This window comes from Typopeltis vanoorti, chromosome 10 (assembly GCF_054136105.1).
Source record: "Typopeltis vanoorti isolate ZY-2024b chromosome 10, IOZ_Tvanoo_1.0, whole genome shotgun sequence".
NCBI classification, from domain to species: Eukaryota; Metazoa; Arthropoda; class Arachnida; order Uropygi; family Thelyphonidae; genus Typopeltis; species Typopeltis vanoorti.
In genome coordinates this window covers 92,918,964-93,058,154 of record NC_143558.1, presented here as the reverse complement: position 1 = coordinate 93,058,154, position 139,191 = coordinate 92,918,964, and the positions used below count along the sequence as shown (strand labels likewise).

Below are 139,191 nucleotides of genomic sequence, written 5' to 3'. Positions count from 1 at the left end.
TTGATAAAAATGAGATACTGTACAGAGGACAGCATGGCTTTGTGAAGGGTAGATCATGCCTCAGTAACTTGCTCAAGTTTTATAACAAGGTGACGGCTGAACTGGATAAGGGAAATGGGTTTACAGTGATACTGCTGGACCTGGCAAAGGCGTTTGACAGGATACCACATGGAATTCTAATCCGTAAACTACAACATATGGGAATGGATATAGGGTTGGTGAGATGGATAGCTGGGTGGTTGATGGAGAGATATCAAAGAGTAGTTTATTCAGGAGTAGAGTCCAAAAAACGGCCTGTGACTAGTGGTGTGCCACAGGGTTCTGTTCTTGGACCACTGCTGTTTAATCTGTTCATTAACGATATAGGGAAGGGTCTAAGTGGGACAATTCATTTGTTTGCTGATGATGCAAAGTTGGGTAGGGCGATAGTGAATGCATAAGATGTCAAAGTCTTGCAAGATGACTTACATAGATTGGAGTTCTGGACCAAGGAGAATGGATGTCAATTTAATGTGACAAAATGTAAGGTTATGCATTTTGGGGTGAAAAGATTAGCAGCAGTATACCACATTGGTGGAACTGTACTCCAAGAGATTGATGAGGCCAGGGACTTGGGAGTGTTGGTGGATAGGGAGATGAAGTTTAGGGGGCACATTGCGAAAGTAGCTAAATCAGCTAATCAACTCACTTGGTTGTTGAAAAATACCTTGACGAGCAGAGAAAAACAAGTTATTGTACCTCTGTACCGAGCCCTGATAAGACCTCATCTCGACTACTGTGCCCAGATTTGGTCACCTCGGTTCCTTCTTGATGGGGAGGAGTTTGAGAGGATCCAGAGGCGAGTGACTAAGATGATAGCAGGTCTATGGAATGAACCATATGAGAACAGGTTGAAGATTTGTGGGTTGCAGAAACTAGTTGATAGGCGGAAAAGGGGAGACATGATTGAGACATTCAAATTGCTAAAAGGATTCTATAGGATTAATTCAGATGATATTTTTGAGATCAGGACTGGTGGTGGGAGAACTAGGGGACACCCATGGAAGCTGGGCAAGAGCGTGGTTAGCAGGGGTGTTAGAGCTGGGTTCTTTACTTTTAGAGTGGTAAATGAGTGGAATAAGCTGCCAGAGTCTGTTGTGGGTGCTATGACAGTGAGCGAGTTCAAGGCAAGGTATGATAGATACTGTGAGAATGTTGAATAGCTGCGTGAACATGATGTTTAGGGCCTCCCTCGATGAGTCTAAGGACTCCTGGAGTAGCCCCTGGTAATAATAATAATAATAATAATAATAATTTCTTTACGTCTAACCCCAAAACAGCTCCATGCCATATTTGGATGACGACTACAGACATCGTTTATTCAAGGAAGCCACAATAGTGTTAATAACTGGCAGAAACCTCAACAGAAATCAGAGTACTATTCTGATCAGTTCGTGGAAAAACCTCATCATCTCTCTAAATCCATCTGAACTACAGCTAGCCAGTAATCACATCACGCATGAATCATAATGAAGAAGAACAATAAGTCCTCTCAGTCTCTGTCACGCGAACGTGAAACATTAGCTACTAGATTGTTCATAACGTTTTTATGTTCCTTTTAATTTGCATTTACTAGTTTTTTATGCTTTTTCGTCAACGCCTTGAAAAAGCTAGACTGTTTGCTAGCGAAACTGGTAGGCAAAGGATGTAAGTTGTTTGTACGCGTTACAATATGGTCAGTATTAAAACAAAAAGTTTGTATGTTTAATTTTCAAACGACCAAATATGTTTAATTTATACAGTTTTTATTATTATTATTATTATTATTATTATTATTATTATTATTATTATTATTATTATTATTATTATTATTATTATTATTATTATTAGAGCCTGTGCAGCTGAGTAGAAGTGGCATTTGCACCATACGACATTTGACTGCACTACAAAAGACTTAGGTTCGAATCTAGTCGCTGACTATAGGAACATTTTCTAAGCCTTCCCGACCGGTCCCCGAATTACACGATCTTTGGCACCTGCAAGTTGGTTTTTCCTCCCAAAAACTCGGGTTTTTCGTGCTGTAAACACAAGAAATTGGCCGTCAACCCACTATTTTGAGACATTAAAAATATTGTTATAGGGTTAGGGACCAGGACATGACTTTATCCATCTTTTTCACTGTATACTGATTAATTAGGGATAGTCTTCGGCCAGCTATCTCTGATAGGCTACCAGTGGAAATTGTATTGCCCATTCTCAATCTCCAAAAGTTGGATTAAACTTAAATGGCCTCGCCTACTCCCTATGCAGGAACAAAAAGAAATTAGCCGATTTATTATTATTATTATTATTATTATTATTATTATTATTATTATTATTATTATTATTATTATTATTATTATTATAGTTCTCATCCAGGATGTATCATATGTAACCAAATGCATGTAATGTACGTATCGCATGAAAACCAATGTATGTAATATATATATTATATGTTAAACAATGTACGTAATGTAAATAATACATTACAAATGTAAGTAATGTATCATATATAAACAAATGTATGTTATGTATATAATAATTGTAACAAATGTATGTAATGTATATAATAACTGTAACAAATGTATGCAATGTAAAAAAAAAAAGAATTCTTTTAAAAGTAAATCATGAGTTTACACCATATGTTTGTGAAAATAAGGAAACAATATTTAGATTGCATATGTGTAAATACTGTTGGACCCAAATCAGCTAGTTCGACAGGCAGCGGACTACAAGCCTTCAGATCGTTTCAAACATAAAAAACCGAAATCCTCCATCGCAAGAGAAAGCTGATACTGCCTCAATGCTCACAATGAGCGGGTAAATTACCCACAATAATCTCATCACCCACAATCTAAAATCCAGATGAAGGGATAAAGAGTCAAGGACTCAGTCCATCAACCAATTAAGTTCAAAGTTCAAAGTAAATACTGTTGGGAGGGCGCCGGTGCGTAATGGCGGTTGCCAAGTGTTTATATATGTGATCAGTGATTTAAATAGTTGTTATGAATAATACGAAGTGTTGATTCAGATTTTTGATATAAGCGGAAAGCGAAGGTAAACAAATAGCTGATGATTGTGTTGTTAATTAGTGATTACGGTCTCGCGATAGTCCTTTAGTGTGTTATATTTTGTGTTTATACGCTAATCCTTGAGATCCAGCTCAGGTAAGCATATATTTGAATATTTCAAACATGACCAGTTTAAGTCCCGATGACTTTATCCAATCGTTGGATAAGAAGCTAGCGCTCGACCTCCTCAAAAAACTGTTGAAGAAATTTGAGGTAGAGTGGCTAGGGTTTCTAAACCTATATTCAGCGACAGACGACTCCACAGAAGGGGACAACTCAACATCAGGGGAAGAAGGGAAGATGAACCTGATAATCTCTGCTCCCATTCCAAAACATGATACAGAAACCCATGCATGGAAAAAACGTAAAACAGCGGAGACTCATATAAACGAGGGGATGGAAGAAGATACCCCCAACACTGACCTCCCCATACCCAACAACGAAAAAGTTCCCCCAATTGTTCTACGGGAAAAAAAACGTTGGACGGCCCTTAGGCCTATTATGCAAAACCACCAAATTGCCTATTCATGGGCAAAAAACGTAGAAGACGGAATAAAAATCCAGCCTACCACAGTAGGCCACTACAGACTCCTCACAAAAACCATGGACGAGTCAAATATTAAATATCATACTTACTCACTGAAGTCGGAGAAAAACCTAAAAGTTGTACTCAGGGGAGTAACAGAAAACATCTGCACAGATGAAATTACTGAAGACCTCTGCCTCCACGATCTCCCACCTGTCAGAGTTAGCAGAATGCTATGGGCTGACAAGAGTCCAATGCCCCTAGTACTCGTTGAGATACTTAACACACACAAAAACATATACAACTTAACAACGATCTGTGGTCTGAAATTCACAACAGAACCACTAAGAAAAAGAGCCTCGTCAGGCCAGTGCTACAGATGTCAGAAGTACGGACACGCACAGAAACTCTGCAGAGCCGACTACAAATGCCTCAAATGTGGGCAAAACCACCCCACAGCAACCTGCTCAAAACCCAGGACCGCACCAGCCAAATGCGCGAACTGCGGGGGGCCCCCACCCGGCAAACTACAGAGGCTGCAGTCACTACCCTAAGAATAAAACAGACAACAAAAGGAAACAGATCTCTGAACCCTGCCCAGAGGCACCTGAGTTAACGGCTCCATGTTGCCTGACACCCAACAAAAGACAACAAAATACCAGCTCTCACAAGTGGAAAATGCCAACAGTCTGGAAAGCCACCGTCGAAGCAGGACATACGCCGAAGTAGCCCGCTCATCCAAATATATCCAGCAGGACAAAATTCTTCCAAACATGACAAAGGCCATCACAGCCTCATTGGCAAACATGCTTCAAGACTTCAGTAAGTCAAACCCTTCACCAAACTCCACAAAAAGATTTCTAAAAGAAACTCAAACCATATTATCAATGCTTGTTAATGAATAAAACTAGATTACTGCCAGACTCACTACAGATCGTCGCTTGGAACGCCAATGGCCTAAAAAACAAGACTCTGGAACTTCAATAATTCTCTCACAGATACAACCCTGACGTCATCCTAATTAATGAAACTCATCTAAGACCTGCAGACAATCCAAAACTGAGAGGCTACACACTATATAGAAACGACCGACTGGACTACAGAGGTGGTGGTACAGCCATATTTATCAGGAACTGCATCAGGCACAATAGAATACTCACCCCCCAACCTCCAACCTAGAACTCACCGGTGTCGAAGTCCACACAAATTCAACTGGAAGACTTAAAATCTACACCGCTTACAACTCCCCTGCTAAGACCCTGCTATTTTCTGACTTGGATGCTGTACTAGGCACAAATGAATCCATCATCGTCGCTGGTGACTTAAACTCCAAACATCCCTCCTGGAACAGCAGAACCACAAATAAAAATGGCCGTATCCTCTTCAGCTACGCAGGATTAAACAACGCTGTCGTAACAGGACCCACTGAACCAACCCACCACAGCCCAATTGGCACAGCCGACATCCTAGACATCGCCATTCTACACAACATCAAATACCAGCACAGCATTCAAGCACTGAACGAATTATCATCAGACCACAACCCAATCCTACTTCACTTAGGGAACAAAGATCAGTCACCTCCCCCCAAACCTCCATCATCTGGAAGAAACTCAAGAAAGTGCTACCAGAACACATTGGTCCAGTTCCCCATATAAAAGCCAAGGAAGAAATAGACACGGCAATAAAGAACCTCACCAATCAAATCAATAAAGCCATAACAGCAGCCACAGTATCCACGATTACCCACAAATAAAATCGTCTCCCAGAAGAAATCATGGACTTAATAAGGAAAAAAAAACAGACAAAGAAAAAAAGATATCACAACATTCGTGCTCCCCAGGACAAAACAGCCCTCAACAGATTAAACAAATCTGTCTGAGAAGCTCTCCAGAACCACAGGAACCAACGATGGGACAACAAGCACACATCCATCTCCACAGCAGATCATTCTAAATGGAAATTCCTAAACAACCTCAGGATCAAGCGCAAATCCCTCCCCCCCCCCTCTGCAAGCAGAACAACACTTTGCATACACAGATGCTGACAAAGCCGAAGCCATAGCAAGAAACCTAGAGAAACAATGCAGTCCTGCATATGATAACCTAAACATCAGCCACGTTTACAAGATCCATCGTAAAGTCAGGTTCACAGTAAATTGTCCCGATGTCAATCCAAGTCCTATAATGCCTACCTCACCTACCGAAATAATCGGCATCATCAACCATCTCAAGATCAAAAAAGCCCCAGGTCCTGACGGCATCACTAACCAAGTCATCAAGGCACTACCACGCAAAGCCATAGCACATCTGGCAAACATCATAAACTCCATCTCCAAATGGCAGCACTTCCCGCAGTCATGGAAAATAGCTGACATCATCCCAATTCACAAACCAGGCAAAAGACCCACACCTACCTGAAAATTACCGTCCCATCAGCCTGCTATCCAATTTAGGGAAAATTGCTGAGAAAATCATCCTCATCAGACTCCAAGATCATGTCAACCAATTAAATATCATTCCAGAAGAACAATTCGGCTTCCATCAAAATCACAGCACCACCCATCAAATCCATAGACTGGTAGAATACATCACCACAGGATTCAATTGGAATCAACACACTGCAGCTGTCTTCCTAGACATCTCAAAGGTCTTCAATAAGATCTGGCACCAAGGTCTCCTCTACAAACTTATCATCGCTAACCTTCCACTAAACATGATACACCTGATCAAATCATACCTCTCCAACAGGAGGATGCAAGTCAAAATCAATGAAACAGTCTCAACCCAACGGAAAATCCTCGCTGGAGTTCCTCAAGGATCACTGCTAGCCCTGATCCTGTTCAACATCTATATGGCAGACATCCCTCAAAATCCTCTCACATCCACCATCGCCCTTTATGTTGATGACACGGCTACTCTAGCCAGATCTCGTCAACCACTTCTCGTCACCAAAAAACTACAAGACACCATCCTGAATCTAGAAAAATGGTTTAAAGACTGGCGACTGCAATTAAACCCCCAGAAAAGTACAACGATACTCTTCACAAGAAGACGAGCATCCCCCAAAGGAGACATCACCCTGTTCAACTCTAAAATCCCCTGGAAAACTGAAGCAAAATACCTAGGAATACTTCTCGATAAGCAATTATGCTTCAACAGCCACATCAATAGCATTTGCACCAAAGCTTCAAAGTTTATCACCCAGCTATACCCCTTGATCAACAGACACAGCAAACTAAACTCAACAAATAAAATACTACTGTACAAGACAGTGATCCGTCCCACAGTCATATACGCCTCCCCAGCCTAGAGCCATACCTCCAAGACAAACATCCTCAAGCTACAAAGACTACAGAACAAATGCCTGTGAATGATTCTGGACGCCCCGTGGTTCATCAGGAACGCCCAGATCCACCGGAACATAACTATCCCCTACATCTCTCCACTACTACGCTCCCTAGCAGAAAAATTCTTTATGCAGACATCTATGCATCCAAACCAACTGATACAACAAGCCAGAAACTATGACGGTAATGACTACTGGAAACATAAAAGACCGAAAGCCATTCTAACACCCAACGACGAATAACCACTTCTGCCCACTCAGGGCGAGCTAAAATAGCTCACAAATCTCTCCCATCACTGCTCCCGAAACAGACAACAGGGAATATGAAAAGCGTCAAGCTTCACCCTCTGCGCCATATGCTTTCTGCGTAAATACTGTTGCATAATTACACCTTTTCAAACTTGAAAAAATAAATAGTAAACCACAACATATAATATTATACAACTTATGTAACTCTGAACAATATAATTGTAAATTATTATTATGACTGTTATATATATAAAAAAAACTGTTATCATCATTACTATTTAAATCTCATTATATGTAGCACAAAGTGCTGAACCTTGTAAAATAATATACTGAATAGATGATCATTGTACATGTGTAAATATTTGAAAGAACAATAATAAAAAAATTATTATTATTACTATTATTATTATTATTATTATTGTTGTTGTTGTTGTTGTTGTTATTGTTACTTAGAGACCTCTGCAGGTAAGTTCAAGTGATGTTTGCATCCTCTATGCTAGGCTACCCGAAGATACATTTATGTTCAAGTAGAGTCGGAGACTAAAGGAACTTTTTCTAAACCTTTCTTCGATTGCTTTCCGAATTAGTCGATCTGTGGCACGGACAAGTGGGCTTTTTCTCCGGATTTTTCTCTCCCATAAACTCAAGTATGATTGTAAAACCTACACTATTTCAAACATTAAAAATCTTGTGTTAGGGTTATGAACCACGAGATGGTCGCACTTGTTCAGCCGTCTTTCACTGCAAGCCACTTAAATTAGTGGAGCCTTTGGCCAGTTATCTCTGATTGGCTACAAGTGGAGATTGAACTGCCCACACGGTCTCCAAAAAGTTAGGGCTAAACAGCCTTGCCTACCCCTATAAGGGAATAAAAGGCATTAGCTGTTTTATTATTATTATTATTATTATTATTATTATTATTATTAGAGGGCGCTGTGTAGGCAGACAGCTATACGTACGCTGTATCGCTGCTCCTGGTTTTATAGGTTTAAAGTGTTAAATAACTCATGTTTCTAACTTGAAAGTGCTACTATTTCATTCTACTAGTCACGCTGAAGACAGTGACGTTCAAATTACCAAAATCGGATAAGTAAGATTCAAATTTTCAGTGTTGGAAGTTCATAGAGTGTACTGCAGTCACCAGCCAACGAAGAACAAAGGACGTCGCCATTTTAAAAGTCGCAGTATAGTCGCTAATGGGAGGAAAGGCTAAAGGTCACCGAGACAGCGAAGTTCAAGCAAAATGAGCTGCAACAAATGCAATAAGCCATTAAGCGATGAAGGGGACGAGCCGCAGTGTTCCGGATGTAACAAAAAACAACACCTCCGCTGTTCAGGGATCTCAGAAAGCATGGGGAAAGCAAAAGGAGCTGTGAAACGGACTGAATGGCGATGTCAATAGTGCCGTGAGAAAACGAAGAACAAAGACCAGACACCAAAGAAAAGTAACGAGGCACATCAAGGTAAGCCGCTTCCGGATCCTAAAATTCTAGATAACTTTGATTCATTTAAACTCATGCTGAAAGACTTATTAAATGCACACATGGAACAAATTAGCAAAAAAATCGACGAGTATGAACATTACATACAGTTCAATAACGAGACCTCTGAAGAAATGTTAGGAACCGTGCGAGAAATAAAGACGAAATTAACGATAACGATAGAAACGCAAGAAACACTAAAACGCAAAAATCAAGAATTGCGGAAAGAAGTAAACACACTCAAGTGTCAAATGGAACACATGCTACAAAAAGAAAGGAAAAAAGAACTTCAAATTGAGGGAATAACGAAAAAAAATACAGAAGACTTAAGCAACATAATGCAGCTGATCGGCAGCAAAATTGGAATTCAAATCGCAACCACAGATATCACCTAATCAACCGAGGCCCACAAATAAATAAAGAGAGACCGCCACCAATCATCGCTCGTTTTACCAACAGAAATCTGAGAGACTCCATTCTTACAGCAAGTAAGAAAACAAGGCCAACAACAACGATCCTAACTGATAAGAAACCCCCAACACCGATCTATATAACGGAACACTAGACTCTATACTTCAAAAATCTTCTATACCAGGCAAGGAAGACAAAAACAGAGAAAAACTACAGTTCCTGTGGACAAAGAATTCCCAGATATTTTTGAGAAAGAATGAAAACACTCACGTATACATAATTACAAGTGAATTCGACTTACACAGCCTACCAATATAAAACACTAACTCTCTACATCCTTAAGAATAAGATTAGAACTCATTTAAAAACTATATAATGGAGATCTCAAACGTAGGCGAACATATCCAGTCAGACAACATAAACTTCAAGGTCTTTGACTGTTTGAAGAAATGGTCAGACAACATTTCCACCAACACCAACTTCACAATCATACACACAAACATAAGAAGTATAAAAAAACACTGGCTTACATTGATAACACAGCTCAATTATACCATGATAAACATAGATTCGCTAATACTGATCGAAGTTGCAATAAACGACACAGAAATTTACGCATACAACATAAATAATTATCAAACCTGCAACTTATGCAGACCAAACAAAAGAGGAGGAGGCATTGTGGCATTTATCAAAGAAAAATACAATGTGACAGAAAAACAAACTCACTTCGAACATACGGTAACACTAATTTTGGAACTCACAAATAGCCACAATAATATCAAATACACAATAAACACAATATATACAGACCCCCAGATAATAATCCACTCAGTTTTCTTCACGAGTTAGAAACATGGCTAAGCGGCATCGAACCGCGTAAAACACACAGGCTCATCCTAATAGGAGACATTAACATAAATACTCTTGACCACGCTTCTTCAACCACTAACACATATCTTGATATACTAAGTCAGTACAACATAAACCTTACCATTAACTCCCCAACAAGAGAAGAAATACTCAATAACTCACTAACACAATCATGCATTGATCATATCAATATACGGGCTCCCATCCATACATATACATCATCAGTAATTAACGTAAAAATTGCCGATCACTACTTTGTCTCAACTTCGTTTTATTACGTTTCCTATCCCCCCTCCCACCACCACAAAAGTCGACAAAACTCGATCATACTAAAGAGCATTGTCGATAACCAAGTAAAAAATACAGACTGGAATTCCCTACTTAAAATAAACGATCCTGTAACATTATACGAGAATTTTCAACTAAAGTTCACAGAAATATACAAAAAAGCAACAAAACCTACTCAAATGAGGCGACAAACAGACAACAATCCATGGATAAATGACGACATACTAAATACTATTACTGAAAAAGAAAATCTATGGAAAAAACTTAAAAAGTCACCCAATAACACACATTTACAAACCTTATACAAAAACACAAGAAATAAACTAACAAGAAAAATTCGTAGAGCAAAAAGACGCTACTACTTCCAAAAATTCATGGAATATAACGACAACATTAAGCAAACATGGGCTACACTCAACGAATTAGTAACCCGAAAAAAGAAAACTTCAGCACAAGATTTTATTGCAAAAAGCTTCGGTGAGGACACAAATCAAGTCGAACTAGCAGACTCATTCAACTATGAGTAGTATGGGAGGCTCTTCTGACCAGATCAAGATCAAGATAAGATAAGGAATCGTGACGTGATTGGTTGATGACGTCATTGTGTGCGTGGCTTCATGGGTGTGGAATGTTTGGAATTTTCCTGTGGGCATATGTGTCACTGGCTTCAGTTCTTGTGTTTTGGTTCGCGTATGGGATTATGGGTGATGGTAGAGATAAGGATTCGTGTTGTGATTGGTGGGACACTTGGAACCAGATGAAGGTCAAGATAAGATAAGGAATGGTGACGTGGGTGTGTGTTGTTATGAGATGTAGATAAGTGACATCATTTGTTAGATGTAAATAAGTGACGTCATTTGTTAGTTGTAAATAAGTGACGTTATTGTTTTGAATGGAAAAGATGATATATTAGAGGATAAGGAATCGTGTCGTGATTGGTGGGACACTTCTGACCAGATGAAGATCAAGATAAGATAAGGAATCGTGACGTCAATGTTTGTTGTTATGAGTTGTAAATAAGTGACGTTATTGTTTTGAATGGAAAAGGGAAATATATTAGTGTATAAGTAATCGTGTTGTCATTGGTGGACACTTCTGACAAGATTAAGATCAAGATAAGATAAGAATCGTGAAGTTATGTGTTTGGATATTCACAGTTTCGAGGTTTTCTGAATAATTAATTATATGCTATGTCACTCAAACATACAGTTTTTTTTTTCTTCTATAGATGGTTGTACTAATTTTCCAATACATTTTGAGGTATTTCTTTCCTGTTAAACGGTGGGATTCTTAGAGTAAGTCGTGATGGCGGCAGTGTAATAAGCTATTCGAGCTTTTCTGAATAATTAATTATATACTTAAAATACCTGTCCTTAAACACACACACACACACACACACACACACATACACATTAGACATAAAAAATCGCTAATGTGTCCATGTTGATACTCTAATATATACCCTATGGTTATTCTTATGGAAAAAAAAAAAATTCAGTATTAGAATTACGCTTACCAAAACATACGAACAGTGATTATTGTTAAATCACTGTTCAAGTTATGTTATGTTATTCAAGTTATGTTCAAGTTAAAAAAAAAAAAAAACTTACATTTCTTTCCGGAATGGGAACATCTTGGTACTATCTAGGTTTTCTGAATATTCCAAATTGTTGATTAACATATATTCACAGAACACAAACACAAGTCTGAAAAGACATTTCACTTTTCATTATAGGTTACTGTGGCTAACATATATTCACACCACAAAACACACAAAACATAGGAGTTGAAAGATATTTCTGTAAATAACCAGAAAAGCTAGTGGACTACTTAATTTACTTTAGTATCCGATTGGTTCTCTGTATTAATTCTTTCCCACTGTTGCCCAACCTTGGTGGGAAAGTCAATGCGCTGTTTTGTTTAGGGTAAGTGTTATTTCCGGTTTCGAATTCCGATTGCTGTTAGAGTATGGAATTCTGACAAGTGAAATTATTATTTTTTTTTTTCAAATTGATTGGTTATTTTCTGTATTTTACTTTTAAAGGTCATATTCTAACAGAATAACTGAGCAGAATTAATAAATATATAAAGTATATGTGAATTTATTTTCCAACACTAAATATTTCTCATTAAGTCTTATCTTAAAGTTACCCAAGCTTGGTGGGAAAGTCTATGCACCGTTTTGTTTAGGGTAAGTGTTATTTCCGGTTTCGAATTCCTATTGCTGTTAGAGTATGGAATTCAGACAAGTGAAATTTTTACTTTTATTATTTTTTTTTCAAAATTGATTGATTATTTTCTGTATTTTACTTTTAAAGGTCATATTCTAACAGAATAACTGAGCAAAATTAATTCTGAATAATCTAAATTGTTGATTATTAACATATATTCACAGAACACAAATACAAAAACGCGTTTTTTTATTTTTTTTTTCAAAAAAGTTATCATAAAAAACGCGTTTTTTTCCTAAAAAGTTATCATAAAAAACGCGTTTTTTAAATTTTTTTTTCCCAAAAAAGTTATCAGTATCAATTGGAGGTGACATCACTAAAAGATATCCGCAAACGATGAGCTCACTCATCTCCACTAGGCTGAGCAGACATCTTCTGGAGGAGAGGGGATGGTGAGAGACTAGGGTGATGGGGTTAGGTGGGGGGGAGCATTGCAGGGAAGGCATCTGTCACCCTCTGTGATATCACAGAATGAGAGACATATGTTCCCCAGAAATATCCAAACACATAACGACATTGTTGTCATGTTTTGTTTGGCTATGGAATTGTGGGTAATGTTTTTGAGATAAGATATCTTGGAATTTTCCCAGGGTGACACACATCCGTCATTGTTGTCATTGTTTATCCAACACCATGTAGAAACATGTCCGTGAATCATCTGCGCAAAAGTTTCATTTTGGAAGGAACGGTCAGGGTTAAGGGTCAGGTAAACAGTACTATAAGGAAAAATAAACGAGTCAAGTGTCTTTGCAGTTACGACAATTCGTTCATCCTGTGAAGTTGTCGTATTGTGTTGTGGTGATTGGTATCCAGGAAAGTAAAGTAAAGTAAAATAATCGGTGAGCCACAAAAGTCATAAATATAAATATAAAGTCATAATAATAAATAACTATTTATTTGTGGTGCCATATGAAGTAATCGAAGAAGAAGAATGAAGGAAAACGATTATGAAAAATCGACAGTGGGTGAAAAATACGAATTTTCAGTTATCATTGGGATAATTGATGTACAATTTTTTTTTAATAAGAGTTCAAATTTATTTCCTAAAGAAATTTGTATTTCTGATGGAATTAGTGTAAGATATGCAGTGACAAAATCACCTTGTAGTTGGAAAGAATTACATGAAAGAGTTAAAAAACAGAATTCTTGGTTAATAAAATATAACCATCAGCTGAAGTGGGAAATTGGTTCACTAGCTTTGGACAAACTAAGAGATTGGATGATAGAATCAACATGCAAATATCATATATTACTTGCCAAAGGAAGAGAAAAATCAAAAACATTAACGAAGTTAATAGGGAGGCCTGTTCTTGATTTAAATGAAATTGGATGCCCAAAACGTGAAAACATAATGTGTACTTTTAAATGCTTTTGGAAACATAACGAAAGATTCTGTGCTTTTAATAATTCTCTGAAGTATACGTATTGGATTCGAAAATATAAATATGCAACCCTTAATTTTACTACTACAGTAATAAATTCCCAACAAACACCAAATGAAAATTAACTTTCAGATGAGAGTCACATTGTCAAAACCATACGATGGCAATTCCACAAGCATGGAAGAACCTTTGATGTATTTTTCAATTTATTTATTTTCTGTATTGTTAGATTCAGTAAATACAATTTGTAAATAATATTTCGTTCAAATAAAATGTGTAAATTTAAATGAACAAATTGGGTGTCGTAGATGTGTTATACAAATTTAAGAAGGAAGATAACATTTTTTTTTCCTTGTGAAATTTCATGCCACAAAGTAACCAGAGAATTTTTTTTTTGATTCATTGAATTAAAAGTCTTATTTGTTCATGCAAGCCCTCAAATATTTCAAGAAACTCCTGTCAAATCTTGGAAGCAAAAGAAATAATCGGGTATTAAATTAATAGCTAGAATTTTAGTGGTGAAGATTTTACTTGAAAAGTCACAATACTGTTAGAGTTTGGTTATTTTACAGAGCCATTAGATATTTAAAACCAACGACACGTTACAAAAACTCTTAAAAAGATTGCTGTAGAAAAACTGCAGAGAGTTCAAAACCTTGTTTGTCTCATATAAGTTACTTAAAATTTACTAATGCTAAAGAAAAAAATAAATAAAATAAATAAATTCCACTTACAGAAATAGGTTAAAAGCACAAGGAATCGAAGGTAAAATTAATAGTTATATTGGTAATTTCCCACGGAAACCAAGAGTTCGAACCAAAACACACGATTTCTCACCTACGTACAACAAACAGCGAGCGGATAAGTGAGATATATTTAAGATAAGACTTAATGAGAAATATACAGTGTTGGAAAATAAATTCACATACACTTTATATATATATATTAATTTTGCTCAGTTATTCTGTTAGAATATGACCTTTAAAAGTAAAATACAGAAAATAACAAATCAATTTGGAAAAAAAAATAATAATAATAATAATTTCACTTGTCAGAATTCCATACTCTAACAGCAATCGGAATTCGAAACCGGAAATAACACTTGCCCTAAACAAAACGCCGCATAGACTTTCCCACCAAGGTTGGGCAACAATGGGAAAGAATTAATACAGAGAACCAATCGGATACTAAAGTAAATTAAGTAGTCCACTAGCTTTTCTGGTTATTTACAGAAATATCTTTCAACTCCTATGTTTTGTGTGTTTTGTGGTGTGAATATATGTTAGCCACAGTAACCTATAATGAAAAGTGAAATGTCTTTTCAGACTTGTGTTTGTGTTCTGTGAATATATGTTAATCAACAATTTGGAATATTCAGAAAACCTAGATAGTACCAAGATGTTCCCATTCCGGAAAGAAATGTAAGTTTTTTTTTTTTTAACTTGAACATAACTTGAATAACATAACATAACTTGAACAGTGATTTAACAATAATCACTGTTCGTATGTTTTTGGTAAGCGTAATTCTAATACTGAATATTTTTTTTTTCCATAAGAATAACCATAGGGTATATATTAGAGTATCAACATGGACACATTAGCGATTTTTTATGTCTAATGTGTATGTGTGTGTGTGTGTGTGTGTGTGTGTTTAAGGACAGGTATTTTAAGTATATAATTAATTATTCAGAAAAGCTCGAATAGCTTATTACACTGCCGCCATCACGACTTACTCTAAGAATCCCACCGTTTAACAGGAAAGAAATACCTCAAAATGTATTGGAAAATTAGTACAACCATCTATAGAAGAAAAAAAAAAACTGTATGTTTGAGTGACATAGCATATAATTAATTATTCAGAAAACCTCGAAACTGTGAATATCCAAACACATAACTTCACGATTCTTATCTTATCTTGATCTTGATCTTGTCAGAAGTGTCCACCAATGATAACACGATTACTTATACACTAATATATTTCCCTTTTCCATTCAAAACAATAACGTCACTTATTTACAACTCATAACAACAAACATTGACGTCACGATTCCTTATCTTATCTTGATCTTCATCTGGTCAGAAGTGTCCCACCAATCACGACACGATTCCTTATCCTCTAATATATCATCCTTTCCATTCAAAACAATAACATCACTTATTTACAACTAACAAATGACGTCACTTATTTACATCTAACAAATGATGTCACTTATCTACATCTCATAACAACACACACCCACGTCACCATTCCTAATCTTATCTTGACCTTCATCTGGTTCAAAGTGTCCCACCAATCACAACACGAATCCTTATCTCTACCATCACCCATAATCCCATACGCGAACCAAAACACAAGAACTGAAGCCAGTGGCACATATGCCCACAGGAAAATTCCAAACATTCCACACCCATGAACGTCACGATTCCTTATCTTATCTTGTTCTTGATCTGGTCAGAAGAGCCTCCCCTACTACTACCATGCTTTCACAAACAACATCACACAACTCAAAAAAGACAAACTACCAACAATCAACAAAAAACTACCTACACAAAGTCAACAACAAGCGATGTATTTTCCACACATAACAAAACAGGAACTGAAAGAAGCAGTCCTACAACTGAAATCAAAGACCACTCCAGGAATAGACAAAATAAGACTCACAGATCTTATAACACATTTTGAACAAATAAATCCAATACTTTTGAAACTCGTGAACATAATATTCGACACAGGCATTATTCCACAACAACTAAAAACTGCAGTAATTACGCCAATATACAAACACGGCAAAAGAAACGATTCTCAGAACTACAGACCAATAGCTACACTACCAGTCATCTCAAAAATCCTAGAAAAAATAACACACACCAGACCATACAACTATTTATAGAAGTACAACATCATCTCACAAAACCAATATGGCTTTCAGAAAACAAAAAGCACCAGCACTTTATTAGAAGACATCGCCGACACAATAAACAAAGCTCTCGACAAAAACAAGCACGCCGTCCTTATACTGCTGGACCTAACGAAAGCATTTGACACACTTGAACATGACATACTACTCACCAAACTATACTCAATAGGTATAAGAGGAACACTGCATACATGGTTCAAGAACTACTTCTCAAACAGAACACAAGTAACAAAAATAGGTACATGTCACAGTCGAAGTATACAAGAAAAACACGGTGTACCTCAAGGTGCCATATATATTATCACCCACTCTATTCAACATATACATTAACGATGTTCATAACATATCCATAAGAAGTCAAATATTTCAATACGCAGATGATACTGCACTGCTAGCAATCCACACAGACATTAACACAGCTCTCTGCAAAGCACAACAAGACCTAGACGAAATCACAACATACTTCCACCAAAACGCAATTCTAATCAACGGCACCAAAACACAGACTGATAATACACAACCCAAGAATCATACGTCCCGCATCACTATCGATACATTGTCACACATACCGCTGCATTAACAACAAAAATACCTGCCAATGTTCCGAAATCAAACCTGTAACACATGCAAAATACCTCGGTCTGTATATAGATTCCCACCTAAAATGGACAAAACATATAGAATACCTACACAACAAACTCCAGATTATCGCAGCAAAACTCTTCCAAGTGAAAGACATTATTCAACCCAACATAAAAAAACTCCTATATAACGGTATCTGCGAATCCCTACTCAGATACGGAATAACAGTCTATACAAATACATCAAACACCTAACAAAATTAGAAACACTACACAGGAAAATCGTGTCAACAGTGATCTGGACACCTTACACGCAACTACTAATATCCGACAAGCACATGGAATACACAGAATTCTGTGCATTAAAAACCTGAAACACTACATGACATTAACAAGGAATTACTTCAACATCATCTATCGAAACAACAGAGACACATGTCGTATAACACGACCTACAACAACTCTCTACATCCCCACACCCTTCAATAACTCATACGGTTCTTCTGTGAGATCACATCAGATACCCACGCAACTCAACAACCTACCAAGAAATTTACAACACGTAGATAACTACAGAACATTAAAAAACGAACTCTGGAAAATATACCAACAAAGTTAAGAAACCATTAACACCAATATACACATCACAAATCACTAGTATCCAATGCCTACGCCCCATACATAAACAGTAGCAACAACACAAATAGTGAAGGCTAAATCCCACTCTCTTCATAAAAGCTAACCCTAGCTTCGAAGTAGGTGGGATTAACTTGCCTCACTCATCTACAAGTAATCCTTATAAGCAAATGCAGAAATTTGTATGTATAATCATTCTTTCTCAAACTTAAAATAAATAAATAAATAAATAAATAAATAAAAAATAAATAAATAAATAAATAAATAAAAATAATAATAAAAAATAATAAAATGTTAAAAAATGTTAATTAATAATTAAAAAAACATCTGTAATAATCATCATTATGAATATTATAATAGTATACGTTGTAAACAGTTATTGTTATTATTATTATTTAAAAAAACTTTATGTACGAGGAAGTATTTGTTATGTATAATTGTGTTCATATAATGTATGCAATTTATCTGAGAAAAAAAAAAATTAAATTATTATTATCGATGCCGGCTAAGTGTAACCGCGTACAACACATCGGCTCACCCTAATAGGAGACATTAACATAAATACTCTTGACCACGCTTCTTCAACCACTAACACATATCTTGATATACTAAGTCTGTACAACATAAACCCTACCATTAACTCCCCAATAAGAGAAGAAATACTCAATAACTCACTAACACAATCGTGCATTGATCATATCAACATACGGGCTCCCATATATACATATATATCATCATCAGTAATTGACGTAAAAATTGTCGATCACTACTTTGAACTTAATTGGTTGATGGACTGAGTCCTTGACTTTTTATCCCTTCATCTGGATTTTAGATTGTGGGTAATGAGATTATTGTGGGTAATTTACCCACTCATTGTGAGCATTGAGGCTGTATCAGCTTTCTCTTGCGATGGAGGATTTCGTTTTTTATGTTTGAAACAATCTGAGGGCTTGGAGTCTGCTGCCTGTCGAACTACCTGATTTGGGTGATTATCCGTGATTGTGAAGAATTTCTCCGCAATGCTTGTCATGTAGGTCTTAATATCTGGAAGATTGGCTTCTTGATGTAACTGGATGTTTCTGACGAACCATGGGGCATTAAATGCCATTCTTAGGCATTTATTCTGTATTATCTGAAGTCTGTTGATATTGCTTTTAGTCGTGTAACCCCAGGTTGGAGAGGCGTAAGTTAGTTGCGGTCTGATTACCGATTTGAAATGGAGGATTTTGTTGCTTATGCTTAAGAAGCTGTTCCTATTCAAAAGTGGATATAGCTGTGCTATGGTCTGACTTTCCTTAGTGGCGACACTATCCATATATGACTTTAAGTATAGACGTCTAACAAGATGAACTCCCAGATATTTAGTAGAATTGAGCCAAGGGATGATTTTACCAAACATTTGTATGCTTGTATTCGGTTCTGCTTTACGTCTGGTGAAAAGTACTGCGATCTTTTGTTTGGATTAATTGCGATACGCCACTTGGTGTACCAATCCTCCAATTCATTGACCGTTCTCTGCAGCTTGATTGTAGCCAGGTGTGGACGGAGAGATCTGGCTATAATGATTGTGTCATCGGCATACAGAGCGGTGATAGCTGGGGACAGTTTGGGGAGAATTGCTATGTATGTGGAGAAGAGTAGGGGAGATAGCAGAGAGCCTTGAGGGACTCAGGCCGTGATTCTCCTCTCTGTGGATCTGATACCGTTGAGTTTTATTTTAAATTTTCTGTTATTTAGATATGATTTGATAAGTAGAACTAGTGGTAATGGAATACCAACTTCGTGTAGTTTAAAAATTAGTCCCTGATGCCACACTCTATCAAATGCCTGAGTGATGTCCAGGAAAACTGCACCAGAGTGTTGGTGCCATTCATACCTTTGGGTTATATGATCGATAACTCTGTAAATTTGTAGCGTTGTGAAGTGATATTTCCTAAAGCCGAATTGTTCATATTGAATGACATGGTTGATATCTGTTGCCTCTTGAACTGGAAAACCGGCAATTTTCCATCGCTCTGGGAAATAATTTAGCCAGAGGATTGCATTAATCAGGACTGTTGGGAGCGGGCATGCAGAGCATGCGGGCGCCGCTACGAAGGGGCGCCGGGGCACGGGTCATAAATTCATTTTTAAGAAACAAAATTTTTATCATAAAAACAAAAAATTCTTAGAATGATCATTATTAAAATAAATAAGGCCGGATACACTGAATAAAATTTTTTAAAAAATTGTATATTGCCTGCTGTTTACAATTTTGCAGCAAGAGCAGGCTAAATGCTTGCCTCCAGAATCGAAAGTGAAACGGTGAACGGTTTTATGCACAGAAACGAATTTTCGTACAAAACATTTGTTGCTACGTAACCAGTCATATATATGATACTGTAAAAACTCGATTGTAGCTTAAATATTCCAAAGCACATTACATTAGATTGTTTACTTAGGTTAAGTCCCATGTGAATACTGTAAAAATAAACTTTGTCTCTGTATAGTTTGTTTTAGATGTTATTGTAAATAACATTCTCGAAGTTAACTGTATATACTGCTTTAATAAGAATATGTTAGAGTGTTAAAAACAAAGGCAATGTTTATATCGCCGAAGCTGCATGTAATAGATCTACATGGCGGCATTAGAAAGATTGTTATTAAAATTTGTTTGTATGAGAAAGGCTTGTAGGCTCTAAGTGTAAACATCTGCTAAGTCAGTCAGAAAGGTTCAAACAACTTTCCGATGGCCGGCAACTTACAATTAAAAGAACGGAGAGGAGAACAAAAGGCGTGCCGAACTTGAAACTTAAGATGAAAGAATCATACTGATTCTTTGGGGGGGGGGGTTGCCAAACTTCATGCAAGGTCTCAGAGGAGGTATAATAAAAAGGGACTGAAGCAAACAGAAGGGGCTACACGGATCAAGAGATTGTTGCAGAAGTAGAGGGGGCCCAGTTCCAGAGACGTCCATAGAGAGACAGGAGAGGCTGCCTGGTTCCAGACGCTGTCAAAGAGGAGGCAGCTCGGTTCCAGACATTGCTAAAGCTGCCCGGTCCCAGATGCTGTCGAAAAGTGACAGAGCTGCTCGGTTCCAGACATCATCAGAGAGCATCCCAGATCCAGACGTTGGTTGAGAGAGGAGTTTTCCACTTCCAGAAAGGAGCTTCTCGGTTCGAGACGTCGCTAGAGAGAAAAACGACTTCTAGGCCACAGACAGGGCTTTCAAGTTGCCGAAAGGAGAAGTCTCAAACGTTGTAGAAGAGAAAAGTTTCCAGTCCAGAGGGATCCTAATTGACAGTTGACAACAGCTTCATTTTTCTTGGAGGCGGCATTTTCAATTTCTTAGAGGTGGCAATTCAAGTTACTTGAGATGGCAGTCGTCCAGGCATTTTCAGCGAGCCCAAGTAGAGGAGAAAAGGCAAGGCAAATTTCCCGAAGTACCTTCGCTCGTAAGTTTTTTCTTTTCGCCGTGGGAGAATAACATTTTTCCGGAACTGTACAAGTCCCGCTACATTCCCAATTGATATAGCTAAAGCCAAAATTTCAGGTGAAGATCTGAGATGAAAGAATTGCCATAGAACTTTTAGTGAAAGACTTTTGACTAATTGTGAGATACAGAGCCTTTGTAAGTTCAAAACGTTTATATAATTTCTCTTATAGTTGTATTAGAAAGACTTTTAAGATATATGTTTAATGTTTAATAAGATTAAGAAGTGTCCTTAAGAGAATCAATTGGCATGTTAGAAGTTGATATCAAATTTGTAAAGATAACTTAACAGAGAGATTTAGATAACCTCTTTGCGAGTAACAACAAATTGTGGGTATAAAAAGAAATTTGAAATAATTTAAATTTTTATTATCGTAAAAGCCCGGATCGTTACAGGGGTGCTTAGATAGAAATTGCATGCGGGCGGAAAAGACCCTACGCCGGTTCTGTATGTGCTCATACTATTTGTTACATTCCTCAACTATTACAGCAGAAACTCTTAAACTCAATGGTATCGCAGATAGAACCATGCAGCAGCTTTTTAATTCCTATAATCCTAGTTCAAATAACAAAGAAATAGTACGTCGAGAGTTACAATTCCTTACATCTTTCACATCTCAGAATCCATTTACAGAATTCTTAAGAAATACAATTTATTGGCTACTTTTTTCATATCAGCAAATTATCAGCATGGTTTCCATCTTCAAAAGATAAACGGTCTCTCTAGCACTCTTTAGTGTCTACCAAGTTCCTTGTGACTGTCATCGTTCTTACTTTGGAAAACTGGATGTGCTCTAGCTAATGAATAATCAAAAAGTAAAGTGAAATCATTTTTTCAAAAAATGAATTATCAACGCAGCGGACCCTGGATAGGTTTGTAGCTGTTTGTGCAGACGCCGGAATGAAGATCAGTGTGGCCAAAACTGAAACATTTGTGGTCTCAAGACAACCATCCCAGTGCACTCTAAATGTAAGTGGAGTCACAATGAGACAGGTGGAGAAGTTTAAATACCTTGGGTCCATATTCACGAATGATGGAAAATGGGACGTAGAGCTAGATACTCAAATTGGCTTAGCAAGCTCAATATTGCGGGAGCTTGGCCGTTCGGTAGTATTGAAGCAGGAGTTAAGCCAGAAGGCAAAGCTGGCTGTCTTCAATACAGTCTATGTCCCCATCCTCACCTATGGTCATGAGAGTTGGGTAATGACGGAAAGAATGCGGACATGAATCCAAGCGGCTGAAATGAGGTTCCTTCGAGCGGTTGCGGGGCTGACAAAACTCGACAGAGTCAGAAGCTCTGCAATTCGGGAAACCCTCAATACTCAACCGCTGCTTCTCCGTGTTGAGAGATCACAGTTACGCTGGTACGGGCACCTGGTCAGAATGCAACAAGAGAGGCTCCCTCAGCAGGCCCTCTTTGCCAAGCCAGAGGGTGGGAGGCCACGTGGAAGGCCAGGGACACGCTGGATAGATTATATCCAAAACCTTGGGTGGACACGTTTGGGAATCCCACCAGAACACCTACGCTTGGTGGCAGAGGATCGTGACCATTGGAAGTTCCTCTTGCAGCTGTTGCCTCCACAACCCAATTAGGAAGAGTGGGCCTTGAAGATGTATATATGTATGCATGTATGAATTATCAAAAAATGAAATCAACAGAAGAAAATCTGAACATTTATAAACAAAATTGGATTGAAACCGAATTCCAACACCAGATATCCTAAGCAAATAATAAAATATAAACCAATTGGGAAGAGAAGGCCGGGTGGACCTCAACGAGGATCGTTTTTTTAAAAGATATTTGTGCCATGAGAGGTTTCTTCATTTAACACGAAAAAACTCAAGAGATAAACAATACTACAGTATTCGTTTAATGTCATATATTTCAGTCTGAATAAAGGCCATCATCAATGGCCATAATAATTAATTATGAAGTAGAACACGAACAATGTTTTTTTTTTTTTTTTTTTGAAGAGCCTAGTGATATTATACAAAAAAAAAACGCAACGGTATTCTTCTTCTTCAAGATGCCTTCCCTAGAAGGAGGTTGGCAACCATGTTACAGAACTTTTTTTCTTTTCTTTTGCTGCTCTGGAACATTTATGGTAATTCAAGACAGTTCAGTCCATAATGTCTTCAAACCACATTCTCCTGGGTCTACCTCTCCCTCTTTTTCCATTCAGTTTCTTTTCTAATATTATTTTCTGAATGCCTTCTTGTCTAGTTAGATGTCCAAAATATTTAAGTTTTCGTTCTTTAATTATTTTCATTAATGTTCTTTTCATTTTTGCTTTCTTTAAAACATCTTCGTTTTTTATTTTCTGTGTTCATGATATTTTCAACATTCTTCTGATGGTCCATATTTCGTAAGCTTCTAATTTTTTCTCTGCTTCCTTATTTAGAATTCAAGTTTCACTATTGTAGAGAAGGCTTGACCAGATATGGAATTTTATTAATCTTTTTCTTGTGTCTGTATTAATGTCTCTGGATGTTAGAAAAGTTTTCATATGAATAAAAGCTTTTCTTGCTATCTTTATTCTTCTTTTTATTTCTTTAAGGGAATTTCCTCTGTCTGTAAACATTTGTCCCAAATATATAAAAGACTGAGCCTGTTCAATTTTCATTTTGTTAACAGTTATGTTTAGTTTTTTATTTACTGGTTTTTTTGATATAATCATGCACTTTGTTTTCTTTAGGTTGATAATGAATCCCATGTCTAAGCTTCTGTTGTAAATTTCTGTGACTAAGTTTTGAAGATCATCTACAGATTCAGCTATAAGGACCGTGTCATCTGCATACCTGAAGTTGTTGAAGTTCCTACCTCAGAATTGTACACCCTTCAGTTCTGAAATATTTTTAAAAACTTGCTCACTATATATGTATTGTACAGTAAGGGTGATAAGGCATATTCTTGTCTTACTCCTCTTTTTGGTTTGAAAGTTGTCAGAATATGCATTTTTATATCTTATTGAGGCCATTTGATTCCAGTATATATTTGTAATTATACGTAGATCTTTTCCTTTTAACCCGTTATTCTGTAGGATATATATTAATTTCTTATGATCTATTGAATCAAATGCTTTGGTGTAATCAATAAAACAAAGATATATGCTTTGGTGTAATCAATAAAATAAAGATATATGCTTTTCTGGATCAAGACTTCTTTCACATAACGTTTTCAAATTGAAAATTTCTTCTCTTGTACCTTTGTCTCTTTGAAAACCTGATTGAGTGTCTTCTCTTTCTACTGACAAAGTGCCTTTTATTCTTTCTAGAATTATTCTAAGTAGTAATTCTGTAACATGGCTTGTTAATCTTATTAGTCTATATATTCTGAACATTCAAAAGTTCTTGAAATTTTGGGAATAGTGACAAAGATGGGTTTCCTTAGATCATCGGGGGATGTATTCTGTATCATAGATGTTATTAAAAATAACCTTTAGGTCATTAAGTGTGTTTTCATTCGTTCCTTCGTTTTTGGCCTAATAATGTGCATTTGCAGTTCTTCTCATTATCTTATTTCACTTGTCTATCTTGTTTATTTATTGCCCAAATTTTACTGCCATATAAGATGGCAGTGAAATTACATATAAATGTAATATACACATATTGTAATATATATATATATATATATATATATATATATATATATATTATACACACAGTGAAATCGCATATAAGATTGTTTAATTTTATGTCTTTCTCTCCTTTGTATGATATTTCACATTCAAGATAATTAAAAGTCTTTATCTGTTCTATTGTTTTATCATTAATATCATTTTAATTTTTTTTTTCCGGGATAAAAACCGTATTCCTGTGTGCCAAAGTAGAGCACATCAGTAACTGTGGAAAGGCCTAGATTGTTTCTCTCTAAAATCGAACATGCTGTTCTTTCTTTTGGCGATATGGTATTAGAAACAACGAACACGTCACTATCACACACACACACACACACACACACACACACACACACACACACACACACACACACACACACACACACACACACACACACACACACACACACACACACACACACACATTAAAGATGCCCCAAGAAAAGCAAACAAAATATTTGCGCGTAAAATAACTTCACGACTGGACTACTTGAACAAAAATAATATTAAAACAACTGATATAACCATCAGTTAGATGGTTATATCAGTTGCTTATACCAGATGAAACACTGTGGGAGTTAATTATTATTCCCCCCCCCGTGTTTCTTCAAGGGTTTAAAGATATGCTCTTTCTTGTGGTTATATCACTTGCTTTAATATCATTTTGGTTCTGGGTGTTTATCAGAACTCTCCAGCCGCCGTCCCCCCCCCCCCCTTGTATATAGAGGCTAATGACTTCACATCAGTTCGGTATAAACGAAGCCATTGGATCGGAAAGACCTGGGTTCGATTCTCGTCCAAGTCGTGAGGAACCTTTATCTGGTCTCTTTCAATTAAAGAAGTGTTAGCCGATCTCATACGAAGGTAGGGGATTTTTCACCAGTAAACTTGGGTTTTTCGGCCGCCAGAACAGGCAAACTGGCCCCGTGAACACATGCATCTACAGTCATAAAAACTGTCCGTCCCCCCCCCCCCCTAACGTCAACCTCTGCGACAAGCCGGTTAGGGATTCCCACAGTCGCATAATCATAGCAGGCCCTGCACCAAGAGGGATAAAAACGGAGGAAGAAGAAGATGAAGAAGAAGAAGAAGAAGAAGACTTCGCATCAATTGCCTTAGTAACCCATAATGCAACGCACATATCCTTACGGACATGTATGTTATACATTATGAGAAGTACCAGTACCCTGACAGTTTCGACCTTTATTGAGATCTATATGTGTATGTGTGTGTCGAGTCATCACGATTTTCATTTCAATAGGACCATCTTTAGTGAGAAATTTAAACAAAACAACGTTATTATATATCACTAAAAAACACACTTACTAACCACATTTTTAATACTTAAATATTTCATCCCAAGTTAAACAACGTTAAACATATAGTCTAACAACCCTTATGTCAAAAACGAATTTGGTTTGGTGATAATAAATTTTTTTACTCTTGCAGGTGACTATAAATAATTTTGTGCTTCAGTCCTGAAAATCTTAAACATGGTACTGATAAGCTTTAATATTAGTAGTAATATTTTAATACTTGAGAAACTTTAGATAAAGCGGAATTATTCCAACTTTATTATTATTATTATTTTTTTTTTTTTTTCATGTGAGTATCTTCTTGCTTTGCTAGACGTTCTCTGAAGCTTATCGCCTTCGATTTCCGTGCTGCTTAGGGTTACGTGCTCACGTCATTGAACAAGCGTTAGTAGTTCAGAGACTTAGGCCAGGCATTTTTGGGCAGTGTGCCAGTTTTTTTTTTTTTTTTTTCCCTTCGTCACTAAGGTTCACTGAAGGCGAATAACGTCACGTTATCGATTTCTGAAATTGCCTTGAGGAACGCGCCGAATTTGTGACGTTCTCGTTTGTATGAAGGGCACAAAATAGTGCACGTTTTCACAGATTAAAGATTCTTTTATGAGTCGCGACTGCTGCCTTTTCTAGAGACATTTAGAGACATCTCGCTCTCTAACAGAAAAATTTACTCTCATTAAAAAGAAGCTTAGTTACCACAGCATCAGGGTTGGCAGCAAGAAAGTCTTTTTAAAATATATAAATAATTTTATCCATTGAAGAAAAGAAAAAAAAATAATTAAAATCCTCCTTAATATTTTATCCTACCAAAGAGAACAGAGGTCAAAACTGTACAAGCACTTCCCCTTAATATATACACTAGACCACAGCTTTACTGGTATAAATTTTATTATGATTGTACGAAATGCCGTGCCATAAAAGCGAGGCAATCAACTAACAATAAAACTTTTAACTTAATACGTATGATTTCTAATAGCTGAATCAATGTCGCTTATTTTTTTAATCCAATAACTAATTTCAACGTCATAAACGCATTGTATCCATATTTGCGTTAAAAAATCAATTTCTGAAATTGCTTTGAGGAACACGCCGAATTTGTGACGTCATTGTTTGAATGAAGGGCACATACAAACACATACAAAGGTCGTTGTGCGTGGATCATTACAGGTGCAGAGAAGAATTCACTGCAGTTTTAGCGAATAGTTGTAATTTGCTTCGCTCTTCATTTATTATCAACTTAATTTAAAACCATTTACGTTGTAGTGTATTCTCCCCCCCATAAACGTCTGGAAAAAGGAAAAGTGAAATCCTACCAACATTACAGAGATTTAGAGACCTTTGAAAAAATTGGCTGCTGTCAGGTCAATGAGATGTGAAAGTGGCGATTCAAATTTTGAACGGAGCTCGAAGATCTCAGACGCGGTCAGGATTATCTTGTCATGTCATGCTATAGGGAGAATTATCTGGTTCAGAAGAAACTATATGTCGATTCCAATTTTTATTTTAAGAAGCTGTGAAATAGTGGCCGACAGTAGATGATGTGGTAGTAGTGGTTCTGTGTTGTTAGTGGATTAAATGGTGGAGAAGATGGAATGGTAGAGTCATTGGCGCACCCAGGGAGGGGGTTACAAGGCGCCCTCCAGAAGAAAAAGGAAAAAAACACTAGAAAAAGGAAAAAAAACACTAGAAAAATTTCCAAAAATATTTTCCTAATTAAAATTCTTTTTTTTTTTTTTTTAATTTATGTTGTGTCGTGTCTTCTATTTCTATGCTACTTATGAATTAGCGGTCATATAAAGTGGGAATACCCTATAGCTCTCGGGAATCCTGGCCGCTGTGAACGCAAGGCGAACGAAGTAGTGCTCGGGCACTACTTCGTTTGCCCGAGCCAGGCCAGAGGAGATCACGGGTATCATGTATTGGTGATCACTTCAGATGCTCAGTCATAACTCGTATGCAATGCGTAGTGTGTATTCTCAAATCGTCTACTCAACCCTGCCCTCCCCCAAGATTAAATCTTGAGTGCCCGACCCTCTCCAAGATTAAATCCTGAATGCGCCACTTGGTAGAGTTGAAGAGTAGAGTGCCCTTCCCCAATGAGTCCTTGGACTCCTATCTGGGATGTCACTTAATAATAATAATAAGAAGAAGAAGAAGAATGCAGACTATTCTTAGATTCGTGAGTAGAATATGATTGCTCTGTATTACCTGTCAAACTTTTGTTTAGATGATTTTTTTATAATTTTGTTTGAATAATAATAATAATAATAATAATAATAATAATAATAATAATAATAATAATAATAATAAATTCAACTAAAACCTTTTTATTACCATATAGGGAGTCGGCAAGGCCGTTTTAGTCATATCTAACTTTTGGACTGCCCAAGTGGTTAGTGTGTCCGCTCTCCATCCAAGAGGTTGCGGGTTCGAATCCCGCCATGGGCATGGATGTTTGGGATTGTCCTACAAACTTTGTGTGGAAAGGGAATCTGCAACCCCACTTATTCTAGCAGAAAACTTCATTCCCAAAAACCATGTGAGGTACGAGAGTGACCATAGTGCATCTACAGACGTCAAACCTGATTTTTTTTTAACTTTTGGAGACCCAGAGGGCAGTACAATCTCCACTGGTAGCCAATCAGAGATAGCTGGCCCAATGCTATCACTAATTAAATGGCGCACAGTGAATAGACGGCTAACAAGTGCCGCCATCTGGTGGTACCTAACCCTAGCACAATATTTTTAATGTCTGAAAATAGTGTGGGTTCTACAGTTTATTTTCGAAGGTAGGACTTTTTCTTTGGGTGGCTTAGCGTAAACATCACTTCCACTGAGCTACACAGGAGCTATAATAATAAATAGTAAATTTTGTAACATTTTCACTTTTGCATAATTAAATAATAAAAAGGAATTGACTGCAGTCTTTAGAATGCAATGACTATCCCTGGAGGTTACAGAGGTGGGAGCATTGTCTGGTAGAGTGGCGGAATGCGGGTGGTGAGCGATTTTGCGTTATGGTATGATGGACTTTTTGTCTAAGACAGACCTCCTACATGAGTTCCTTTGTACCCACAGAGGTAGTGAATAATAAAAATCTTCATTGGTAAGCCTAGTAGCCAGTTATGGACTCAAACTTTTTATTAGTCTTACCAGTAGTTTCCTTCCTCTAGGGATGTATTGAAGAACCTGAGGGATTTTGATAAATACCAAATGCTAAATTTTGATTTAAAAAAATGCTTTTAAAAGAATTTTTCTTATATTTTGTAATCGTAGAAATATCCTCATTCATTGACCAACATCTATCTCTTTTACGATTCCATTTTTTTTTATTTTCTTTCTTTCTTTCTTTTTTCTTTTCTTTTTTTTTTCTTTTTGCCTATGTTTTCAAATGCCGCCTGTTTTAATATACCACAAATGTCTAACCATTCGTCTTTGAGCGTTTCATCGATTTTTATACATTCTGCTAATTTTTTAAATTCACTGTTGAGAAAGCTATTTTATACCGTGGATCTTTTAAGAGGCTGACTTTAAAGTAATCCTCTTATTTAGTTCCTGTTTAATTATTCTCAACTATCGTGGAAGAAATCGAATTGGGGAGACCAATAGGAAATGTAAAGCTTTGAATAGAAAATTAGTTTCCAATTCAAAGCTTCTAAAGAACCTTGTTATATATATATATTACAGTGAATTTCATACAAATTTTTCCGTTTTTTGTATTCTAAAATGCGTTAATAATAGTTACTATGGATCGTAATTTATAGTTTGCAATTGGATAAGGTTACATTTTTTAACAGTATTTATAGTATAACCGTAAAATAGCCGTTTGGCTTTTCATCTTAGTATAACAGTAAGTTATATATATTTTACAATTTTTGCTTTTTAATGTTTTTAACCACTGTAACTACAGCACTTCAATGTAATAAATAATTCTTTTTTTTTTCTGTTGATCTCAGTTGAGATGTACTGTCTCAGCTTACATCCTCGAATCTTTTTAATGAGCTTATCTGAGGATGACACCAGTTAGATATATGTTTTTTTTTTGTTTTTTTTATTGATTTCATTACTGTGTTGGAAGTAGGCTAATGTTTTGGAGGTCAAATGAATGATCTGAAAGGTCTAATCAAAGTGAAATTTCTGGTATGTTCTGGTGTTATTGCATCTGTCTTGGTGGTTCACATTCATTTTTATTGTGGTCTTCTTTTTGAACTAATTAGGAGGCTTTTTTTTTTTTTTACTGTGGCAGCCTTTCTATGTCTTCTGAGCATTTAATTTGTATCGGTTTTGAAGTTTGTGACTTCCTCAAGAATATCTTGGCATCTATGATCCACAAAAATTGGTAATTTTTTTCTGTTTTTGCTTTCTTTGCTTGGTACAACAGATTCTGGTTGAATGATGTTGAATATTCGGATAGGAAGATTGGTGTGTTGTCTTGCAATGAGTTCAAGTCCTTGGCAGCTGGTTTTTTCTGTCTGCTGACTTCTATGAGATTGTCTCTTGTGAACTTGCTTGTAAGGTCGTGGCAAGCCTTATTTTTTGCTCTTCCTAGGAATCCGATTTACGGTTTGAATGTCGTTAAGCTGTAGGGGGAGGGATGTCAATTGCATGGCCTAATTTTAAAACTATGTCTCTGTGGTTTTCTGTAGGTGCAGTTTCAGGAAGACCTTTATGATAAGATCTTCTTTATGTTGTTGCTGATTTAAACGTTCGTATTGTAGTTTTAGAGAATGAAATTCTCTGAAACTACAATACATTTGCAACACTTCTACCGTTTTCGGCACTTCTATCACTGCTGAGTTATTATGTTTGACCAAATCTTCATATTCGCTAGATTTTTTTGTTATTTATTCGTTCTGTTTGTCGAAGAGTTCTTGCACAAAATCTACTAAGCTGGTTTTTCTAGTCTCTAGACCGTTTTCTATTAGTATATTTAAAGAGTTGAATTTATAGGACTCGCCTGCATTTTTTTGTCTGTTCAGTTCGTCATCTTATTTTGTCTCCGGTATAATCGCCTGCGTCGTAGGTGGCTGTCTTAGGTGTGTGATTCTTTGTTCCTCCTGCAGATTACACACTTCCATTCCTCGTGTGTTGCATTGGTATTACGTTGCAGGGTGTTTCTGAAAAGCCAGCACATTTTAAGTGTAGAATCCTACTGCATTTCGTACAGGCTATTTGATTTCAGTCGGACGATAAATCCTCCAGGCATTTGAGACACTTCATGACTCACCTTTCTTCCCCTGAGCAGTTTGCGTGATTATAACGATGACACGTTCTTTGTTCTTCTATAATAATAATAATAATAATAATAATAATAATAATAATAATAATAATAATAATCTTTTCGAATCTAGTCGGCGATTAGAAGAAATTTTTCTAAGCCTTTTTTTCGACCAGTTACTGGGTTAGTCAATATCTGGCTCGGGCAAGGGGGTTTTTTCTCCCTGAAAGTCGGGTTTTTCGTCCCGTAAACTCAAAAAATTGACCGTAGAACCCACATTATTTCAGACATTAAATACGAGTGTTAGGGTTAGGGACCACGATATGGTGGCACTTGTTGAGCCGTCTCTCTCTTCACTGCGTGCCGCTTAATTAGATAGCCTTGGGCCAGCTATATCTGATTGTGTACCAGTGGAGATTCAACTGCCCACTCAGTCTCCAAAAGTTAGATAGGGCTAAACGGCCTCCCCTACTCCCTATATACGGGAATAAAAAGGCGTTAGCTGATTTTTTCTGATAATAAAATAATAATAATTATTATTATAATAATAATATATGTTCACATAGGCACTATACTGAATAACGAGGCTGAAGTATGGCAACTAAAAGTAAACCTAAAGTCTAAATAGTGCTTACTAGTGAGCTAACATAGTGTCCTTGGCTCTTGGGCTGAAGTATGGGGGAATGAGGCCGTTCCGAACTTGAGGATGTTTCATGCAACCAAATTTGATGAAACTATCCAAACCTCAACAAATTTGATTGCATAAAAATACTTCAAATCTCGAAGCACTCATTTCATACTTCAGTCCAACAACCGAGGACTCCCAGTTTAGCCCACCTTACTTTCAGTTGCCATGCTTCAATCTCATTACTCAATGCAGTCCCTGCCCATATTATATTGCATTGTCTTTCCTAATGATGGCAACTTGACTATGCAAAAATATTGGAAATACGAATTGCATTTAATTACATTTATTGTAGTTATAGTTGTAATTTACTTAAACAGTTCAGTTATAAATAATCAACGTATAAGCCTTAACACCAGATTTACTACAATTATTACCACTCTACTACTAAAATATGCTCACCAATCTAAAACACGATGATGATGATGATGATGATTATTATTATTATTATTATTATTATTATTATTATTATTATTATTATTATTATTATTATTATTATTATTATTATTATTATTATTATTATTTTATTCACATAATTGATACACAGTCAAAACAAGATATCATATAAATAGAAATTTGACTGGTGATTTAGAACAATTTCGATTCTACCCAAGAATCTAAGAATAGTCCGTCAGGTAGCATCGTAAAATATGGACTGTTCCAAGTAATGTTTTTTTTTGTAGGTTATATGGGGTCACTTCATTGATTTTTAATTGCTCTAAATAGTTGAACAGCTTCTTTGAAGTTGCACCAAGTGCACCGATACCTATTGGGATGACTTTGGTGTGTTTAAGCCACAGTCGGCCAACTTCGATTGCCAGATCTCGATATTTAGTCATTTTTTCCATTTCGTTGTTGTTAATGTTGTTATCACTGGGTACTGCAATATCGATAATCCAAACATATCGATGTTCGATAATTGTGATGTCAGGTCTATTGTGTTCCAAATGCCGATCAGTTTATATTCTAAAGTCCAAGAGGATTTTTGCAGTTTCGTTTTCCAATACAGTCTCTATTTTATGCTGCCACCAGTTATCAGAAGTAGGAAAGCCATATTTTTTGCATCCATGCCAATGAACTATTTTGGCCACTTGATCATGGCGGTATTTATAGTCAGTTTGAGCTATTTTGCTGCAGGCACTGATTAGATGTTCTACAATCTCATCTTTCTGATCTCATAATCTGCATTTGCTGTTATTATTGATGCTGAAAAGTTTTGCTTTGATTGCATTAGTTTGTAATGCCTGTTCTTGTGCTGCAGAGAATAAATCCTTCTGTTTCTTTTTTAATGTTTCCGTGTTGAAGCCATTGCCATGTCTTGTTCACGCCAGTTTTGTCCTCAATATCTCGAAGAAATTGGCCATGCAAGGGTTTATTTTTCCAGCGCACATATCGCATATTTTGTTGTTCCTTTTTCAATCGGATTTGTTTCCTGTTGCTGTTAGAAGGCCCTCTTGTGTAATTGCTTGAAGCATTGGCTCAGAGCTATTGTCGATATAATTTCTTAAACCAATTTCTTCATCTTCCACAGTCTGTTCACTTGCAGCAGATCCCGTCCACCTATTCTCCTCGGTAGGTACAACCGGTCAACATCACTTCGTGGATGTAATGCATGATGCATAGTCATTAGGTTTCTAGTTTTGCGGTCTAGTTTGTCTAGGTCTTCTTTTTTCCAATTTATTATGCCAACTGTGTATCGGATCACTGGTATAGCCCAAGAAATCATTGCTCTAATTTTGTTTAATCCGTTTAGTTTTGTTTTCAGACTATTTCTAACTCTTTTAATGTATTCTGATGCTGCCTGTTGTTTAACTTTCAAGTGAAGAATATCATTGGCTTCTAATATTCCTAGGTATTTATAGTGTTCGTCAGCTGAAATTGCTTTTATATATTTCTATTGATCAAAATTAAAATTGCTAGTGTAATTAATTTTTTCTCGTTTAATAGATAAAATTGCGCATTTATCTAAACCTAATTCCATTTTGATGTCCTGACTGAAAATACGAACTGTGTTCAATAAAGAATCTATTTGCTGGGCCGATTTTCCATATAGCTTCAAGTCATCCATATACAACAGATGGGAAATTTTAATATTACATTTGGGAATTTCATAACCAAGTTTTGTTTTCTTCAGAATCATAGACAAAGGTATCAAAGAAATGTTGAAGAGCAATGGTGACAAGGAATCACCTTGGAAAAATCCACCTTTAATGCTGATATCTCCAAATCGTTCATTATTCATTTTTAATGTTGTTTTCCATGATTTCATAGCAGTAGGCAGAAAAGAACATATGTTTTTGGTAATTCCAAATATTTTTAGTGATTTTAGGATCCAGTAGTGTGGGAGGGAATCGAATGATTTCTTGTAGTCTATCCATGCCATGTTTAAATTAGTTTTTCGTCTTTTTGAGTTTCTGATAATCATTTTATTAATAAGGATCTGGTCTTTTGTTCCTCTAGATTTTTGAAAATTGCCTTTTTGTTCAATCGGATAAATCTGATTATCTGATAAGTAGTTGTATATGAAATTTGCTATGATTGCAGTGAACAGTTAAGCATAGTTGGTAGTCATGTTATGGGAGGATAGTTACTTGGGTCTGCACCCATATCCTTATTTTTCATGAAGAAAATAGTGCGCCCAGATATCATCTAGTCTTCCACTGAGCCTGACTGCAACAAATAATTAAATTGTTCTGCCATTCGATCATGTAGACTGGTTAGATGTTTTAACTAAAATCCATATAGTTCGTCTTTGCCAGGTGCACTCCATTTTTTTTTAATTTTCGAGCTTGAGCACTGACCATTTCTTTAGTGATAATAACATTTGGCATTTGTTTTTGTTTCATTTCTGATTCTATTTCCTTAATCCATGAAGCATCTTTGTTGTGTTCAATAGGATTATCCCAGATTGACTTCGAAAATTTGAGTGTTTCTTCTTTTCCGGGTGAATGATGGTTTGCATTTGTATTTCTCTGGAGAGACTGAAAGAACTGCCGTTGGTTCTGTCGAAATTGCATATTTTGTACATATTGGTTTATTCTTGCTTCCCATCTTTTAATTTTCTGTGCAGTCGCTGTAATTCTTTGTTTTTGTTCTTCGGTAACTTCAGCAATTGTTTTGTTGGCCATATTATATGTGTTAATCAATTTGTTTTGATGTTATTATTTTTCAACCGTCCTTCTTTAAAACTCTTTAAGTTGCTTAGATCACCTCGAAGCCTGTTGAACTTTCGTTCTAACAGGATTTCCCATGGTGCAGATTGTTTCATCTGTGGCTTTTGCTCTTTCGATTTGCAACTAAGCTTCACAGAAATGATATAGGCTGTGCTGTATAGGAGCTGATTTGTTTCATTTATACTGTTAGTTGTGATGGTTTCAATTACAGCATTTGCGTCTAAGAGGACCTGTTTTAGTTTAGATTGTTGTAAAGCTTTTAATGGTGGTAGTCTTATACGGCATTTATGGAGTTCATATGTTCCTATATCCCTGACTTCATTTTACACTGCCCTTCTGTCAAAACATTCTGAGGTATGTCGTCAGCTTGATGTTTACTGAGTTGAATTCCAAAGTTTGATGTAGCTACCCCCTGATGATTTTCTGTTACTGGAGTTGTTGGTTTATTATGTAACTCTTGCAGATCAAGTTCAGTAAATATTTTGTTACGGAAAATGAAATTCTTTTGGTCCATAAGTCTTTGTTCTGTAATTGCAGATTCTGGGAATTTTTGTTTCCAAATTAAATGCATACACTTTCTGAAACCTCGTTTTTCTGGTGTTGATCTGTAAAAACATTTCATAATTTCTCTGTTTTCTTCTACAGTCCATTTTTTACGTTTGGTTTCTTCCAGTCGGTTTTCAGCTTCCTGCCCTGCTTGCCAAGCAAGGAGAGCTGGGTCCTGTAGCCCACTTGTCGCCTGATACCCAGGATCCCCAACATTTGATGCAGTCCTTGATGACCCGGGCGTCGATTGATCTGGTATGGATCTCTTCTTCCTTTTCACCATTAAGATAGGGGATGGAACACTGTTAGTCTGGCTCCTCAGTTGAGACCTGTCTGACAAGGGTGACCCTGCTGGTAGCTATGCAACCGCCAGAATAGCTCTCAACATCACTGAAGCATGCAAGCCCCACCGTCACGACAGGGCGGTGTTCCTTCGGGAGGGGGGTATTATTATTATTATTATTATTATTATTATTATTATTATTATTATTATTATTATTATTATTATTATTATTAGTGTTTGTCTCCACATTGTCTCAGAATTCATGATTAATATGAGCACTCCAGCAACCTAAAAACCTCTCATACTTCGGTTTAAAATATTTTAACATAAATGTATGTGTTCCCTACTCCCTCTGACATGGTTCCATTTACTTACTGCTCACCAAAGAAAAATACTTTCCTATATAATAATGATCAGCTAATTCCTTTAATTCTCTTATAGGGAATAGGTGAAGCCTTTTCAATCTATCTAGCTTCTGGAGAGTGAGTGGACAGTTCAATCACCAGTAGCCAATCAGAGGTAGCTGGCCCTTGATTATCTCTAATTATAAGCGGCAACTGATGAAGAGACTGCTAAACTAGGTCGATTTTCTTGAGTTTACGGCACGAAAAATCCGAGTTTCTGGGAGAAAAAGAGGCTGCTTGCCTGTCTCCTAGAGATCGACTATCTCGGAACCAGTTGAAGAAAGACTTAGAAAAAGTTCTCATCGTTAACTAGACTTGAACTTAAGTATATTATCGGGTAGCCTAGCCAGAGGATGCACGCATCACTTTCACTGTGCTACATAGGGCTTGCTTTTCCACATTGTGACTGAAATTCGCCTCCATAGCGCAATTGGAAGAACGACGGTACATTGCGCCCTTCGATTGGAATAGGCCTAAGTTCGATTCTCGTCGCGACGGGAGGAATCTTTATCTGGTCGATTTCAATCGATGGTGAGTTAGCCGATCTCATATGGAGGTAGCAGGGTTTTTTCTCCCGGAAACTCGGGTTTTTCATCCCGCATACATACAAATCGGCCCTTCAGAACACACGCAATTTACAGACAAAAATTACTAGTTGTGGTGGTGTTGGAGGTGGGCGGTAGATGGCGTTGATTCGTAGTAGAGGTAAGGTGTAGAGATAGTTGAAGATGTCCTCCCGCGATGAGTCTTCGGACTCCTTGGAGGTATCAGGAATAATAATAATAATAATAATAATAATAATAAATTCGAAAGATTTGTTCCATTTTATTATTTATTCAAAGCTTTCCTCATATCTCTTCTATAAGACTCTCCTTACAACTTACACTATGATTCTGCCTTATACCTTCCACTTTTAACATATCTACAAAAAACCTGTGATCTACAGTTAATTTATTTATCATTGTAGCCACTGCTTTTTTTCTGGGAAAAAAAAGGTGCCGGTACTCACCATGAAGATGTTATTACAGCAACTTCCACACTTTTAACATATCCTCCGATATACCCTCGTCGTCTCGCTTTGTTGGCATGCTTTGTGCGCTGCACTCTCCTTATGATCGTAAATCTTTTTTCTTAATGACATTAACTTTTGTTTCCGAGATTCTCCAAAATGACTGATTTTACCATTTGACCACTCTGCTGAAATTTTCGATTTCCTTGATAAATTTTCGATTTCCTAAATCCTTGATACGCATGATGATGATGATGATGATGATGATGATGAAAATTTCATTCCCATGTGTTTATCGACGAAAAGACTTCCGACATCACAACACGCTTTGCGGCCCAACATTTATTCTTGACATACAGCCACTCGTTTCTCTCGCAGAAGTCATTTTTCTGAAAAAATGTCCAACATTCGGGCCAATCATTATCAGAAGCTGCTTCCTTTTGACCACGTGGATTCTTGGATCGTCTTGGTTTCGTGATCCTCTTCACCAAGTGTATTTTCGGTGCTAGTTTCTGTTTTACAGGATCACAAGTAGATTCAACAATTTCTGCTTCTTCAGCCTTCCTTTTTTTCTCATTGGCATAAAGTAACTACTTATTTTACTCATTTTGAACAATGATTGCACTGATTTAACTTAGATTAATTCAAAACTCACGTGAACACCTGCCTGTTGCAGAATGAATATGGAATTGATAAACCGATATTGGAAGCAATCGGAAGTGAACACAACTTCGTGTTTCCAGTTAGGTATCACCTATGAAACAGGAAAGCTGAATCAAACCTGAAAATTCAGTACCACCTACCGGAATATTTATAATACATTTTGCTGTGAATAAATCGCAAATTTTTAAAAACTTAAGAAAAAAGGTGCCGGTACTGCGTACCGTTGCGTACCGCCAGAAAAAAGCACTGATTGTAGTTAATATTCCAAATTCCAGAAACCATCTTAGTTATTCTTCCTCCTGTGCATCTTTAACAAAATATCCGTATAACTGAAATATAGGCGATTAGGACTGCGCAAATAAGTGTTTCTGTAGTGCAGTTGGAAGAACAACAGAACATTACACCTTTCGATAGGAAAAGACGTGATTTCGATTATCACCATAAGGGATTTTCAAGCAAAGGTGAGATAGCTAATCTCATACAGATAATTTGGCCAAAAAAAAGTATGTAATTAACAGACAGAACACTGTTAATTGGTGTGTGATTACATATAAGAACCCTGCTAGCAGTAATTGTCAATAGTCTTGAGACCGAGGATCTTTCGGAGTTCGATATAAGACATTGTGGATACCCATCATCATCGTATGCTACGCTTTTGCGCAGGCCTACACATTTTGCCGCGTAAATTTCCATAACCAATAATCCCACGGAATAGGTTGGTTGCTCCTTATTCCCGGTGGTATCTCATGTCTGTCGAATTGTGTGTGTTCACGGGACCGGTTTGCCTGCTTTGTGGGAAGAAAAACCCCAGAATAAACTGGGGGAAAACCCTGCTTCCACTCCCAAGACCGGCTAACTTGGCTATGGCTGAGGAAGATCCTTGAACTTCTCACGTCTACGATGGAAATCGAACCTAGGACACTTCTTCCCAACGTATATAGTTGAGAAGCACACAGTCACTAGGCTTACCGTACAGACCTGGTGGGACCACAATTTTGGAAACTGTAGGGCTGATTGGTTTCTCAAAAGGTAAGATATCACAGATGTTTAGTCAGTGGAAAAAATAACCGACGTTGCTTTTTTTAAGAGGCATATAAGGAAGTCTGTCAGGAATGAAATATCTGTTGTCAGAGAAGACTTATAAGGGCAAACAGAACATTTTATCTGCAGCAATTGATCATAGCATTTAATGAAGGTTGTTCATTCCCTAGGGAGCCTGTGTAGCTCAGTGAATGTGGCGTTTGCACACCACCGCACTTGGCCGCACGAAGGAAGACTTCGTTTCGAGTCTAGTCGGCGACTAGAGGAAATTTTTCTAAGCCTTTTTTCGACCGGTTCCCGAGTTAGTCGATCTCTGGCACGGGCAAGCAGGTTTTTCCTCCCGGAAACTCGGGTTTTTCGTCCTGTAAACTCAAGAAAATCGACCGTAGAACCCACATTATTTCAGACATTTAATATATTGTGTTAGGGTTAGGGACCACGAGATGGCGGCACATTTGAGCCGTCTCTCTTCACTGCATACCGCTTAATTAGTGATAGCTTTGGGCCATCTGTCTCTGATTGGGTACCAGTGGAGATTGAACTGCCCACTCAGTCTCCAAAAGTTAGATAGGGCTAAATGGCCTCGCCTACTCCCGTATACGGGAATAAAAAGGCGTTAGCTGATTTTTTTTTTTTTTTGTTCATTCCCTGCACATATCTCACTGAACTATGCACAGGGGATTTAAATGGACTGATATTGAAAATTGCATGCCTATATGGAAACCGCATGATTTCTGTGAAGAACCAGAACGTTCATCTACAGTGGTGTGAGGAACACTGTGACTGGACACTGGAAAACTGTAGAAAAGTCATGTGGACCAAGTAGTTATGGCCCTTGTTCTATTTTGATGGTTGGCAGCAAGATTGGCAGGAGCCTCAAAGAATCTAGCTTAACTTGTAAATACAACTCAACATTCTGCAGGTGGTGTCAACGGTGTGGAGGTAGTTTGGGCATGCTCTGTTGGTAAGGAACAGGTCCCCTGATATTACTGGAAGGTCTGGTGTCTAGTAAGAATATCTGAACATTGTAGAGAATCAAGTCCATCCTTTGATGTTGACTTTATATCCAGCAAGTAACGGTTGTTTCATGGACGTACTATCCTCGAGAAAGAATTGTTCAGCAGTGGTCCAACAAGCATGACAGCAACTTCTGTCATCTTCCCTGGCGACTACAAAGGTCAGATCTGAACCCAATTGAGAACTTATGGGAACTGATATAAAAACAGATTGGGGAGCAAAGTTCTGTTCTGTCAAACCTGAGCCAATTAAAGGACTGGCTGGTATGATGTAGATGCAATCCAACATATTTTGGAATCTGTGCTAGACGACACGTGCTTTAATTTGGTCTAAATGAGATCTAATACAGTATTCAATAAAAGGAATCAATTTATTGACCTTTTATTGAATATGCTATAAAGGCAGTAGGCGTGGCTATTTAATGCTAACGTTTTGAACACTGGTGGACAGCCAGTCACCACACTGTGCCATCACAGAGAGCTGGCCAAAGTGATTGTCATAGATATCTGAGATGGAGAGTATGGCAGACAATTGCAACCATGCTTCCCCTAACCCCAACACTATATATCATTGTCTGAAACAGTGTGTTCTATGGTCGATTATCTTGAGTTGCAGTTGCAAAAATTCGAGTTTCTGTGAGGGAAAATCCTAACTGGTGGCCAGATTCTAACTTTATAATAGTGTTTCTTCTGGAGGTCTAGTGTTATGGCAGTGAAAAAAATTTCAACATGGCTACACAGGCAATTCCATCTTATCCTATCCTTCTCATCTGTCCTTTAGAATGGGTTGAGCCACCCCTAATGAGGGGGATAATGACGAATTAATGCAGCCTGTTCTTTATTCCTCTGCTGGCTGCATTAATTCGTCATTAGCCCCTCATTAGGGGTTTTTCTTTATAAGATCTTGGTCTATTATCTGAACTAATTCTTCCTCTTCTTCTTCTTATTGTTGTTGTTGTTATTGTTGTTGTTGCTGTTGTAAGTGCCTAGAACTCAAGTGGATTACAGTCATGAATATTGCAATCCACTTGAGTTCTAGGCACTTACAACAGCAACAACAACAACAATAACAACAACAACAACAATAAGAAGAAGAGGAAGAATTAGTTCAGATAATAGACCAAGATCTTATAAAGAAAAACAGTAACATTTATATTGCTACTCAGCATCTTTCTCAATATTGTGTATATCTCAATACTTTCTCAATTAGAGTATATAGCCCTTATCTAGTTAACTTGTAATTATACCGTGAGTAGATTTCTAAGCCATAACCAGGAACTTTTATTTGAATTACTACATGGCACCACTTCACTTTTCAAAATGGTTTGAAGATAAAATGGGAACGACTGTCCACGGCAAAAACAATAGAATCCTGTTTAAGAATTTCTTGACATACACAATATTCGAAAGCAGCTTATGGCTATAATCAACCAAAAGTCTTCTTCAGCTACATTATATATAACTTTCTCATTTATTTCAAGTAAATCAGTAAACGAAATTATGATTTTCCGTACTTCCATTCATCTTCAACACATGCTTACTAGCTGAATCATCAAAAAGATTTTCTTCAGATTTTGTCTTTATTTGTCTGACGTTTCAATAATATTTTTGCACTCTTTCATTTAAATGTTATTCGTATAGTTGAATCTACAGTTCCTATAGGAACTGTAGATTCAACTATACGAATATAGTTGAATCCACCCTCCAAATAACACTACGTTCGAATTTCACAATAGGTATGGATGTTGGTGGATTTCCTTAGGTGTTTGATGAAGTTCATCATCTGATGTGTGAGATCAGTATCTATCCACTGAATGCCTGAGTGAATTGAGAATATTTCCATATGTTTGGTATCTAGAACACAATTCCTGGACTATCCAACTCTTAGTCCATCTACAATCAAACTACTGCACTAGGGTATAGATTAGCAGCCTCTTGTGACTGGAATCCACATAAAAAAAAAATAAAAAAGCACTTTCTCTGTGAAATCCTTTCCAATATCCTAAAATGTTTGACGATATAAGTATTAACAACAACATTATCGATGTCTTATTATTATTATTATTATTATTTTGTGACACCTCCAAGGAGTCCAAGGACTCATCGAGGGAGGACACCTACTCTACAACTTTCCATCTCCACCACTCCATCCACCAACTACATCAAACCTCTACTATTATTATCTACATCAAACCTCTACTATTATCATCTACATCAACACCATCTACTGCCACCATCACCACTAGTATTTTTTTTTTTGCCTATAAATCGCGTGTGTTCTGAAGGGCCGATTTGTTTGCGGGATGAAAAACATGAGTTTCCTGGAGAAAAAACTCTGCTACTTCCATATGAGATCTGCTAACTCACCTTCAACTGGTAAAGCCAATATAAAGATTCCCCTGTCATGACGAGAATCGAACTTAGACGTTTTCGAATCGAAGGGTGCAATGTACCTTCGTTCGTACATTTCCGCTACGGAGGCATTAGAAAATTCCCCGCAGCCAGCAGAATGTCAGCGGATGTGTTTTCTTTTCTTCATTGGTCGGGTGAATCAGTGCTGGGTAGAAAATTAGCTGTGTCATAAAATGAGATAGGTGTAGAATATAATTTGGTCAGCTAAGACTCAAATTAGGACTCCATAATTCTTCACTTAGTATCTTCTCATACGGTTCATCTAGTATCATCTCTGAATTTATTTACACCTTGTATACGAGACACTTCAAGTAATGCATTAAATAAGTCAACTTGACTCCTTGCTAAGCTAACTTCTAAAACTTGAAGGGATGACAAAATCTCACTCTCTCTCTCTCTCAACTTGATGAATAATCCTTCATGCAATGATGTTTTAAAATCTACTCCAGAATCTCAGTTCCTGCAACTCCATATCATATCAACTGTATGTATTCAATAAGCTCTGCAATTTTTCTCTCCACTTTTTTTTCAAATTCAAGATTCCAAATATTCATTACTTTAACGTTGCTAAGTCCCTTACGCATTTTAATTAAATTTGTTGACCAAATTTTAATTAAATTTGCAAACCAAATTTGTTGTAGCAGTTGCTATTGTACTCTGAATAAAAGGAAAAACTGAAGATATGGGATGATACAATCAAAGAAAGAAAAAAAATCAGCTAACGCCGATTTGTTCCCGTATAGGGAGTAGGTGGGGCCGTTTACCCTATCTAACTTTGGAGACTGAGTGGGCAGTTCAATCTCCACTGGTAGCCAATCAGAAAGATAGCTGGCCCAAGGCTATCACTGAATCATCGGTACGCAGTGAAGAAGGCAGCACGCTAGTGCCGCCATCTCGTGATCTCTAACCCTAACACAATATTTTTAATGTCTGAAAATAGTGTGGGTTCTACGGTCGATTTTCTTGAGTTTCCGGGACGAAAAACCCGAGTTTCCGGGAGAAAAACCCGCTAGCCCGTGCCAGAGATCGACTAACTCGGGAACCAGCTGAAAAAAGGCTTAGAAAAATTTCCTCTAGTCGGCGACTAGATTCGAACCACCAAATCCTTTCTTCGTGCGGTCAAGCGCTGTAGAGTGCGAACGCCACTTCTACTAACCTACACAGAAATTATCAAAATGAGAAGGGGGGAAAAAAAAGAAGCCTTTCATAAATGGTTAAGCAGTAAAAGATTAGAAGATGAAATAGAATATAAAAGAATAAGTGCAATAGCTAAAAGAGAAGTCAGAAAAAGACATAGAGAATCACGGAACAAATTTGTTTCTAATTTAAAACATGATTTATATAAAATAAGACCAAATCCATATATAAGATTTTGAAATACAGATAAAGAAAACATAAAATTAAACACCGAATGGAAATTACAAGAATTTCTAAATTTCTATCCAGAATTGTGGACACATAAATATTTTACAAAAAGATAACTGGCAAACATTTAATGAAAATGAAAAGGAAATAACTAAAGAAGTATTAGAAATCAGCCTGAAAGAAACAAGAAACGGAAAATCAGCTGGAGAAGATAAGCTAGGTTCAGAACTATGTAAACTTGCAAGAACAAGGTTCAAAGAAAGAATCCTATTATATTTAAATAAAATCTATTCAACTGGTAACCCCCCCCCCCAATAGAATGGAAAAAAAGCAATTCTGATTCCTGTCTTTAAAAAAGGTAGTAGAGATTAACCCTAAAAACTATAGAGGTATACAGGGTATTCGGGATAAATTTGACAGTTTCGTAAGGAAAAAGAAAATCTTCTTTGTATCTATTAAATTTAATGAATTGACAAAAAACATTACAGGCAGAGTTAATTACAATACTATCAACAAGATTTACTCAAAATAACCACCATTAGCATCGATCACAGCTTCAATTCTGCTTCGGAACCTCGAACAAGCTGATGCTACAGTCTCCCTGGGAAGGGCCGCAAAAACTGTTTTAATTTTATCCATTAACTGGGCTTTTGTATTACTGGAAGTGCGATTGGTGTCTTTTTCAACTGCGCCCCATACAAAATAATCCATGGGGTTAAGGTCTGGGGAGTTTGGAGGCCAAACATTTGGACTGGTGAAGTCGTAGAAATTTTCAGACAACCATTTTTGACTTTTCCCAGAGGTGTGGCAAGGGGCCGAATCCTGCTGCCATACATACGGCCTACCATTGGCTACCCTTGTTATCCAGGGCTTGACTACAGTTAGCAACTCCACGAACAAAGCCCGAATTCCAATGCCAGGGTTCTTCAACACCTGTTCCTGCAGATTTGCGAGGAATTCTGCTGTACGAACGCAATCAGATCGTCTGCTAGGGATCTTTCTTCTTGCTACATCCTCGTAGTCACCATTGCAAGTCTCTAGTTCATGCCTGATTGTTTTTACTGTATTCAGGGAGCATTGGGCAGCAGTCGTAATATCCTTATTTTGATGGCGGGCACGAATCATCATGATACAAGTTATTCTCTTCCATGATTCAGGTGGGTTCCAGCTATCCATCCTTTCTGACATCTTGTATATGAATGAAGAAGGGTCCAAACTTTTAAATGAAGAGAAGTGTGTGTTAATACATGTAACTTACGGAAAAATATAATTAATTATAAATATGTCAAATTTATCCCGAACACCCTGTAAGTATACCAAATTCCTGTTACAAAATATATAAGCAGAATTTTAAATAAATTAATCAAATATTCTGAAAACTTTATTTTAGAAGTACAGAATGGATTTAGAAAAGGACGATTATGTATAGACCCGGCCTTTTGCCTATATTAATAACAGAGAAAAGAAGAGAATACAATTTAGAAACACTCATTACATTTAATGACTTTGAAAAAGCATTTGACAAAGTTAAAAGAAGCATTTTATTTAACATATTAAAAGAAAGACAAATACCAAATAATATTCTGAAAACTATCATAAGTATACATGAAAATAATCAAATACAAATAAGATTAAATCATGAGCTATCATATACGAGAGGAATAAACCAAGGAGTCACAAGGGATGTCCCATCTGAGCAACTGTTTTTAATATTTACCTAAATGAAATAATAATAAAATGGAATAAAAATTTCCATCAAGGTATTATACTTTCTCCTACTGCGAACTTAAACACTCTCCTTTTTGCTGATGACCAAATAATAATTACAAATTCTGAAAATAACTTACAGAAAGCTATTTTAAATGAGATAGCCATAGATTATGGTATGATAATATCAACAGAAAAATAAAAAAACTATGGCCTTTAAAGGGCAAGATCCAATAAGAACTAAAATAGTAATAGATAACAAGATTTTAAAACAGGTGAATTCATTTAACTAGCTAGGTTGTATGATTACATATGAAAATGAAAAAGATATAAACCTAAAAACTGTAAAATATTTAAAAATAACAGGTGTAATTAACTCCATATTTAAACCAAACCTAATTCAAAAACAAACCTGACTAAAAGTATACGATACATTAGCCCTACCAGTCCTAATGTATGGAAGTGAAATCTGGACAATAAACCAAAAATACAAAGAATAATAACAGCTGAAATGAAGATTATGAGAAAAACCACAAAGTATACTCTATTTGATCACAAAAGAAACGAAGAAATTATGAAAGGATTAAACCAGGAATCAGTAATTGAAAAAATGTAAAAATATAAACATAAATGGATGGAACATGGTCAAGGAATGAAAACAGATTACCAAATCAAGTCTTAAAGTACAAGCTATTAGGAAAAAGAAAACCAGGACGTCCTCTTGAAAGATTCAACGATGACCTCTAAGGCCGGAACAGTGCAATTGAGGCCTAAATCCTTGATAAGCATGATGATGATGAAAATAAAGGAACAAAATTTGCAGTACTACCCCATGCACACACAAAAAAAAAACACTAACGCCTTTTTTTTTTCAATATAGGGAGTAGGCGAAGCATTTTAATCCTATCTATCTTTTGGAGACGGAGTGGGCAGTTCAATCTCCACCTGTATCCAATCAGAGATAGCTGGCGCAAGACTAATTCTATGCAGCAACTGACGAAGAGATGGGCAAGGAATGCTGCTATCACTAGGTAGCCCACCTTAACAGGATATGCTTTTATCTGAATAACCTGTTCTACAGTCGATTTTCTTGAGTTTACAAAAAGAAAAACCCGAATATCAGGGAGAAAAAACCAGCTTTTTCATGCAAGAGATCGACTAACTTCGGAACTGCTGGAAGAAAGGCTTAGAATAAGTTCCTCTAGTCGCAACTAGACTTAAACTGAAGTGCATCTTCGGGTAACCGAGACAGCGGATTCAAGCTTCACTTCCACTGAGCTACATAGCCCATAGTCCATGCAGTGGATTAAAAGTTATTTGTATTTGCGAAAACTGTTTCATAGAGAAGTGATAGTTAACAGCGATAATGCATCATGATGTATCAAGGGTACAGCAGTTTCTGAGAATAAGAAAGGAGGCTGGCTGCATGATGTAGTCTTAATTAAATACAAAAACTGGCGTCTGAGGTAGTTATGCTATTGAAAATATTATAATTGTTAATAACGTCAGAAACTGCTGCATCCTGTTCACTTCATATTGCAGAACAAAGACCATTATAGGCTCAGATGTCCAGGGAATGGTAATTCCCTGGACATCTGAGCCTATAATTCAAAATCGCTGTAGAAGAATTTTTTTCTTAAGACTTTATTCAGCCAATTTTATCATTGACTCATTTTTAGCTCAAGTAAGTAAAGTTTTTCTACTTGAAACGCAGTTTTTTAAATTCCTGAACTCAGAAAAATTGAACGAGCAAACTACATTATTTCAGTCAATGATATGATTTGTGGTAAGAAACGAGATGTAATAGTTGCCATTCACATTGTCAGCACCCATAATTCCGCACATAGTCAACAGAGATGACCTCATCTAGTGATTACTAAGAGTGGAACTCTACTGCATACTAGTTTTCAAATACTGAGATAAGAGAGTTCTCATAAATCAGTGGGGGAGAAAGGCTTTAGAGGGTTTATTTAATAGCACGAGAAAAGAATTAGACATAAATGACATGACTAGAGTGATTCAGATGAAGAGAGGAGAAAGTTACCTCCCATGTGTATTCATTTCAGGATAGCATTAGCATTGTACCTAGCCAATAGATTACAAGGAGGCATGCGAAGAATGTGTGAAAATTGCAATAAAAATGTAGCGTAGATTTCCTACTTTACCATGGGTATAAGTTGTTTATTATGACTGACTGAAATGCTTGACTACACATGGGAGGTAACTGTGATATGGTTCCTTGAGTGGCAAATTTGCCGACCTAAATCTAAAATTAAACCTTTTAACTACTTTCAATAATTTCTGCTATTTGACTTAAAGAACTAAGTTTTTTTCGCCAAATATATTTTGGACAATTTTTTTTGAAAATGAAATATTGTAATGTGTAGACGGTAATTAATGTGTATTGCATGTGAACAGTAGACGGTGTGGGATGGCCTTCTGCGATGAGTCCTTGAGCTCTTTGGAAGTCTTGTGTAATAATAATAATAATGAAAATAAACCATTTCAATTCCAACAAACAATGAATCATTGTGTCCGAATCTCTGCAGATGCAAATGGAAATAAATCTACTTCGTGTAGCTATTATTATTATTATTTGAGACCTCCAGGGAGTCAAGGACTCATCGAGAGAGGCTATAAAAGTAGTCCGAAAGTGGTGTAGTTCAAACAAAATGAAGTGGCCTATCCTATTGATTAATTGTTCAGTTAAAAACAAACAAACAGTTAAACCCCTTTTATTTCCGTATAGGGAGTAGGCGAGGCTGTTTTAGTCCTAACTTCTGGAGACTGAGTAGGCAGTTGAATCTCCACCGGTAGCCAGACAGAGACAGCTGACCCAAGGTTATCAGGTTCAAGGTTGGGTTCAGGGACCACGAGATAGCGTGGTCCCGGAACCTAACACGATATTTTTAATGTCTGAAATTCATGTTACAGGTTTAATGGAAAATTAACAGCACTGAGAGAGGATTAAAACTAATTTTAATACTTCCAATATTTCGTGACGGAGACGAAATATTGGAAGTATTAAAATTAGTTTTAATCCTTTCTTAGTGCTGTTAATTTTCCATTAAACCTCTAACATGAATTCTTGATAGCACTTACGTCTCAACACACGTAATTTGAAATATTGTGATTTCTACGATCGATTTCTTGAGTTTACGGGACCAAAAAACCCGTGTTTCCTGGAGAGAAAAAAAAAAAAAAACCCGAGGGAAGCAATGAAGAAACTCCAGTAAACTGGAGACTTTCAATTTTCGTTAGAAAAGGTTGGTAGATTGGTATAGCCTCTGCTACTAATGGCTCACACAAAAAGTTAAGCAATTTTGAGCGCGGTTAGTAGTTGGAAGGGATTTTTCGTTCGATGCTGTTGACACACTTTCCCTCTATGAGGCTTTGGACTCCCTGGAGGTGTCACATAATAATAATAATAATAATAATAACTTCAATATAAAGATGGCAAATCCTTGGTGCTAGAAATCTAAATTGAAGATTTAAATGAACTGAATACCCATAAAAAGAAGCCTACCATATTCACTAGAAGAACTTATGGATATAACAGAGAAAGGAATCATTGAAAAAGGAGAAGAAGCAGATTTCAAGCAAAAAAAAAAAAATCGTCTAAAGTATATGATGATTATCCTGGAAAAAAAAAAAAGCACTGATTTATAAATCGCTTTTTATATCTGAAGGTGGTAGTCTGCACATTGGAAAAATCAGTTATGGAAAAAATTTTAAGTTTGAACTTCTTGTCTATTCAACTACTCGCAGTGCAGTATCATCAATATAGCACACCAGATCCAGCCTTTCGTCCGGAAACCAAAACTAACCAAATTGATATCCATGCTCAACTGTCAATGAGGCCTTGTGGACAGTTGGCCACTTCTCAATGACGGCTAAGGTGGTGGTGTGTGGGTGGGTGGGGGATTTGTTGTCTACCACTCTTCAAAATGGCTAAATGGCCTCGCCTTCTCCTTTTGGGGAATAAAAGGCATTAGTAGATTGGAAACGAATAACTGTTTCCAATGTGATACTGAATACTTCCGTCACATGTGGCGATACCCCGATTTTTTTTTTATTTAGTATAAAAGACAACATGTAGGTTAATTGATGGCCTATATTTACCAAACTGAATATACTCATTTTTCACACAGACATTTAGTTTCTGTTGCATGCATTTTTTACAGATATTTTCATGTTCACTTTAATAACTGGCATCAGTAATTTCTCTAAATCTGTTAAGCTACATGCAGTGGCTAAGCACCACTGTAACCCATTCAACTGCAAAATCTCAGAAGATTTTTTTATTTTTATTCATTTAATTTTTTTATCGTTTCATTTCCTTTTACTGTTATTCTTTCAAATATCTTCCTTTTTATTTATTTCCCAAAGTAGAATCTGAATATGCAGATCTTCTATTCCAAGGTTACAAAGTTTCTTCTTCCTCTAAGTTTTCTCTTCACTGTATTAGTGCGTTATAGAACAACATTTCGTTCATCGAATTATCGTACGAAAAAAAAAAAAAAATACAGTTTATCTTCACACGACGTAATGCATAATATTAATAAATATACGAAAGAAATCTCTTGCACTTTTTATGACGTTTTCTTCCCAAGAGGAATTATTGGCTGGAAGTAGGATAAAAGTATAGTTAGTTAATTACGTTTTAACATTAATAGTTAAAACGTAATTAGATAAACTATAAGTTTAATCCCAATGTTTATTTCATTTTTGTTCATGCGATTTAGCGAAATTATAAAATTGTTCGCTACTTTCTGATTTTCAGCTCTGGTGCTGGATTAGAACAAAGTTTATTGGAAAGTCGTTGTAGTGTCGCTTTGAGGTATACTTTGTTTATAGCATGTTACAATAGATTTGCATGAAATGTTACAGTATATTGATTTATTTGTTTAAAAAATGCGTACTTGTGTGATAATTTTTTTGAACCGTGTAGTATTACTGCATCCATTCGCCTCATCCGTGTCGAATTACGAAAAGATGCCAGTCATAACTACATACAGTTCATTAACTTGATTGCCTTGATGGACCTGTTTCACTCAGGATTTCTCCATGAGTGCAGGTCACAAAGATGCCTCCAACGATCTCGATCCTCTCTCTTCCATGTTATACCTATAGATTTCACTAGTGGATCTTCTCATCTTGTAGGTGGTCTTCCTGGTTTTCTCTTTATTCTTGGTTGCCAGTTGATTAACTACTGGATTCGAATTCCATTTGTGAGGCGAAAGGCATTTATACTGGCCTGAGTTAATCGGTCTCAAACAAATAAATGATTTTTGTTCCCCGAATAAAGTTTCGGCGTGAAACAACCACGACCAGTAGCGAAGCTAGGTTTTGGTGCTCTTGGCAAATTTGTAGCTACGCGCCTCGCTTGGTAAAATATGTTATCACCGGCGCCTTTGAGAACTGCCCCACTGCCATAGCGTTCCTACACCTTTGTCCACGACCATGCTACTTGCATAATAGAGGTTGTTGACTGCGCATAATTGACTCAGTATCCCATAATGCATAGCACATTGCCTTTTGGATATTGCTAGGCATTATGGAAAGGGTCACTACCTAGACCCAGTAACGAACTTTATTGGAATCTCATTAGTGAGATCTAGACCAAGGAGAATTCTGAGGTTGAATTAGTGCAGAAATCATATATTTTCTATAAACAGGTAGTGATATGATTTTTCATCATGTTAAAATAATCCGGATCAGATAAAGTTGTAGAAAAAAACTTTCTACAACTCTCCTATAAGGCACAGCAGTAAAGAAGTCTGGAAGGGAGTGTTCTGCACAGTATGTGATATTGAGGCAATATTGATATGAAGTTGACAGCCTCTATATACAAGTAGTCAAATTGTGAAGATTCTTCATATGCTAACTTTGTTTATACTTGAGTCAATGGTTAAACAAAAACATAATTTACTTTGTAACCAAGTGAAAAATCTTTTCTGTAACTAAGTTGGTTTGTTAAACATGATCAGCTTTATATATTTAGAAGCAAAGCAATATTGAAGTAAGTCTGAATAGCCCAGGCTAATTCATCCTTTATTTATGGGAGGTTTTACCATGAACCATAGCTGTCTGCCATCCTTTTACAGCCCAGTTGCAAACACATCAAACCTACTTCTTCTTTCATACCACTTTTATCATAAGTGTTCAACATCTACAAGCTTTTCATAGAAAATATCAATAGGTTCCCCCCCCCCCTTATCTATGTATGGCACCAGTGTGCTATATGTTCTGCATAGTTCGTATGTGTGATTGATTTAAAAAAAAAAAGTCAATGGGCTGTCACCATATTCTTCTATTATAAATGTTATCATAAATGATGAGCACCACTAGTTATCTTCAGTACTTTATCAGATGATTCACATAATATCTTTTCTTTTTTACATGTATAAACAAAGTATTCATTACGATTTTTATTGTTGTAGTAGGATCTATTATTAGTGCCTTTTTAGAAGCTATTTAACAAGTCACATCATTAGATTAGCACTCCTTAAATATCTTAATTCATCTCATGATTCATTCTTGCTCACTGGTGTAATATTCTGGTTATCGCCAGTCTGTTTTTCTGTATTCGTTCTTTCTTTCTTGGCATACTTGGCCTTGTTAAATAAAGTATATGTGTGTGGATGCTAAATATATTTATTAATGTGAGCTGAAGGTTTGTTGATGGCAAATGAAAATAATGAAAGAGTATGTCTGATGTGTTTTGAAAATATGTGTATGCTAGAAGTGTGGATTGGGTTGGAAGCAAGTTAGCATATTTACAAACACTCTTAGACCTGGACAAGATAGACAACTTCCCTCGACTCTGCACTTTAGAGGGCCCAAATATCACAAATACAAAAAAAAAAAAAAAAAAAAAAAAAAAAAAAAAAAAAACACCCAGCTTTAAACATATTTTTTGATTTTTCATTATGAAGATAGAAGAATTTTAACATATTTTATTTAATGGGTTTTTTTTTTTTTTTGCTTGATTTATAACTTTCAAATATATAGCTATATAGACCTCTATTTGTACTCTTCCCTGGGTCCTGCAAATGCTGGGGGGGGGGAACTGCTTGTGAATGGTAATGATGCAGTGGCGTTATTGTAGGAATTATATTCTTACCTTCGGAATCCGTGACAAAACATGAAGATAGGAAGCAAATGGTCTCCATAAGCAAAAACGTTCTGCTTCAGGATGAGTAAACTATGATATAAGTGATTTCAGTGACTGGGGCAATACTAATGCAAGTGATGAGAAGTCAGTCCACCTTTGCCACAAGTTGCCCCAGTCCTGAAGATGCTTCAGGCACAAACTTTGTTTGCTTACACTTGGATAAAGGATTGTACCAAATATGTAATTTATAGTCTGACCAAGTGAAAAAAAAAAACTTCCAACATGTGGAGGGTGGTTGAACCGTGGAATGCATTGCCTGATGGAGTGGTGAGAGCGAGAACGGTCAATGAGTTTAAGGAGTGGTATGATAGACTTTGTGTTTCTTAAGGGGGACCTCCCCTCGATTAATCTTGACAGACTTTATGTTCTTAGGAAGGACCTCCCACGATGAGTCTTTTGACTCCATGGAGGCCTGAATAATGATAATAATAACATCTTTCTCTAATCCGGAGTAATTTGATAAGGTGTGACACCTTTTGGCAACTGTATAGGGAAATATGACTTCTACATTGCTTCAACCTTGATATCACCTCTGGGTTTGGCTCCCACTGAAGAGACCTCAATATAAATCGAAACTGGTCTTGGGTAGTGACCCATCCCATAATGCATAGCATTATACATGTCTGCAAGGAGATGTGCCTTGCATTATGGGATACTAAGGCAAGTGATGAGAAGTCAGTCCACTTTTGTCATAAATTGCCCCAGTCCTGAAGATACTTCAGGCACAAACTTTGTTTGCTTATAATCTAACCAAGAGGGGAAAAAAAAAAATTCCAAAAGATTTAAGTATGGAAATACAGTAATCTTCTTAAGCTACTCTGGGAGAATACTTACAGTTAATAGTATGTTTGCCTTTGTGTTTAGTTAAATTAGTCTGTATGGAGAAGCTATTGTAGTGGCCTTAAAATATTGGTAATAAATTATATTTAATTTATTCTAGTTCTTTGCGTGCTAAGTTGTATTTAATATTATTTATGATGCAAAGTTGGGAAGAATTATAAGTAGCACTGCTGATATTAATTCCCTTCAGAAAGATTTGAATCGACTTTTTACTTGGACCAAGAAATGGGATTGTAGTTTTAATATCAATAAGTGCAAGTTGTTGCATTTTGGAGTACAGAAATGCAAAATATTTCCAACTAGTCTTAATATTAACCTAGCCTGTAATGCATTCAAACAGAGCAGATATATCAATGATGCCATCCAATGATGAAAGGAATGACACCATCACTCCTTTCATCATGGATGAAAGGAGTGATGGTTGACAATAGACTGAAGTTTAGAGGGCATATTGCTAGTGTTGCAAAGGCTGCACATCATAGTGCTGCTATGAAAAGAAATTCTCTAACATGTAGGGATAAGGATGTAGTTGTGCCACTGTATAAAGCACTGGTCAGACCACAGTTGGACTATTCTGCTCAAATCTGATTATCTGATTTACAGTGTGATGTGGAGACATTGGAGAGGGTCCAGTAGTGAGTGACTAAGACAATATCAGGACTCTGGACTGCTGACTATGGAGAGTGGTTGAAAAAATGTGGATTGCAGAGTTTGGTGGATTGGAGGAAAAGAGGAGATATGATAGAGACATTTAGGTCAGTCAGAGGATTTTATTAGATTAATCCAGATGTGATTATAAAAAGAGTAGAAGGCAAGAAGGGATAAACCAGGGGGTTAACCTTGGAAGTTATGTAAGAGCGTGGTGAAGAGGGGTATGAGGAGTAGATTTTTTTTACATGGAGAATTGTCAGTTAATCGAATGCATTACCAGAATGTGTTGTTAATGCAACAAGTGTTAAGGATTTTAAGATTTGGTATGATAAATGCATAGTCAGTTGAATGAACCTCCCATGAGTTTGTCGACTCCATGGAGGTTGTAATAATAATAATATTGATTAACTTGTGTGTGTCCTCCACATTCAAGTGAAAGAAAGGCTTGCAGTTTCTGTATTGCAAAATATTGCCAACTAGTCTTAATATTAACCTAGCCTGTAATGCATTCAAACAGCGCAGATATATCAGGCTGGAAATTTCTTTTATGAATTGTTTAATTTTCTTTGAGTGAGAATGTATTGATTAATATCCCTCAAAGGCATGAACTTGAGAGAAATTTCTTCTATGAATTGTTTAATTTTCTTTGAGTGAGAATGTACTGATTAATATCCCTCAAAGGCATGAACATAGTTGTTGAACATAGTTCAACAACTATGTTCAACCAAGCTGTTGAACTTAAATTCAAACTTTTTTTCTGTTATATGGAAATTTTAATTCTATGCATTTTAAAATTAAGTTTTGTTTCTTAGACTAGGTATTGAATTAATTTATGAGTAGGCCTATTCCCAACATCATGAAAATTATGGGAACAACTCACATGTTGGAGTAAAACTTCAGTTTAATATAAACCAAAATAATTACTTAATGTTTTGACCATAAGGTCATCATCTGGAGTATACACATATATACAAAAAAACAAGCTGCACTACAATCTACATGGTATGCTAAAGTTACTGATGATGACCTTAATGTGAAGGTCAAAACTTTGAGTGATTATTTTGGTTTATATTAAACTGAAGTTTTACTCTAACATGGTAGTTGTTTCCATAATTTTCATGATATATTCCCTATCTTTATTATTTGGTTTTCTAAGTTGTTTTAACTCCCATGTACGAAAGGTTTTTGTTAACCCAAGTAAACTGTAAATTCAGAGAGAGAGAGAGATGAGGATGTAATGAGCTCTATAATAATAGTCGCATTTTCTGTATTTGCACTGTGAGTCAAAAGTTGCACTATAAAAGTTAGTTTTCTAGTGTTCAAATTGCTGTATTTATGCATGCTCACCAATAGATCACAAATAGAAATTAATGTTAACCCATCCTAACAGAATAAATACAGACTTATAGTTAAACAAAACCACTTTAGGATTTCATATAGCATTTTTTTTCTTCTTTCATTAGGCAAGCTGTAATGCAATTACTAAACTTACTAAACAAAACTGCTCTGTTATGAACTCTCTGAACTCTGCTTTGAATTGAGTCTCATGAAATATAGGTTTTGACACTAGCAGATAATAATTTCATATTTACCTTTTTTTTTTTTTCTATCATTCAAGATAGCGAACAATAGAAATTATATTCAATGCAATAACGCATAGGTCCAAAAACTAGATCCTCTCTGGATCTAGCCTATTTTGGCTCTCTCTGAAATAAAGGTCCATCACTTCTGTGTTATAGTGCTCTCTCAGATCTTGAAGATCATTATAAACTATATAAAGAGTTAAAGAAGCTGATAGAAGAGGATGTTATATCACAGGATTCTTGTTCTAGGGCCATTGTTGTTTAACTTGTATACTGTATAAATGATATTGGGGTTGTCTAGAGGGTGATATCCAGTTATTTGCTGATGATGCTAAGTGGGGGGGGGAGAGTGATATGGAATCTTGCAGGCTAACTAGAACCGACTGGTTATGTGGGATGACAGTTCAGTATTGTCAAGCATACAGTTATTATGCAGTTTGGATGGAAGGGCATTGCAGGTACAGTATTATCATCATCATCAATTTCCTTATATGTATCCCCAAGGGGCATTCAGGTTACTATGACAACACTACATGATTAAGTGTACGTCATTATTAGTCTCCTATCAACAATTTTCCTCCAAATCAGTCTATTACTCGTGAGCATTCCGATATTGTCATATTCACCATTTTGTGCTTCTAAGCCACTTCTGACTGAATCAATCCACCTAGACCTTGGTTTCTTTCTTGCTATCTTGGTATTAAAACTGTTTTGCTAACCTTTCCTCACCCAATCTATTTAAGCAGCCACCATCTTAGATTAGCTCTACTGACACATTTTTGAATGCTAATAATGTCAAGGTCCTTTCTAATATCTTCATTTTTAATATGATTCTGCCATTGATGCCATCAGTTCACTCCTCTAATTTTTCTCAGATCCCGCATATCTATGGTCTCTAGTTTGTGATCAAGTGCTTTATTTCTAGCCCAACCCTTGGATCCATAACTTAAAACTGGCTTGAACTGTATACTGCTAGTTTGGTGTTTGGGTTAATTATTTTCTTATTCCATATAAATTTATTCAGCTGGCTACTCACTAAATGCATATTTCCAGATTATTATTATTGTTGTTGTTCTAAGACCTCGTGGAGTCAAAAACTCATCTAGGAGGTCCCTTTTTTACACACACAGCTCATCACTTACCTTAAACACATTCAAATTCTCTGCAGACACCACACACACACACACACACACTCTGGCAAGGCATTCCAATCATTCACAACTCTACATACATAAAAACCTACTTCTTACTCCCTTGTTCACACCCTCCTTATATTCCAGGAATGACCTCTTGTTCTCCCCTGATCTCCCACCATTTTATGAAAAAGCTCTTCAACATTGATCCTATAACAACCCATTATGAACTTGTATGTCTCTATCATATCACCCCTCTTCCTCCTATTCACTAGACTCTGTAAATTGCATCTTCTCAACCTTTCCTCATATTCCACATTCCATACTATCTTAATCAATTGCCTTTGGATCCTTTCCAATATCGCTTCATCCTTTTGAAAAACCAGATGACTAAATATGTGCACAGTAGTCTATGTGTGGCATAGTCAAGGCCTTATACAATGGAACAAGAATCTCCTTACTTCTACAAATCCGTGTCCTTCACATCATTCCCAGGATTCGTTGTGTAGTTCTCACAATTTTGCTACTGTGTTCTCTAAATTTTAGATCCTTATTCGCCATCACCCTAAGATCACTTATTTTCTCCACGTCCAACAATATATCCCTATTAAGAGTAAATTCTAGATCCCAACTTTGTTTTCCAAATTTTAAAACCTCGCATTTTGCAGCATTGAACTGGCATCCCCACTCCTGTGCCCATTCATTCAACCTATTCAAGTCTTCTTGTAAAGCCAAAACATCTGCTCTACTCCTTATAGTTCATGCCAACTTTACATCAACTCCTGTGCCCATTCATTCAATCTATTCAAGTTCTTTTGTAAAGCCAAAACATCGGCTCTGCTCCTCATAGTTTGTGCCAACTTTGCATCATCTGCAAACAACTGAATATCCCCATCCAAATCTTCCCCAATATCATTAACATACAGGTTAACAGCAATGGCCCTAAAACAGAACCCTGAGGCACACCACTAGTGACTTTTCTCTTCTGGGATATTGCTTCCCATCATACACAACTTGCTGATAACTATCAGCCAATCTCCAATCCAATCTAGTCTAATATCTGACCTCATCTGCTCTAGTTTAACTATCAACTTATCATGAAGTAATCTATCAAAAGCCTTCGCAAAATCTAAGTATACTACTGTGCATCCATCTCCTTTGTCCAATGAAGCTGTCACTTTATTGTAATAAGTAAGTCATCATCATCATCAAATTCCTGACAATTACCCATAAGGGGTGTATAGGATATGATAGTACTACATGAAAAATTTACATCATTACTAACTTCCTACCTACAATTTTCTGCTAAATCAATCTGTTACCTCTCAAAGCTCTTATATTTAAGATGTCAGATCAATCCACCTATATCTTGGTCTTCCTCTGGGTCTTTTTCCTGCCAATCTGGCAGAGAACACTTGTTTGGCTAATCTTTCCTTGCTCATTCTGTTTAAGTGACCATACCACCTGAGATTAGCTCTGCTAACGCATTCCTGGATGCTGGCAATGTCAAGTTCTTTCCTAATATCCTTGTTTTTAATATGATATTGCCATTGATGCCATCTGTTCATGCATCTAATCTTTCTCAGGACTCTCATATCTGCTGTCTCTAGTCTTTGGTCAAGTGTTTTACTTCTGACCCAGCTCTCAGATCCATAAGTTAAAATTGGTTTGAACACTGTCTTGTATACAGCTAATTTAGTGTTTTGACTAATTTCTCTCTTATTCCATATAAATTTATTCAATTGACTTCCTACCATACTAGCTTTGTTGATTCTGTTGTCTATTTCCATATTTAATTTACCATCTTCACTAAAAATCGTGCTTAAGTAGCTGAAATGTTTTACTTGTTCTATAGATTCTCCATTCACAATGCAGCTGATATTTTATTGTTATTATTATTACGGGCGACTCCAGGGAGTCCTTAGACTCATTGAAGGAGGCCCTAAACATCATGTCCACACAACTATATGACATTCTCAGAGTATCTATCATACCTTGCGTTGAACTCACTCACCGTCATAGCACCCACAATAGACTCTGGCAACTTATTCCACTCATTTACCACTCTAAAAGTAAAGAACCCAGCTCTAACACCCCTGCTAACCACACTCTTGCCCAGCTTCCATAGGTGTCCCCTAGTTCTCCCACCACCAGTCCTGATCTCGAAAATATCCTCTGAATTAATCCTATAGAAATCCTTTAGCAATTTGAATGTCTCAATCATATCTCCCCTCTTCTGCCTATCAACCAATTTCTGCAACCCACAAATCTTCAATCTGTTCTCATATGGTTGATTCCATAGACCCGCTATCATCTTAATCACTCGCCTCTGGATTCTCTCCACCTCCTCCCCATCAAGAAGGGAGTGAGTTGATGAGCTGATTTAGCTACTTTTGCAATGTGCCCCCTAAACTTCATTCCCCTATCCACCAACACTCCCCAAGTCCCTGGCCTCATCAATCTCCTGGAGTACAGTTCCACCAATGTGGTATACTGCTACTAATCTTTTCACCTCAAAATGCATAACCTTACATTTTGTCACATTAAATTGACATCCATTCTCCTTAGCCCAGAACTCAAATCTATCCAAGTCATCCTGCAAGATTTTGATATCTTCTGCATTCACTATTGCCCTACCCAACTTTGCATCATCAGCGAGCAAATGAACTGTTCCTCTTAGATCCTTCCCTATATCGTTAATGAACAGATTAAACAGCAGTGGTCCAAGAACATAACCCTGCAGCACACCACTAGTTACAGGCTGTCTTTTGGACTCTATACTCCTGAATAAACTACTCTTTGATATCTCTCCATCAACCACCCACCTATCCATCTCACCAACCCTATATCCATTCCCATATGTTGTAGTTTACAGATTAGAATTCCATGTGGCATCCTGTCAAACGCCTTTGCGAGGTCCAGCAGTATCACTGTAAACCCATTACCCTTATCCAGTTCAGCCATCACCTTGTTATAAAACTTGAGCAAGTTACTGAGGCATGATCTACCCTTCACAAAACCATGCTGTCCCCTGTACAGTATCTCATTTTCATCAATCCATTCCTGTATTTTTTCCTTGAGTACTTTCTCCAAGACCTTGACAACGACTCCTGATATGCTGATCGGACGGTAATTTGCAACCGTGGTCTTGGATCCTCCTTTATGCAGTTAAACTATTTTCCCCTCTTTCCACACCTTCGGCACTAAACCAGACCCGAGACTCAGATTAAACAACATGGTCAAGGGCACTGATAATTCTTTAGCCGCTTCACGCACGACCCGTGCCGGTTCTGTAATAGACTATTCACCTCCACTTCATTCATCACAATTCCCGTATAAACTAATGGTTCCTTCATTTTTTCAATGTCACCACCTGCATGATATACTTTTGCAAAGTGCTCGCTCAGTAACTCCACTATATCAACTGATTCATTGACCTCCTTACCATCGTCATTCCTTAAAATCATTTTGTCGTGTACAATTTTTTTTCTTGCTTGCAGCATATTGAAAGAACTGTTTGGGATTCTCTTTAGCTTGCATAGGTAGTTTCCTTTCATAATCCGCTTTTGCTTTTTTTACCACATTCATTACACTTCCGGCCTGCACTTTATACCATTCGTGTGCCTGCAGGTCACCCCTTTCTTTAAATTCCCTCCACAGTTGTTTCTTTTTTTTGCAGCTCAAGCTTAATGGTGCTTGATTCATCCATTTAATTCCTACTTGTTTTACTATTTGGACCCTAGGTATACAATCAGCCATAACCTCCTGTAAATGCTTCTTGATCACTTCCCATGCTCTATCGACATACCTGCCCTTGCAGTTATATATGCCATGGCACTGATCCAAGCAATCTCCTAAGCTTATCATACTTGCCAGCACGGTAATTCCACCCATACCATGTGTTAATCGAAAATTCCACACCTTTAGCCACCTCCCAGGTGGCTAAAGATGTGGAACCTTATGATCACTCTCACCAACAGGTGGCAACATGGTCATATTCATTACAGTCAAATTCTGAGATGCTTTTACCGGGTCAAGCACTCTCACACCCCTAGTATTTTCAATTACATGCTGTCTCAGATAGTTATCCTTTAATAATTGAATAAAATCCATTTCCTTCCTCACATGTCTCCTCTCCTCCTTCCAATCAATGTCACCATAGTTGAAATCCCCCATAATAATTACCCTCCTCGTACTCATTTCATCAATTTGTTTATGCATACTAATTCCACCATCTATTCCATCACCTGGTCTATAGCAGCACCCAACTGTATATTTTATTCTGCCAGTCTCAATCTCACGCCAAAAAGCCTCAAATGAGCTCTTTTCACTACAACTTCAATTCTCCTTGGCTGCAGTTCATCAGCTATCATCAATAACACCCCTCTCCCCATTTTATTCTCTCTGTCCCTCCTAAACACACTATAATCTACACATTCTATCCCACTAACTATATCATCTTCCGTCAGCCATGTTTCACTAATGCCAATAACCTGTTTCTAGGAAGAGCCAATCAAGGCCAAAAATTCTTCCTGCTTGTTCCTAATACTCCTGGCATTCGTATACATGAAATGCAGTGATCCCTTTGTCCCACCCCTATCTTGATGCGTTATTCTAAATATCCCATTCCCATTTTTTATCCTTAGTACTGGCTCGGGTACATTATATACCTTCTTACACTGAACTGTCTCACTGATGTCCGCATATCCACCCCTCCCCCCTGGCAGTTCTAGTTTCCCTGGTTTTGCATATCCATTTTCACTTCATTCAGCAATACTTTTTCCAGTCTCCACACACCAAATCCATTCAAATGCCGGCCATCCATCTTGTATAAATCCTTTCGCACATCAAACTCATTCCACACATCCACGAATTCCACACCACACCATGTGCATAACCTGCGCATAATGTCATTTGCGATTATGGCCCTCCTAAACTCCTCTCTGTCATACCATGGCAACAGTCTCACCATTCTAACTCTGTCACTCTTTTCTTTCTCTACCTTTAACAATACTTTCAAGTCCTCTCTCATAATAAATTTATCTCCTTTCAATTCATTCGTACCCACCACAACTATCAATTCTTTCACCCTCTGTTTTCGCGCTCTAATACTCTCACTTACTTCCTTAAATTTTGCACCTGCTAAGTATGATTTAGATTCTCATTATCTTTGTCTTCTTATTGCTAACCTTCGAATCATATCTATCACAACAGTTATTCAATTTAGTCAGGGAATCTTGCAGACTTGTAGCGGATTTATTTAGAAGTATAACATCATCCGCATAAAGCAAGGAGCTGACATTAACATCTCCAATTTTAATATCAGGTTTAATACCACTTTCCTTCATAATGTAATCCATATAGATAATGAATAACAGAGGTGATAATGTACATCCTTGTCTGACACCAGATTTAACATTAAACCATCTCCCTGTACTTCCTTCAATTCTAACTGCTGACTTACAACTCAAATAAAGAATAAGTATTGCTTGATATAATGATCCACTGACACCATATAACTGTAGCGTTTTGAATTGCTTCTCTCTTGGCACCTTGTCATATGCTTTTTATAGATCTACAAAACTTAAATACAGATGTTTGTTATATTCCCATGACTTTTTAACTATTTGTCGTAAAGTGAATATCTGATCCTGACAGCCTCTATTTGGCCTGAATCCAGCTTGTTCCTCACTATGCAGTGTAGCCACTGTAAAACTTTTATACCTCCATACTTGAGCATTTCTGGTCTAATATCATCTACTCCAGTTTCCTTTCCACATTTCAGACTTTTGATGGCTTTTTCTACTTCAAGCTTGGATATGTATTCCTGATTGCTTGCATGGTCAGTGTTTTTTATCACTGTGCTGTCATAACTGCTAGTTACATTTAGCAATTTTTCGATGTAATTACTCCATACTTCAAGAATATCTCTTTCTCCAGTTTTCATATCACCTTTATCATCTCAAATTCCTTTTACAGACTCTTTCCTCCATTACTGAGCTTCTTCAACAACCTCCAGAATATCTTGCCACCGTCTTGATATTTATTTTCTATGTTCTTACCAAAGTTTTCCAATGACTTTTGTTTAGCTAGTTTTACACACTGTTTAGCTTTCTTACATTTGTCTCTGTATTTTCTAAGAGCACAAGCTGACTTATTTGCCAGGAACTTTTGATATGCATTCTTCTTTTCCTTCACTGCCTTTTTAACTATCTGTGTCCACTAAGGAGTTCTGATTTTTCTATTCTTGCAGACAACCTCACCACATGCCTCTCTGGCAGAATCAATCAATGTTTTCTTCAGAGCTTGCAACTGAATCTCCAAGGTTGGATTCCTGTTCTCAAACTCTTTCATTTTTTCTTCAATAATGTTTGTACATTTTTGTCTACTGTTCACATCTGAGAGCTGCTCAACTTTTATTCACTTTAAAACTTTCTTACATGTTCTTCTTTTCAATATGAAATTCAATTTTATCCTGCTCAAGACTAAATGGTGATCACTTCCAATTTCAAATCCTCTGTACACTCCAGTGTCCTGCACCAGAGAGAAAACATCACTATCAACAATAGTATTAGTCAATGAGACTTTTCTTATTCCTTGCCTCTTCTCTCCATGTGAATTTGTGCACATTTTTATGTTGGAAAATGGTGTTAGTAATATCCAGTCCGTATCCTGAACAGAAATCCAACAAGTATTTGCCATTATTATTAGCTTTGCTCTTTTCTCCAAATTTTCCCAAAATATTTTTGTATGTCTGACAATCATTTCCTACTCTGCTATTTAGATCCCAAACAAGGACCAACTTTTCATTTTTCATTGCTTTTTCTAAAGCCTCAAAAAATTCCTCCACTTCTACCTTAGGAGAACCTTCTGTGGGACCATAGGCACAAATAAGTCTCATTGTCCAGTTCCCCATTCTCATATTTGCCCACATTACTCTACTTGAGACTGACTGCCATTCAAGAAGAATAGCCTCGTATTTAGTGTTGAATACTATGGCTACTCCTTTTCCTTGATTGTCATTGCCTGAATATAACATTTTGTATTTATTGCTCAGAAAGAGCTCACCAATTTTGGTCTTTTTTGTTTCAGTCACCCCTATTATGTCGATCTGGTACTTATCTAATTCCTCAGCTAGCTCCATTTCATTGCTATTCAGGCTTCTTATGTTGATAGTACCGATCTTCAGTTCTGATGATATTGAGTTGGAGTGTGTTTTAGGATTTTTTCCAATAGCTGACTTTTCATTGTTCGCCCTGGTTCACTGGCGAAAACAACGGGGGCTTTTTTTTCAACCGTGCGATGCCCCAGCCGGCATGAAATTCTATCTTGTTGTACCATCATTTAATATTGTGGTTTAAGCTAATATGAATACAATTTGATCGGCTAAATCCCAAATTGCCAGCCCATCCTCGTTCGTTCAGTATCTAGGTACGAATGACCTGAGAGGTAGTATAAATCGGGTAGGAAAAGATTTAAGAACATTATTAGATATTGTGAAGAGGAAAAGTGTCAATGGGAGAATAGTGTGTGTGCTGCCTCGTTTTGACAATTACGAGTTAAGTAGACGAGCAATGATAATGAATGATATGATTGCAAGAATGTGCAGAAAAAGAGGTCTGGAGTTTGTTGATGTTTGGAGTGTGTTTGAAGGAAAAAGGCAGTTGTATGCTAGAGATGGACTGCATCTTAACATGGAAGGACATAAGCGATTGAAGAAGTTATTGTTTTCTGAACAGGTTGAAGTTATTGGGCAGGGAAACTAATATTGAAAAGGTTGGGTGTAAGAGAGAGAAACTTTAGCACTGATTGTGTATTTATTGATCCTTATAGGCAGAATAAATTGCATAAGAGAGGGGATAAAAATCGGCATAGGACCACGGTAGTTAGTGACTTATATATCAGTTCTAAAGCCAGTACAAGATCTAGAGGGAATCTGCAATTTTTGTATACCAATGCTAGAAGCATTCGAAATAAGAGAGAAGAATTTTTGGCATTAGTCAGTGAAATCTCACCAAAAGTTGTAGGCATTAGTGAAACTTGGCTGTCAGCAGAAGATGTGGTCAGAATTGAATGTGATGGGTACAGTATTTTCAGGGAGGATAGAGAAGATAGAACAGGAGGAGGAGTACTGTTGATGATAGCTGATGTGTTGCAGCCAAAGAAAGTAGTATATCATGATGATAGACATGTGAATGAGAGTTCATTTGAGGCAGTCTGGTGCGAAATAGTGACCAACGCAACCAAATATACAGTTGGATGCTGCTATAGGCCAGGGAGTACGGGGGGAGATATTGAATTCATGCATCAGCAACTTAGTGCAATGAGTGAAGGCTTAGTGATTATTATGGGGGATTTTAATTATGGTGATATCAATTGGAAGGAGGAAATATCACATAGCAAAAAGGAAATGGAGTTCATACATCTTCTACGAGATAATTACTTGAAACAGCACGTAACGGAAGGGACACGTGGTGTGAGAGTGTTAGACCTGGTTATTGGTTCAGAGGTTATATGCATAAGTAAGGTGTCCTCGTTACCTCCAGTTGGTGAAAGCGATCATGTGGTATTGACTTGGGAGGTTGCAAAATCTGTGGATTTTTCTATTAAGAAGGGGTATGTACGGAACTACAGGTTAGGCAATTATAACAAGCTTCGGAGTGAGCTTGCAGCCATCCCATGGCAGAACATATTGCAAGGAAAAGATGTTAGCAGTGCTTAGGATAAAATCAGCGGGTATCTGAGGAAAGCAATATCAGATTGTGTCCCCATGGTCAGGAGGTCAAACAAGGCAGGCATTAGATGGATGAGCAGTAGTATCAAGCTTGAACTTCAAAAAAAGAAAATGTTATGGAGAATTTACAAGGAGAAAGCCGATCAGGACACCCATGAGCAGTAGAAGGCTCAAGCTAGGAAGGTTACCAGCATAGTAAGAAAAGCTAAATCAGATTATGAGAAGACCTTAGCCAAAGATCAAGGGTAATCCCAAAGAGTTCTTCCGCTATGTGGCAAGTAAGAGGAAGAATGACTTCGGAAGGATAACCTTAGTGGGTGCTGATGGTATTGAGGTGACAAAATCAGATGTAATAGTCGAGTTACTGAGTGATCACTTTTCAAAAGTCTATCACCCAAGTGAGGATATCTCTATACCTATAGCAATACCTAATGTGAGAATTGAAGCTAAAGAATCAGAGGTATTAAATATATTGCAAAACTTAAATGCAAACGCTGCGGTAGCCTTAGATGGAATATCAGCTCAGGTGTTGCGTGAATGTGCAAATGAATTGTCAACCCCTCTTACCTGGATATTTAATTTAAGTTTGAACTCTGGTATGGTCCCTAGGGAGTGGAAGTTAGGCAAAGTGGTTCCTTTGCATAAGGGTGGCTCTAAAACTGCGATATTGAATTACAGACCAATCACCATCTCAGGAGTAGTGGTAAAAGTATTGGAAAAGTTGGTTAAAGACAAAATTCAAGAATGGGTGGATCAGGATATGATACTCTATAGAGGCCAACATGGTTTTGTTAAAGGTAGATCCTGCCTTAGCAATCTATTAACTATTCATAATAGAATAACATCTGAGTTGGACAAAGGAACTGGCTACACAGTGGTACTTCTGGATTTTGCTAAGGCTTTTGACAGGATACCCCATAGAACACTGTTACGCAAATTGGAGCAGATGGGAATGGATATTAAATTGGTGATATGGATAGGAGAATGGCTCAGGGAGAGATACCATAAGGTGGTGTATGGAGGAGCCGAGTCCAGAATGAGGCAGGTGACCAGTGGTGTGCCTCAGGGCTCTGTGCTTTGGCCAATGTTGTTTAATTTGTATATAAATGATATAGGAAACAGCTTAAAGGGAGATATTCAGTTGTTTGCTGATGATGCAAAGTTGTGTAGTGCAATAAAAAATCAAGCTGATGTTGAAAGTTTGCAGGAGGATTTAAATAAGCTGGTAAAATGGGCAAAAGAAAATGGATGTCAGTTCAATGTGGAAAAGTGTAAAGTCATGCATTTTGGGATTAAAAGATTACCAGCTGTGTACTACATTGATGGAAAGGTACTCCAAGAGATTGATGAGGCTAGGGACTTAGGGGGTATTGGTAGATAGGGAGATGAAGTTCAGAGGACACATTGCTAAGGTGTCCAAGATTGCACATGGGATTACTTGGTTGTTGAGGAACACACTGACATCCAGAGATAAAGAGGTTATTATTCCCCTTTATAAAGCATTGATACTTCCACATTTGGATTACTGTGCTCAGGTCTGGTCACCTGGATTCCTTGGAGATGAGGAGGCTGTGGAGAGGGTTCAGAGAAGAGTGACCAAGTTGGTGAGTGATATAAAAAATGCTCCCTACATTGATAGATTGAGAGCTTGTGGATTGCAGAGATTGGTTGATAGGCGAAGAAGAGGGGATATGATAGAAACATTCAAATTACTAAAAGGTTTTTATAGGATTGATGCAGGGGAAATGTTTCAGCTGTGTGATAGTGATGGAAGAACAAGAGGTCATCTCTGGAAATTAAAGAAGAGTGTGGTTAACAAAGGTGTCAGAACAAGGTTTTTTGCCTGGAGGGTGGTGAATGAGTGGAATTCATTGCCTGACTTAGTTGTGAGCTCTTCGTCTGTAAATGAATTCAAGAAGAGATATGACAGATATTGTTTTGCTAGTTTGGGTCTCCCGCGATGAGTCTACTGACTCCATGGAGATACCCGTAATAATAATAATAATAATACCTAATGGTAGATCATTAGGTATCTTTAATAGTTACCTAATGATATACCATTAGGTATCTACCTGGTATTAGGTAGATCATGAGGTAGCTTCTATAGTTATCTACCTAATGATTGGACATTAGGTCAGAAGCCCTGGTCGGTTCTCCACGTTCCTTTAAAGGCTATGTGGAGGTCTCCTCTCAGTTATACAGCTTTGACCCTTAAGCACCCCAATAATAAGTAATAAGTAAGTAGATTACTAAAACATGACCTCCCTTTAACAAATCCATGCTGTCTAGCAAAGATAATGACACTGATGTCAACCCAGTTTTGGATCTCACCAGTCTCTCTAGCACTTTAATCATAACAACTGACCACAGATTGACTTATAATTTGATGCTTGAGTTCTGTCACCTCCCTTATGAAGCAGCACAATCTTGCTTTCCTTCCACTCCTCTGGAACTTGACCCAGTGCAAGACTCATTAAACAAATATGCCAAGGCAGATGCTGGCACATTCCTTCAAAATACGTGGTGATATATTATCAATTCCCACAGCCTTATTAACATCAAGTTTGTTCATATCCTCATAATACCTCTTGCTCACTTAGTCATTCTCTCCTCCTTATCATCAACTGTTTTCAAACTCTCCATGATGTCACATTCACAAGAATGAAAGACCTTTACGAACTGTTTGCAGAACTATTTTCTCCAGTCAGTGTTATCCTTCCATAATCATTCTTTCTTTTGCCTGCTACATATCGAAGGAACTCCCTAGAATTCTTTTTGGCTTCATTAACTAACTGCCACTTATACTTCACTTTTGCTAACCTTACCAACCAAGTCATGTTGCCAAGATTTAACCTGCCATCTTCATTAAAATCTCTGCCTAAATAGCTGAAATATTTTACTTGTTCTATAGGATCTCCATTCAGAATGCAGCTGAAGTTTTCTGTGCTTCTGCCGATTTTTATGCCAAATTCGTTACAGATGTTATTCAATTTAGTTAAAGAATCCTGGAGACTTTAGTATGAAATCTGTCTTTAGGAGTATACATCATCATCTGCATAAAGCAAAGAGCTAAGTTTGACATCTCTAATTCTGATATCAGGCCTAATTTCACTTTCTTTCATAATGTTATCCATATCAATGGTGAATAAGAGAGGAAATAATGTGCATCCTTGTCTTACTGCTGATTTTACATCAAACCATCTTCCTGTATTTCCTTCAATTCTGACTGCTGACAAATATAGACTATGTATTGCTCTTTATAATATTCATTCACCCCCATTTGAAGTGTCGTGCCCTTTCTAGATCTACAAAACTAAAGTACAGATCCTTGTCATATTCCCATGATTTCTCAGCTATTTGTCTTAAAGTGGAAATCTGGTTCCATGAAAATTCACCGAAAAAACAGTTAATCAAAAGGCAATTAATTCATCGGACAACAGTTCGTCGAAAATGCAATTCATCAAAAAAAAACAATTCACCGAAAATTTTAACTAAAACTTCATCACATTGTTCCAGACTTATAAAGTGTTAGGAGCAGAAGAGAAGTAATGTTTTGAACAAACAAACAAAAAAAAAAAAAAAAAAAAGCACTTTTTTTTAGAGGAGACATGGATGTAATATGTTTGTGCCAGAATAAACTGCATATGACAGTCAGCCAAGAAGAGAAAGCTAATCTCAAAAAGATATTGTATTTATCAAAAATAAGGGAAGTATGGGAGTAAAGGAGGATCTTTCTTGAGGATAATAAGAGACCTGGATTTTTATAGCATTAAAATTCACTAAGTTGTCTTCATCCCATTTAAGAATGGTGAAAGATCATTATTTAAGTCATGGTTAATGAAGATCTTGAGGCTGCAATTGCAGAGAAAACTGATACCAGATAACCTGGTTTCTTTGACATGAAAAAGGTTTGACAGAGTTTGATGGTTTGCATACTAAACTACCTATATAAGCATTCTCTTGGAGGGGAATCTGCCTCTTTTCATCAAAAACTTTCTAATTTGACCTTTCAAGTCCACATGGGAACCACTCTCTTGATCTTTCATCCAAGAGGAGGGTGTCATGAAAGGGTCACTTTTAAGTGTAATGCTATTTGCAGTCAAGGGAACTTATAAAAAAGGAGGATGTTTCATGTTTTCTTCCACCATAAGCAGTGCCCTCTGTGTAGATGATTTCACGATTTTTTTTTTTTTTTTAAACTTTGAGATTCATAGAAAGATGTTTGACATACTGATTAGGTTTACACTACAGATCATTTGTTTGCATTTTTACTGCAAATGTAGTTTTCATCCTGATCCAGAGCTAAGTAATTCCAGTTGTGACAGAAACCAAGTACTTGGGTCTCATATTAAAAAAATGAACATTCTTGTCCCACATATTTCGTTTGCAGGATCAGTGCCAGAAAGCAATGAATATCTTTTATACCATCTTCCACCTCCTGTTGTAAAGACTAATGTTTTTTTGCTCTGTCTCTGTTTAGCACTTGTCCAGTCAAAATTCAGTTATGGGTCTCATGTCTATGCTTCTATGCGATAGAGTATGCTTCAAACTTTGAGGATTAGATGAAAGAGGAGAAATTGCAGAGCCATACAATTTAGTAAAGGGATCTAAGTATGGATAAATGAGAAATTTCAACATGTGGCAAGTAGAGGTAGAACTCCTGGTCATCTCTGGAAGCTAAATAAGGAAGTGTGAGGTCTATGTTCTGATGTATGTTTGTATGTGTGTGAAATGGACTACTGTTAGATGTTGTGAGTTGCATGTTCAATGAGATAGAAATATTTTAGGTATGAGTGACTAAAGGGTCATTCCCTTGATGAGTCCTTGGACTCTCTTGATGAGCCTTATCATATTGAATTCTGCCTTAATGGTTTATTTAAAAAAGAAATGCTATTCTCTCTTCAGTCATTGTTCTAGTGCAGTGGTTCTTAACCTTTTCGAAGTCACTGAACACTTTTGATTATAAGAAAAATTTGGGGAACACCAAGAGCATTAGGGTCAAACTAACAATAAAACTAACAATAAAAATACACATGGACTTGCTTTTTATAAAAATGGAACTTATTTTAATGTGATACTTGAGCTTGTCGGCTTTTGCAGATTTCAGCAATATCAGATCTAATATGTGATATAGCTACCCTCATCTCCTTGTCTATATTAATAAGTCTTTCACGTGTTTCAGTTTTTATAATAAATTTAGTTTAATCCTTTATCCATTATTGAGGTCTCATCAGTGGGAGGCAGACTCAGGTGGTGATACTAAGGCAGAAGCAACAGAGAAGTCATATTTACCTATATGAGTTGCCAACCGATGTACCTCTTATTATTAAATTACTCTGGATTTAGAGAAAGATGTTGGAAGTTTATTTTGCACTTGGTTAGACTATAATAAATTTAGTTTAATCCTTTATCCAAGTGTGAGCAAACAAAGTTTGTACCTGAAAATATCTTCAGGACCATAGCAAGGTGGTGCAACTGTTGGCAACTCGGAGCAAAGGTGGACCAAGCTCTCATCACTCCTTGTCTCAGTATCTCCCACCATGCAAAGCACATGTCCTTGCAGACATGTATAATGCTATGCATTGAGGGAAGGGCCACTACCCAGACCGGTTTCGACCTTTATTGAGGTCTCGTCAGTGGGAGGCAGACTCAGAGGTGGTGACACTAAGGCAGAAGCAATAGAGAAGTTACATTTACCAGATCGAGGAGCCTAGTCCCAGAACCCAGATGAGGCTCTGACTCCATGGAGGTTGGATGTTAATAATAATAACACTGCCTGTTAATGTGGATTCATATTTGATTTGTTTCAGACTTCAGATCTATTTCTGCTTTATCTTTGAATATGAGAGAGGATTTTTGTAAATAGCATGAATAATTATACCAGTTTTTTTTTTTATATTCACAGCTTCTGCCTTAATACTTATAATGCTTATTATAAATATTTATAAACATGTTTATAAAAATACTCTAATCCCCTTTAATATAATTTCAATCCAGTAAACTATATATAAAAACGTGTCACTACTTTGCTTAGGTATTTGAATGTAACAGAAAAAAGTAAGAATTGTAAACAGGGTGATATCAGTTCTCTTAAGTGTGGTGTGTTATGATTCGTTCATGAAAATTGTTTTAAATATTATTATTATTATTATTTATTATATTATGTGACACCTCCAGGAAGGCCGAAGACTCATCGGGGGAGAGTATGCCAACAGCATCGAACAATTGAACCCCTTCCAACTACTAACCGTGCTCAAACTTGCTTAACTTTTTGCGAGCCATTAGTAGCAGAGGCTCTACCAATCGACCAACCTTTGCTGGCCATATATCATGTGGTATATGAAATCAAAGACATTGTTTATGTCCTTTCATAAATACATTGCCAAAGTAATGTGAAAATCATATGTACAACAAATATTCTACATAAAATGCATCATAAAATTGTATGAATTGCAATATATATTACAATTTTTTTGTATATTTTTTATACAATTTTTTGTATATTCCAATTATTTGTAATATATATGTGTGTGTGTGTGTGTGTGTGTTTATTTCTCTAATTTTAAAATAATCTTTCTAAATATTTTAAGGTCAGTTCTTTTACCAAGTATTTGAGTCATGACCACAGCTGTAGATCAAGCAAAAGTAGAAGCGGAGCAGATTAAACAGGTATTATAAAAAATAAATAGCTGTTTATCCAGAATGTATGTAATGTAATTCTTTACATATGGGCTGCTTCACAGAAACCTAATGGTAGAAAGAAAAAAAAAAACTTAAAGTATATTCTGCATTCACTATTTTTTATATTAAGATATTGAGATATGCAGCTATAGTATGTTGCAAACTTAATATTGCACCCCATTTTTCTTGGATGCTATATACCAGTAACAAATCATATGGTCAAAGTATAAATGCAAGGGAACACATGTTAAATGACTAGTTCTGAGCAACATTGGATTTTTATATGTCATTCTCAAACACGAAAGGCTGCAAAGCCTATAGCAAGTCATTGCCACATGTGGACAGCAATACAAACATAATCTGTTGATATTCTTTTTGAACATGTAAAGATTGTAGTCTTTGAAGGAGGAGAAGGTTGTGTAACAACCTTTTCAATGGTTGTGGTACAAGGTAAATGTTGTGAAACCAAGATAGATGAAATTAAAGAATAGGAGTGGCTGGTTAAGTTAGTCAGCAGTTCGACTGTAAAAGGATGTTGAGCAACTGTTGTGTGTGTGTGTGTGTGTGTGTGTGTGTGTGTGTGTGTGTGTGTGTGTGTGTGTGTGGTAAAATTGAAGATCATGATGAATGCCAGTTGTGCTGAACAGTACCCATGGAAATATCCGTAGAAGACACACAATGTGGAAGCTGTGTAACTTCTGTGAGACAGTGGCCAGAGGGGGAGAGAGAGCAAGTGAGCATGTCTGTGAAAGGCATCAAAAAGCTGAACATTCTCTCTTCTGAATAACATCAGGAATTTTTAGAAAAGGTCTTAGATATATCACCAAAAATGCGATAGTAGCTGGAAGATGAAAAGTAACGACTTGTGCAAAAAATGATGGGAAGCATTAAAGGTGACTAGGTTATCATCTTATTAAAGGATGATATGGAATTCAACATTTAGGACACTGAAAGTAGATGATCTTGAATCTTGATATGCTTGAGCTCTGCAAGGTTTTTCATATGCACAGGAAGAATGAAGAGTGCCGTTTTCAATAAAAATGTGAATAAGATTTGAGATCAATGAAAGGAAGCCATTTGTTATGAGGAAGAGAGTTGGTGAAATAACACAGCCCCCCCCCCCCAAGGAATACCTGCATTGAAAAGAAAATCTGAGGAGAGAACACTGTATGCCATAATATGCAGTGAACCAACCAAGAGAAAACTGGCAATCCAATTACAAGGGGTGGAAGAACACCATAAGATGGCAATTTGCTGAGAAGTCCTTGACATCAAGCTTTGTCAAATACCAAGGAAATCTCAAGTGCTGTTGCAGTTGATATCACAACAGGAGGCTAGGAGACGTGCTGTGTTCGAGATAAAATTGGAAATGATTTACCTTGGTCATCTATACAGGAGTTTTCGGCATTGGTCAGCTAAACTTAGCCAAAAATTATTGGCATCAGAGAATGATGTAGTTACAGGGATAGAATGTAAGAGATATTGTATTTTCAGAGAAGATAGAGGAAATAGGGCAAGAGGAAGAGTATTATTAATGATGGCTGAAGAACTTCAACCAACAAAAATAGAAGCTAAAGAAGGTTGTGGATATCAGGGAAATGGTTTATTAGAGGCCAATAGGACCAAATATATTATTGGTTGCTGCTATAGACTTGGAGATCCAGAAGATGTGTATGACATGCATTGGCAGATTAGTATGAGTGCAGGCCATACAATTATCATGGGAGACTTCAACTATGAGGATATAGATTGGTAGGAGAAAAGGGTACATGACAAAATAGAAATGGAATTTATACAGTTACTAAGGAATAATTACCTGAAACAATTGTGATAGAAAGGACCAGGGGTTTGAGAGTGTTGGATCTGGTAATAGCATCAGAAGATCTATCTATAATTACAGTAGCAACTCTACCTCTATTTGGGGAAAAGTGACCATATAGTTTTTGCATTAGAGATTGCTCAACATGTCAAATTTTCAGTCAAGAAAAGTTTATGTGGAACTACAAAACTGGCAATAGGAGGCAACTTGGAGCTGTGCCACAGCATAAGTAGCTATATGAAATGAATGTCATTGGTGCTTGGGAAGTGGTCAGGGATTGTTAGAGCAAGACAGTATCAAACTGCATACTCAGGGTCAGGAGTATAAACCGAGTAAGGATTAAGTGGATGAGTATTAAAATAAAGTAGGAGCTGAAAAAAAAGAAAGTGTTATGGAAATAATATAAACAAATAAGTGATCAGCATACAAAGGAACAAAATAAATAACAAGCAAGAAGGGTAACAAGTATGGTAAGGAAGGCTAAATCAAATTTTGAGAGAAAATTAGCTAAGCAGGCCAAAGTAAATCCAAAAGAGTTTTTTTTTTTTTTGCTGTGTAGCAGATAAGAGAAAAATGATTATGGAAAGATAACTTTACTCAGTGCTGATAGTAGGAAATTGACAGAAGCAGAATAAATTGTTCAGTTACTAAGTGATCACTTTGCAAGGTGATGTCATCCAGGTGGTCACATTGCAGTTATTGATGTGACAAAGACTGATATGAGAATCAAGGTGGATGAACTGGAGATACTCAGTATATTGAAAAACATCAATATGAATACAGCGGTGGGCCTGGACAGTATGTCAGCTAATGTGCTATGAGACTGTGCAAGTGAAGTGGCACTGCCAGTTTACTAAGTCTCAGCTCTGGCAAGGTTTCAAAGGAGTGGAAAGAGGGTAAGATAGTTCTATCACATAAAGGTAGCTCCAAGACAGAAGTAGCAAATTACAAACTAATTAGTATTTCTGGAGTGATAGTTAAAGTATTGGAAAAGTTGGTTAAAAGTAAAATTCAGGAATGGGTGGATATGAATATGATACTCTGTAGGGGAGCAGCATGGTTTTGTAAAAGGTAGGTCTTGCCTCAGTAATATTTTCACATTTTATAATAAGGTGACACTGTATAAAGGAAATGGCTACACTATACTGCTTCTGGACTTTGCAATAACATTTGACAGAATACCACATGAAAAATTATTACATAAGTTAGAGCAAATGGGAATGGATATGAAGTTGGTTGCATGGATGGGGGTGGTGGCTTATAGACAGTGATCAGTGGGTAGTGTATGGTGGAGTGGGATCAAGGCAAATGAGGGTGACTACTGGAGTATCCCAGGACTCTGTACTAGAACCACTGTTATTTAATTTGTACATTAATGATATAGTGGAATATTTTAAGGGGGGTATTCAGTTGTTTGCTGATGATGTAAAACTGGTGAGGATAATAGTTGATAAAGATCTTCCAGGATGAATTAAATAAATTGGTAGTGTGGGCAAAGGAGGACAATGGCTGTCAATTGAAGGTTGTGAAATGTAAAGTAATAATACCCTTTGGGATGAAAGGATTACATATTTCATATCATATTGATGGTACTAAATTGCTGGAATTTGATGAGGGTAAGGATATGCGTGGGGGGGTAGATAGAGATTTGAAATTTGGAGCACATATTGCAAGAGTTGGTAAAATAGGTCAGAGGATTACTTGGATGTTGAAAAACACATTGACATGTAAAGATAGGGAGGTTATTATCCATCTTTACCAGGCAATGATTTGGCCACATGTTGACTACAGTGCACAGATTTGGTCACCTGCATTTCTAGAGGTTGGGAGGTGGTGGAGAGGATTCAGAAACAAGTGACCAAGCTCATGACAGGTCTGTGGAATGTTTTCTATCAGGATAGATTGAAGATGTGTGTGGGTTGCTGAGTTTAGCTGACAAGCGAGGGAGAGGAGATATGATAGAAACCTATAGGTTACTAAAGGTATTCTATAAGATTTACACAGAAGAAATTTTTCAATAGCATAGAAAAGTTCTTTACTTGGAGAGTAGTGATTGAGTGGGACATATTGACAAAGGTTTAAGAAGATGTATGATAGGTATCGTGTAAATGGATAGTGTGGATCCCCCGCAATGAGTCTTTTGACTCCATGGAGTACCCGTATAAATAATAATATACATGAAAGGAGAGTTGGAAAACATAGTATTGGCTCAGTGGAGAAGATTGTTGGTATTCTAATTGTGATGAACATGCTTTAGGTCATTGCTTATAGCAAACAGCTCAGTATTTTTTCTGCTTTGTCACTGGGAAAAGAGAACCATCTGGAGTTGTGGACATTAAAATAATCAAGGAAGATGACTTCATTTGTAGAAGAGTTGGATTACAAGAAATCAAGCTTCAAGGATAAGAATTGAAAGAGGTCAGAATGATTTTCAGAATTGGGAGAGCAATAGGGACAGCAGCTGAATGATACATAAATTAGGAACAGAAATTTTATGCAACAGAAAATCCAAAAGAGAAGATTTGAGATTAGACATCTTTCAAGACATATGAGATCAGTAACAGTGCAAGTACCATCCCTTGTGGTAGAAGGAATCAGAGTTTAGTTTGGATAGTTAAGATGATCTGTGGTTGTTGTAGCAGCAATTTGGGATTTGGTTAAAAACAAGAGATTGGGTTTGGATGTCTGGAAGCATTACGTTATGCTTTTTTTGTAGGCACTTTCTTGGAGATATGGCTTCCCTTAACTGCTCCCTCCCATTCCTTTGCTTTTCTCTAATCATGTAAGAACTAAAGCAGCCACTGGTCAACATCACACATCGTCCAACTCCAAACATATCTTCTCATCATCTTCCTTCATTCCGTCCACGTCTGTTCTTTGGAACAATCTCTCCCATACTGTTTTCCCCAATGAGTACAATCCCCAACTTTTTAAGAAACATATTAATAGGTTACTCCTATGTAATCTCTTGCCCACACATGGCACTGTTGTATTATAGGTCTTGCAGCCTTTCACCTCTGGGTATCATTATAGAAAAATAAATAAAAGTACACACAAAAAAAAGATGTCCAAACTTCGGTGGGAATAAAAAAAAAATACATTGAATGCACATTTCTATGTAATATTTATTTTATGGTTAAAAAAAAAAATCCTGTGCCTCAAAAAATTAGAGTTAAACAGATTTGATTGTGATTTTGTTTTAATGTCTTCCAAAAGAAAAATCACAGTAATGTGGATGTCATGGTATGTGGCACCATAGTAAGTGGACACCCTTATTAAACTTTCAAAGCAAAATGCATACAGTAATCCACTTGGTGTGAAAAAAATCTTAAAACATTGGATAAGTTTTTTTTTTTTTTTTATTAAATATTTTATTTAATACTATATTAATTTCATGATGTTACTCTAATTACTTCACTGTATTATTCATATTGAATATAGAAACATGTACATAAAATTTGTAGTATTTACATGTTAATTTATTTTTTAAGTCATTCTGTTATATTTTTTTCGTTATTATATAAATTTATAAGTAGTGATATTACTTCAGTATTTTCTGCAGTTATTGGCAATGTTGTTCTCTAAATATAAAAATGAAACCAATGATTTTTTTTTTCCAGTTTAAAGATTTTCTGTTTTCATATAACAAATTGTCAGAGATATGTTTTGTAGACTGTGTTCATGATTTTACCCTTCGGCAGATAAGAGATAAGGAGGTAAGAGATTCTTACATTTAATTAACATATTATGAGTAGTGTTATATATAACTTTTTCTAATAGTTATATAGCATCACAAACTGTAACCACAATCATCTTAATAAAAACATTTATTCAATTTCAGAGGGAAATTTTCAAAATTTCTGTTACATTTATTATTATCATTATTAATACTAGACCTCCATGGAGTCAAAAGACTCGTCATTGGAGGTACAGATTGTTACACACAGAGCCCATCAAACTGTGCTTTAAACTCATTCAATATATCCACGTTCACCTCAACATCAGGCAGTGTAGTCCACTCACCTATCATGCTCAATAAAAAGAACCTGTTCCTTATGCCCCTGTTCACAGTCCTTATACACTTCCAGGGATGCCTCCTTGTTCTTCCCATTCTATTAAAAATTTCTTCCACTTCTTAACAACACTTACCAACTTAAATATCTCGATCATATTCACCTTCTCTCCTCTTATTCACGAGGTTTTGCAAATTGCATTCTCTCAGTCTGTCTTCATATCCCAGAGACCAGTTACCACCTAGTCAGTCTCTATCAGTATATTCTCATTACTGTGAAAATCAGGGGACAAATCTGTACAGTAATCCATATGAGGCCTGATGCCTTATACAATTAAACATAACCTCTTTATTTTTACCTGTTAAGTTCCTCAGCATTATTGTCATAAACTGATGTGATGACTCCACAGATTGTGCATTGTGACCTCTGAACTTCAGATCCTTGTCCACCACCACCATTCCAAGGTCTCTTGTCTCCTCATCTTCTGCCAGAATTTCTCCACCAAGTGTATACTTTTCATACCATTGTTGCCTACTGTTAGATCTTGAATGAAGGAATCTTGCAAAGAAATCATTCATTCAGGGTCTACCATACTAAACTACACAAACAAAGAGAAATACCTGCACATCTGCTGAAATTAAAGTGAAACTTCTTCACATATGTATAAAATTGCATTTTATTTTATGTACCATGTATTTTAATCTATTGTGATCATACCACGATCGAATTAGAGAATGTCTTAAAAGAGGAATTTGTTAATATTATTTAAACCTCATTTTAGCTGTATAAAATGATTGTGAGTCACCAGATAGATATTAAGTAACAATTCATAGACGGTATACAACTACATGTGTCCAGCATAACGCCGGAGGCAGTAGAATTAGAGAATGTCTTAAAAGAGGAATTTGTTAATATTATTTAAACCTCATTTTAGCTGTATAAAATGATTGTGAGTCACCAGATAGATATTAAGTAACAATTCATAGACGGTATACAACTACATGTGTCCAGCATAACGCCGGAGGCAGTAGAATTAGAGAATGTCTTAAAAGAGGAATTTGTTAATATTATTTAAACCTCATTTTAGTTGTATAAAATGATTGTGAGTCACCAGATAGATATTAAGTAACAATTCATAGAAGGTATACAACTACATGTGTCTAGCGTAACACCGGAGGCAGTAGCTTACGCGGAAAGTACGTCGACGCAAATTCCATGAATACAAGAGTATAACAACAAAGGGGAGAGCAAGGGATGAACCCAAGGGGAGAAAAGATACAGGTCGTGTGCAAAAGGGACTCCGAAAAAGGGGATGCTCAAACGAAGAATATAAGGGAATGAACGCCATATCGGCTCTCTCTTATCTTATCGTTTTTCCTGGTTCCTGGTTCGGAAGTTAGCCGGTGGTTCGAATAAGGGGGATGAAGCATTAGTGCTACGATGTCAGACAGCGAGCTTTCCTGAGAATGTTGTAGGATTCCATGCAGAGCTGAAGCTGAAATTTTCCAGTCCTAGCAGAATCGAGCCCTTGCTGAAGAGTCCCATCGAGAGGAATAGAGATGTTTCCTGAGACGCAAAGAATCGAGTCCGTGATCGGCAGTAATTATGAAGATGCGTAGCCCCTACACTGGCGTAAGGACAGCCAATAGACAAGAGGTAACTAGACGTGCATGTGGTGTTGAAGGACGTCAGAAATCAGTTTGGTAAAGTAGAATTACTCTATTTTGTGTTTAGAATTCCTTAGAAGAGAGAAAATTACTTGTGAATGTAAATTATGAACATTATTCTAAAGAACTTTGTGGACAGACTCTAATTAGAATGTTAGCCTCCTTTTGAGAATAAGAAGAATTGTTTGGAAGAGGTCTTTTGTGTTGTATGTGATTGATTTGACATAACGAGATTGGGACTGTAGACTTATAGTAACTGAATAACATTAGAATGTTAGTTATATTATCTTATGAATAGCTTGCAGAAGGAAATTTTAGCTTAACACCATATCATTTGCTATCTATCCCAATTATCAGTCACTGTGTCTTACATGCTTTATAACCTTTTATTTAAATTTAAAGTCTGTTGATCTCTTAACTCGAGTTTCCTTATTTAGTATTGAGATAAATTGAATGCCTGAATTTCTTTAGTGTATTTTGCTTTGATATTTTCAATAAACATGATTTATTTGCCTATTCCTGAGTCATGCCTGATTCCGAATTACCACTTATAAAAATAGAACCTCTTTTGGTGGGAAGGAATTAGAAAGTGTATATAATCATAGATTTAGGTCATGACTGCAGTCTGAATCTATACAGTCGTATTAAAGTAAATATAGTGTGAGAATGCCTCAGAATCTAGTATTGTCTCCCTGAGTAAGGATCTTTTCTGCTATAGGATACTGGCTGGCACAGCATAATATAAATTTGCCAGTATCCGAAGAGGAAACAATCCTAGATGTAAGTATATTAGGCCTGATATCTGAAGAAGTAAAATAGTGATTGAAAGATAGAAAGGGAAGATATAAAGATAAGAAAAACAACGACATAACACTACCAAATTTCAGACTCTTGCACTTTGCCCATTGTTATGGATCTGTTGTGATCTGACAACTTTTCCATACTGTTGCCTACTCATACAATCTATTCAAATCCTCCTGTAAGGCCACAACATCTGCTTGATTCCTCATCACTCTCCCAAGTATTGCATTATCTGCAAAAAGTTGTTAAAACCATCCTAATATCATTAATAGACAAATAACGGTTCTAAAACAGACCTCTGTGGCACACCACTAATGACGTTTCTCCTCTGCAATACTGCACCCCCATACACAACTTGCTAATACCTATTTGAGATCCATTTGTCTATTCAACTTACTAATCTATCATCCAATTCCATCTGCTGCTTTAATTTAGTTACCACCTTGTGGTGTGTAGCAATCTAAAAAAATCTCAAAAGCCATTGCAAAATATAAGTATACCGCTGCATATGCATCTCCATTGTCCAATACATTCATCACCTTATTATAGTACATAAGCAAGTTGATAAATCACGGCCTTTCTTTAACAAATCTATGCTGACATGCATGTCGAATACCACTGTTATCAACTTATTTTTGTATCCCAGTTTTCACTATCCTCTTCATTACGTTAACTACAACTGCAGATATAAAAATTAGCCTGTAATTTGTAGCCTTCGCCTTATCCCCACCATTGTGAAGTGAGACAATTTTATCTGTTTTCCACTCCTTTGGGACTTGTGCTGTTACAAGACTCTTGTTAAACATGTAGGCCAACACTGATGCTAACTCCCTGGAACATTCCATTAAGACATGTGATATATCATCAAGTCCTATTGCCTTATTGACATCTAGCTTATTTAACTCCTCATATACCTCCTGCTCACTCACCAATAAGTTTTCTCTCATTTTATTCTCTACACTTAAGCTTCTGATTTCACACTGAGGATGAAACACCTTGATAAACTGCTCACTTGAATACCTTGATTATGTTCTCTGAAGCAGTTACATACCTACTACTTTCTTGCTATATTCATTCTTCTTTCTACTTAACACGTATCGAAAAAACTCCCTAAGGTCTTATTTGCTAATTTTTGCTCATACTGCACTTTTTTTGTCCTTACCAACTGAGTCACTCTCCTGGGCTGCTCTTTATGCTCCTCGTGCAAGTGATTATTACCATTATTTGTGTTTCCTCCAAAGTGGCTTCTTCCAGATTTCATGCTTCATACCCTCATTCATCTATTTGACACCTATCCTAATCAGCCTTTTGACTTTCAGAATACATTTGCACATTGATGCTGTTAAGTAATTCTTTGTCAGTTCCCAGACAGCATTTATTTCTTTTCTGCTCAACCCCTCATTCCATACTATAACTCAAGCTGTCTCCAGAGCTTCTCGTGATCACCAGCCTTGTAATTCCACATATATCCTTTCTTCACAAAAATCTTCATATGGCTAGTCACAAGCCAGGTAATAACTTCATGATCTCCTTCACCAACTGTAGGGAAGTGCAGAATCCCCACTCACAATCACATCCTTTGATGAAATTATCAGATTTAAAACTTGATTCTCACATGCCCTCCTTTCATACTGCCCAAGATATTAGCTCTCAAGAACTCAAGAAATTCATTTTCTTATTCCCAAATGCTGTGTTTTCATTCCAATGTATACTGCCATAATTAAAATCACCCATGATAATCATCCTTCTCTTGGTTGTGACTCCAAGTTACTTATACAATTTCTTCATCACAATCCTCTACTTCCTGGCCTATAGCAAGATATCTCTTCCTGTTAATCTCCCCCTCATACCACACTGTCTCAAAACCATTGCCACTATTTCCCTCTTTCATATCTACCTTATGTGGACATAATTCCCCTGTTATTATCATCATCAGCACCCCCCCCCTCCTCCTCCTTGTTCTTTCTATTCCTCACAAAAAACACGGTATCCTTTGAATTCTATTCCTGTCAGGATATCCTCATTCATCCTTGTTTCACTTATTCCAACAATTTTTGCACAAATAAACTTGATCAGTGAAACAATTTCATCTCCTTTATTTCTGATGCTCTAGCATATAAATAGACACAGCAGTTCACTTTTAGGTCAGTAACCAGTCCTAATCAAGCCATCTGTTGGTTGTGATTTTCCCACCACACCTACCCTTGCTTAGTCAACTTTATCACTGCTTACCCCATATATCTCTTTAGTCTCAACCCCCCCCCCTCACATCCCAATCCACTCTCCTATGCTGTCTCCCTGTCCTCTCTGATTCCTTCCATTTCCCTGTTCCTCTAGCACTCCCATGCTCTCTTCATTTCTCACACTACTATTTCCATTACCAAGCACTTCAGTCTCATCCATTACACTCTCCTGATCTTTCACTTCACCTCTTACTTTCTCTGATTTCTTTCTTACATCACCACTATACCTTCCTTCTACCAATGGTTTCTCTAGTTCACTCACTCAAAAGCTATTCAGATGTAATCCATATCACTTTTGTACAAATCCATTCTTATCTGAAATACTTGCTGCACATCTACAAACTGTACTCCCTTCTCCTCACACAGCTATGACAGCATACCATTCATGATTCTTGCTCTCCATCTCAACTCATCGTTATCATGTAACATTGAGTACAAGTGATTATGTCATCATCAAATTCCTGACATGTACGCTCAAAGGATGTACAGGATATTATGATAGTACTACATGAAGAACTTACATCATTACCAACTTGCTATCAACAATTTTCCTCCAAATCAATCTGTTATCTGTCAAGACTCCAACATTATCAAATCTTATATTTCTATCTTATCAAATCTTATATTTCTATCTCTCAAGTGTTTTACTTCGGAACTAGCTCTCAGATCCATAAGATAAAATTCATTTAAACACTGTCTTGTATATAGCTAATTTAGTGTTTTGATTAATTTCTTTCTTATTCCATATAAATTTATTCAGTTGACTTCTTACTATACTAGCTTTGTTTGATTCTGTTGTCTATTTCCGTATTTAATTTTCCATCTTCACTAAAAATTGTGCCTAAATAGCTGAAATGTTTTATTTTTTCTATAGGTTATCCATTCACAATGCAGTTGATATTTTCAATGTTTCTGCCTATTTTCATTGTCTTGTTATTGCTGATTTTCATACCAAATTTATTATAACAGTTATTTAATTTAGTCAGGGAATCTTGCAGACTTGTACTGGATTTATTTAATAGTATAACATCATCTGCATAAAGTAAAGAGCTGAGGTTATCTCCAATTTTGATATCAGGTTTAACCTCCCAACCGGCTAAAGTGGATGAAATAGCTAGACCACCCTAGCGTTTTTATTCATGAATCAAAACTTCATCGGTATTCTACCTTTTATCATGCCATTACCTCCCTCCACCGTTAATCCATTTATGGCTATTTTAGAGCCATTAGTGGATTAATTGTTGGCGAGCAAACTTTGTGTCACCTGTCTCTACGTGTACTGTGTTACTTGGAATTTCCTTTACTGTCCTATGATATTTGACCTTTTTTTTGCCTCACAAAAGGGTCAAAGCTATAAAACTGAGAGGAGACCTCCACATAGCCTTTAAAGGAATGCAGAGAACCGACCAGGGCTTCTGACCCAATGTCCAATCCTCACCTTCTCGTGGTGCGCCCTGTTGGGTATCTACCTGGATACTGAACGAACGAGGATGGGCTATCAATTTGGGATTTAGCTGACCAAATTGTATGCCTATTGGTTAAACCAAAATACAAAATGATGGTACAACATGACAAAATTTCATGCTGGCTGGGGCGTCACCCGATTAAACAAGGCTGTTTTTGCCAGGGAACCAGGGTGAACAGCGAAAAGTCAGCTACTATAACAAATCCTAAAACACACCCCAACTCAATATCACCAGAGTTCAAGATCGTACTATCAACATAAGAAGCTTGAATGGCAAAGAAATTGAGCTTGCAGAGGAATTAGATAAGTACCAGATCGACATAATAGGGGTGACTGAAACAAAAAAGACAAAAACTGATGAGATCTTTCTGAGCAATAAATACAAAATGTTATATTCAGGCAATGACAATCAAGGAAAAGAAGGAGTAGCCATAGTATTCAACACAAAATACGAGGCTCATCTTCTTGAATGTCAGGCAGTGTCAAGTAGAGTGATTTGGGCAAATATCAAAATGGGGAAACTGGACAATGAGACTTATTTGTGCCTATGGTCTCACAGAAAGTTCTACTAAGGTAGAAGTGGAGGAATTTTTTGAGGCTCTAGAGCATAGGTTCAAAAACTTTTTCGGGTCACTGCCCACTTTGCATAAATTTTGTAATGCCCCCTCATTATAACAGTTTTCTGCATTTTGTCTGAATAATTATAAATAATAATTAATAAATAAAATAATTACACAAGATAGGTTAGGGACCACGAGATGGTGGCACATTTGAGCCGTCTCTCTTCACTGTGTACCGCTTAATTAGTGATAGCCTTGGGCCATCTATCTCCGATTGGTACCAGTGGAGATTGAACTGCCCACTCAGTCTCCAAAAGTTAGATAGGGCTAAATGGCCTCGCCTACTCCCGTATACGGGAATAAAAAAGGCGTTAGCTGATTTTTTTTTTTTTTTTTTGATAAACAACAAACCTACAAAACATAACCACAGAAAACAGTATAATATATAAAAGTGGTTTTATTTATTTTATATATATTTTGAAATGAAATATAATGAATATATTTGCTACTGTAAACATTATACACACATATATACATGCTCTGTTTTCTTATTGACATAGAAAATTGACATCTTTTTCTATCTGACATGGTAAATTTTCAAACGATTAAATAATTGAAATAGAAAATTGATAAAAAAATTGATCGTGTAAGACAGGCATAAGATGAATTAAAATTCAATATTTAAATTTTAAATGATTATCTAATCGCAAAATCACAAAAATAAACAATTTTTAAATATATATTATTAATTTCTTCTATAAAGAACCACTGACCCCTAGACAGCCTGAACCCACCCTTTTCTCTATGCTCTAGAGAAAGCTACTGACACAATGAAAAAGGAAAAGTTGGTCCTTGTTGGGGATCTAAATAGCAGAGTAGGAGGTGATTGTCAGACATACAAAAATGTTTTGGGAAAATTTGGAGAAAAGAGCAAAGCTAATAATAATGGCAAATACCTGTTGGATTTCTGCTCAGAACATGGACTGGTTATTACTAACACCATGTTCCAACATAAAAATTTGCACAAATTCACATGTAGAGAAGAGGCAAGGAATAAGAAAAGTCTCATTGACTATGTTATTGTTGATAGTGATGTTTTCTCCCTGATGCAGGACACCAGAATGTACAGAGGATTTTAAATTGGAAGTGATCACTATTTAGTCTTGAGCAGGATAAAACTGAATTTCATATTGAAAAGAATGACATGTAAGAAAGTTTTAAAGCAAATAAAAGTTGAGCAGCTCTCAGATATGAACCATAGACTAAAATACAGAAAGATTATTGAAGGAAAAATGAAAGAGTTTGAGAACAGGAACCAAACCTTGGCGATTCAGTGGCAAGCCTTGAAGAAAACATTGATTGATTCAGCTAGAGAGGCATGTGGTGAAGTTGTCTGCAAGGATAGAAAAATTAGAACTCCATGGTGGACACAGGAAGTTAAAGAGGCAGTGAAGGAAAAGAAGAAAGCATATCAAAAGTTCCTGGCAAATAAGGCAGCTTGTGCTCTTGGAGAATACAGAGACAAATGTAAGAAAGCTAAACAGTGTGTAAAACTAGCTAAACAAAAGTCATGGGAGGACCTTGGCAAGAACATAGAAAATAAATATCAAGAACGTGGCAAAATATTCTGGAAGTTGTTGAAGAAACTTAGAAATGGAGGAAAGAGTGCTGCAAAAGGAGTTAGAGATGATAAAGGTGACATGAAAACGGGAGAAAAAGATATCCTGGAAGTATGGAGTAATTACTTTGAAAAACTGCTAAATGAAACAAGCAGTGATGACAGCACAGTGATAAAAAACACTGAGCATGCAGTCAGGAATACATATCCATACTTGAAGTAGAAAAAGCCATCAAAGGCTTGAAATGTGGAAAGGCAGCAGGAGTAGATGATATTCGACCAGAAATGCTGAAGTATGGAAGTATAAAAGTCATACGGTGCCTGCACTGCATAGTTCAGAATGCCTGGACAGAGGGACGAATTGCAGATGATTGGAGTAGAGCTCTCATAGTACCCATATATAAAAAGGGAAATAAAACTGAATGTGAGAATTACAGAGGTATATCCCTACTGAGTGTTCCTGGTAAGATATATACAAGTATACTTGAGAAACGGTTGAGAAGAATTGTGGAAGAAAAGCTTGGTGAAGAGCAAGCTGAATTCAGGTCAAATAGAGGCTGTTAGGATCAGATCTTCACTTTACGACAAATAGTGGAGAAATCATGGGAATATAACAAAGATCTATATTTAAGTTTTGTCAATTTGGAAAAGGCATATGACAAGGTGCCAAGAGAGAGAAGCTATTCAATACGCTACAGTTATATGGTGTCAATGGGGCAATATATCAAGCAATACTTAGTCTTTATTTGAGTTGTAAGTCAGCAGTTAGAATTGAAGGAAGTACAGAAAGATGGTTTAATGTTAAATCTGGTGTGAGACAAGGATGTACATTATCCCCTCTGTTATTCATTATCTATATGGATCACATTATGGAGGAAAGTGGTATTAAACATGATATCCAAATTGGAGATGTTAATGTCAGCTCTTTGCTTTATGCGGACGATGTTGTTTCTAAATAAATCTGCTATAAGTCTGCAAGATTCCCTGACTAAATTAAATAACCGTTGTAATAAATTTGGTATGAAAATCAGCAATAACAAGACAAAGACAATGAAAATAGGCAGAAAGAAACATTGAAAATATCAACTGCATTGTGAATGGAAAACCTATAGACAAAGTAAAACATTTCAGCTATTTAGGCACAATTTTTAGTGAAGATGGTAAATTAAATATGGAAATAGACAATAGAATCAACAAAGCTGGTATGGTAGGAAGTCAATTGAATAAATTCATATTGAATAAGGGAGAAATTAGTCAAAACACTAAATTAGCTGTATACAAGACAGTGTTCAAACCAGTTTTAACTTATGGATCTGAGAGCTGGGTCAGATGTAAAACACTTGACCAAAGACTAGAGACCACAGATATGAGAGTCCTGAGAAAGATTAGAGGCGTGAGCAGATGCCATCAATGGCAATATCATATTAAAAACGAGAATATTAGGAAATAACTTGACATTGTCGGCATCCAGGAATGCATTAGCAGAGCTAATCTCAGGTGGTATGGTCACTTAAACAGAATGGGCGAGGAAAACAAGTGTTCTCTGCCAAGTTGGCAACAAAATGACCCAGAGGAAGACCAAGATATAGGTGGATTGATACGGTACAAAGTTCTTTTGACGATAGAAATATAAGATCTGGTAATGTTGGAGTCTTGACAAGTAACAGACTGATTTGGAGGAAAATTGTAAATAGGAAGTTAGTAATGATGTAAATTTTTCATGTAGTACTATCATATCCTGTACGCCCCCTTGAGGGTACATGGCAGAAATTTGATGATGATGATTGATTTATTGTCGCCTTCCCAAAAATGAAGCGAATTTCACATGTGCGAAAATAATCAATCCTTAAATGACCAGTGATCAGCCTTTCCAAGGAATCTATTTAGTAATAGTAAATTTGCTGTATTTTATTCTTCAAATTAGTGCAACGCAACAGTTACATTGATTCTTCTTTCACTTTCTATAACAATATAGAAATAATTTTTTTTGCAAATTTTTAAATGTTTGCATTGAGAGTATTATGTCAAATATTTATATTTTTAAATAATGTTTATTGAAATAAGAGATTTTGCTTTCTTTCCTAGCAAAATACTATTATATCGACCACACATTTCAGTTTTAGAAACAAAATTTTTTTTTTTTTTTTTGTTTTTATGAACAACAAATAATGTTAAATTGCATTATTCAGTTTTTAATCGTGAGTCTTTTCAGTAATCAAAAATTTATATCCAATGATATTTTAGCAGGGACTCTTCGCCTTCATGTTTTTTGTAGGATGCATATTACAATAATATCGAGCACTTAACCACCATAGATATATTGAAAATATAATGTGAAAGATATCATATATGGAATGATTCAATATTTATGCTCATTTTGAAGATTTTATAATGCTCCCCCCCCCCCCTTATCCTCTCCTGGAACTCAATTACATAACTACTTTAAATTTCTACAGGTTTGAAAGCTTTCCCAGACAGTATTCAAAATCTGTTACTTCATTTTACCTTTTTTGACAAAAGAAATAAAGCAATAATATTGTTGTACCGTGAAGCTTCTAATTCTGTACTATTTCTTTGCAATCTAAAATCAGATGTTCTACTGTCTGCTGAAATTATGTGAAATTTTTGAATACAATGCTATATTTTCACCATGTAAAAATGTTTATATGCATACCACACAAAAGAAAGTTCATCAGCATCAAATTCCTGCCATGTACCCTCAAGGGGCGTACAGGATATGATAGTACTACATGAAAAAAATTACATCATTACTAACTTCCTATCTACAATTTTCCTCCAAATCAGTCTGTTACTTGTCAAGACTCTAACATTATCAGATCTTATATTTCTATCATCTAAGGCACTTTGTACCGTATCAATCCACCTATATCTTGGTCTTCCTCTGGGTCGTTTTGCTGCCAACCTGGCAGAGAACACCTCTTTTGCTAATCTTTCTTCACCCATTCTGTTTAAGTGACCATACCACCTGAGATTAGCTCTGCTAATGCATTCCTAGATGTTGACAATGTCAGGTTCTTTCCTATCCTCATTTTTAATATGATATTGCCATTGATGCCATCTGTTCATCTACAACAAAAGAAAGTTCAGTAGTATTATTTTTGTTTCTTTTACTTAAGAAAATCTAAATATTACTACTTCTACTGCTGTTGCTGGTTGCTATTTCTGAAATAATCTATGTCTTAAAAATTCTTGATAATAATCCTCTTAGCTGGAGGAAAAGCTATAAGGTTTTGCTGGTTGCTATTTCTGAAATAATCTATGGCTTAGAAATTCTTGATAATAATCCTCTTAGCTGGAGGAAAAGCTATAAGCTTAGATTACTCTCACTGCTAATGCGAAAGAAAAGAGAGCCTTTGCCAGAAGTCACACTAAAATGCCTTAAGCTGTAGTGCAGAATACATCAATAATGTCTTGTATCGTTTTCAATTGTTGATCAGCAGACATGCTAACACAGAAATACTGACATTTTTTTTACATGCTGATACATTATTTATGCTGAAATAATTTCTCAAATTTATAATGATCAGTTTTACATTTATTATTAAAAAATTATAAATTATTTCATACAATTATCTTGAAAAAGAGGATTTGAATTATTTTAAAAGAAAAGGAACATATGCGTTACATAATCTCCTTTTTTTTGGGGGGGGGAGGAGTTATAGACCTATTCAGTCTGCAGATATTTCAGAGAATTTATTTTATAAATCGTTCACAAGACAATTGTTACAAACGTAAATCACTTGGGGGAAACATGCCCATTCATTTTAGTGTAAAATAATAGCAAAGGTTTACTACTTCAACAATGCCACGTATCTAAACTAGAAGAAAACGTTGTTATATCTGTGGATGTTAGAACTCTTACATAAATAATTTTTTCTGACATGATTTCTCTATTAGTTATAATGTAATCAAGTTACAGATTTTTGCCTTCTTGCATTCTCCCATGTTATATGCAGTGATTTTTTCTCTGTACTACAGGGGGGAAAAAATCAGATAACAGAAGAAAAATATGTAGTATTTTGTTTTTCATTGGGTGACTTTACAATGTTCTTTCTTTGTCATTATAACATCTGGTATAATTATAAGAGTGACATTTTATGGCTTTTCTTCCACATGAGAAAAAGAAATAAGACAATAATATTGTTGATTCTATTGAACTTCATTGTAGCAGAAATTTTTATTACAAAACTTTGTAATATATATAATCTCCCACACAAGAAATTTGGAACCCATATCACATCAATGCTATGTGTTGGCAAGGTGAAAATGTCCACATTATTATTTATATATTTTTTATTTATTACTTTTATTTTATTATTTATTTATTGATGAAATAGTTAATGTTAATTGTTAATAGTTAATTGTATACTATTAACTATTAACTACAATTAACTATTAAATGTTAATAGTTAATTGTAGAAGGTTTTCCCGATTGATAAAAATTTATACTTCATGAGTAAAAAATATAAGCAAAAGTATCGCTTGCTTTAAAATTGGAGCATAATATTTGAACTAGCAGAAAATATATACATATCAATTTAAATCATAACCCGTTAATTTCATTTTGTAATGACCAATTATACAGGAAAACCAAGAAGGTGAAAGTGAAAAGAACAGTAGATTACGATATAAAGAAAAAAAAAAAAATGTATTGATATGATTAAAGAATTTCATGTTATTCACTATAAAGCAAAGTTGCCCAAGGGCATCCTTCAGGAAATCTGGGAAGTATTCTTCGAAATATCATTTGAACAAAAATAAAAATAACATAATCTGGAACATCGGCAACCAGTTTTTTTTTTTAAATAATATTTCAAATAATTATCGTGAATTAATATCTTTGAGAACAAAGAAAATGTTTTGTCGAGTAAGCGATTAGAAAAAATTAGCACAAAAAAATTAAAAATGAAATTGGTTCTCAAAGGTAATGCAATATTTAAGTGAAAAAACTATGCAAGGATCTTTATTTTGTCCAGGCATTAAAATTGTGTTGTACAATAAAAAGAGAAAATAAAAATAATTTCTATATTTTTAGTAACTAAGATCCAATTACCCAACATAGAACAAGGAACTGCGTTTCTTGTTGTAGGCAACTGAGACGCAGCTATGAATGTGAGATAATCTGATTAAGTGTTCTCTTCAGCGTGAGGAATTATCACACCCTCTAAACGACATGAAGGCCAAATCGCACTTCTTATCCATGTTCTTTCAACAGGTGGTGTGAATCGTATCCAGATTTAGCTGGATGTCTATAGACATCCTAGCCGGTTGGGAGGTTAATACTGCTTTCTTTCATAATCTGATCCATATAGATAATGAATAACAGAAGGAATAATGTACATCCTTGTCTGACACCAGATTTTATATCAAACCATTTTCCTTTACTTCCATCAATTCTAACTGCTGACTTACAACTCAAATAAAGACTAAGTATTGCTTGATATAATGCCCCATTGATATAACTGTAGTGTTTTGAATAGCTTTTCTCTTGGCACCTTGTCATATACCTTTTGCAGGTCTACAAAACTTAAATACAGATCTTTGTTATATTTCCACGATTTCTCAACTATTTGTCATAAAGTAAAAATCTGATCCTGACAGCCTCTATTTGGCCTAAATCCAGCTTGTTCTTCACCAAGCTTCCCTTCCACAATCCTTCTCAGCCTTTTCTCAAGTATACTTGCATAAATCTTACCAGGAATACTCAGTAGAGAAATACCTCTGTAATTCTCACATTCAGTTTTATTTTTCTTTTTGTATATGGGTACTATGAGAGCTCTCCTCCAATCTGGAATTCGTCCCTCTCTCCAGGCTTTCTGAACTATGCAGTGCAGCCACTGTAAGACTTTTATACTTCCATACTTGAGCATTTCTGGTCGAATATCATCTACTCCTGCTGCCTTTCCACATTTCAGGCTTTTGATGGTTTTGATATAAAAATCATCAAAAACTATTTCAAATATGGATATATATTCCTAATTGCATGCCTGTTGAGTGTTTTTTACCACTGTGCTGTCACTGATTGTTTCATTTAGCAATTTTCAAAGTAATCACTCCATACGTTAAAGATATCTCTTTCTCCAGTTTTCATGTCACCTTTATCATCTCTAATTCCTTTTACAGCACTCTTTCCTCCATTTCTGAGCTTCTTCAACAACCTCCAGAATATCTTGCCACCGTCTTGATATTTATTTTCTATGTTCTTACCAAAGTCTTCCAATGACTTTTTTTAGCTAGTTTTACACAGTGTTTAGCTTTCTTACATTTGTCTTGCTATTCTCAAAGAACACAAGCTGACTTATTCACCAGGAACTGGTGAATAAGTCAGCTTGTGCTAAAAAGAAGAAAGCATCTTCTTTTTCATTCATTGCCTCTTTATCTTCCTATGTCCGCCATGGGGTTCTAATTTTTCTATCCTTGCAGACAACCTCACCACATGCCTCTCTGGCTAAATTAATCAACATTTTCTTCAGGGCTTTCTACTGAATCTCCAAGGTTTGGTTCCTGTTCTCAAACTTTTTCATTTATTCTTGAATAATTCTTGTAGAAAGGCTTATACGTTGGTTGCACATGATTATTAAATAACTTAAAGAATTCACAACGTATACTGGAATATAAATTAAAATAAACTTTAATATATACTTCCTATATTTCACCAGTACAGCCACCCTGGGTTTGCAGACCATGCTCTGGATACACGTCACAGAATACGGTGGAAGAAAGCCACAGTAATACACTGCAGCAAGTATAAATTTGAAAGACTATTCATAGAATCAGCCCCAGCCCTAAGAAACATGCCAAACCTCAACAAATTTGGATGCATGAGACTGCCCCAAATTTGGGAGACATACATCTTGAGAACTTCAGCCCAATGGCCAAGAATGCCTAATATAGCCCGCTAGGGGGTACCATCAGGACTTTAAGAAAAACTGTAGTTTCCTCGCTTCGACCTCATTTGCTGTTTTTAGTACCTGCGTGCACGTGTGCCTTAATCTTATGTTCCCATGAAGATGGAAACATGATGTTGCCGAAATATAGGAAATATTTCTTGAGTAATGTTTGTATATTTTAGTTAACAGTTCACATCTGAGAGCTGCTCAACTTTTATTCACTTTAAAACTTTTTTACTTGTTCTTCTTTTCATTATGAAATTCAATTTTATCCTACTCAAGGTGATCTAAATGGTGATCACTTCCAATTTCAAATCCTTTGGTACACTCTGGTGTCCTGCACCAGTGAGAAAACATCACTATCAACATTAACATAATCAATGAGCCTTATCTTATTTCTTGCCTCTTCTCTTCATGTGAATTTATGCACATTTTTATGTTGGATCGTTGTGTTAGTAATAACCAGTCCATGTGCTGAGCAGAAATCAAACAGGTATTTGCCATTATTATTATTATTACAGTCATTTTGTCATATCTTAAATGAATGTATAACTGAAGAAAATTTCACTATATGAAATCTTACTCATAGTAAATTTACACCAACAAAAGCAACAAAGTGTGTTAACATAACTGTTGTTAAATCTTGGAGGAAAAGAAAATATTTAGATTTACAGTGTCCCAAAATAGTCAGTATATTACTACGATAAAAAGCCAAAAGGCTATTTTTCCAGCGGCGTAAATTAAGTTAAGGGGATAATAAATCCCTCATTATTTTAAAGCCAGATACTTGGTATTTGGAACCTTGGTATTCCAGGTCTACCTACTCACTGATGAGACCTCAATAAAGGTCGAAACCGGTCTGGGTAGGGACCGCTCCTCATAATGTGAAACAGTAATACATCTCCTAGGAGCTGCGTTTTACATTATGAGAAAATATTAAGGATAGTGACGGAGCTTGCTCCACCTTTGCTCCGAGTTGCTCTAGTGTTGTATACTACCCAGGTGTTGACTTATGCTTGGACTCGCGGATTGTTCTTCGGCATGAAACTTAGATTTCAATCTCCGAGTTTCGTATCCGGCTTTAAAATAATGAGGGATTTATTATCCCCTTAACTTAATATCAGTATATTTTAACTGTTTCTTGGTATATTATTTTAATAATAAAAATGTAGTTATTAAATTACTACAAATAAAATGTAGTTCTTATGCATTTTTAAGGAATAGGTAAAGTGAAATATAAAGGGTACAAATGCTCTCTCAAACATGTAGGGATCATAGGAATGGTTTGCTATAGTGAATATTTTTAGCACAGCATTGTACCAGTAATGCTTTGATTGGGATTTTTAGTGGTTTGTTATAGTGCTGTTTGCTGGAATGAGAGTTGACTGTAATAGTTTATTCCCATCTTCTTCATGAATTCTACATTATCATTGTCAGCAAATAACTGGCTATTCCTTCCAAATCATCTGCTTTGTCATTAACATACAGACAGCAGTGGTTGAAGCACTGAACCCTGCACCAACTGCTGGTCACTTAGGTTCTCCTATATTCTATTCCACCATATACTACTCCCTGATGTCTGTGTATCTCTCCCTCTGATGCCTTTGCAGATCCATATAAAGCAACATTTGGTAGATAAAGAAGATGACTACACTGTGATATGATAGAAAATGAGTAACTTACTTATCCATCACAAAGCTATATTGTCTTTTAGAGTATCATATTCCTACTCAACTCCTGAATTTTAGCATTAACCAACTTTTTCCAAGAGATACTGATGGTCTATAATTTAGTACCTTTGTCTTGGATTCTCATTTATGTAATGGAAGAACTATCCTGCCCTTTTTTTCCAACTATTTGAGACCCTGCAGTTGCTGAGATGTAAGCTAAACACTCTGATCCCTTCTTTTCCTTCTTTTACATGAGCTAATCTAATCCCCATCTATTGTACTGACAATGAAATTTTTCAGTACCCAAAAACCTCTGGTTCATCAATTTCTTTTTCATAACCGTTTGCATTATATCAGTCAACGATTGTCCACATTTCAATGAAACGGCCTTACAAAATGATCACTCTTTAATTCAATTATTTCTTCTGCTGCTATCACTTTTCTAACATATGCATTCATTCAAGTTATCCTTCATTCAACTCACCATATCAAAAGAACTCTGGGATTTCCTTTTACCTGCTCAATTAATTTCCTGTCATAATCTGATTTTGCCTTCCTGATCGTACTATACCCTTTTAGTCCAGGCTTTGCTGATCACATTTGTCTTATATTCTTTCAACATCATTTTCTTTTCATACAGCTTCTGCTTAATGATGCTACTTGTGCATTTAACTACTCACTTCATTTATTCTCCTAATTCTGGGAAGGCAGTCCAATACTGTTTCTGTTAGATATCCCTTGATCATTTCCCATGCACTTTCCAAGCTTCTTTCTCAGTGTGTCATAATTACTTATGTTAAGCTCATCTACAAAAGGATGCACACCTATACTACTTAATATTAGTATCATGGAGGGGCTGGAGCTAATGGTAAATGATCTGTAATTATCCAAAATTCCTTCTTATATTTAAAGTTTGAAACTTGAAATTCATCAGCTACATAAAGACATTTCCAAACATTCATCACCCTGATGAAATTTTGAACCCACAGCTTTTTTGGTTGCTAACTAACCAGGCCAGAATTACTTCCTGCTAAACTTTCATTAATTTTTGGTCACAATTTTTCGACTGTTATTAGCAATATTTCTCTCTTAATCCTGCACTCCCCCCCTCTCCACCTCCATTAATATACAATATTCCTATTCCAGCCCTGTTTATTTGATAAGTCAAACTAACCATAAATTTGCACTGGGTCATTATACTCTTAGCATTAGCAACAGAAAATGTATTATAATATCCCTTTAGATCCATAGGTAGGTACTCTCACATCTTTTACTGTCCATCCTATTCCAGTTAATGTCTTGACTTACTACATTATTCTTCAGTCATTTCATTCTCACATTCACTTGATTCATTGTTTCATTATAAGCTCTTATTTCCCCTGACTGCACATTCATTCTCTTACTGACCAACCAACCAACACTTTCCTTAACAGAAAATCAACTTCAAATTCACTGAAGTGAAGACCATATGCTATTCCTTTTGCTCATTGAAATCACTCCATACATCCACACACTGCACATTATTCCTCTTGCACAACCTCTGCATTGATTCATTTACTGTCATGACTCTTCTCAGTTCACTCATATACTGTGGCAACAGATTTACAATTTTTTCACTTTTTTTTTTTAATAAACTATTTCGCATTATCTTTCATACCTTCCAACAGTATTAACCCCTTGCATTCTAACAGCTGTCATAATCTTTGCTCCTGGAACCTTTATAACACCCAAGTACTTCCCTGTTCATGGCATCACTGCATCGTACTATCTCCTTTTTCTGATACTCTTTCATGCCCTCCATTTCTTTCCTTTACATTTTGCCTTTTTCCTCATCATCATCCATATTTTTTTTAATCTTTGTTCACTTAATTTGCAGTCTTACATTCATACTTAATATAACCTACTGACATACATGCATATTAGCATGGGAGAAATGGCAGCAGAGGAGATGAATGATTAAAAGAAAACGGTAATTTGGTGAATATGAAGCTGAATTAAGCAGTTGGTGGTAGGTTAATTCTCATATCTTAACAGGTTTAGAAGAAGGTAGAAAAGATAATTACACTAGCAACAATTCAGATGAATAATGGACATATAATCATCTATGAAACCAGCATCTGTACAATAGGCAATGAAGAAACATCAAGAAAAAAGATTAGCGATCTTTCCAGTTGCTTCTTCTCCATAAGTAAAGACTTTTTGAGATCCTTTTGAGAATTGGAATAACCAAATGTTACTGAGCAGAAGTAAGATGCACCTGATTTTGTTGATAATGAGGAAACTATGCATATATCTAGTCTAGCCATATATACTGTTACAACTTGAACAGCAAATACACCTTTAATCTATTAGTAAATCATTTACAGCTTTCATCATATACAAACCACATGCATATAGCTGCACTCAATGTTCTAAATGTTCTCCTTTTCTCTTCATGCATGCTGAAGTCTGTGAGGCCACATATTGATGGTCTCCACTATGTCCCCATATGTCCCCACCACCAAACCATCACTAATGTGCATGATGACCTCTCTGAATCCTGGGTGCTGTGTGATCAGGTATGTGCATCTGGGGCATATACCTGATCGTTAAATTACTCTTCAATGGTGAAAATGTTCTCATCAGTGAAGAGGGTATCTCTGTGTCTGTTGTTCGCATACAACCAGAGAAGTGCCTTTGATTTTATTACCCTCTGCCACATAAGTTGTGTGGTGTTAGGAAGTGTCCAGTAGAACAACATAGGCTCTCACCCTAAGGTCATCAGTTAGAACACGTGATATCATTCCCTGCAAAATGTTCATCTCTTGCAACATTACTTTCTGCATTCTCACAGGATTGCGGTGGAGGCGTGCCTTCACAGCCCTTAGAAGCTGTTGCATCCTAATGCAGCATGGTCGACCTGCTCTTTGGCAGTTAGATATGCCTTTATATCATTATAACAGTTAATAATCCGATACACAAACAATCGTACCTGAGAGTTTTTAGCATGTTGAAATAACAGGTGTCTGCATTCCAAACTTGTTAAGTGCTATTACAGCTACACAGTTCTCATAATCTCCCCATTGCATGTTAACCCGTACAGCTAGCAACTCTCTCTCTCTTTCTACTGATAACAACACAGATGTTGGCTGTGTACAGCACAGCACCACTAATAGAACCAGGCTTACACAATTCTGGGCAGGGCTTTGTTATATAAAGTTGTAACAGTATTTATGGCAAGACTGTTTATGATGCTGGAAGATTGGCATTCCAAGAAGAGAAAGCTACTTCAATAAACATGTCTAGATATAATAAAAGGCGAGAAGGTAAAAAAAACTATTTTTGAGTAGCACTAAATTGACTCGGCGATGTAGCACTTATAAGAAAGTAATCTGAAGATTAAATTTAGGCAGTGTTGATGTTAGATATGTTGATATTATTGTTAGTTTTTTTTTTTTTTTTTTTTTTTTTTTGAAACAGTTCACAGATACTATGCAGAAGAAAGAAAAAATATAGAAGACAATCCTGAGGTTTTACACTTTGAGACTCGTTAAGTTTGGCAGAAAAAAAAAAAAATGTTTTAGTACTCAGCAAACAGCAAGAGAGAAAACTAGCAGCTTAACTGTCATGATCTTTCTTTGACTCTTACTGTAACGTTTGTTACAGTAAGAGTCAACTGTAAATATACTGTTACATGGCTCAGACAGCTAAAGCCTTGTGGCTTTAGCTGTCTGCCATGATCTCAGTGAAATCATTTTTGTTAACTGTCATGATCTTAACAAAAATGATTTGATTGAGATCATGGCTCAGACAGCTAAAGCCACAAGGCCAGTATATTTACAGTTGACTCTTACTGTAACAAACTCACTCACTATAACAAACTACCAAATCCCAACCAATGTCACATAAGTACTAATGCTGTGCTAAAAAAAATTCACTATAGCAAACTATTCACTATAACAAACTCTTTCTGTAGTTTATAGAAGTTTACTGTAGCGAGAGTCAACTGTATTTTTGTTAATTACATGTATTATTTAGATGACAAGAGGGAAAATCCTGCCATCTCCATATGGGACCATATAGGACCCATCCAAATATCTATATTTTATCAAAATATAGATATTTTGGTAAAAATATTTATATTTTTACCAAAGCCTTTGTAGCTCAGTGGATATGGTGTTTGCACACCACATCGCTTGACCGCATGAAGGAAGATTTCTTGGTTTCGAATTTAGTCGATGACTATAGGAAATTTTTCTAAGCCTTTTTTTCGACCGGTTTCCGAGTTAATCGATCTCTGGCACGGGCAAGTGGGTTTTTTCTCCAGAAATTTGGGTTTTTCGTCCCGTAAACTCAAGAAAATCTACCGTAGAACCCACACTATTTCAGACATTAAATATATTGTGATAGGATTAGGGACCACGAGATGGCGGCACTTGTTGAGCTGTCTCTCTTCACTGCGTGCTGCTTAATTAGTGATAGCCTTGGGCCAGCTATCTCTGCTTTTGTACCAGTGGAGATTGAACTGCCCACTCAGTCTCCAAAAGTTAGATAGGACTAAAACGACCTCACCTGCTCCCTATACGGGAATAAAAGGCGTTACCTGATTTTTTTTTTTTTTGGGTAAAAATATATATATATATATATATATATATATATATATATATATAAAATAAGTAAAGTCGAAAAGTTTTCTGAATGCTATTGAAAATAAAATTTAGAAATGATATGTACCCTTGTGGGTACATATCATTTCTATGAGGAAAGAGTACTATTCTATTGCAAATAAAATTAAAAAAATTTTTTTTTTAAATGCATTCCCCCCCCTTCCTCCCCCCAAAAAAGGAAGATTAAGGCTATTTATCTTGTATACTGCTAGTTTAATATTTTGGCTAAGTTCTCTCTTATTTCATTTAGGTTTATTCAGTTGGCTTTTAATTCCTGATTTCTTTTACTTTTTATCAAATAAAAATTAAAAGGAATCTGAGATTGCCAAGTTGATATGAAAGCTGAAGATATTCTAGATGTCTGGAGTAATTACTTTGAAAGATTATTAAATGAAACAGGAAGTGACAAAAAATGTTTGTAAGGAACATAGTCAGCAATTCATATCAATATTTGAGGTAGAAAAAGCTATCAAAAATCTGAAATTTGGATAGACAGTTGGAGATCATGTTTTACTTCAAATGCAAGTTTTACAGTTGGCACAACATAATTATGAAGGTTGAATTCCAGATGATTGCAGTAGGGCTCTCTTAATATCCTCTGTTAAGATGCATATTATGAGAGAAAAAGGAATGAAAACTTGCAAATATTGCAATTTTCGATCGAACCTAGCTTGTTTTTCACAATTTTTGTTAGCCTCTTCTCCAATATGTATACATAATTCTTACCTGTTCGATCTAAAATAGAGTTGTTGGAATCAGATTTTTATTATTATTACTGTTTTAAGACAGATTGTTGAGAAATGATGGTAATACCAGATCTGCAACAGGAAAATGAGAAGGTGCCAAGAGAAGGATTGTTAAAAACATTACATAAATAAATGGGATATTATATAGAGCAAAACAGTCTGTGTTTAAGTTGTATGTCAGCAGTTAGAATTGAAGGAGGTACAGAAAGATGGATGTAAAATTAGGTATAAGACAATGGATGCACATTATCTCCACTATTGTTCATTTATGGGTCACATTATAATGAAAGGTGGCATTAAACCTAATATTAAAATTGGATATATTCAGCTGTGCTCTTTACTTTATGTAGGTCATTATATAATTCCAGTGCTCTCTGATATATGAAGGCTTGACACATATGCTCTTTAATGTTAGGGTTCTTCTTCAGAAAGTAGGTAAAGATCCAAATAAAATTTTGCATTTAATTAAAAGAGAATGATTATATGAAACATATCTTGATACAGTAATCTACCATTTAATCTAACCTTCAAAACTTTCTATTAATTGATCCTTGCTTGTCAAGGATGGTTGATTACTGTATAATCACTGTCTTAGTATTATCAAATCTGCAGTGTGGATGTAAAATGGTGATGCATAGAAAACTTCAATATGTTTAAAATAACCTACTTGATTACTTTGCTGTTGTAATGTGATGAATGAAATGTTGTGTATGAATATTATTTTATGTCCGTTTACAGTAGTTTTCCTATATTATACATCGTTGTAACATATAATCACTGTACTAGAGGCAGCCATGTTCTCATGAGTTTCACTTTGAATCTCAGTAATGGGCATGTGCACTAATTACGAGTTTTTATCTACTATCTAGCTTTTGTAGCTGCCTGCCTAGAAATGGGACCACCATCCAGAAAGAGCTAAGATTGAAACAAAAAAGAGAAAAACACTAGAATTGAATTCTGCAATCTTTGAAAACTTTTATATGAATATAAGAGAACTATGTGCTAAAGCAAATGGAAGCAAGAAGGATACACTCCATAATACAAGATGAAATCTACATGTAATTCTTTGGAATCACCTTGGAACTGTTCATTTAAATTTTATTTGTGAGCGTGATTATATTAATGGCCCATTTCAGGAAATTAAAGAAAGGTGCTGTTCACCAACTTGCTTGCTAAAAGAGGATAAATACGTGCAAGTCAAATGAGAGATTGTTTTATTTATTGTGATATAAAGAAACCGGAAGGAAAGATAGACTTAATAAATGAATAGGTAGAAATTTGAAGAAGAAAAAAAAAAAAAGATAGATAGATAAAGAGGACAATAATTGGGATTATAATGATTATATAAGAGTACATGATATATTCCAGTGAAATACGCAGTCAGTATAATTCCTGTAGGAAATAAAGTGTAACGTTTAAGTCGATTTTCTAAATTAAAAGATATATATAGATTTCATCTAGGTTTTTGGAGTGTGCCTCAATTATATCAATTATACAATGATATATGACATAGCAAAAATACTATAAATGGACATCAAATAATATATATACACAACATTTCTGTATAACTCTCTAAGAATTGCATTATCGAGGTAAACAAGTTGATTATTTAAAACATATCACAGTTTTTTGTATCTCATCCATATGGTGTTTTGGTAATACTGAGGTGTAGAAGTGTATTACAAAATGCAAACAAATAAATTTCAGAAAAATGTTTCATCTTGTAACTAAAACTAATTTTCAAAGTATGTATATAAATTTTAATGTATATAAATTTATGAATTTATATACATTATTTATAATACTTTAAAAAAGGACAAAATAATTCATGATCATGTAAGATTTTTGCGTGGTTACTTAAACAGAGTGGGAGAGGAAAAGTTGAAGTTAAAAGTTCCTTAGAAAATCAAAATATAAGAAGATAAAGAGAATAAAATATGAGAAGATGACAGACTGGAGTCCTGGTATATAACAGACTAATTTAGAAGAAAAATTTTGATAGGAAATTAGTATTAACATGAGCTTTTCATGTAGTGCTATCATAGTATCCTATAACCCTTGTGGATACATATTAGGGCATTGATTTAGATGGTGATGATTGTTTATATATTGCTGATTTTCATGCTGAATTTGTTAAGCAGTTATCCAATTTAGACATATTAGATTTATTTAGAAGTATAAGATCATCTGCATAAAGTAAACAACTGAGTTGAATATCTCTAATTTTGATATCAGATTTAATACCACTTCATTGTGTGATCCATATAAACGATGAATAATAGTGAATCTCCCTGCCTCCATCAATTTTAACTGTGAATATATAACTTAAATATAGTTTTACTTGAAATAATGCCCAATTTACATCATATCAATGTAGCAATTTGAAAACTTTTGTCTTCGCACCTTGTTGTATTCCTTTCTAGATCTACAAAACTTAAATACAAATTGCTTGTATAATCCCATGATTTATTAGCTATCTGTGTTAAAGTGAAAATCTGATTCTGACCTGGAAACTCAGGTTTTTTGTCCCCCTCAAAACAAGCAAATCGGCCAGAAGAACACACACAATATACAGACATAGGCCACTTGGGGATAAGGATTAACCAACTTATTTTGTCAGATTTGGTTTCGAATACCTGCATAGGGAAGTGTGGGTCTATGCATGTGTAAATAAGGAAGGAAGGATCATGGCTACTCCAGGGAGTGTGAGAACTGATAAATGAAGGCCTTTTTTAGTCTCTCCTGCTTAAATATATGTTATATCTCTCTCTCTTTAAATACATTTACCAAGGATGCACTCATGCATCTTTGGTTAATGTATTTAAATGGTTAATATATTTTAATGTACATCTAGCAGTAGCTAATTCCACACATTCACTGAATGCTTAAGAAGAACCCAGACCTCACATGCATCCTAACCAAACTTTTAGTCAAAATTCCAGGGACAGCCATGAGTTCTATCCCCTCCCCCACCAGCTGTAAGGCACGGAATCTCATTTGTGTCTATACTATAATACCCTTTACCAACTTTTTTTCTATCATGTCTTCTTACTTTTTTTTCTTAGTCACACTTTGAAGACAACATGCACTCGAACTGTTCTCATGTGCACACAGTTTCATAGATCTGATAGTATCTTGGTTACCTGCTGCTAGATCTGTTTTACTTGTCTCATCTCCTCAAAACCCAGGTAACCATATCTGTGCACATCAGTCCAGATGTGATCTTATCAAAGCCTTGTAAAGTGGGAGAATAACTTCTTTTTTTTCGTGCAAGTTAGTGTTCTCTTCAACATTGAGATTATATTATATGAAGCCTGAACCACATAGGATGACCTCTCTCAAGTCTCCAGCCTCATTTGATTACTTTTAGCAAATTCCCATTAATATGATACTCTGTTTGCAGTGTCCTGCATTCAGAATGATTAATCTTGCACTTAGAAAATTAAATGGACTCCAACTTATCACCAGCAACTGGATATCATCCTGTAGACCAGAGCTTCTTAAACTGTGAGTCTCAACCCCAAATGGGGTCGCATAACTGAATGTGGGGGGCCCGAAAAATTTGGCAACAGTAAATGGTTTCTGAATGCGCAACGACAAAAAATTAATTCATAATCAAACATGTAAAATCTGAGGTGTTTCTGGCAGCACTTGCCTGTGTTGCTACGAGTACTTCACTGCATCCTTGGTTCTGAACACATTGAGTGCACTTTGCACTGCACATGCCATCACTCCATGCAGCGCCAACGAATGCTGCCAGAAATACCTCGGTTCAGATTTGAGAGTATTGTATTGTAATTCTTTATGTAAATGGTAAAATTATATGTATACCAAAGAATTGTTTTAAAATAAATTTCTTTATGATTTATTATCAGTAAATGTTTGATTTGTATACCTATATAACCCGGAGTCACGTAAAATTTCTTGGGCGAAATGTGGGTGCATAATGATATCCACAATATCATTAATATACAAGTTAGATAACAATGAATGGTCCAATTACAGAACCCTATGGTATCCCCACTGTCACCTTCCCTTTGATTCAAGTAGTTTGCAGTTTGTATACCCATTCCTTCATATAGTAACTTACATGATGTCAAATGGTGTAGCAAAATCCAGAGATATTTTGGCATATTTGTTTCCTTTATTCAGCTTTGCTGCCACACTATTACAGAACATGAGCCACGGATCCAGAAATCAACTCGCCTACTTGCCACCGGCAAATTATCAAATTATATGATAATAATCTGTTAATTCAATGAATTATTACATAACTATCAGAAGTCTCTGACTCCAGGTAGTCATCAAGGAAGACTATATACTACATGCACCAGCTATCATACTTATTCATGAATTCATTCACACTGCTTGCACACACAACATCCAGTGGCAATCCATTTCAATCATTCACAACCCTATGAGAGAAAAATCTAGCTCTCGCCCCTTCTTAGTGGCATTCATTCTCAACTTCCAAATAATGTCATCCATATAGATGAGGGATATCAGTGGAGATAATGTACACCCTTGTCACACATGATAACTAATAATTAAGGAATTGACAGCGTACACTAGAAATATAAATTAAAGAAACTTTAATATATGCTTTCCGATATTTCGGCAAACGTCACGTTGCCATCTTCTTGGGAACTTAATACATAGACAAGTGCACGCAAGTACTACATAACAGCAAATGAGAACCGAAGCTAGGAAGCTACCGTTTTCCTAAAGTCCTGATGGTGCCCCCCCCTAGCGGGCTATATTGGTAGTTCTTGGCCTTTGGGCTGAAGTTCTTCTGATACACGTTTCCCAAATTTGGGGCAGTCTCATGCATCCAAATTTGTTGAGGTTTGGCATGTTCCTAAGGGCCGAGGCTGATTCCATGAGTAGTCTTTCATATTTGAACTTGCTGCGGTGTATTACTGTGGCTTTCTTCCATCTTATTCTGTGGCGAGTATCCAGAGCATGGTCTGCAAGCCCAGAGTGGCTGTACTGGTGAAATCAGATGTAATCCTTGTGTTCTGAGATTCTGATATTTGCTGTCCTGCCTGTTTGGCCAAAGTAGGACAATTTACAGCTGCAAGGGACCTGGTATACACCAGGTAGGTCTAGGGGAAGTGGTTGGTCTTTAGTGGAGCGGATAAGGGATGCCAATTTTCCAAAGTGGTCAAGTCATGTCAACACATGACTTGACCACTTGTTACAGACCATATAGAAAATTGGCATCCCTTATCCGCTCCACTAAAGACCAACCACTTCCCCTAGACCTACCTGGTGTATACCAGGTCCCTTGCAGCTGTAAACTGTCCTACTTTGGCCAAACAGGCAGGACAGCAAATATCAGAATCTCAGAACACAAGGATTACATCTGATTTCACCAGTACAGCCACTCTGGGCTTGCAGACCACGCTCTGGATACTCGCCACTGAATAAGATGGAAGAAAGCCACAGTAATACACCGCAGCAAGTTCAAATATGAAAGACTATTCATGGAATCAGCCCTCAGCCCTTAAGAACATGCCAAACCTCAACAAATTTGGATGCATGAGACTGCCCCAAATTTGGGAAACATTTATCAGAAGAACTCAGCCCAAAGGCCAAGAACTACCAATATAGCCCGCCAGGGGGACACCATCAGGACCTTAGGAAAACGGTAGCTTCCTAGCTTCGTTTCTCATTTGCTGTTATGTAGTACTTGCGTGCACTTGTCTTTGTATTAAGTTCCCAAGAAGATGGCAACGTGATGTTTGCCAAAATATCAGAAAGTATATATATTAAAGTTTCTTTAATTTATATTTCTAGTGTACGCTGTCAATTCCTTAATTATTAGTTATCATGTTTAACCAGCGTATAAGCCCCTTGTCACACACCTGACTCAACATCAAACCATCTTCCTGTACCTCCTTCAATTCTAATTGCTGATTTATAATTAAACAGAGACTATGTATTGCTTGCTATAATGTCTGATTTACACCATATAACTGGATGGTTTTGAATGGCTTTTCTCTTGGCAACTTGTCATATGCCTTTTCCAGATCTACAAAACTTAAATACAGCTCCTTGTTGTATTCTCATGATTTTGCAACTATTTATCTTAAAAGTGAAATCTGATTCTGACAACCTCTGTTTGGCCTGAACCCAGCTTGTTCTTCTCCTCCACAATTTTTCTTAGCCGTTTCTCAAGAATACTTGCATAAATCTTACCAGGAGCACTCAGTAGAGAAATTCTATAATTTTCAGCTTTCATCTTTCAGCTTTATTCACATTTTTATAGATGGATATCAGAAGCGCTCTACTCCAATCATCTGGAACTTGACCCTCTGACTAGGCTTTTTGAATTATACAGTGGTCACTATAAAACTTATATTCCTCCATTTTAGCATTTTTAGTTGAATATCATCTACTCCAACTGCCTTTCCACATTTCAGGTTTGTGATAACGTTTTCCAGATATATATTCCAGATGGCATTCCTATTGAATGTTTTCTACCACCATGCTGTCACTGTTTATTTCATTTAGCAAACTTTTTCAGTAGCCTCTGGAATATTTTGCTATCTTCTTGATATTTATTTTCTGTTCTTTCCAAAGTCTTTCCATGACTTTTGTTCAGCTAGTTTCACACAGTGCTTCGCTTTCTTACAGTTTTCTCTGGATTCTCTCAGAGCACAAGCCGACTCGGCAGGAAATTCCGATATGCTTTCTTCTTTTCCTTGATTTTCTCCTTAACTTCCTGAGTCAGCCATGGAGTTCTGATTTTTCTTTCCTTGCGAATTACCTCACTTTATTATGTGTGTGGATCCACTCACCACATGCCTCTCTGGCTGAATCAGTCATTGTTTTCTTCAGAGCTTGCCACTGAATCTCCAAGGTTTGGTTTTGGTTTTCAATCTCTTCATTTTTTCTTGAATAATGTTTGTATATTTTAGTCTCTATTTCATCTCAAAAAATCTGCTTAACTGTGATTTGTTTTAAAACTTGTTTAAACATTCTTCTTTTCACTATGAAATTGTTTTAACCTGCTCAAAACTGAATGCTGATCATTGCCAATTTCAAATCATCTGTGTATTCTTGTGTCCTGAACCAGTGGGAAAAGATCACTATCATCAATAACATAGTCATTGAGAGTTTCCTTATCTCTGTGAATTTGTGCACATTTTTTGTGTTGGAACATGGTGTTAGTAATAGCTGGTCCATGCCCTGATCAAAATTCATGAGGTATGGTATTATCAGCTTTGCTCTTTTCTCCAAATTTTCCTAAAACTTTTCTATATGTTGGTAATCATTTCTTACTCTACTGTGTAGATCTCCAACAAGGACCAACTTTTCCTTTTTCGTTGTGTGAGCTACATTCTCTTAATGCCTTCAGAAATTTCTCCTTTTTTTTCTTAGTAGAACCTTCTATGAGACCATGGGACCTAATTAATTCAGAAAGATATATTCATTTTGCAACCATAATGCAAAATGAATATTTCTTTCTGAATTAATTAGATTTATTATGTGTGTGGATCAGCAATATATGAAGGTAGATAAAATGCTACCCTGCTAAAAATATTATAGTTTTATGCTTTGAAGTTTGGTAACTCTTTTAATGGTTTATTGAAAGTTTTAATTGTAATATTTGGATATCACAGTATGTATGCCAGCAGATGCGTTATGTGAATTTTGTTATGGAATGGCATTAACTGAAGATCGATAGAACACTTAAATCCATCCAGGTTTGAAGATTGAACTTTTGTTTACATTGCAGTTTTGCATCAATTTTCATAAATGACTTCTGTGATACTATTATTATTATTATTATTATTCAGGCCTCCAAGGAGTCAAAAGACTCGTCGAGGGAGGTCCTTCCTAAGACATAAAGTCTGTCAAGACTCATCGAGGGGAGGTCCCCCCCCCTGAGAAACACAAAGTCTATCATACCATTCTTGAAACTCACTGACCGTTCTCGCTCCCACCACTCCATCAGGCAATGCATTCCACGGCTCAACCACCCTCCACACAAAGAAACCACTCCTTACCCTCTTGCTCGCAGTTTCCTTTCGTAACTTCCAAGGATGGCCGCTTGTCATCATTCCTTCCCGCTGTTCAACCAAGCGAAAGAACTCCCCAGTGTCAACCCTGTAACCACCTCTCAACAGTTTAAAAGTCTCAATGATATCACCTCTCCTTCTTCTATCCACCAAACTCTGCAGTCCACATTCTCTCAGCCGATCCTCATAACTATCCTTGTACAGTCCTGAAACTGTCTTTGTATCCTTTCCACAGTTAATTTATCCCCTTCAAATCCTGGGGACCAAATCTGAGAACAATAGTCCAAGTGTGGTCTGATCAGAGACTTATACAACGGAATGATAACCCTCTTATCTCTGCAGGTCAGTGTCATTCTCATAATAGCAGCAATCCTCTGTGTTACCTTCACCACCTTTGCAATATGTCCCCTAAACTTCAGGTTTCTATCAATCATCAACCCCAGATCTCTAGTCTCCCCTACTTCCTCCAGTATAACTCCTCCCATAGAGTATGCAGCATCCCATCGATGTTTCCCAAACCTCAAGACCTTACATTTTGCTGCATTAAACTGACACCCCAATTCATTTGCCCATCTATCTAGCTTATTTAAATCCTCTTGCAGGGCTGCCACATCTGCACTATTACTAATAATCCTTCCCAGCTTCGCATCATCCGCAAACAACTGAATATCCCCCTGCAATCCACAGGCTATGTCATTGATATAAAGGTTAAACAATATAGGTCCTAGTACTGAGCCCTGTGGGACCCCACTTGTAACCCTCTGCCTCCTGGAAACTGCTCCACCATACACAACTCTCTGATACCTATCAGACAGCTAATCCTGAATCCAGTTGACCAATCTGACATCCAGACCCATGTGCTGCAACTTAAATATCAGTTTATCATGTGGCACCCTGTCAAATGCCTTCGCCAAGTCTAAGAAAATTGCAGTATATGCCTTTCCCTCATCTAATGTTCTTGTAACTTTATTATAAAAGGCTAGCATATTGCTAAAACAAGAGCGTCCTTTCACAAATCCATGTTGATTCTCACAGATAACATTACTCTCATCTGCCCAATGCTGTATATGGTCCCTCACTACTTTCTCCAAGATCTTAACAACTACTGATGACACACAGACTGGCCTATAATTAGACACTTCCAGTCTGTTACCACCCTTATGCAATGGCACTATCTTACCTTCCTTCCATTCCCTGGGCACCTTTGCCAAAGCCAGACTTTCATTGAAAAGCCACGTTAAAGGCACTGTCAATTCCCTAGCACATTCTCTCAAAACTCGTGGTGAAATACCATCCAGTCTCACAGCTTTACTGACATCCAGAGTACTCAGTATCTGAAACACACTCTCCTCCTGTACCCCCAGACCTCGAACCAGTCCTATTCCTCTGGAATTAAAACTGACTCCTCTACAATGAAATACTCCAATAAAGTGTTCATTGAACAATTCCACTATGTCCTCTGCATCAGTCACTCTATTCCCATTTTTATCCCACAATATCATTCTTCCACAGTCATTTCTCCTCCTACTGGCCACATAGCTAAAAAATTCCCTAGGATTTTCTTTGGATCTTAGGGCCAATCTCCTCTCATATTCCAGTTTCGCTTTCCTTACCACACTAGTCACTCTTCTGGCTTGTGTCTTATATTCCTCATGCATCTCTTCACCTGTCTCCTTATATCTCTTCCATAGCCTCTTTTTCGCATGCAATTCCTGTTTAATATTGTTTGTCATCCACTTTACTCCAAATTGCGTCCTCTTCTTCACTCGTGGTATACAACTTACCATTGCTGATAACAAATATTCTTTCACAATTTCCCACGCACTAGTGATATCCCGGCCTTCCAATTCCTCCCTCCATGAAACTTCCTGAAGTTGACGTCTAAGACTATTATAATCACCTGCTTATAATTCCACATAAGTTCCCGTCTCTTTGATACTCCTGCATGTCTATTCATTTTCCAAGTCAACACCATATGGTCACTCTCTCCAACTGGTGGGAGAGACGTCAACTCAGTTATTATCAACTCTTCTGATGCTATAACCAAATCCAAAACTTTTGAACCTCTTGTTCCCTCTGTTACATGTTGCCTAAGACATTTGTCCCTCAAGAATTCTAGAAATTCCATTCCCCTATTGCTACATGCATCTTCCTCTCTCCAATTTATACTACTGAAGTTAAAATCTACCATAACAATCATTCTTCTTGCACTTGCCAAACTTAGCTGTCTAAACATCTTCTGATCCCCATCATCTGTGCTCCTGGGTCTGTAGCAACACCCCACTAAATATCCTGTCTTGCCTACCTCTACCTCACACCATACGCTCTCAAAATCATTTGTCTCACTTCCTTCCAAATTCTCCACTCTTAGAGGACATAGGTCATCACTTATCATAAGCAGTACCCCCACCACCACGCTTTCCCCTCCTATCCTGACGAAAAATGCTATACCCAGCGACTTCTATTCCTGTTGTTATATCCCCTTCTGTCAACCACGTCTCTGTGATCCCAATAATTTTTGGCCAGGCTGATGCTATCTGCGCCACCAATTCCTCTCCCTTATTCCGGATACTCCTGGCATTAGTATAAAGCATATAAATGCCATTGTTTCTATACCCAGCATTATCCCTTCTAGACTCCACTGGGCTCAGTGTTACCTGACATTGTCTCCCTTCTCCCAAGTATCCATTCCCACAAGAGGCCACCCCTGCTATCATCCTCCCTGGGACACACTGACTCGTTCAGAACAGCAATCTCTCCAGATGCCTACGTCCTTCCTCATTCAAATGTAAACAGTCTCTCGCATACAATTCCTCTCTTTCCTCAAACACACTCCAAGCATCCACATATACCAGTCCTCTCTTGTCACACATTCTCGCTATTATGCCATTCAATATCACCGCTCTTCTGCTCAGCTCATCATTATCATACCTAGGCAACACGCACACTATTTTTCCTCTCTCTGTCTTCTTCCGTACAGTCTCAAGCAAAAATCTCATATCTCTCGCTGCCCGACTTATGTTACCACTCAAGTCATTTGTTCCTACCATCACAATCATCTCATCCATCCTTTCACCTCTCTTAATTGCCATAGCCACCCTTTCTATTGTTCCTCCTGGCAAACACTCCTCACGCATCCTATCTTGAACACCACGGATCATTGAGTCGCCATACATTATACCTCTTACCATTCCCTCGCTCCTATTGTTTCCATACCTCTCTTCTACTGTTTCCATTCTCTCCTCTTCTAGCACTCCCATACATCTCTCTCATTCCCTCTCTCCTACTGTTTCCATTTTCTCCACTTCTAGCACTTCCATTGTGAGAGAGATATGGAAGTGGTTCCCTCTCTCATTCTGTCTCTCCTACTACTGTTTCCATCCTCTCGTCTTCTAGCATTCCTATACCTCTCTCTCATTCCATCTCTCCTACCGTTTCCATTCTCTCCTCTTCTATCACTTCCATATCTCTCTCTCATTCCGTCTCTCCTACTGTTTCCATCCTCTCGTCTGCTAGCATTCCCATACCTCTCTCTCATTCCCTCTCTTCTACTGTTTCCATTCTCTCCTCTTCTAGCACCCCTATACCTCTCACTCATACTCCCTAAATTCTCTCTCTCTCCTACTCTGATTCACCTTGCATTTATCTCTTCCATTCTCCTAATCTTATCTTTCATACTTCTGCTCTCATTCACAAGACATTCCACCTCCTCTTTCAACTCATCTATCTCCCTCTGCAGGTCAGTCACTCTTAATCTAAATTCACTCTCCCAAACAAAACCATCTCCTAAACTTTCACAGTCACTCACACCTTCCTCACTATCAACTATTATTTTCTCATTCTCTCCTATCACCATACTCTGTGCTAATTACTGAGATGGTATACCAGCTTAAGATTTCAGCATGCATAGTTAAAAGTTTTGCAATAAACAGTGGAATGAAAAGTGATAAAAATTAAATGTCAGAGAGTAAATAAATATATTGCACCAAGAGCAAATTTATTTTCTTTGTTTTAAAATTGGAATACCATAAGCTTAGCATACTAATAATAATAACAGAGAAAAACTCATGCAGAAAATCAATATTTATTTGTAAAATATTGTTATATGTTTCACAGGTATATTCAGTACAGAAATGGAACAGCAAATTATACAGATAGTAGTAGCTACAGTAAGCTTACAAAAACAGTCAACACTTTCCTACCTAAAAGTATATAATTAATTGAACAAATTTAGAAAAATTAGCAGATTGAAAAAGTAATATCTCCTATAAAGAAGATAAACATAGACCATTAAATCTATATGGCCAATAGAGTAATGTTTCACAAGTTTCCCTATAAAGAAATTCCATAAGAAACCTGCTCTTACAAAGGATTTTTGTCTTATTTCAGAGAATTCTGCGCTTGGTAGAGATGGCATGTTCAGCAAGCCGCTGATTATTCATGTTCACAGTGCTTGTAACAAAAGGTAAAAGCAGATCTTCCAGATTGTCATAATAAGATAAGCCACAGGAACAAGGACTATGATAAACACCCAGAAAACCAAGTGGGGCAAATTTGTGCTTAGAAGATGAAAGATGGAGGTTTTTCTGACAGGACATAAGACCACAGAAATGTTGAGAGGTTTTAAACTTTATGCAGTACCTTCAGAAATTTCACCGAAACCGTTTAACAAGAATTACTTTTAAGCATATCTGCTCCTTAGTTTTTAGGCTTATGTGTTGGTTTAATGGAAGGAGTACAGCACAGAGAAACAATAGAGCACAGGCATACTCTGGTCATTTAGGTTCTAAAACACCATCATATAGCAAATTGCTGGCTACTTTTTTTTCTTTTTTTTTCCCTCCAATTTGTAGATGCATGTAATGGTTTAATAATGTCTTTAAGCAGTCGCATACACGAAATAAAGGATTTATTTACATCTGATATGCATACAAAAAATTCAGCATAATTTTCGCAAGTGAAAAAGTTATTCTAAATAGCTTCACTTAAGGGAATATGCCAGCCAGTTTGATCATCAATCTACAAGAATTGGTAGAGATGGCATGTTCAGCAAGCCCCTGATTATTCATGCTCACAGTGCTTGTAACAAGAGGTAAAAGCAGATCTTCCAGATTGTCATAATAAGATAAGGCATTTCAGGAATAATATTGTTCCACGTACAGATAACTGCGATATTAATTTATGTAACACTTTTTTCTTCACTAAGATGATAGTGTGAGGTAAGTTAAGCCTGTGGCCTATCTCAGTGTTCAATTCATCATCATTACTACATTTAATAATTTTAATCTTAGCATGTATTGTAACAGATTTGTGCATCTTCTTTCCACTTGAAGCAACAGCACTCTTATTTTGAATTTTATTGCTGCTGTTAACAACAATAAATAAAATAATAGCTTATAATTCACTGCAAAACACTTCAATGAAACTCTGCATTAGTTGATTCACAGTAGTGTCATGTTACTAAAACCATTGTATGAGTGAATGCAGCATCATATAACTGGATGCTGGACACATCATAACACTGATTATGGATATAGACTGTATTGGTCTGTTCCAGTCTTATTATCCATCTGATATCCTCTTTTGAGGTCTACCCAGCCTTTTCTTTCCAGTTGATATATATGTTATTAATTGTTTAGGATATCAGATGTTGGCCATTTGGTTTGCATGTTCTATCCAGTTTCATTTGTAATTGTTTAGTTTTTCTTCTATTGATTTCATTTTTAATTCTTTTAAAATATCGGCATTCCTTTTTTTGTCTAATGTGCATTTTGGAGTTCTCATGAATCTCATTTCACTTGTTTTTATTCTTCATCTTGTTTGTTTATTGCCCAAATTTCACGCACAAAATAGTTATCACTTTAAAAACTAGAATTTTCATAAAAGAAAGGCTAATTTTTCAATGTGTAATAATAATAATAAACACTCATCATTGATTACCTATTATCAGAATGGATTCGCCTTCTTATGCCATGCACAGGAGTGTCGAGAGGTCTCGTATCTGTAGTCAGACAGTAATAATGTAGGCACTACTAAAATATTGTATAGTTTCAAGCGTGTTTCTTTTTGTACAATATTTGGATTGAGTGTTCTATTTATCAGGCCTATAATCTATAAAAATTTTGAAGTATTTAATTTTATGTATTTTTCTACTTCATATGATATTTCGCATCCAAGATATTGCAAGTATTTATCTGTCCTATTATTAATAACTATTTTACTTCTAATGGGGATTTGTCCACAAAATGCCATTGTTTTAGCTTTATCTATGGATTTTTTCATTCTAAACTATTTTACTATGATGTTTAAATTATGTATTGCTCTTTGTTGTAAATTGTCTTCCTTATCTAATATTATGACCTGATCATCTGCAAATAATAGTGTATTTATCTTGTTATTGTGAGAAATTTCTATGCCGGATTGTTTAAGGTGTTCCCCTGTATTATCATCATCATCAAATTCCTGCCATGTACCCTCAAGAGGTGTACAGGATATGATAGTACTACATGAAAAATTAACTTCATTACCAACTTCCTATCTACAATTTTCCTCCAAATAAGTATGTTACCTTTCAAAACTACAACATTATCAGATCTTATATTTTCATCTTCTAAGGCACTTTTTACTGTATCAATCCACCTTATATCTTGGTCTTCCTCTGGGTCTTTTTCCTGCCAACATGACAAAGAACATTTGTTTTGCTAATCTTTCCTCTCCCATTCTGTTTAAGTGACCATACCACCTGAGATTATAGGAATGTGTTAGCTCTGCTAACACATTCCTAGATGCTAACAATGTCAAGTTCTTTCCTAATATCCTTCTTTTTAATATGATATTGTCATTGATGCCATCTGTTCACACCCCTAATCTTTCTCAGGGCCTTCATATATGCAATTTCTAGTCATTGATCAAGTGTTTTACTTCGGAACCAGCTCTCAGATCCATAAGTTAAAATTCATTTAAACACTGTCTTGTATATAGCTAATTTAGTGTTTTGACTAATTTCTCTCTTATTCCATATAAATTTATTCAGTTGACTTCCTACTATACCAGCTTTGTTGATTCTGTTGTCTATTTCCATATTTAATTAATACCATCTTCACTAAAAATTGTGCCTAAATAGCTGAAATGTTTTACTTTGTCTATAGGTTTTCCATTCACAATGCAGTTGATATTTTCAATGTTTCTTTCTGCCTATTTTCATTGTCTTTGTCTTGTTATTGCTGATTTTCATACCAAATTTATTACAATGGTTATTTAATTTAGTCAGGGAATCTTGCAGACTTATAGCAGATTTATTTAAAAGCATAACATCATCTGCATAAAGCATAGAACTGACATTAACATCTCCAGTTTTTATATCAGGTTTAATACCGCTTTCCTTCATAATATGATCCATGTAGATAATGAATAACAGAGGAGATAATGTACATCCTTGTCTCACACCAGATTTAACATTAAACCATCTTCCTGTACTTCCTTTCTGACTTACAACTCAAATAAAGACTATGTATTGCTTGATATAATGCCCCATTGACACCATATAACTGTAGCATTTTAGTGTCATGATTTCTCAACTATATGTCATAAAGTGAAGATCTGATCCTGACAGCCTCTATTTGTCCAGAATCCAACTTGTTCTTCAAGCTTTTCTTTCACAGTCCTTCTCAACCGTTTCTCCAGTATACGTGTGTAAATCTTACCAGGAACACTCAGTAGAGAAATACCTCTGTAATGCTCGAGTTCAGTTTTATTTCCCTTTTTATATATGGATACTATGAGAGCTCCAATCAGTTGGAATTCGTTCCTCTGTCCAGGCCTTCTGAACTATGCAGTGTAGCCACTCTAAGACTTTTACAACTCAATACTGGAGCATTTCTGGTCGAATATCATCTGTTCTAGCTGCCTTTCCACATTGCAGGCTTCTGATGGCTTTTTCTACTTGAAGTATGGATATGTATTCCTAATTTCATGCCTGTTGATTGTTTTTTACCACTGTGCTGTTCATTTAGCAATTTTTCGAAGTAATTACCCGATACATCAAGGATATGTTTTTTCTCCAGTTTTCATGTCACCTTTATCATCTCTAATCACCTTTATCATCTTCCAGAATATCTTGCTTCCTTCTTGATATTTATTTTTTATGTTCTTACCAAAGTCTTCCCTAAACAAAGATTTTTGTTTAGCTAGTTTTACACAGTGTTTAGCTTTCTTACATTGCTCTCTGTATTCTCTAAGAGCACAAGCTGACTTATTTGCTTTTATGACTTATATGGAACTTTTGATATGTTTTCTTCTTTTCCTTCACTGCTTCTTTAACTTCCTGTGTCCACCATAGAGTTCTAATTTTGCTATCCTTGCAGACAACCTCGCCACATGCCTCTCTGGCTGAATCAGTCAGTGTTTTCTTTAGGGCTTGCCACTAATCTCCAAGGTTTGGTCCTGTTCTCACACTCTCTTTTTTTTATTTATTTTTTATTTTATTTTATAATGTTTGTGTAGTTCACATCTGAGAGCTGCTCAACTTTTATTCACTTTAAAACTTTCTTAAATGTTCTTCTTTTCAATATGAAATTCAATTTTATCCTGCTCAAGACTAAATGGTGATCACTTCTAATTTCGAATCCTTTGTACACTCTAGTGTCTTGCACCAGTGAGAAAACATCACTATCAACAATAACATAGTCAACGAGACTTTTCTTATTCCTTGCCTCTTCTCTCCATGTGAATTTGTGCACATTTTTATTTTGGAACATTGTGTTAGTAATAACCAGTCCATGTCCTGAGCAGAAGTATTTGCCATTATTATTAGCTTTGCTGTTTTCTCCAAATTTTCCCAAAATATTTTTGTATGTCTGACAATCATTTCCTACCTCTGCTATTTAGATCCCTAACAAGAATCAACTTTTCCTTTTTCATTGTGTCAGTTTCTTTCTCTAAAGCTTCAAAAAATTCCTCCACTTTTACCTTAGTAGAACTTTCTGTGGGACCATAGGCACAAATAAGTCTTATTGTTCAACCCCATTCTGATATTTGCCCATATCACTCTACTTGAGACTGCCTGGCATTCAAGAAGATTAGCCTCGTATTTAGTGTTGAATACTATGGTTACTCATTCTTTTCCTTGATTGTCATTTCCTGAATATTGTATTTATTGCTCAGAAAGATATCACCAGTTTTTGTCTGTTTTGTTTCAGTCACCCCTATTATGTCGATCTGGTACTTATCTAATTCCTCTGCAAGCTCAATTTCTTTGCCATTCAAGCTTCTTATGTTGATAGTACGATCTTGAACTCTGGTGATATTGAGTTGGGGTGTGTTTTAGGACTTGTTCCAGTAGCTGACTTTTCGCTGTTCACCCTGGTTCCCTGGCAAAAACAACGGGGGCCTTGTTTAATTGGGTGACGCCCCAGCCAGCATGAAATTTTGTCATGTTGTACCATCATTTTGTATTTTGGTTTAACCAACAGGCATACAATTTGGTCAGCTAAATCCCAAATTGATAGCCCATCCTCGTTCGTTCAGTATCCAGGTAGATACCCAACAGGGCACACCACGAGAAGGTGAGGATTGGACATTGGGTCAGAAGCCCTGGTCGGTTCTCCACATTCCTTTAAAGGCTATATGGAGGTCTCCTCTTAGTTATATAACTTTGACCCTTAAGCACCCCCTCCACTGTATTAATATTCATTAATATAAATATTAAAAAGTATAGACAGAGAGCATCCCTGTCTTACAGGAATGAGCTCTGTCTCCACCACTTAGGTTATCCTTTACTTCTTTCATTGTTGTTATATCATTTTCAGAAATTGGCTGTTAGTCGTCTTTTTTTTTATACTCAATTTCAAGTTCTTGTTTTTTGTTACTTAACCATCTTTTAAAGGCCAGCTTTTTATTTTCAATTGTTGTTTTTATTTCATTGTCCCATATATGTAATTTTTTATTTTATATTTTTTGTTTGTCCCTAGACTTTCATATGCTGCTATGGTAATAATTTCTTTTATATTATTCCATTCTTTCTCAGTGCCTTCGTTTTCTTGTATTTTTTCTAAATAGTTATTAAACATCTGTTGGTATACATTTCTTATACTTAAATCATTTGGTAGTGTTGTTACTTTGTAATTAGATTTTGTTTCTCTGAGTGGTTTATTTATTTTTATTTTTTGTAATCAATTTGATGGAAACCTTAATTTTGCCTGCACTAAATAATGATCCGTATCTATTTCTAGCCCTCTCCTGACTTTAACATCTAGGAAGAAGAAGTTTACTGCTTTTTCATTTGCTATAAAGTAGTCTATTATTGATTTTGTCCTCTTGCACACCCTGTATATTTATATATATTTTTATGTTTGTAGAATGTATTCATTATATTTAAATTATTATATATTATATAAGCAATGAGTCATTTTCCGTTTTTGTTTACTCTTGGCTCTCCAAATTGTTCTGTATTATTATTAATTTTTTTCATTCCTATTTTGGCAATAAGATCTCTGGCTATAATTATATGGTGTGTTTTATTTAATTTTTCATACGATCCTGTAATTTTTGTAAAAGTCATCATTTTCTTCTTTTCCTTTTTCAGGGGCATACATTCCAACAACTCTTAAATTTGCTTTATTTAAGGGATATAGTACGAAAATTGTAAAAGCACACACAAAAAAGACACTCAAAAAGATAAGTGGATAAAACTAGACTAAAAGCCTGAAGTTCCTATGGGGGGGGGGGGGGGGATCCTCTATGAGTGCTGTTGGGTGATAAAAAGTAAAGCTTCCCAAATCCTGTGCAACATAACTATATTTATTTAGCAAATCTGATTCTACGAAAAGTCTTCCAAGTTTATATTTGTTGCAGTGAAGCATAACAGTTTTTTTTTTTTTTTTCATTTGATTCTGTGCAAAGTATCCAAAGCATGATCAATTAGACCAGACTGACCACCATTATGGCAGCAGATGTATTTCTTGGTTTTTCTAGGTGGGTGTTGGCATTTCTCCCATTTTGACCATAATAAGATAATTTGCAACAACAAAGTACCTTGTAAACACCTGTAAATGTGGGAAGAAGGAGAGGGGATCCTTAGGAGAGTAGATAAGGAAGCCAGCTTCAGATAAGGTTTGAAAGAGTACAGAGAATATTTTTTTAGAGTTCTGGCTGTTTTTTCCGAGGTGCCCCAGATATATGGAATAGTAATAGCATTAGTGTAGTTTTTTTGTCAAGAGGAGTGTGAGGGAAAAGGAGGGAAAAATCAATTTGTTAATATGTTTAGCATCGGACATGAAGGTCTGGTGAATAAAGAAGGGTTCAGCTTGAAAGGGAAGCTTATGTGGAACAGAGGTTTAAGGGTTTTGACAAGGATTTTTATAACAACATACCGTTAGGACTGGGGAATGATGTGAAAGTTTATGTATATGTATGTGTGGGTGGGCTTTATGTAAACCAGTGATTCTTAACCTGGGGTAGCACCCCCTGGGGGCACTGTGAATGCTGAGGGGGGACAGTAAGTGTTACAATACTACTAATATAATAAAAGCAAAAATTCTGTATTTAATCTAGCATTCCTATTTATATTGTATGTTTGGCAATACTGTTCAAATTTATTTGCTACTTATTTTTTAGAATTTTTATATTGACAGTTAAGTAATTGGGTTACTTTTTTGGTCTGAATTTCCTACATTGAAAATAATTAATTTGGGCTATTTTTAGCAGAATCCACTATTATAAGCTTTATCTGCTATTTTTCCTAATGCCCATCTGCCAACCCTGGTTTGCAGTTGACATCTAGCCCATGTTATTGTGTGGTGCACTTCATTGATATTGTGTAGCACTGTAGCTCATTAAAATGTGTAATAAAAGAAAGTTTTGTCAATATTCAGGTGAATATTTAAAATATGGAGTTATTCTGTCTGTATATAATGAGCAGTTACCAATGTGCTTAATATGTGAAAAAACTTTCTCGAACAAAGGAATGAGACCTTCAAGAATGATTGAGCATTTAAGAACAAAGCATCCAAATAAAGCAAAAAATAATGTGGAGTACTTTCGCGAATTAAAGACTAAATTTAAAAATTGTCCTGGACTTAATTGTAAGGTGAGATTTTCTGCAGTTCCCAAGTCTACAATAATAGATGATCATTTAATATTAGATACAGATTTGAATTGTTGTTGTTTCCATCTTCTGACACTAAAAGAAGACTTGATGATCAAATTCAAAGAGTTTGATGAGCTTAAAATACCCAATTGGGTCATAAGTCCATTTCTTTATGATGCCACTTCTGTTCATCCAAATTTGTGTGAAGAATTTATTGACTTAAAAAATAATTTTGAAGCTCAAGTACAATTTCAGCAGTGTGGGTATGAAAGATTCTGGCCAAACATGCAATGCAGGCTTCCTCAGCTTTGGTAAGAAATAAAATTACTGCTCATTTCTTTTCCTTCTTCATACTTGGTCGAGAAAGGAGTCAGTCATGTTGCAATTGTTAGCTAAGCAGCAAAATAGTTTCCAAATAAGTGAAAGAGGAGATTTGAGACTTCGTTTGTCAAATGTTGAACCAGATATTGAAAAATTAGTAGGATCTCATTAGGCTCAGGGTAGCCATTAATGATTGACTTATTAAATGCAGTAAGTTTACATCTTTTTTGAGTAAAAATTAATTTGTATCAAAGTCATTAATTTTTAATTAACTGTCAGTTCAAATATGTTGATGGTAATTTAGGTTTGCCTAATAATATATTATAATTATTTATTGAGTCATTAACCTAGTGTAAAATTGAGTAGGCAGTGCCAGGTCATACAAATAGTTGAAAGGGGACACCAGGCAAAAAAAGGTTAAGAACCACTGCTGTAAACTGAGAAGGGTATGCTATGGAGAAGATGCACAATTAGAGTATCTAGAAAAGGGAAGATATTATTTTCTCTTTGAAAGTCATGGTGAACTGGATCCTACCGTGGGGGGGGGGGAGTTGAGGTGGAGGAAGAAGAAGAAGTCTAATATATCTGAGCTATGTGGCCAAATATGGAACACATCATCAAATAGATGGATTGAGAATTTCAGTATCAAGGACCTGTTTTTCAAAATGTTTCATATAGAAATCATCTAGAAGAGGATAGAGGGGGAAAGCTCATGGCTATATCATATCCTCATCTGTTTATGTATGGTGAAATTCAAAAGATCAGTGATATTGGAAAACGGGGTGGGGTGCATATTTCAGTAAAGATCAAGTGTCAGAAAGGGATATATTGGTAAATAAAGAGTTGGCATTAAAGTTTGGCATGATTTTTTTTTTTAATATTGCTCTCACCCACAAAAGGTAAGCCTATAATACATTTATACTGTGGGTGGGCTAAGGATTTTTTTTCCCCATTTTTTTTATCAATTTTATATATTTTAATGTATAAAATGATCCTCCTCCCATGTATTTTATATATGGAAAGAGGATCAAGAGGTAAAAAAAGAAGGACATGATTTGTTGATATAAGATCATGGACAGGATCATGTGACTACTTCTTCTTGAGTATTCTGCAATTGAGCAGGTTCATCTTTTAGTAGCAGAAACTTTCCTTCCACTCGCTTCTGTTCTGAGCCTTCTCTTTCAAGGTTGTGTACCTGTCTCCATTCAGCATGTCATCTAGCATTGTTTTCCTTACTCTTCCTCTGGGTCTTTTTCCATCTGTTTTTCCTTCGATGGCATCTCTGATGATTCTATTCCCTCTCAGAATATGTCCGATCCAGTTTCCCTTGCTTCTTTTTATCCTCCTTAACAGACTTCTTTCTTCTTCTACTCTTTTTAAGACCCCTTCATTGGTTATTTTATCTGTCCATTTGATTTTTTCCATCCTTATCCAAATCCACATCTCAAATCTTTCCAAAATCTTAATTTCTTCTTTCTTCAATGTCCAAGTTTCAGCTGCATAGGGGGCAACACTCCACACATGACATTTTATTAGTCTTTTCTTTAGGTTTCTATCCATTTTACTTCTGAATGTGTGTGTAGAGGCTTAAGTGCTATGAGGACATCATGTTGGAGGCTTAATGGATTTTTTACAACACTCAAAAAGAATTAAAATAGAATTTAATACTTCCTATATTTCGTCCTAGTCACTAGGACATCTACGGGGATTACAAAAACAATTAATGTAACATATACACAAATAACAAACAATACTAAGCCCAACCACGTGGGTGACACTAAAGTCCTATCTAGGTAGAGCGCCCTCTAAGGGCAGTAGTAGGTGGCCTGGAATGTAAGGTGGGAACTCTGGTGAGGAGTGTTTCCCAAATCTTCGGAAGCTTAATGCAACCGTATTTATTAAGATTTGGTTGGTTTTTGAGAGCTGCTGCTGCTTCTAAGAAAAGTCTCTCTTTCTTGAATTTGCTGTGGTGGAGCATGGTGGTTTTCTTCCATGATAGCCTGTGGGTGGTGTCCAAAACATGGTCAGCCAAGCCTGAATGGCCATAGTTGTGTTTGAAGATGTAAGACTTGTGTTCCTCTAGACGGATGGATGCTGATCTGCCTGTCTGTCCAAAGTATGCCACCTTACAGGAACAGGGTACTTTGTAAACTCCAGGCAGAGAGAGAGGAGGGAGCTGATCTTTCATAGAACGGATAAGGGTAGCAAGTTTGCGGTGGGGCTTATGTGCTGTGTGTAGGTTGTACTGTTTTAGTATCTTGGCTATTTTTTCGGATGTGCCACGGATGTGGGGCATTTTTAAATTCTTGTTGACGAGAAGGACGGGGAATGGGGGAGGAGTTGATTATTTTTTTGATACTATGATCGCTGTAGCCATTGGAGAGGAAAGTGCTGTGTATGTGGTTAAGCTCAGTAGTGAGGGCTGGAACAAAGATTGTGGACTCTCTTGGTAAGAGTTTTAATAATGCCATATTGTTGAGAGGGTTGGTGGTGGGAGAGTTTGTGAATGTATCTGCCTGTGTGTGTATGGGTTTTCTGTATACGGTGAAGGTAAGTGTATCATTAGGCAGGCGTGTGACTAAGGTGTCTAGGAAGGGTAAACAATCGTTCTTTTCCTTTTCCATAGTGAACTGGATTCTTGGATGTAGACTATTGAGATGACTGAGGAAGGAGTCTAATGTGTCTGGGCCATGAGGCCAAATAGAGAACACATCATATACATATCTTAGCTAGATAGAAGGTTTGAGTGGGGCTGAGTCTATGGCTCGTTTTTCGAAATCTTCCATATAGAAATTGGCAAGGGGGGTGAGAGGGGGGAACCCATGGCAGTTCCCTCTATCTGCTTGTAGATTTTGTTGTTCCAAGAGCAATACCCAGAGTTAATGGCAAAGGAAAAGAGATCTAAGATGTCAGAGGGAAAAAACGTTTTCTAAGAGAGATAAGGTGTCAATTAAGGGAATATTGGTAAACAAAGAGGAGATATCAAAGCTTACCAATATGTCTGTCTTATTCAAGGTTAAATTTTCTGTGAGGGCTTTAAAGTGGGTCGAGTTTTTTATATAGGAAGGGGACCTTCCGGTGAGGGGGATCAGAGAGTTGGCCAGCTGTTTAGATAGTCTATAGCAAGGTGCATTGGTGGCATCTACTGTCCCCACTCAGGCCTATAGTACATCCGTGGCACATCTGAAAAAATAGCCAAGATACTAAAACAGTACAACCTACACACAGCACATAAGCCCCACCGCAAACTTGCTACCCTTATCCATTCTACGAAAGATCAGCTCCCTCCTCTCTCTGCCTGGAGTTTACAAAGTATCCTGTTCCTGTAAGGTGGCGTACTTTGGACAGACAGGCAGATCAGCATCCATCCGTCTAGAGGAACACAATTACATCTTCAAACACAACTATGGCCATTCAGGCTTGGCTGACCATGTTTTGGACACTACCCACAGGGTATCATGGAAGAAAACCACCATACTCCACCACAGCAAATTCAAGAAAGAGAGACTTTTCTTAGAAGCAGCAGCAGCTCTCAAAAACCAACCAAATCTTAATAAATACGGTTGCATTAAGCTTCCGAAGATTTGGGAAACACTCATCACCAGAGTTCCCACCTACTACTGCCCTTAGAGGGCGCTCTACCTAGATAGGACTTTAGTGTCACCCACATGGTTGGGCTTAGTATTGTTTGTTATTTGTGTATATGTTACATTAATTGTTTTTGTAATCCCCGTAGATGTCCTAGTGACTAGGACGAAATATAGGAAGTATTAAATTCTATTTTAATTCTTTTTGAGTGTTGTAAAAAATCCATTAAGCCTCCAACATGATTACTTCTGAATAAATTCCATTTTATATTAAAGGCATCTCTTCCCATCGCTATTCTCACTTTTATGTTCACTTTTACATCTTCCATCACTGCTAATAACACTTCCTAGATATTTAAATGTCTTTACTTATTCAATTTTCCCCCATTTATTCTGATATCCATATTTGCCTCTTTCCTTGCTATTTTCATTACCTTTGTTTTTCTGATGTTAATTTTCATTCCATAAATTGATACAGGATTCCAGTAATCTGATGTTGTAGTCCTGTTTCAGTATTTGATAGTAATGCCTTGTCATCTTCGTATCTTATTGCAAATATCTGTCTACCTCCAATCTTTATTCCTTCTTCCGAATTCTCCAGTGCTTCTTTTAACATTGCTTCGGAATACATGTTAAACAAAATGGGATAAGATGGTGGAAGTAATGGAAAAGATTGGTATATATAGTGAAATAATTAGCTTTCTGTCTTTCCAATCTATACCAATCTTTTCCATTACTTCCACCATCTTATCCCATTACTTCCACCATCTTATCCCATTTTACAAAGTCAAAAGCTTTTTCAAAATCTATATAACAGATATTAACTTCTTTATTCACTTCCAGACTTCTTTCACTTACTATTCTTAACAGTCCAATCACATCTCTTGTTCCCCTACCCTTCCTGAAACCAAACTGATCTTCTTCAAGAAATTCTTCCACTTTAGATGCAATTCTTCATGTTAAGATTCTCATAAGTATTTTTGATGTATGGGAAATGAGGCTTATTGTTCTAAAATCCTTGCAGTTCATTGCATTACTTTTCTTTGGTATAGGTATAAATATTAAGGTCATAAAATTTTTTGGTATTTCTCCTTTGTTATAAATTAAATTTATTATTTTGGTTATTTCTTCAGTTCCTTTCTTCTCAAGTTATTTCAGGAATTCTGCAGGTATTTCATCTATTCCCTCTGCCTTTCCACATTTTAGTTCCTTAATGGCCATTTCTACTTCTGTCTTCAAAATCTCTGGGTCTAGATCATCTTCATTTACCTTCTTTATATCTTCTAATGGCAACTCATTTGATCTATTTTCCTTGTCATATAGATCTTCAATGTATTCCTTCCATCTCATTAGGATTTTATCTTCTTCAGTTATGATTTCTCCATTCTTATTTTCTATGCCTCTAACTTGAATTCCATTTCTCTCGTGATTCATGCTTCTTGCTTTTTCATATAAAAGATCATACCTTCCCATTCTCATAATTTTCCATTTCTTCACATTGTTTTTTAAGCCAATCTTCTCTACTTCTTTCTGCTTCCCTTCTCAATTTGTCATTCAGGGTTCTATATTGTATTTTCCCTTCTGGGGTGTCTTTATTTTTCTTCTTTCTTCCATTAGAGAAATCATCTCATTAGTTATCCAAGGTTTTTTTATTCTTTTAGCTCTTACATATCCAATTTCTTCTTCTGCAATCTTCTTTATTTTCTCTTTAACTTGTTTCCTTTCCATATCTCTTTTTTCCATGTGTATAGTCTTCTCTTAGATTTTTTAAACCAAGTATCTGGATGCTATGTATGTTTAACACATAGTTAATACCGTAAATGTGTATATAATTCTTAACTGTTTTGACTGACATTATAAAAATTTTAAATGCAATATGAAATCCAGCTCACTTTTAACATGTCTTGATTTCGTTTTGTTGTATCATGTTACGTTGTCGAATTTGAGAATTATTGACAAAATCTTTATAGGTGGAGTTTAATTTATTCATGTCTTCCACCGATTGTTTAAGGTTAATGGGATAAGGAAGGTGTTCTTGGTTTAAAAAATCTAAGAGAAGACTATACACATGGAAAAAAACCAGTAGATACAGAAAGGTATCAAATTGATTACATTATAGTAAAGCAAAGATACAAGAATAGCATAAAAAAAGCATGTTCATATCCTGGAGTTGATATTTACTCTGACTACAACATACTGTTCATAGAAATAAATGTGAAACCAAAGAAAATAAAAGAAGCTATGAAAAGGAAAAAATGCAACTTAGAGAAATTCCCCTCTCTTGTTTCTATTACCTAGTCCGTATCTTCCTACTATCATGTAACTATGGTCAAACAAAAAGAAGAGCTGCCAACAGTGAGGACTGGAAGGACATGGTGCTGCACCTTTGCAGTGAGGAAACTACATAATGATGATTATGATATATTTTAATGTATTTTTAATTTATTATTTTACATAGTCCAAACCCTACTCTAGAGACCATATATGAAACTTTTTTCAAGCCATTTTAGTCCTTTGTTATGCGAGGAGGTGATCTCACATTGGGTGATAATGTTCATCTCCCACCTAAAGACAATCACAAACATCCATACTCATGCCTGGATTGAAACCCACAGCCTGTTGGTTGGCAAGTGGATACACTAACCACTCGGCCAGCAAGGAAGGCTGGCAAAAATAATATAATTATTATTTACAATTATTATATACTTATAATATTTTTATAAATAGTATAAGTATAAATTATCATCACCATCATGCCTAGCAAGGATTTAGGCACAGAGTGGCCTGTTCCGGCCTTAGAATTCATCGTTGAATCTTTTAAGAGGACATCCTGATTTTCTTTTTCCTAATGGCTTGTACTTTAAGACTTGATTTGGTAATCTTTCTGTTTTCATTCTTTGAACGTGTTCCATCCATTTATGTTTATATTTTTTAATTTTTTTTCTATTACTGATTCCTGGTTTAATTTTTTCATAATTTCTTCGTTTCTTTTGTGATCAATTAGAGAGTACTTTGCAGTTTTTCTCATAAACTTCATTTCAGCTGTTATTAATATAATAAATTTAGTTTAATCCTTTATCCAAGTGTGTGCAAACAAAGTTTGCACCTGAAAGTATCTTCAGGACTGGGGTAAAGTTTTTTCATTTTCATTAAATGTTTGCCAGTTATTATTATTATTATTTGATGCCTCCAGGGAGTCCAAGACTCATCAAGGGAGGGCACCTACTCTCCAACTCCACCAATCAACCTCATCCACCTATCATGAACCAACCGCTTCATCTACACTGCCATCTACTATCCACCCCCGCTACTATTTTCACAGACAATCGCAAACATCCATGCCCGCTGCAGGATTCGAACCCACAGCCTTTTGGCTGGAGAGCAGATATACTAACCACTCGGCCAACGAGACTGGCAATCTATTTTAAAATCTTTTTTTTTATAAAATTTTTTTAATCTTTTTTTAAAATATTTATCTGTCCATAATTCTGTATAGAAATTTTGAAATTCTTCTAATTTCAATTCGGTGTTTAATTTTATGTTTTCTTTAGTATCTGTATTTAAGTGTTTCAAAATCTTATATACATTGGGTCTTATTTTATATACATCATGTTCTAAATTAGAAACAAATTTGTTCCATGATTATCTGTCTTTTTCTGACTTCTCTTTTAGCTATGGCTCTTATTCTTTTATATTCTATTTCATCTTCTAATCTTTTACTGCTTAGCCATTTATGATAGGCTTCTTTTTTCATTTTGATTATTTCTTTGATTGTATCATCTCATATCTTCAGTTTTTTCCTTTTATTGAATTTTTTGGTCTTTCCTAAGCTTTCATTTGCTGCTGCATTTGGTATAGTTTTTATGTCAAGCCATTCTACTATTAATTTTCATGTTTCCAATTCTTGCATATAAGTCTCCTGCTAATATTATATAATAATTTTTATTTATTTTATTATATATATTTTGTACCTGATTATAAAATTCAATATTATCCTGTTCTCTTCCTTCTTCTGGAGCATATAAACCAATTATTGTTAAATAACATCTATCTATTTTTATTCTAGCTTCTATTATTCTTTCATTCCATAATTTATAATGTTTTAACTGTTTTGAAAGGAAGTTATAAATCCAAATCATAACTCTTTGGTCTCTGTCAACTCCACTATATATTACATTAAATTTTCAGTTCTCATGGTTCCTTTTAATTTTTTTTTTTTTTTGTTTCAGTGATTACTGCTATTTGAAAAATTCTTTCATTTAATATTTGGTCTAATTCTATTTCTTTATATGCTATTCCTCTTACGTTCTAGTTTGCTATATGTATTATATTTTGTCATTTCCATTTTCGTTTTACATTATACATTCCAGGGTCGTTTTCCATAGATTCAATCCGATTACCTTTTTCTGTCGGCTTAAAAATAGAATAATGTTCTCCATGTCAGGTGACTAGCAATGGATAGTCCAGTGGTAGGGCTGCTACCTTAAGGCTTCTGAAGGAGGAATAGGGTATATTGAAGGGAAAAAAGTAGATTATAGTAGGATAGAGTAGAATTATAGTAAAGGTTTATAGAGGGGACATAGATATGAGGCCAGAAATGGAAAGCCCCCATGGCCCCTCGAGTACTCTAATAATAATAATAAGGGTCATAAAATAAATAGAGTTGGCTGATAAGGCCTTATAGGAAAGATTAAAATGAGTGGAACTTCCTCAAAGTAGAGGAAGAAGAGGAGAGATCCTGCTAGGGAGACCATGGGAGTGCCACTTCCCTCAAAATCAAGATGATTGCTCCTTATGGCTCTGTTGTTCCATGAGTCCTTATTCAGTATATTCGGGCCACCCCAGTGTAAATTTATTATTATAAATTTTTAATTCAAGATTTGAACTGAGTGGAATTTTTAATATAAGATGAAGTATGACCAGTAAGTGGAGTTAAAGACTTAGCTTATTGTTTGGCTAAATTAAAAGAGAGAGAGTCAGTAGCATGCATGATACAGAGAAGATAATTAGGTTTATGAATTTTTTAACAGTTTCAGGAGGCCAAGATAAGCCTTTTTAATGTTTCTTTTCTGAGAATTGGTAGGATCATAATTCAGAGATTTATGAGTAGTGCAGTCTTTGAGTAACACATTAATTTTCTTATTCCAGTCACTAGTTTTACCTTTCTCAGCTCTAGTGATTATTATGTTACTGTCTTTGCACCATTTATGGAGAATAAACAACTGGCTATCAGATTTCTTTTAGGCAGTGACACTTGCATAAGGATATTAGCTACATCAAGCCTGATGTTATTGGCACTATTATTATTACGGGCAACTGCAAGGAGTCCTTAGACTCATCAAGGGAGGCCCTAAACATCATAATAAGAACTATTCAGCATTCGCACAGTGTCTATCATACTTTGCTTTAAACTCATTCACAGTCATGGCACTCACAACAGACTCTAGCAGCTTATTCCACTCATTCACCACTCTCCAAGTAAAAACCCTAGTTCTAACACCCTTGCTAACTACACTTTTGTTCAGTTTCCATGGATGTCCCCCTAGTTCTCCCACTACTAGACCTGTTCTGAAAATTTCCTCTGAATTAATCTTGTAAAAATCCCTCAGTAATTTGAATGTCGCAATCATATCACCCCTTTTCTGCCTATCAACCAATTTCTGTAACCCACAGATCTTCAACCTGTTCTCGTAAGGTTCATTCCATAGGCTAATTATCATCTAGGTCACTCGCCTCTGGATCATCTCTACCTCCTCCCCATTAAGAAGAAACCCTGGTGCCCAGATTTGGGCACAGTAGTCAAGATGGGGTTTTATCAAAGCTCGATAAAGAGGAACAATAACCTGCTTGTCTCTGCTCGTCAAAGTATTCTTCAGTAACCAAGTGATCTGATGAGCTGATATAGCTACGTTTGCTATGTGCCCCCCCCCCCCCAAACTTCAACTCCCTATCCACCAACACTCCCAAATCTCTGGCTTCATCAGTTTCCTGGAATAAAGTTCCACCAATGAGGTATATACTGCTGCTAATCTTTTCACCCCAAAATGCATAACCTTACACTTTTTTTCATTAAACTGACATCCAATTTTCCTTAGCAAAGTCTGCCAATCTATACAAATCATCCTGCAAAATTTTGATATGTGTATTCACTGTTGCTCTACCCAACTTTGCATCATCGACAAATAAATGAAGAGTTCGTTATTAGGACAAGTGGCAGATGTTGCATTCTATATGCAGCATGGTGCTAAAGATGGAACGTGACAATGCACTACTGCAATATTGTGCCCAAGGCTAAGGAGCTAACTGCTGTTCATTGAATCTTTTTGACAAAAGGTTAACAATTTGAAGAGGCTGATTATGTGGCTGAGAAACAGACTTAGTAAAGTTGTCATACTTTTTGATATGTATCCTCAATTTTTTCAAATTCCTTCCAGGAAGATTTTCAGAAATATCAAAGAGAATATCCTACAGTTCAGTGTTGAGAACAGAAGACAATTCAGATGGCACAGAACTAATGGCTGCATTAATAGCAGATGATACCAAGAGTAGTGATGATCTGTTCACAAAGTAATGCAAATCTGTCATGTCTGTAGATATTGAAGAGTCTTAGATGAATGAAATTTCATCTTAAACTTAACACAGGTGGGTATAAGTCCAGTGTCCTTGCACTTTATGAAAAGTCTAGCCAATTAAGTTTCCTGTATAACCAGAACTTCCATTTACCATGTTGTTTAGCTTTGTATGCTATGCCTATTCCATAAAGAATTAACAGTCTAGTATTTAAACTCATTAGGTTTAATAGAATGAATACAGCATAGAGGAACAATAAAATACAAGTTTTGTAGGTATTTTCCAATACTGAGATCACATATTAATATAAAGAGTTTATTAAAAATAAACAATTGAAAATACTCAACTAGTTTTGTTTGTTGTAAGACTTGCATCATCAGGGATATTGATATATAAAGGTTTAACACAACAAAAGCTTATTGAGAATTAATTACACATTAGATTTTTTTATAACTTCACAACTATCAAATAATTGAGAAACCGTAACACAAACAATAAATTTGTTACTGTGTGTGTGTGTGTTGGAACATTGCTAGTTGTTGTCACATTCTGTGGCTCACGTGTGTTATGTCAGAGGGCTGAGGCAGTTAGATTTTTTGATGAAGGCAGACCACAATGTAAATCAAGCCTTGATTTTTATTTGCACCTCATAGGAGTCCTAAGCATTAGTGCAGCTTCTTTAAATTTCCTTGTGAAACAGTTGTTATCAGTATATCAGTATGTGTGTGTGTCTGTTGCCAGAGTACTTGATGGCCATTAGTGGCTGTGTGGAATGCTAAGCCTGATTTGTGCCCCCTTCTTTTTTTCATCTTTTACATGCTCAGACATGCAAATCTCTCCTGTGACCTTCCCACCTGGCATACGTAACAAATGATACAAAAGCAATGAATTTCATAGGTGCCTGGTTTTTTCATGGGATGATGTAGCAGTTTTGGTGGATATTGGAATCTTGATATTTTTTGAAAATGTAGAAAAGCCACTTTTATGTTGTACTTACAGAGCAACATAGCCAATTTTTCCATGATATTTTTGATGTATGGCAGTGTGATTGCATTCTTGAAATTTTGAAATTCATTGCTCTTATGGCATTTGTTACATATGCCAGACAGGAAGGTCAGGAGAGATCCTCATGATGTCTGAGCATGTAAAAGACGTGGAAAAAGAAGGGAGCACAAATCAGGCTTAGCATTCACACAGCCATTACTGGCCATCAAGTACTCTGGCAACAGAGAAACATGTCATATATTGATAACTGTTTCACAAGGAAATTTAAAGAAGCTGCACTAATGTTTAGGACCTCTACACAATGCAAATAAAAATCAAGTGTGATCTGCCTTCATCAAAAATCTAACCTTGGACATAAGATACGTGAGCAACAGAACGTGACAACAACTAGCAATGTTCAAACATGCATACAGTAATGAATTTGTCATTCATATTGTGGTTTCTCAATTATTTGACAATTGTGAAGTTATAAAAAACATCTAATGTGTCATTAATTGTCAATAAGCTTTTGTTGCGTTAAACCTTTATATACCATTATCCCTGATGATGTAAGTCTTACGACGAAAGAAACTTATCAGGTTTTTTCATTTGTTTATTTTTAATAAACTCTTTATATTAATATGCAGTCTCAATACCAGGAAATACCTACAGAACTGCTTAACCACAGAAACCTACGTGCACAAAATACAAGTCTATTAGATTCTGTATTTCATCTGTCACAAAGACATCATGAGAGATACAATATCAAAATTGTAAAAGCATGCACAAAAAAAAACATTCAAAACAGTAAGTGGAAAGAACTGAGGGTTCCCCTCATAGGACTATGGTCTTTTAGTCTAGTTTTTTTCCACTTAATGTTTTTGAGTGTTTTTTTGTGTGTGAGATTTTACAATTTTTTTTTTATTATTATTATTATTATTATTGTTCCGGGAAACTCCAAGGAGTCAACAGACTCATCGAGGGAGGCCCTAACATCATGTCTGGAACAACTATTCAACATTCACACAGTATCTATCATATCTTGCCTTGAACTCATTCACGGTTATAGCACCCACAACAGACTCTGGAAGCTTATTCCACTCATTCACCACTCTCCGAGTAAAAAACCTAGCTCTAACACCCTTGTCAACCACGCTCTTGCCCAGCTTCCATGCATGGCCCCTAGTCCTCCCACCACCAGTCATATTTTCAAAAATATCTTCTGGATCAATCTTATAAAAACCCTTCAGTAATTTGAATGTCTCAATCATATCACCCCTCCTTCGCCTATCGTCCAATTTCTGCAACCCACAAATCTTCAACCTATTCTCATAAGGTTCATACCACAGACCTGCTATCATCTTGGTCACTCGTCTCTGAACCCTCTCCATTTCCTCCCCATCACGAAGAAACCCTGGTGCCCAAACTGGGCACAGAAGTTCAGATGGGGTCTTATCAAGGCTCGATACAGAGGAACAACAACTTGTTTGTCTCTGCATGTTAAAGTATTTTTCAGAAGCCAAGTGATTTGGTGAGCTGTTTTAGTCACTTTTGCAATGTGCCCCCTAAACTTCAACTCCCTATCCACCAGCACTCCCAAATCCCTGGCCTCATCAATCTCCTGGAGTACGGTTCCACCAATGCGATATACTGCTGCTATTCTTTTCACCCCAAAGTGCATAACCTTACACTTTGCCACATTAAACTAACATCCATTTTTCCTAGCCCAGTCCTCCAAACTATCCAAATCATCCTGTAAAATTTTGACATCCTGTGCACTCACAATTGCTCTACCCAACTTTGCATCATCAGCAAACAAGTGAACACTTCCTCTCAAATCCTTTCCAATATCATTGATGAACAAATTGAAAAGCAGTGGTCCAAGAACATAGCCCTGCGGCACTCCACTAGCCACAAGACGTCTTTTTGACTCCACTCCTGAATACTCTGGTATCTCTTCTTCAACCACCCTCCTATCCATCTCACCAAACCTATATCCATCCCCATCTGCTCCAGTTTACTGATTAGGCTTCCATGTGGTATCCTATCAAATGCCTTGGCAAGGTCCAGTAGTATCACTGTAAACCCACTACCCCTATCCAGTTCAGCCGTCACTGTGTTATAAAACGTGAGCAGGTTACTGAGGCATGATCTACCCTTCACAAAACCATGTTGTCCCCCATCCAATATCCCATTTTCATCTATCCCATCCTGTATTCTTTTCTTGACTAATTTCTCTAAGACCCTGACAATGATTCCTGATATGCTAATTGGTCGGTAATTTACAACAGCAGTCTTGGAACCACCTTTGTGCAGTGGAACTATTTTCCCCTCCTTCCACCCGCTCTGGACTAACCCAGACCCGAGACTCAAATTAAACAAAATGGTCAAGGGTACTGACAATTCTTTAGCTGCTTCTCGTACTACACGAGCTGGTATACCATCCAATCCCACAGATGTATTGACATTGAGGTTATGCAATAGACTACTCACCTCCTCTTCATTCACCACAATTCCCGTATAATCTACTGGTTTATTCTTTTCTGCAATGTCACCACCTGGATGATATATTCTTGCAAAGTGCTCACTCAGTAACTCAACTATCTCAACTGATTCAGTTACCTCCCTACCATCGGCATTCTTTAAAATCATTCTGGCATGTACATTTTTCCTTTTACTTGCTATATATCTAAAAAACTGTTTAGGATTCTCTTTAGCCTGCATGGCCAATGTTCTTTCGTAATCCTTTTTTGCTTTTCTTACCACACTCGTCACCCTTCTGGCCTGCGCTTTATACCGTTCATGTGCCTGCCGGTCACCTTTCTCCTTATATTCCCTCCATAGTTGTTTCTTTTTTTTGCAGCTCAAGCTTAATGGTGTTATTCATCCATTTAACCCCTACTTGATTTATTATTCGTACTCTAGGTATACAGTCAGCCATTGCTTCATGCAAGCACTTCTTAACTACCTCCCATGCATTATCAACTTCTAGTCCTTGCAGTTGTACATGCCATGGCACTGAGCCAATCAAACTCCTAAGCTTGTCATACTTTCCAGCCCGATAATTCCACATGTACCCTGTCTTAATTGAAAATTCTACACCTTTAGCCACCTCCCAAGTCAAGACCTTATGATCACTCTCACCGATTGGTGGCAATGTGGTCATATTTGTTACAGCCAAATCCTCAGATGTAATTACTAGGTCAAGCACTCTCTAACCCCTAGTATTTTCCATTACATGCCGTCGCAGATAGTTATCCCTTAATAACCGCATAAAATCCATTTCCTTCCTCCCGTGTGTCCTCTCCTCACTACAATCAATGTGACCATAGTTGAAATCTCCCATAATAATCAACCTCCTTCCACTCATTTCTTCTATTTGCTTGTGCATACTGTCACCACCCTCTTTTCCATCACCTGGTCTATAGCAGCACCCAATTGTATATTTAGTTCTGCTAGCCACAATCTCACACCAAATGGCCTCAAATGTGCTCTTTTCTCTATCCTGCAATTCAACTTCTATTCTCCTTGGCTGGAGCTCATCAGCTATCATCAACAATACTCCTCCCCCCATTTTATTCTCTCTGTCATTCCTGAACACACTATACCCATCACATTCAATCCCACTAGCTATATCATCTACAGTCAGCCATGTTTCACTAATACCAATAACCTGTGGTCTGGAAGTGCCAACCATGCCCAAAAACTCTTCCTTCTTGTTCCTAATACTCCTAGTATTAGTGTACATGAATTTAAGACCCCCATTAGCCCCAACCCTACCTTGATGCCTTATATTAACTATCCCACTCTGGTTTGTTGTCCTTATTTGCTCTAGCATATTATATTCATTCTTACATTCAACTGCCTCCCTAAGGACTGTATATCTACTCCCCCCCCCTTAACAAATCTAGTTTCCCTGAATTTGCACATCCACTACATTCAGCAACACTTTCTCAAGTCCTCTTACACCGTAACCATTCAAATGCAAGCCATCCATCTTATATAGATCCTTTCGCCCATGAAACTCACTCCACACGTCCACAAATTCTACACCACTCGTCATACATAACCCACGCATAAAGTCATTTTCAATTATGGCCCTCCTTTTAAACATTTCACTGTCATACCGTGGCAAAAGACTAATCATTCTAACTCTCTCACTCTTTTCTTTTGCTACCTCAAACAATTCATTCAGGTCTTCTATCATTTCCATTTTATCTCCTTTCAAATCATTCGTACCTGCCACAACAATCATTTCTTTCACCCTTTCCTTTTGCTATCTAATAGACTCAGTTACATCCTTTATGGTCGCACCAGGTTGGTAAGATTTTGTCAAATCCTCTACTAACACACCTCGTACTAACGAGTCTCCATACAGCACTCTATCCTTCATTTTGTTCATGTTCACATTCATACGTCTATTTTTCCTGTCATACCTTTTATTATTGGTTGGTTCATTCAGTTGACTTTTGTTCATGCACTCTAGCTGCTGTTTTGCCCTTTCTATCGCACCATTCAACAACGCAATCTCACTCAATGCATCTATCTCATCTTTTTTATTCTCTGAGAAACCATTAATACTATCATTCACACTCTCATAATTCTCATGTACAACCTTGCCGTTTCTTGTCATATCGCTGTTTTCTTCATTCTGAAGTTTGACAAAAATATCACACTCACGATCCGAAATACACTTCAATTCCTCATTCTCCCTACATTTTCTACATACATTCAATCCTTTATTATCATCTATCCACACTCCGACCGCACTCCGCAAAGCGTACATTTCACAGCTAGTACACTGACTCATTTCTTTTATACTACTGTTCTTTGATAAAGATGGCGAACCATCATTACTGGCCGCCATTTTCCTTCGTACAGGTGCCATAATTATTTGCAACGTGTTTTATCAAATAATAAGTTATAACACACCAAAAACACACAAACAGACGCACTAAAATACGCAAGGCAAACAAAACTACGCAATATTAAGTAATTTTATCAACGATAACTGAAAATAATACTTATCTTATCAGGAGCTTGCACGAACACTACACACTATGATATAACCTCGAATCGAACGTGACTCTGAAATTGAATTTCAGTTTTTGATTTTCGATTTTCAGTTTTCAGACAATTTTGAAATTGTATCCCTGATACAAAACTACGCAATATTAAGTAATTTTATCAACGATAACTGAAAATAATACTTATCTTATCAGGAGCTTGCACGAACACTACACACTACGATATAACCTCGAATCGAACGTGACTCTGAAATTGAATTTCAGTTTTTGATTTTCGATTTTCAGTTTTCAGACAATTTTGAAATTGTATCCCTGACGATGTCTCTGACAGAGACAAAATAATAGGATCTAATACATTTGTACAGTAATACTCTACCTTATGATTTTTCATTTTATGATGATCTGTTCATATGATGCTTTTCAATTATGACCAATGCCATTTATACGATGCTGCATTCTAGTGTTTTTCGTGTGTGCTTTTACAATTTTGAGACTAACCCTGATGATGTCTCTATGATAGAGACAAAATGTAGTAACTAATAAAATTGTATTTTATCGTTCCTTTGTGCTGTATTAATTCATTAGACAGTTATTCATCTGAATTTCTCATTCAGTTTGTCATATATAGTTACAGCATAATTATTTTTAAAATACCAATTGCTTTGGTTCATTTTGTTATGTTTTTAATCAGTTTCTTTTTCCATAACATAGGATCGATGTGCAATGAACTGTATGGAGAAGTACCTGAAGGTAAACCAAAGAATTTCTCAGAGGTTCCAAGAGTTTCAAATGCTAACTAATGAAGCTGCTGCTGCAGCTGCACAGAAAGCTAGTGCAATTATGCGATGATCACTGTACATAATGGAATTGAGTAATTATAAAAAATTAATTCAAGTGACAATTGTTGAAAAATTAATGGAATAGACTGATACAATCATTGCAACATGAGTCTTACTGCTTCCTGGATTACACCACAATTTACTTTTTAATGTCTTCTGTAATCTTCAAATTTTTCAGAGCCTAATGCCTAATTATTTGTAGATTATCTCAGTAATTGTACTATATATTTCACATGTAAGTTTATCTTATTGTTAAATATCCTCATGTACTATAAAGTACATAGCTCTCTAAAATGTATAACATGTTTATGCATTTAAAATGCATGTTAGACATCATGCATTTTAAAACTAAATTCAGGTTTTGATCAAAATAAGAAGAAAAATTGACATCCTTATTGCTATTAATTTTCTAATAAAGGAAACAAGTGCAAGTATTTCATCTTCTATTATATACAAAATGGTTCATACACAGATTTATTATTTTATTTATGTTATATAATTTTATTATTTGTTTATAATTATTATCATCATCATCATGCGTATCAAGGATTTAGGCCTAGCATGGCCTGTTCCGGCCTTAGAAGTCATCATTGAATCGTTTAAGAGGATGTCCTGGCTTTCTTTTTCCTAATGGCTTGTACTTTAAGGCTTGTTTTGGTAATCTTTCTGCTTTCATTCTTTGAACATGTTCCATCCATTTATGTTTATATTTTAAAATTTTTTCTATTACTGGTTCTTGGTTTAATTCGTTCATAATTTCTTTATTTCTTTTGTGATCAAATAGGGTATACTTTGCAGTTTTTCTCATAAACTTCATTTCTGCTGTTGTTAATCTTTGTCTTTTTGTTTTATTGTCCA

At 36.3% G+C, this 139,191-nt stretch overlaps 1 protein-coding gene across 3 annotated transcripts; it reads left to right on the top strand.

Annotated features, from left to right (window-relative positions):
• Positions 1-50,509: 50,509 nt before the first annotated feature.
• Tim9a (translocase of inner membrane 9) lies at positions 50,510-138,767 on the top strand. Of its 3 annotated transcripts, none has more exons than XM_090398964.1 (4): positions 50,510-50,775; positions 72,644-72,722; positions 78,174-78,269; positions 138,206-138,767. In XM_090398964.1, exons 2-4 carry the CDS (start codon positions 72,672-72,674, stop codon positions 138,341-138,343), a joined length of 285 nt encoding a protein of 94 aa, XP_090255090.1. In that variant the 5' UTR covers positions 50,510-50,775; positions 72,644-72,671; the 3' UTR covers positions 138,344-138,767. The 3 variants fall into 3 exon arrangements, with proteins under 3 accessions (XP_090255090.1, XP_090255092.1, XP_090255091.1); XM_090398966.1 differs by lacking the exon at positions 50,510-50,775 and adding an exon at positions 50,802-51,094; XM_090398965.1 differs by lacking the exon at positions 50,510-50,775 and adding an exon at positions 51,563-51,957.
• The last annotated feature ends 424 nt before the right edge of the window (positions 138,768-139,191 follow it).

Excerpts from the sequence above, each read along its gene's own strand:
- Tim9a (XM_090398964.1), top strand. The coding sequence starts at position 72,672 with ATGACCACAGCTGTAGATCAAGCAAAAGTAGAAGCGGAGCAGATTAAA. Across the intron at positions 72,723-78,173 it reads AAGCGGAGCAGATTAAACAG|TTTAAAGATTTTCTGTTTTC; the intron begins GTATTATAAAAA and ends TTTTTTTTCCAG. Across the intron at positions 78,270-138,205 it reads GGCAGATAAGAGATAAGGAG|GATCGATGTGCAATGAACTG; the intron begins GTAAGAGATTCT and ends TCCATAACATAG.